We start from the raw sequence: 144,179 nt of genomic DNA, 5'->3' as shown, positions 1-144,179 counted from the left end.
CTCCTCTTCCTAAAGACTACCCTTCAACATTTCATTGTAATACTGGCTTGGTGGTGACAAACTCCTTTAGCTTTTCTTGTCTGGGGAGCTCTTTATTTGACCTTCAATTCTAAACGATAGCTTTTCTGGGTAGAGTAATCTTGGTTGTATGTCCTTGCTATTCATCACCTTGAATATATCTTGCCACTCACTTCTGACCTGCAAAGTTTCTATTGATAAATCAGCTCACAGTTATATGGGTGCCCCCTTTTAGGTACGTAACTGTTTTTTCTCTTGCTGCTTTTAAGATTCTTTGTCTTTAATCCCTTAGCATTTTAATTATGATATGTGTTGGTGTGGGCCTCTTTGGGTTCCTCTTGCTTGGGACTCTCTGAGCTTCCTGGACTTGTAAGTCTATTTCTTTCACTAGGTAGGGAAAGTTTTCTGTCATTATTTCTTCAACTAAGTTTTCAATATTCTGCTCTCTCCTCATTCTGGCACCCCCATAATGCAAATGTTGGTACACTGGAAGTTGTTCCAGAGGCTCCTTACACTATCTTCATATTTTGGATTCTTTGTTCTTTTTGCTGTTCTGTTTAGGTGTATTGCTTGATTGATTGGGTGATATTATGCTTCCTTATATTCCAAATCATTGATTTGGTTCTTGGAATCCAAGAACCAAATCAATGATTTGGAATATCTATATACTGTTGATTCTCTGTAAATTATTCTTTATTTCAGTTAGTGTATGCTTAATTTATGACTGGTTCTTTTTCATGTGTTTTAAATTCTTGCTAAGATCCTGGAAATTCTCACTAAATCTCTTGAAACTCTCATTAAGGTCCTTGAAAATAATTCATAACCATTATTTTGAACTCTGTATCTAGTGGTTGATTTCCTTCCATTTCATTTAGTTCTATTTCTGGAGATTTCTTCAGTTCTTTCATTTGTAACTTGTTTCTTTCTGCATTTTGGCTGCTTCCAGGTGTTTGTTTCTAAATTAGGTAGAGCTGCTAAGTCTCCTGGAATTGGTAGAATGGCCTTGTGTAGTAGGTGTTCTGTAGGAACCAGTGGTTCAGCCTCCCAAGTCACCTTAGCTGGGCACTCTAGATGTGACCCTGTGTAGGATGTGTGTACTATTTTGTTGTAGTTAAGCCTTGATTGCAGTTGGCATCACTGGAAGGGATTTATTTATTTATTTATTTATTTATTTATTTATTTATTTATTTATAAACAAGTCTTTATTGTACATATTATTACAATTGTTTCTCCTCCCCCCAATACCTCCCCTCCACCTGGTTCCCACTCCACCCTCTGCCCTTACCTCCCCCCCACACCCCGCTGTCCTTATCCATAGGTATATGATTTTTGTTCAGTCTCTTCCCATACCCCACACACAAACACCCCTTTCCCCCTGAGAATTATCAATCCCCTCCCATTCTATGCTCCTGAATATATTATATTCACCAGTTTATTCTGTTCCTCAGATTTTTAAATCTATCAGCAAGTTGACCTTTATATTCACTTGTTGATAGATATGTATTTGTTGTTCATAATTTTTATATTTACTTTTTTCTTCTTCCTCCTCCTCTTAAAGAATACCTTTCAGCATTTCATATAATACTGGTTTGGTGGTGATGAACTCCTTTAGCTTTTTCTTATCTGTGAAGCTCTTCATCTGACCTTCAATTCTGAATGATAGCTTTGCTAGGTAGAGTAATCTTGGTTGTAGGTTCTTGCTATTCATCACTTTGAATATTTCTTGCCACTCCCTTCTAGCCTGCATAGTTTCTGTTGAGAAATCAGCTGACAATTGTATGGGTGCTCCCTTTTAGGTAATTAACCGTTTTCCTCTTGCTGCTTTTAATATTCTCTGTCTTTTGCCATTGGCATTTTAATTATGATGTGTCTTGGTTTGGTCCTTTTTGTATTCCTTTTGTATGGGGTTCTGTGCACTTCCTGGACTTGCAAGTCTATTTCTTTCACCAAGTGGGAGAAGTTTTCTGTCATTATTTCTTCAAATAGGTTTTCAATATTTTGCTCTCTCTTTTCTTCTGGTACCCCAATAATTCTGATGTTGGTACGCTTGAAGTTGTCCCAGAGGATTCTTACACTATCTTAAAATTTTTGGATTCTTTTTTTTTTTTTGCTTTCCCGGTTGAGTGTTTTTTGTTTCTTTGTATTTCAAATCTTTGACTTGATTCTTGCATTCCTCTAGTCTGTTGTTGGGTCTCTGTTTAATATTTTTTATTTCAGTCAGTGTATGTTTAATTTCTAGTTTGTCCTTTTTAATATCCTCAAGGGTCTCGCTAAATTTATCAGCCTTTTCTAGGAAATTCTTGAAAAACTTTATAACCATGGTTTTGAACCCTATATCCAGTAATTTGCTTTCCTCCATTTCTTTCGTTTGTGATCTGTTTCTTTATCTCCACATTTTTCCTGTTTCCTTGAGTTGGTGGAGTAGCTTTGTGTGGTAAATGTCCTATAGGGCATAGTGGCTCAGCCTACCCAGTTACGTGAGGTGGACACCCTTGGTGCACCCCTTTGGGACTGTGTGCTCAGTGTTGTTGTAGTTAAGTCTTGATTGTTGTTGGTATCACTGGGAGGAATTGATCTCCAGGCCAATTGGCTGTGAGGGTCAGCTGTTTCTACATTGGGAGAACTGTGCTGTAGATACCCTATGGGACAAGACTTGCAAAATTGCAAAAGCCTCTGTGCTCAGCTTGGATGACATGTAGTTTCAAGGTGGAGCTGACAGCCTTGGCTTCCCATCAGCCTTGCCCTATGAGTAAGGTGACCAGACATCCCACTTTTGGCGGGACAGTCCCAATTTTGAACAATTTGTCCTTTATCCTGCAGTGTTTTAAAAAGAATCTTTCCAAAAATAGGGACTTTTTAAAACGCCGCGGGACGTGGGACAAATTGTTAAAAATTGGGACAGTCCCGCCAAAAGCAGAACGTCTGGTCACCTTACCTATGAGGCCCCTAGGTCTCAAAATCCCTCGGTAATAGTTGAGAGCACCTCTGAGAGAAAGCTGCCCTGGAGTTGCACCCACTGCCAGGCAGTCCAGTTTCTTTCCAAATAGGTCTGGGTTTACAGAAAGTCACCCGGAACTGGAGTTCGGTGCAGTTGGGAGCAATTGTCTCCCTCCCACTTTAGAAAGCCAGCTGTACACTCAGCCTCCTGTGCATTCAGCAGTCAGTCCTCTCTGCATCACGCGCCTCTGGTCCTCTGCCTTCTGCAGCTCTGGAGTCTCAGTGTGCTTTCTCTTTCCTTGACAGTCCAGATTCCTCCTTAATGAATGTGGTTTCCCAGAGTCTCGCCCAGGACTAGAGTTCAGCACAGTCGGGAGCTTCTTTCTCCATCCAGTTTTAGAAAGCCAACTGCGCACTCAGCCGCCCATGCATTCAGCTGCCCGTCCTCTCCTCATGAGCGTCTCTGTAACTCAGCCTTTTCCGGCACCTCTGAGTCTCAATGTGCTTTCCTCTTTCCTTCTAGGTGTAGTATTTCCACTCAGCCAGCTTTCCTATGGTTCTGGATGGTGTCAGTTTTATCTTTTAGTTATAGTTTTGAAATTGTTGCATGAAGCAGCAGTTTAGGTGTTTACTTATGCCGCCATATTGGTTTCTCTCAGGAATTGACTTTTAAGCCAATCGGCTAAGGACCAATTGCAACTAGAGTGGGAGAGCTGCTATGCAACAGATATCCCTATGGAGCAGAACTGGCTTCAGTGGAGTATGGTGCTCACTGATTATGCCCCTTGAATGTGTCCCTCATGGATGTGTAGAGTTGTAACCTGGTATGGTCTGAAGCTGTCACTCATTGCACTGGCTTTAGGACCTCCCAGGAGGTACAATATTATCCACTGCCTGGGGCCACCCAGCAGGAACTATAGAACCATTTTCAGATGGCTGCTGCTTGTGTTGGGCTTGGAAGTGCCCAGGCAAGGTCAAACTGTGAAGCAAGGCAGGCTGCTGTTTGTGCTGGGTCTTGAGCCTCTTATTGAAAGGCATGGAGAATGCTGATTCCAGTTAATGCTGTTGCTTTTTTGAGATGTTTTAGGAAAGTCTTAAGCCTGAGCCAGGATAGAAAAGCCACTGGAAACAGCTTAGGTAACCTGCAGATTGGATGGGGTGGGATCTCAAGGAATCACCAAGGCAGAACGAACAGTATGATCAGGGTAATGGAAACTCAGATATGGCTGCCAGTCAGCTATGCAATGGGGAAGGACTTAGCACAGGAATGATTCCTACGAGCACCCCTGTCTTGGAGAAAGCTGCCCTTAAGTTTTTGCTCTTATGCTAGACAATCCAGTTCCTCCTTTTAAGTCCCTGTATCTTCCCAAGCCACTTCCCCAGCACTAGAGTTCAGAGAGAGCAAGTCCATGTAAGTTCCTGCACCAGCCCTTTAAAGGGAACTGCCTGGGTCTACAGCAAACTCTGTGTCACTCAGACACAATACCTTCTGGTTTTTACAGCCCAAATTTATGGGGACTTCTCTCACCAGCACTAGAACCCTGGGCTGGGGGTCTATTGTGAAGCTGGGATCCCTTGCTCCTCACAGGAGGCCTCTGCAACTGAGATATCCCTCCTGATTTAAAAAACAACAGCAACACAAGGCCATATGTAGGTATCAGGCTAGCCTATTCTGCACCTCCAACCCTTCTACCAGTTTGCATATGCTTTCTTCTTTGCTTCTCTAGTTGTAGGATTTCTTTTAAAAAAATATATATTTTATTGATTTTTTTACACAGAGGGAGAGAGAGAAATATTAATCAGCTGCCTCCTGCACACCCCCCACTGGGGACATGCCCACAACCAAGGCACATGCCCCCGGCCGGAATGGAACCTGGGACCCTTGAATCTGCAGGCTGACTCTCTATCCACTGAGCCAAACCGGTTAGGACTCTAGTTGTAGGATTCCATTCAGCCATATTTCAGACAGTTGTGAACAATGGCTGTTCTGTATTTTAGTTGTAATTTTGATGTGGTGGCGGAAGGCAGTTAGTACCAGCATTTATCTATGCTACCATCTTGGTTCCCCACAAGGCTAGTGTTTAAAATTGAAAGAGCAATAAAAAGCTGCCCAGACAATAAAAAGCTAAAAGGGAGCTGGAACCAGTTTGGCTCAGTGGATAGAGCATCAGCCTACGGACTGAAGGGTCCCGGGTTTGATTCCAGTCAAGGGCATGTACCTTGGTTGCAGGCACATTCCCAGTGGGTGGTGTGCAGGAGGCAGATGATCAATGTTTCTCTCTCATTGATGTTTCTGACTCTCTGTCCCTTTCTCTTCCTCTCTGTGAAATATCAATAAAATATATATTTTTAAAAAGCTAAAAGGGATTATTACCACAAAACCAGAATTGTAAGAAATGATTAAGGACTTGCAGGAAGTAAGGGAGAAGGGAAAAGGAGGCAGAGGAAAAGAAGAGGAGGAGGAGGAGGAAGAAGACACAGAGAGGGACATAGTTAAAAGAGTAAAATGGAAATAAATATGTACCTATCAATAATCATTTTAAATGTAAATGGTATAAATGGTCCAATCAAAATACATATGGTAGCTGAATGGATAAGAAAACAAAATCTAGCTGAAACCGGTTTGGCTCAGTGGTACAGCATCGGTCTGCGGACTGAAAGGTCCCGGGTTCGATTCCGGTCAAGGGCATGTACCTTGGTTGCGGGCACATCCCCGATAGGAGGTGTGCAAGAGGCAGCTGGTCGATGTTACTCTCTCATCGACGTTTCTAGCTCTCTATCTCTCTCCCTTCCTGTCTGTAAAAAAATCAATAAAATATATATTTTTTTAAAAAGAAAACAAGATCTATATATGCTGCCTACAAGGGACCCACCTCAGAACAAAAGATATACACAGACTAAACGTAAAGGGATGAAAAACAACATTTCTTGCAAATAGAAATGAAAAGAACGTGGAATAGCAATACTAATGTCTAACAAAATGGACTTTAAAAGAAAGGTTATGTAGTAACAGACAAAGAGGACAATACATAATGATAAAGGGAGCAATACAACAAGAGATAAATATGGCCCTTGTAAACATTTATGCATCCAACATAGGAGCATCTAAATATATAAAGTAAATCTTGATATATTTAAAAGAAGAGGTTGACAATGAAAGAGTCATAGTAAGGGTTATCCACACCCCATTGATATCAATGGACAGACCTTGCAGACATAAAATCAACAAGGAAACAGTGGCCTTAAATGACACAGTAGATCATATGAATCTAATAGATATCTTCAGAGCATTTTACCCAAAATCAGCAAAATATACATTCTTTAAAAGTGCACATGGAACCAGGGGCCACCTGCAAACACACAAACATTGGGTCTCAAGCAACATGAATATGTGGACGTGGATGAGCCCTGCACCTTATCATGGAAAGGTCCAACATCGCCTAGAGAAAGGTGAGGTCTGCGATCCAGGCTGAAGGGAGAAACATGCACAGCAGGATCTAGAGGTTCAAAGGAAGTCTGTGCCCAACAAAATCTGCGGCCATTCGGGTCAGTGTAGCTTGTGAATGTGGAAGAGAGTCCACAGGGCTGCTGGCAGAAGGGAACTTCAGAAATCAACCCATAGCTGGGCTGGGCACAGAAAAGCAGCCTGAAGTTCTATCAGTGAACTGGCTACGCAGTGCCAAGGGAAAAAGACACATGCAGAGATGAGCGCAGTACTGGGGTGGGGAAAGTAGCCAGTCCTTGGGCTTACTCTGACTTTTTTTCCTCTCTCTCTCTTTAGATCCTTGCGTTTGATTACTAAGCTCAGTACATAGGATCTCCCAATTAAAAACACTCTCAGAGACTAAAGGGGAAAGATGTTTATGTGGAACCTAGGGATCAGAGCAGCAAGAAACTATCAGAAAACCATTTCCCCAACCCAGTACTAAGTGGGGCAAGGAAAACAAAAATTTTGTTTTGTAGAGAGGACTTATAGCCCTGGATGTTAATACAGAAACACTGCCACACAGGGGGTGAATCACAAATTGACTCTTGTGTAAATACAACTAAAGGCAGGCTGAGAAACAAAGAAATACTGTATTCTTGAAAATAAGATTGTGGCTTAAGACAGAGGAGCAGTGCAATGCAGGGAACCTCAATACAGGAAACAGGCATGCCTAACAGAACAGTGGAGGAAGTGAATGACCTTCACTGCTAGACATTTTTTATTTTTTATCTTTTATCTTTTACTTAAGAAACTAAATTTTTTCTCATTTGATTTTAATTTTTTAATTATTATATTTTTATTTTTAATTACTATTCTTACTACTATTACTTATCATTTCTTGTTCTATATTTTATGTTCTATATTTTTGTTCTATATTTTATTTTGGGATTAGTGTCCTACATTTTATTTTCATTTATCCTTTAGCATCATTTAACTCTATCTCAACTTTATCTTTATGCCAACATTCTCTTCCTCACTTTTCTCATTTTGTTGTCCTGTTTCTCTTATCCTATTCCTGCTATAGATTTTTCCTATTCTTTCTTTTTACCCCCTTAAAAATTCATCCTACTTACCGTGTTTCCCCGAAAATAAAACATCCTCCGAAAATAAGACCTACTTACAGGCTTCCTTCTGAGTGAAATATAAGGCATCCCCCGAAAATAAGCCCCTCCCTAGGCTCTGTCTCAGAATGAAAATTAATTTACCGAAAACTGGTCGCTAGGGCCGCCCAGACTGGCGTCTAGCAACCAGTGATGTTACGCGGAGTCCTGACGATACTGCTGTGTGGAGGCGGAGCAGAGGTCAGAGTGAGCAGTGAGTGCAGGGCGAGAGAGAGGAGGAGACTTTTGCAGATGCGTGTAGAAGAACAGGAGAATTAGAGCTGACAGGACGCGGCAGAGGTGGTCTGTCTCTGGTGACACTACCTGATGCTCGAGGCCGCCCTCATGATGACTGAAGGTTCTCAGTCAGTGGCAGACCCTGCTCCAGCCCAGATCCAGGCCCCAGCAAGCCCAGTGACAGTCCCCAGGCAGGCCCCAGGGGGTAAATGTCTGATAAAGGGGTAGGAGGGATGTCTGGTGAAGGTGTTCAGTGGCACAAGGGTGGGGAGAGGGGGATCACTTAAAATGACACAGGAGGATCAGAGTGGGGAATCAAAATGACACAGGAGGATCAAAAGGGGTTACTAAAATGGTAATCCCCCCTCTGATTCTCCTGTGCCATTTTGATTCCCCCCTCTAATCCCCGTTATTTTAAGTGACCCCCTCCCCCCACCTTGATACCCTAATTCCTTTTTTTTATCCCTAGAAATGAGCACAAAAAGAAAAAGCTACTCCATGGAGTACAAGAAAGGAATCGAGGAAGACTCTCGGGGCCAAAATCATACTGCTTTCTGCAAAGAGAAGATGTTGAGTATCTGATTGGTCCGAAAATGGCGAGCAGAGTATGGTAACCTCATTGAACAAGTGGACAAGGGAAATGCTAAAAAGCGCAAGTGTGGATCAGGTCGGCAACCATTATTTTCTGAGCTGGAAGACCTGATCTGTGAATGGGTTGTTGACAGGAGAGCACAGGCTTTGGATGTGAATAGGGCTCAGATTCAAGAATTTGCCCTTGCAATGGCACCACAGTTTGACATAGCCCCCGAAGACTTCAAAGCATCATAACACTGGCTGGATAATTTCCTTCAGCGAAGTGAACTGTCTTTAAGAAGATCTATTATACAACATTGTTTAGGTTGGAAGATACTCAAGTTATTAAGCGAGCACTTGCATTCAAGTCCTTTATTGATGATGCTGACTTCTCTAAATACAATCTTTCCAACATGATTGCTATGGATGAAACTGCAGTGTTTATGGGCCAATCATCTCAAACAACAATTGAACAGCGGGGTGCCTCCTTAGTGTACATTCCCTCCACTGCTTACGAAAGTGCACGTGTTTCCTGTATTTTGGCAATTCATCTGAATGGCACTAAAATCCCACCTTTAATCATTTCTAAGGGCAAGAAGGAAAAGATTGAACGTGTTTTGGGCATTTTTATTCTTGAAACTGAAAAAGCATGGGCCACACAAGCAGTTATAAGGAAGTGGGTCGATTTAATGCTGCCGCTTGTTATGCGAGGGAGCCAAAGAGGTCTGCTAGTCTGGGATGCAGCCAAAACTCACCGCGCTAAAGACATGAAGACATTTCTTCAGGAAAGAAAACTAGATCAGATAATGATTCCTGCAGGAATGACAGCCCATCTCCACACTCTTGATATTGCAATAAACAAGCCATTCAAAGACAATTTGCGCATGGAAATTAACGACTACATTGAAAATAGAATGGAGAGAAATTAGCGTGGAAAGTTTGTGAAACCTAAACTGCAAGAAGTTGTGACTTGGGTGAAGAATTCATGCGAGAAAATCACTGACAGTTGCATTGCGAATGCACTGGGAGCAGGCTACCTTGACTAGAAGTACTCATTTAAAGACAGTGCTATTGCTAAACATGAGAGATTTGGTCCACTGATTCTGAAAGAAATGGAGTCACAAGAAATTCACCAGGAAATTCAGGAATTGGATTGTTATGATGATGTTCCTGAAGATGATGACATGATTGTCATTGAATAAATGAGTAAATTCTTGATACTGTAGGATTCACAGTTGGTCTGGTTTGTGTTGACAACTACCATACTACTGTACTGTATACAGGTAATAAATTTCCTTTATTTTTATTTAACAATAAATGTGTACCGTATCCTTCTTCATGGAAAAATAAGACATTCCCTGAAAATAAGACTTAGCACATCTTTGGAAGCAAAAATTAATATAAGTCACTGTCTTATTTTCAGGGAAACAGCGTATATATCTAATTTCCGCTCCCCTCCTCCGCTCCCCTCCTCATACACACTTCTCTCTTCTCTTTCTTCAATATCCAATTTATTTCTCTTCTCTTTTTTCTTTTTATTTTATGTTGTTTTGTTTTGCCCTTCTTTCTCTGTCCTATTGTTGTTGATTGTTAGTTTGTTTTTGTTTGTTTGATTGTTTCTTTTTTCTTTTGTTTGTTCTTCCTTACTTGTTATTATTGTTTGTAGTTTGCATTCATCTCTGGGTTTTTGTTGTTTGCAATTTTTGGGATTAGTTGTTCTATTGGACTTTTCTATCCATATAAATAGTTTTTTCCCTTCTCTATTTATTATCTTTCTTCTCTCTCTCTCTCTCTCTCTCTCTCTCTCTCTCTCAGTCACTCTTTTTGCACTGTCATTTTTGCACACCTTTTTTTTTTTAATCCCTTAATTCTCTTTTCTCTGGTGATCACCTTTATTTGGAGTTACTAGTATTGTGAATACATTTGTGTCCAGAACTTTGTGCCTTGTTGTTTTGCATTTTGTGCCTTTAAGTCAACACAGAAGATAGAGCTAAGTAACCAGATATCCAATTTGCCAGATATAAGTATTGCTACTCTAGATTTTTTAGAGGATTTGCCCCATGGTATTAGTGGGGTATGAATGATCATAGGGAGTCAAAGGAACAGCCCGCATACAAATGAAAAGAAGGCATCACTAGAAAAGGAAGTAAATTAAATTGAGGCAAGCAATATGTCAGAGAAAGAATTCAGAGTAATGGTTATAAGGCCGCTGAAAAGGATGGAAGACAAATTCAACAATATGTGTATGCACCAAGAGGAGATGAAGAACCAAGAAGAAATGAAAAATGACATTGCTGCAAAAAAGAACTAAATAGTAAGCATACACAGTAAACTAGAAGAAGCAGACCACATCAGTGGACTAGAAGACAAGATAGGAAAAAATACCCAAGCAGAGAAGCATCTAGAAAAAAAAAAAAACTTAAAAAAAAAAAAAAAAAAAAAAAAAGGAGGCCAGCCTGAGAACTTTGGGACAACATGAAATGAAAGAACATCCACATAATAGAAGTACCAGAAGAAGAGGAAACTGAGCAAGAAATAGAACACCTGTTTGAAGAAATAATGACAGAAAACTTCCCTGATATCAGAAGAAAAAACTCACACAAGTCCAAGAAGCTCAGAGTCACAAACAAAATGAACCCCAAAAGGTTGAAACCAAGACACATTATAATTAAATTGGAAAGTACCAATGGCAAACTAAGAATCTTAAAGGTTGCCAGAGAAAGAGACAGAAAGTTACTGTCTCCCCCCATCAGATTACTGACTGATTTCTCATCAGAAACACATCAAGCCAGAAGGGAATGGAATGGAATGAAATATACAAAGTCATGGAAAGTAAGGGTCTGAATCCAAGAATACTGTACTCAGCAAGACTATCAATCAAAATTGAGGGTGATATCAGGAGCTTCACAGACAAAAAAAGTACTCAAGGGTCCAAGGTTTGATTCCACTAAAGGGCATGTACTTTGGTTGCAGACACCTACCCAGAAGGGAGTGTGCAGGAGGCAGCTTATTGATGTTTATCTCTCTCATTGATATTTCTAACTCTCTTTCCCTCTCCCTTTCTCTCTGTAAAAAATCAATAAAATATATATATATTTTTTTAAATAAATCTTTATTGTTCAGATTATTACAAATGTGATCCTCTTCCCCCCCTCAATTGCTCCCCTCCACCAGGTTCACACCCCACCCTCTGTCCTTTCCCCATCCCCCATTGTCCTCATCCATAGGTGCACAGTTTTTGTTCAGTCTCTTCCCGCACCCCCCACTCCCCTTTTCCCTGAGAATCGTCAGACCACTCCCCTTTCATACCTATGATTCTATTATATTCACCAGTTAATACTGTTCATCAGATTTTTTTTTAATTCCCTTGGTTTTTAGATTCACTTGTTGATAGTTACATATTTGTTGTTCATAATTTTTATCTTTATCTTCTTCTTCTTCCTAAATAACCCCCTTCAGCAACTCATATAATTCTGGTTTGGCGGTGATGAACTCTTTTAGCTTTTTTTTATTAGTGAAGCTCTTTATCTGGTCTTCAATTCTGAGTGTTAGCTTTGCTGGGTAGAGTATTTTTGGCTGTAGGTTCTTGCCATTCATCACCTTGAATATTTCTTGCCATTCCCGTCTGGCCTGCATGGTTTCTGTTGAGAAATCAGTTGACAATCGTATGGGTGCTCCTTTATAGGTAACTACCTGCTTTGCTCTTGCTGCTTTTAATATTCTCTCTTTGTCTTTTGCCCTTGGAATTTTAATTATGATGTGTCTTGTTGTGGTCCTCCTTGGATTCCTTTTGTTTGGGGTTCTGCGGGCTTCCTGGACTTGTAAGTCTATTTCTTTCCCCAGGTGGGGGAAGTTTTCTGTCACTATTTCTTCCAGTATTTTTTCGGTATCTTGCTCTCTCTCTTCTTCTGGAATCCCCATAATTCTGATGTTGGTTTGCTTGAAATTGTCCCAGAGGTTGCTTACACTATCTTCAACTTTCTGGATTCTCTTATCTTCTCGCTTCTGCAGAGGAGTGTCCTCTGGCTCTTTGTGTTCTAAATCTTTGTCTTGATTCTTGCGATCTTCCATTCTGTTTTTAGGACTCTGTGTAATATTTTTTATTTCAGACAATGTTTTCTTTATTTCTAGTTGATCCCTTTTCATATCCTCATAGGTCTCGTTTATTTCATCGGCCTTTTTTAGGATATTGTTGAATAACCTTATAACTGTAGTTTTTAACTCAATGTCCAATCTTTTCTTTTCCTCCATCTCCTTCCTTTGTGTCCTTCCTCTTGTCTGCATTTTAGTTGTTTTTCCCTGATTTGATGGAATAGCTTTGTGTGCTAGGTGTTCTGGTAGAGCCCAGTAGCACAGCCTTCCCAGTTACCTGCGGTGGACAGTCTTGGTGTAGCCCTGTGGGCTGTGTGTGCAGTCTTGTTGTTAAACCTTGCTTATTGTTCGTATCACTGGGATGCGTTGATCTCCAAGCCAATTGGCTGTGAGGATCAGCAGTGTCTCAGCTAGGAGGGCTTCTGTACTCCGCTTGGATGGGGCGGGGTCTCGGGGTGACGCAGACAATCTTTGGTTCCCTGACAGTCTAGCCTTAGAAAAGTCCTGTTCGCAGAGAGTTTTGGAAGATTGGTTGCAGGCGCGCGCACCTCTTTAGTAAAGGTGCAGACAAGCTTTGGATTCTGGCCAGTCCCTCCTTAGAGAAAGCCAGCCTCTGAGAGAGAGCTCAGCCACAGATGGGGCGGAGTCTCGGGTTGGTGCAGACAAACTTTGTTTTCCCTTTGGCTCCTTCCCAAGTCCCGCAGTAATGGCCTCTGGCTTCACACACCTCTGATTAACCAAAAGATAGATATAGAGACAGTAAAGCAAAAAGCAGATTGTCAAATTACAGCGGGGAGGGGAGGAGGATCTGGGGGAGATAATAGATCAACTGAAGGACTTGTATACATGCATATAAGTACAACCAATGGACATAAAACTATGGGGAGGGAGGGGATTTGTGGGAGGGAGGGAGGGGGGCAAAAAAAATCAATAAAATATGTAAAAAATAAATAAATAAATAAATAAATAAAATAAAAGAAGCAGAGAACTGATTTAGTGAGTTAGAAGATAAAGTACAGAAACAAACCCAACAATCCAAAACGTATGAAGATACCTACTTTAATTACTTAAATAAATTAGATTATTAAATTATAATCAAGGTTTTCAGCTAAATGAAAAGCCAATAATTTCATAAATATTATAATTCTAATAAAGACCAGAAACAGTGATTGCTTTATCAAATAAAAATTAATATATGCTACTTATATACATATATTTTAAATTTAATGAAGGTTTTGGCCTCTTTAGAAGGGCAAAACAAAGTAACTAATATTTCTTCCAGTTTGAAATTGAATTATCATGGATTAAAGCAAAGAATATCCTTACATGATATTATTCTACAATGTCATTATAATTTTTGATATTTTATAACAGCATATTGTACATTTATCCCAAACAAACTTATAAACTAATTCTTCAAATGTTTGGCAGCAATTTTAACATATGAAAGGATTTAATCCCTTCCACTGTGTGGAAGGCCCCTTGAGAAGGCACTTGGGCATTCCATATTGGCCCTTCTTGCTCTTTTTGCCAAAGAGGGAACAACTTCTCACAATCTGATTACTCACAGCTGTTGCCTAAGTTTTCAAATTATGCTGAGGTTGAAGCCTTGTGGTGGCTGGTACCATGTATCTGTCTCTTGCCCAATGGAATAAGCTGGTGATAGTCAGAATAGAGAGACAGAAGATGTCTTTTTGTTGTTCATAATTTTTATCTTTACCTTTTTCTTTTTCTTTCTCTTCTTAAAGAATACCCTTCAGCATTTCATGTAATCCTGGTTTGGTGGTGACGAACTCCTTGAGCTTTTCTAGTCTGTGAAGCTCTTTATCTGACTTTCAATTCTGAATGATAGCTTTGCTGGGTAATCTTGGTTGTGGGTTCTCGTTCATCAGTTTGAAGATTTCTTACCACTCCCTTCTGGCCTGCATAGTTTCTGTTGAGAAATCAGCTGACAGTCGTATGGGTACTCCCTTGTAGGTAACTGACTGTTTCTCTCTTGCTGCTTTCAAGATTCTCTCTTTGTCTTTTGCCCTTGGCATTTTAATTATGACGTGTCTTGGTGTGGTCCTCTTTGGATTCCTCTTGTTTGGGGTTCTGTGTGCTTCCTGAACTTGTAAGTCTATGTCTTTCACCAGGTGGGGAAAGTTTTCTGTCATTATTTCTTCTAATAGGTTTTCAATATTTTGTTATCTCTTTTCTTCTGGCACTCCAAAAATTCAGATGTTGGTACACTTAAAGTTGTCCCAGAGGCTCCTTACATTATCTTCATATTTATGGGTCCTGTTTTCTTATTATTTTTCTGGTTGGGTGTTTTTTGTTTCCTCATATTTCAGATCTTTGTTTTGATTCTTGAGGTATGTTGATTTACAGTTTAGTTTCTGTACATTCTTTATTTCAGACAGTGTATGCTTAATTTCTGACTGGTACTATTCCCCTTTTTTTTTTTTTTTTTTTTTTTTTTGCATTCTCATTAAGATCCTTGAAGGTCTCAACAAGTTTCTCAGTGGTTTATAGAAGATTCTTGAATAACCTTATAAATGTGATTTTCAAATCTATGTCATCCCTTAGTTTGCTTTCCTCCATTTCTTTCACTCGTGACATGTTTCAGTGTCTCTGCATTTTGGCTGCTTCCCTGTGTTGATGGAGCAACTTTTTGTGGTATGTGACCTATAGGGGCAGTAGCTCAGCCTCCCCAATCACCTTAGGTGAACAGTCTTGGAACACCCCTTTTTGGGCTGAGTACAAAGTCTTGGTGTAATTAAGCCTTGATTGCTGTTGGTACACTGAGAGGAATTGTCCTCCTGGCCAATTGGCTGTGGGGATCTGCTGTGTCTATAATGGAAGAACTGCTGCGCTGAAGACATGCTTATGGTGTAGGCCTTATTTTAGTGGGGCTTTGGTGCTCACTGAGTCTGCCTCTTGATGAGTCACTTATGGATGTGAGGAGTTGAAATCTGTGTCTCACACTGACCACTGGGTACACTGGCTTCTGGATCTCCAATAGGGTGCAGGTCAGATACTGTCTCAGGCTACCCTGAAGGAGCTACAGTGAAAACCAAAGTCCTCTCCTCCCTGCTTGGGATTTATAGATAATGGAGCTCTCTAAACCAGTTTGCAAGTTTGCTAGGTTAAGTGGCGATAGTGAAGGCCATTCATATGCAAAAGCCAGTGCTTGGAGCTTGGGTGAGTTTGTAGGTTGTGGGGGGCAGGGTTTTAGGACGTCACTAGGCTAGGGCATGGCAAACGGCAATGGCTGGCAACCAGCTGTCCTGCGCCTCTATCCATGCGTCCTCACGTCTTGCACCCCAGCATAGCAAACAATTATTCCTCTGTGAAGCTCTGCAAGCAAGCTACCCTCACTTTCCAGCCCTATGGCAGACAGTCCAGCTTCTCCCCATAGGAGTTTGGGTCCCACGATATCCCCTTCAGATTGAAGAAAGCAATGCCCGCTGCCAGCCGGGATCCGCCGCCAGATGTTATTGCACGCACATGTGCCCCCTTACCTCACCTTTTCAGCATTTGTGCACTGAATGCTCTTTTATCTTTGCGTCTAGTTGTAGAACTTCCACTCAGCCAGCCCTCCTGTGGCTCTGGGTGATAGATGTTTTGTCTTTTAGTTGTAGTTTTGAAATTGTTGTGCACAGCAGCAATTTAAGTGTTTACCTACACCACCATCTTGGGTGCCCCCTCCATAGTAGGGGACTTTAATACAACACTGACTTCACTGGATAAATCCTCTTGACAAAAAATCAGCAAAGACACAGCAAACATAAAAGACTCACTAGATCAGATGGACTTAACTGACATCTTCAGAACATTTCACCTAAAAGCCACAGAATATATGTTCTTCTCAAGTGCACATGGAACATTTTCAAAAATAGACCACATATTAAGCAACAAGCAAACTCTTGCCAAATTCAAGAAGATTGAAATACCAAGCATCTTCTCAGACCACAATGCCATAAAATTAGAAATAAACTACAATAAAAAAATCAAACACCTGAAGGCCAAATATCATGTTATGAAACAATGATTGGGCTACCAGAGAGATCAAAGAATAAACAAAAAGCACCCTGGAAACAGATGTTTATGTTCTCATAAAAAAAAAAAAAGAGAGAGAGAACAAAAACACAAAAATCCAAAATCTATGGGACATAATGAAAGCAGTCCTGAGAAGGAAATTTATAGCTCTACAAGCCTACCTGGAAAAAAAAAAAGTAGTAAATCATATAAATCTATAACTCAAACAATTAGAAAGAGAGCCACAAGAAAAGCCCAGAATGAGCAGAAGGAAGGAGATAGTAGATGAGAGCAGAAATAAATTACATAGAGACCAAACAAACAAACAAACAACAACAAAAAATACCAAAAAATCAATGAAACCAAGAGCTGGTTCTTTGAAAGATAAACAAGATTGAGGAACCTCTAGCCAGGCTCACCAAGAAGCAAAAAGAGAGGATTCAAATGAACAAAATCAGATATGAGAGGGGCAAAATAACAACAGACCCCACAGAAATACAAAGGATGGTTAAAAAATACTATGAACAACTCTACTCCAACAAACTAGACAACCTGGAGGAAATGGGCATATTTCTAGAAAAATACAACCTCCCAAAACTCAATCGGGAAGATTCTAAAGATTTCAATAGGCCAATAACTATGGAAGAAATTGAAGCAGTCAACAAAAAGCTCCCAGCAAACAAAAGTCCAGGGCAGACGGCTTCACAGGAGAGTTTTACCAAACATTCAAGGAAGAACTAAAACCTATCCTCCTCAGACTATTCTAAATAATTTAAGAAGGAACACTTCCAAGTTCATTTTATGAAGACAGCATCACTCTAATACCAAAATAAATTATAGGCCAATATCCCTCATGAACATAGATGCCAAATTCCTCAACAAAATTCTAGCAAATTGGATCCAGCAGTACATCAGAAAGATCAAGTAAGGATTTATCCCGAGGATGCAAAGATGGAAGGATGGTACAATACCCACAAATCAATAAATGTGATACATCACTTAAAAAAAATGAAAGATAGCCGGGACCGGTTTGGCTCAATGGATAGAGCGTTGGCTTGGGGACTGAAGGGTCCCGGGTTCGATTCCGGTCAAGGGCATGTACCTTGGTTGCGGGCACATCCCCAGTAGGGGGTGTGCAAGAGGCAGCTGATCGATGACTCTCTCTCATCGATGTTTCTAACTCTCTATCTCTCTCCCTTCCTCTCTGTACAAAATCAATAAAATATATTTTTTTAAAAATGAAAGATAAAAATCATATAATGTTATCAATTGACGCAGAAAATTTTTTTTTGACAAAATCTAACACCCCTTCTTCATCAAAACATTCAGCAAGGTGGGAATAGAAGGATCATACCTCAACATAATAAAAGCCATATATGACAAACCCACAGCCAACATCATACTCAATGGACAAAAACAAAAACCATTTCCCTTAAGAGGAACACAACAGGGATGCCCATTCTCACCTCTCCTGTTCAACATAGTACTGGAAGTATTAGCCATTTTGATAACACAAGAAGAAGAAATAAAAGGCATTCAAATTGGAAAAGAAGAAGTAATACTGTCCGTGTTTGCAGATGACATGATATAGTACATAGAAAACCGTAAAGAATCCATCAAAAAATTATTAGACTTAATAAATAAATTTGGCGCCGAAACCGGTTTGGCTCAGTGGATAGAGCGTCGGCCTGCGGCCTGAGGGGTCCCTGGTTCGATTCCGGCCGGGGGCATGTACATTGGTTGCGGGCACATCCCCGGTGGGGAATGTGCAGGAGGCAGCTGGTTGATGTCTCTCTCTCATCGATGTTTCTAGCTTTCTATCACTCTCCCTTCCTCTCTATAAGAAATCAATATAATATATTTTAAAAATAAATAAATAAATTTGGCAATGTAGCAGGATACAAAATTAATGCCAAGAAATCTATCGCATTTCTTTTTTTTTCTTTTTTTCTTTTTATTTAAATCAATCTTTATTGTTCATATTATTACAAAGGTTCCTCATTTCTTCCCCCCTCCACCAGGTTCCCACCCCACCCTCCGCCTCCTCCCCACCCCCCATTGTCCTCATCCATAGGTGCACAGTTTATGTTCAGTCTCTTCCCGCATCCACCAACCCCCCTTTCCCAGATAACTGTCAGTCCACTCCCCTCCCGTATCTCTGAATCTACTACAATCAACAGCTAATATTGTTCATCAGGTTTTTCAATCTCTTTTTGCTGTTGTTGTTTTTTAATTAATAAATTTTTACAATTCTAAGAATAAATTTTAAAATCTAATAATTTTAAACCTTGTTTTTTCTGCCCTGGGAATTGAGAAGCAAACTTGTTTACATGTAAACTTGCCCTTAGGCTATCAAAAGGTGTAGCCATTCAAATGTAAATGAACACATGGTTTAAAAATAGCTGCTGGTTGGAATTGGATTACCTGTTCTGGGTGGGAAGGGCTTGTCCTTCCCTTTCTCCATTAAAATTAAGGTGTTAGCTTTAAAACCTCTTTTTGGCAAGAGACCTTAAACTTTCAGAACTTTAAATTTTTCAGATAGCAAATCAGTTACTTAGCATTTTCTCAAATCAATAATACCTCCACATGCCCAAGGATACACTTCACACAAAAGACATTTCCAAATAGATCAACCAACCTCATCCAGACCCCACACAAGGCACTTACAGATCAACACCCCAGAGCTATACTAACTCAACACATCCAGATCTAAGCCTTTATCACTTGATTCAGCAGACCCTCAAGTTCCCCAAAAAGTTTCCAGCCATGTCTGAGAGGCAGCCCTGGGGCGTGGGCAGGCGAGGAGTGAGCTGTTCTGGGCCTGGCTGCTCCGGATCTGGCCACTGCCACTCCTGGCCTGGCTGCTGCTGCTCCGGGCCTGGCTGCTCCTGACCCGGCTGCTCTGGGCCCTGATGCTCCGGGCTATGGCATTTCTTTACACCAATAAAGAATTTACAGGAAGGACCCAAGATGGCTGCACAGGTAAACACCTAACCGCAGCCGCACACAACAATTTCAATAAAATACAACTAAAATATAAGATGGACATTACCCAGAACTACCGGAAAGTCGACTGACTGGAAATTCTACAATGAGAAGCAAGGAGAAAACCAGAAGGAAGAGCGGAGGAGCTGTAAAAGCCTAAGGTACTGAGACACGTGGTGTGCACGGAGAGGACAGAGCTGGAGAGGAGGGAGGCTGAGTGCCTGGCTGGCGTTCCCTAGCGGGAAGGAGATAAAAGCTCCGGACTGTGCTGAACCCCAGTTCCGACTGCTCTGAACCCCAGTTCTAGGCCAGACCCTGGGGACCTAGGCACAAACAGAGGGAGCTGGGCTATAAGGCGGAACCCCGGGGGAGCAGCGAAAGGAGGTCCCGGAGGCTCGCACATTGCGCGCAGAGAAGGGACGGTTGGCTGTGCCGCAGGATTGCCCTGGCAGGAAGGAGACAGGGGCTCCAGACTGCTCTGAACGCCACCTCCAACTCCACTTCCAACTGAACTGAACCCAAGTTCCAGGCCCATTGGGTGAGAGACTAGACTATTTGGTAGCAGGCGAAACTCGAGGGCACTTCTCTCTCAGAGGTGCTTGCAGCGTACTGAAGGACCCTGAGGAATACTGACACTCAGGAGCCGTATAGGGCGTGGCTGAAGGAAGCCAAGGCTGTAGGCTCCACCCTGAAACTCCGCCCCATCAGGGAAGCTGCAAAAATGCCGAGACAATGAAATAGATCACAAACGAAAGAAATGAAGGACAAAAAGCGACTGGATATAGAGTTCAAAACCACACTTATAAGGTTGTTCAAGAATCTCCTAGAAAAGGCCAATAAAATAAATGAGACCTATGGGATATGAAAAGAGATCAACTAGAAATAATAAGGGATCAACAAGAAATAAAGAATACATTGTCTGAAATAAAAAATATCATACAGAGACCTAAAAACAATGGAAGATCGCAAGAATCAAGTCAAAGATTTGGAACAGAAAGAGCCAAAAGACACCCCTCCGCAGAAGCAAGAAGGCAAGGGAATCCAGAAAATTGAAGATAATGTAAGAAACCTCTGGGACAACTTCAAGCAAACCAACATCAGAATTATGGGGGTCCCAGAAGATGAGAGAGAGCAAGATATCAAAAACATACTGAAAGAAATAGTGACAGAAAACTTCCCCCACCTGGTGAAAGAATTAGACTTACAAGTCCAGGAAGCACACAGAACTCCAAACAAAAGGAATCCAAAGAAGACCACACCAAGACAAATCATAATTAAAATTCCAAGAGCAAAAGACAAAGAGAGAATATTAAAAGCAACAAGAGCAAAGCAGGTAGTTACCTATAAAGGAGCACCTATACGATTGTCAGCTGATTTCTCAACAGAAACCATGCAGGCCAGGCGGGAATGGCAAGAAATATTCAAGGTGATGAATAGTAAGAACCTACAGCCAAAAATAATCTACCCAGCAAAGCTATCACTCAGAATGGAAGGCCAGATAAAGAGCTTCACCAATTAAAAAAAGCTAAAGGAGTTCATCACCACCAAACCAGAATTATATGAATTGCTGAAGGGGGTTCTTTCAGAAGAGAAAGTAAACAAAGATAAAAATTATGAACAACAAATACGTAACTATCAACAAGTGAATCTAAAAACCAAGGAAATTAAAAAAAAAAATCTGATGAACAGTATTAACTGGTGAATATAATAGAATCAGAGGTATGGAAGGGGAGTGAACTGACGATTCTTGGGGAAAAGGGGAGAGGGGGTGTGGGAAGAGACTGAACATGAACTGTGTACCTATGGATGAGGACAATGGGGTTGGGGAAAGGGCAGAGGGTGGGGTGGGAACCTGGTGGAGGGGAGCAATGGTGGGGGGGGGGGAAAGAGGAACATTTTTAATAATATGAACCATAAAGATTTATTTAAAAAAAGAACTTACAGAAAGAGAGACTAAAAAAGAAATCCCATTTACCATCGCACCAAAAAAATTAAGATACCTAGGAATAAACTTAACTAAGGAGGTAAAAGAACTATATGTAAAAAACTACAGGACACTGAAAAAAGAGATAGAGGAAGACGTAAACAGATGGAAGAACATACCTTGTTGGTAGAATCAACATCATCAAAACAGATGGAAGAACATACCTTGTTGGTAGAATCAACATCATCAAAATGTCTATACTACACAAAGCAATCTAAAGATTCAATACACACCCCAACAGCATATTAAAATACCAACAGCATCTTTCAAAGTCTTAGTAAGAACTCTCCAAAAATTTATCTGGAATAAAAAAAAAGACCCTGAATAGCTACAGTAATCCTTAGAAAGAAGAACAAAGTAGGTGGGATCTCAATACCAGATTTCAAGCTGTATTACAAAGCCACTGTTCTCAAAACAGCCTGGTACTGGCATAAGAACAGACATATAGATCAATGGAATAGAATAGAGAACCCAGATATTGACTCAAACCACTATGCGTAATTAATATTTGACAAAGGAGGCATGAACATACAATGGAATCAAGACTGTCTCTTCAATAAATGGCATTGGAAAATTGGACAGATACATGCAAAAAAAAAAAAATGAAGCTACACCACCAACTTACACCATACACAAAAATAAACTCAAAATGGATAAAGGACTTAAACATAAGACGGGAAACCATAAAAATACTAGAGGCATCCACAGGCAGCAAAATCTCGGACATTTGCAGAAAGAACTTCTTCACTAATACTTCTCCTAGGGAAATACAAAATAAAGAAAAAATAAACAAATTGGACTACATCAAAATAAAAAGCTTTTGCACAGGAAAAGAAACCATCAAGAAAACAACAAGAAATTCCACTACATGGAAGAACATATTTGCCAATGACATCACTGATAAGGGTTTAATCTCTACAGGGAACTCATACAATTTAACAAAAAGAAGATAAACAATCCAATAAAAAATGGGCAATGGACCTAAATAGAAATTTCTTGAAAGAAGACAGAAGGCCAAGAAACATATGAAAACATTAGAGGCCTGGTGAACGAAATTCATGCACAGAGGGTGGGGTGGTCCATCAGCCCAGCCTGCACTCTCTCCAATCTGGGATTCCTCTCACAATCCAGGACTGCTGGCTCCCAACTGTTCGCCTGCCTGCCTTCCTGATTGCCCCTAACCACTTCTGCCTGCCAGCCTGATCACCCCCTAACCACTCCCATGCCAACCTGATTGATGTCTAACTGCTCCCCAGCCAGCCTGTTTGCCCCCAACTTCCCTCCTCTGCTGGCCTGGTCACCCCTAACTGCCCACCCCTGCAGGGTTTATTGCCCCAAACTGTCCTCCCTTACAGGCCTGGTTCCTCTCAACTGTCCTACCCTGCAGGCCTGGTGTCTCCCAACTGCTTTCCCTGCTTGCCTGATTGCCCATAACTGCCCTCCCTTGCAGGTCTGGTCCCTCCCAACTGCCCTCCCCTGCTGGCAATCTTGTGGTGGCCATCTTGAGTCCACATTGGGGCAGGATCTTTAACCACATGGGGCAGCCATCCTGTGTGTTGCAGTGATGGTCAATCTGCATATTACTCTTTTATTAGATAGGATAGAGGCCTGGTTTATAGGTGGGGGCTAGCTGGTTTGCCCTGAAGGGTGTCCCAGATCAGGGTGGGGGTTCCCTTGGGACGTGAGGTGGCCTGGGCAAGGGGCCTGTGGTGGTTTGCAGGCCAGCCATGCCCCCTGGCGACCCAAGTGGAGGCCCTGGTATCTGGAATTTATTTATCTTCTAAAATTGAAACTTTGTACCCTGGAATGAAGGCCTGAGGTAGCCAAGGTAGAAAAAGCTTGACTTCCTTCATTACCCGGGGAAACCCTAGCCTCCTGCTCTTCCAGCTCTGGGGCTGCCTCCATTTCTGTTGGAATTTATTTACCTTCTATAATTGAAACTTTGTACCCTTAAGTGGGGGCCTGGGCCCACCAGGGTGTGTGGAAAGCTTGGATTCTTCCATTGCCAGGAAAACTCAAGCCTCCCTCTTGCTTTGTGGCCGCAGTCATCTTGGTTGGGGTTGGTTGGGGTTAATTTGCATACTCGCTCTGACTGGCTGGTGGGTGTAGCTTATGGGTGTAGTGGAGTGCTGGTTAATTTGCATATTACTCTTTTATTAGATAGGATGCTCAAATTCACTAATTATCAGAGAGATGCAAATCAAAATGATAATGTGGTACCATCTCACCTGTCAGAATGGCTGTCATCAACAAATCAATAAATGACAAGTGTTGGCAAGAATGGAGAGAAAAAAAGAATCCTCGTACACTCTTGGTGGGAATGCACATTGGTTCAGCCACTGTGGAGAACAGTATGAGTTTCCCAAAAAAACTAAAAATGGAACTACTATTTGACCCAGTGATCCCACCTGTAGGAATATATCCCAAGAATCTAGAAACACCAATGAGAAATAATATATGCACCCCTATGTTCATACCAGCACAATTTACCATAGCTAAGATTTGGAACAGCCTAATGCCCATCAGCAGATGAGTGGATTAAAAAACTATGGTGCATCTACAAAATGGAATACTATGCTGTGATTAAAAAAAAAAAAAGAAGGAATTCCTACCATTTGCAACAACATGGGTAGAACTGGAGAGTATTATGCTAAGTGAAATAACTAAATCAGAGAAAGATAAATATAACATGATCTCACTCATCTATGGGAAATAATGAACAACATCAATTGTTGAACAAAAACAGACCCAGAGACAGGGAAGTATCGATTAGACTGTCAAATCTCAGAGGGACGGTTGAGGAGGGTGGGGGGAAGGGAGAGAGATCAACCAAAAATCTTTTATGCATGCTTATAAACCTAACCAGTGGACACAGACAAGAGGGGTGCGAGGGCATGAGTGGGGTGAGGGTTGGGAAGGTAATGGAGGGATGAGGACAAATATGTAATACCTTAATCAATAAAGAAATTTAAAAAAATTATTCCAGCAAACAAAAGCCCTGGTCTGGACCCCTTTACAGGGGAGTTCTACCAAGCATTCAAAGAAGAACTAAAACCTATCCTCCTCAATCTATTCCCAAAAATTCAAGAGGAGGGCACACTTCCAAGCTCTTTACCCTAATTCCAAAACCAGATAAAGTCACCACAAAAAAAAAGAGAACTACAGGCTAATATCCTTGATGAACAAAGATGCTAAATTCGTCAACAAAATTCTAGAAAATTGGATTTAGCATTACATTAGAAAGATCAAACACTATGACCAAGTGGGATTTATTCCGGATACAAGGATGGTACAATATTTGCTAATCAATAAATGTGATACATCACATAAACAATCTGAGAGACAAAAATCATATAATCATATCAATCGATGCTGAAAAAGCATTTGACAAAATATAACACCCTTTCTTGATAAAAACTCTCAGCAAAGTGGTAATAGAGGGATCATACCACAATATAAACTAAACTCATTTCCCCTAAGAACAGGAACAAGACAGGGATGTCCTTTTTCACCACTCCTGTTCTATTGTATATAGTACTGGAAGTGCTAGCCATAGCGATCAGACACAATGAATAAAAGGCATCCAAATTCGAAAAGAATAAATAAAACTGTCCTTATTTGCAGATGACATGATAGTATACATAGAAAACCCCAAAGACTCCATAAAAAAAAAAAGACCTAATAAATACATTTGGCAATGTCGCAGGATACAAAATTAACACTGGAAATCTATGGCCTTCTTATACACTAACTAGAGCCCAGTGCACAAAATTCGTGCACGGGGGGGGGGGGGGGGTAAGGGGTTGTCCCTCAGCCCATCCTGCACCCTCTCCAATCTGGGACCCCTCGAGGGATGTCCGACTGCCCATTTAGGCTCGATCCCACCGTTTAGGGATCACGCCTAAACGGGTAGTCGGCCATCCCTCTCACAACCCAGGACTGCTGGCTCCCAACTGCTCCCCTGACTGCCTTCCTGATTGCCCCTAACTGCTTCTGCTTGCCAACCTGATCACCCCCTAACCACTCCCATGCCAGCCTGATTGATGTCTAACTGCTCCCCTTCCAGCCTGTTTGTCCCCAACTTCCCTCCTCTGCCGGCCTGGTCTCCCCTAACTGCCCTCCCCTGCAGGGGTGATCACCTTCAACTGCCCTTCCTTGCAGGCCTGGTCCCTCAACTGCCCTCCCTTGCAGGCTTGGTGCCTTACAACTGCCCTCCCCTACTTGCCTGATCACCCACAACTGCCCTCCCTTGTAGGCCGTGGTGGCCATCTTATGTCTACATTGGGGCAGGATCTTTGACCACATGGGGGCAGCTATTGTGTGTTGGAGTGATGGTCAATCTGCATATTACTATTTTATTAGATAGGATAGAGGCCTGGTGCACAGTGGGGGCTAGCTGGTTTGCCCTGAAGGGTGTCCCAGATCAGGGTGGGGCAGCCTGAGTGAGGGGCCTGTGGTGGTTTGCAAGCTGGCCACGCCCCCCCAGCGACCCAAGCGGGAGGCCCTGGTATCGGGGATATATATACTTTCTACAATTGAAACTTTGTAGTCTGAAGTGAAGCCAAGCCTCCTGCTCGCTCTGTGGGGGCAGCCATTTCTGGTTGGATTTGTTTACCTTCTATAATTGAAACTTTGTGGCCTTGAGAGGAGGCTTAGGCCGGCAAGGGCAGGCAGAAAGCTTGGCTTCCTCTGTTGCCGGGGAATCGCCTCCCTCCTGCTCTCTGTGGCTGCAGCAATCTTGGTTGGGTTTATTTGCATACTCACTGTGATGGCTTGTGGGCATGGCTTGTAGGCATGGCCTGTGGAGCAGAGTGATGGTTAATTTGCATATTACTCTTTTATTAGGTAGGATAATGAACTCACAGAAAGAGAAGAGAAAAAAAAAAAATCCTATTTACCATTGCACCAAAAAAGTTAAGGTACCTAGCAATAAATTTAACTAAGGATGTAAAAGACGTGTACTTGGAAAACCACAGGACATAGAAAATAGAGATAGAGGAAGACATAAACAAATGGAAGAGCATACCATGTTCATGGACTGGCAGAATCAACATAATTAAAATGTCCATACTACTCAAAGCAATCTACATATTCAATGCAATACCCATTAAAATACCAATGGCATATTTCAAAGATTTAGTACAAACTCTCCAAAAATTCATCTGGAATAAAAAAAAAGTCCCCAAATAGACACAACAATCATAAGAAAGAAGGACAAAGTTGGAGGGATTACAATACCAGATATCAAGCTATATTACAAAGCCACGGTTCTCAAAACTGCATGGTACTGGCAGAAGAACAGACATATAGACCAATGGAATAGAACAGAGACCCAAGCCATTATGCTCAATTAATATCTGACAAGGAGGCAAGAGCATATAATAGAATTAAGACAGTCTCTTCAATAAATGGTGCTGGGATATTTGGTCAGATACATGCAAAAAAAATGAAACTTAATTACCACCTTATATCATACACAAAAACAAACTCAAAATGGCTAAAGGACTTAAATGTAAGATGGAAAACCATAAAAATCCCACAACAATCCATAGATAACAAAATAGCAGACATATGTCATAGTAGTATCTTTAGAGACACAACTTCTAGGGCAATAGAGACTAAGGAGAAAAATAAATGGGACTACATCAAAATAAAAAGCTTCTGCACAACAAAAGAAACCATCAACAAAAGCTTCCACACAACAAAACCACCATCAAAAAATAAGAAAGCCCACTGTATGAGAGAACATATTTGCCAATGATAATTTCTTTTTTTTAAATATATTTTATTGATTTTGTACAGAGAGGAAGGGAGAGAGTTAGAAACATTGATGAGAGAGAGTCATCGATCAGCTGCCTCTTGCACACCCCCCACTGGGGATATGCCCGCAATCAAGGTACATGCCCTTGACCAGAATCGAACCTGGGACCCTTCAGTCCCCAAGCCGACGCTCTATCCATTGAGCCAAACCGGTTTCGGCTGCCAATGATAATTTCTGATAAGGGTTTAATTTCCAAAATTTATAGAGAACTCAAACAACTTAACAAAAGGAAGAAAAATGATCCAATTAAAAAATGGGCAAAGGATCTAAATAGACATTTTTCAAAAGAGGACATAAAGAAAGCCCAGAGACATACGAAAACCGCTCAAAGTCACTAATCATCCAAGAGATGCAAATCAAAACAACGAGATATTATCTCACACCTGCCAGAATGGCTCTTATCAACAAATCAACAAACAACAAGTGCTGTCAAGGATGCAGAGAAAAAGGAACCCTCGTGCACTCTGGTAGCAATGCAGACTGGTACATCCACTGTGGAGAACAGTGTGGAGTTTCCTCAAAAAGTTAAAAATGGAACTTCCATTTGACCCAGTAATCCCACTCCTAGGAATATATCCTAAGAAACTAGAAACACCAATCAGAAAGGATATATGCACCCCTATGTTCATAGCAGCACAATTTACCATAGCTAAGATTTGGAAACAGCCTAAGTGCCCAACAGCAGATGAATGGATTGAAAAAACTGTGGTACATCTATACAATCGAATACTTTGCCACTATAAAAAAGAAGGAATTTTTGCCGAAATCGGTTTGGGTTAGTGGCTAAAGCATCAGCCTGCGGACTGAAGGGTCCCAGGTTCAATTCCGGTCAAGGGCATGTACCTTGATTGCGGGCACATCCCCAGTGGGGGGTGTGCAAGAGGCAGCTGACTGATGATTCTCTCTCATCGATGTTTCTGACTCTATCTCTCTCCCTTCCTCTCTGTAAAAAATCAATAATATATATTTAAAAAGTAACTATCATTTGCAATAGCATGGATGGAACTGGAGAGCATTATCCTAAGTAAAATATCAGTCAGAGAAAGATAAAGATCACATGATCTCACTCATATGTGGGATATAATTATCAACATAATTTGATAAACAAGAATAGATCCAGAGACAAATGGCAGGGGAGGTTGTGGGAGGGCGGTTAGAGAGTAACCAAGGGATTTTTATGCATGCATATTAACATATCCAGTGGACACAGGCACTGAGGTGGTTGGGTTTACCTGGGGCGGGAATGGCTGAGGGGGTCACTTGGGGAAAAAGATATATGTAAAACTTTAGCCCTAATGTGTTTGGCTCAGTGTATAGAGCATTGGCCTATGGACTGAAGGGTCCCAGGTTCGATTCCAGTCAAGGGCATGTACCTTGGTTGTAGGCACATCTCCAGTAGGGGTGTGAAGGAAGCAGCTGATAGATGTTTCTCTCTCATTTGATGGTTCTAACTCTCTATCCCTCTACCTTCCTCTCTGTAAAAAAAAGAAATCAATAAAAATATATTTTAAAAAAACTTTAGACAATTAAAAAGAAAAATAAATCCTATCTAATAAAGAGGGAATATGCTAATTGACCTTCACGCCGTTGCAAAGATGGTGGTACCCACAGTCAATAAGGAGGGAATATGCTAATTGATGCCCCGCCCTCAAAGATGGTGGCACCCACATCCAATAAAAAGGGAATATGCTAATTGACTGTCACGCTCTGAAAGATGGTGGCACCCATAGCCACAAGATGGTGGTGCCCAGTCCCCTTAATCCCGCTGGGGCAGAAGGCACGTGGCAAGGCCAGGTCCACCCCCAGGCAGGCGCAGTCGCTCTGTGCGCCTGCCTCCAGAGTCCTCTCAGCTCCCCAGCCACCCAGGGCCAGCCCAAGTTGCAAGCAATCCTCGGTTGGTTGCTTCCCACCTGCCCAGGGCCGGCCTGAAGTGCAGGCATGCCTCAGATGGCTGCTCAGCCGCTCAGGGCTGCCTGAGACTCAGGTAATCAGCGCTGCCGAGGCTTGTGCTGCTGGCAGTGGCAACAGCAGAGGTGTGATGGGGTGCTGCCTTCCCTTAATTTCCCGGTTGCCTCCCGCCCCTGAGGGCTTCCGGACTGTGAGAGCGGGCAGGCCAGACTGAGGGATACCCTCTCCATTGCATGAATTTTCATGCACTGGGCCTTTAGTAAATAAATAAAATACCTAGGAATAAATTTAACAAAGAATGTAAAAGACCTGTATTCGAAAATTGTAAGACACTGAAGAAAGATATTGAAGAAGATAAAAAAAAGCATATATTGTGTTCATGAACAGGAAGAATTAATATATTTAAAATGTCTATATTTAACACAATTCCTATCAAGGTACCAGTAGCATATTCACAGAACAGGAACAAATATTCCAAAAATCTATATGGAACCACAAAAGACCCTGTAGAGCCATAGTAATCTTAAAAAAGAAGAACAAAATTGGAGGAATCACACTACCTGATATCAAAGTATACTACAAGGCCACAGTAATCAAAACAGTATTGTACTGGCAATAAAAAATAGACATATAGACTAATGGAACAGAAGAGAAAGCCCAGAAATAAGCTCAAACCTTTACGGTCAATAATTATTTGATGAAGGAGGCAAGAACATACAATGGGCTAAAGATTGTTTATTCAATAAATGATGTTGGGAAAATTGGACAGACACTTGCACATATATGAAACTAGACCACCTGCTTACACCATACACAACTCAAATTGAATTAAAGACTTAAATGTTAAACTTGGAAGAAAAGAAGCAGTAAAATCTCCGAAATTTCTTGTAGCAATATTTTTTCTAATATATCTCCTTGGGTAAGAGAAACAAAGAAAAAATAAACAAATGGGATTACATCAAACTAAAAAGTTTTTGCACAGCAAAGAAAACCATTAACAAATGAAAAGACAACCCACTGAATGGGAGAGCATATTCACCAATGATACATCAGATAAGGGGTAATATCCACAATTCATAAAGAAATTATAAAATTCAACACCAAAAATCAAACAATCCAATTAAAAATGGGCAAGGATCCTGAATAGATACTTCTTCAAAGAGGAAATACAGATGGCCAAAAAACATGTGAAAAGATGTTCAATGTCAGTAATCAGCAGAAAAATGCAAATTAAAACCACAATGAGGTATCACCCCCACACCTGTCAGAATGGCTATCATTAATTAATCAGCAAAAAAGTTTTGGTGAGGATGTGGAAAAAAAGGAACCCATTGTGCACTGTTGGTGAAAATGCAGATTGGTGTAGCCACTGTGGAAAGCAATATGGAGTTTCTAGAAAAATTTAAAAGTTGAACTGCCTTGTGAAAATATACGAAGAAACTGAAACACCAATTCAAAGGAATATAAGAACCCCTATGTTCACTGCAGCATTATTTACAATAGCCAAGATTAAGAGACAGCCCAAATGTCCATCAGTAGATGAGTGGATAAAAAAGCTGTGGTACAACCCTGGCTAGGTAGTTAGTTAGAGGATTATCCCAATGTGCTAAGGTTGTGGGTTTGATCACCAGTCAGGGCACATACAAAAATTAACTAATGAATGCATAAATGAGTGGAACCACAAATTGATGTTTCTCTCTCTGGCTCAATTGGTTGGAGTATCATCCTATACACCGAAAAGGTTACCAGCTTGATTCCCAGTCGGCATATACCTAGGTTCTCGATTGGGGCAAATATTCCAAAAATCTATTTGGAACCACAAAAGACCTCAAAGAGCCATAGCAATCTTGGGGCATGTCTGAGAGCCAACCAATCAATGTTTCTCTCTCTCTCTACCTATCAAATCAATAAACATATCTATCTTTGGGTAAGGATTGAAAAAAAATAAGGAAATCCTATCCTTTGCAACAGTATAGATGGACCTGTAGAGTATTATGCTAAGTGAAATAAGCCAGTCAAAGAAGGACAAGTACTAAATGTTTTTACTTATATGTGGAATTTAATGAACAAAATAAACCAGCAAACAAAATGGAGATAAACTCATGGATACAGAGAACAGACTGGCAGCTGTCGGGGTTGGGGTGGGAGAGTGGCACTGGATGAAAAAGATGAAGTGATTAAGCAAAAAAAAAAAAAAAAAAAAAAAAAAAAAACCTCAAAAAACAAACAAAACAAAAAAAACAGCTCATAGCCCCGGTCAGTTAGTTGGAGTACCATCCTGTGCATGGAAGGGTTGTAGGTTCGGTTTTCAGTCAGGGCCCATACCCAGGTTGTGGGTTCAATCCCTGTTGGGGTACATACAGGAGGCAACCAATTAATATTTCTCAAATCAGTGTTTCTCTCTCGTCTCCCTTCCTCTCTATCTAAAATAAATAAAAAACATACCCTTGGGTGAGGATTAAAAATCAACAACTCATAAACAGAGGGGGATGGGAAAGGTAGGAGAGGGTAAAAGTGGGATAAATGGTGAGGGAGGGAGACTTGACTTGGGTGGTGAAACACAATACAATATACAGATGATGTGTTATAGAACTGTACACCTGAAACCTATGTAATTTTATTAACCCTTGTCATCCCAATAAATTCAATTCTAAAAAAGAGATTTCACCTCACACCTGTCAGAATGGCTATCATCAATAAATCCACAGACAATAAGTGTTGGTTAGGATGTGGAGAACAGGGAACCCTTGTGCACTGTTGGTGGGAATACACACTAGTGCAGCCACTGTGGAACACAGTATGGAGGGTCCTTAAAAAATTAAGCACGGAACTGTCTTATACTCCAATGATGTTCCACGTCTGGGCATGTATCCAAAGAAACCTGAAATACTAATTTGAAAGAATAGATATACCCCTATGTTCATTACACCATTATTTACAATATACAAGATATGGAAGCAGCCCAGGTGTTCATCAATAGGTGAGTGCATAAAAATGTGGTAATACATACATATAATGGAATATTATGCAGCCATAACACAAATGAAATCTTACCAATAGCACTGATGAATTTAGAGGGTGTTAATTAGGCTAAATGAAATCTAAAAGATGAAAATAACAAACAAAATTGAAACAGACTCATAGACAAAAAACAGATTGATGGTTGCTCCAGGGGAGATGGTTGGGAGACTAGGTGAAAAAAGTGAAAGGATTAAGAAGTATAAACTGCCAAAACCGGTTTGGCTTAGTGGATAGAGCGTCAGTCTGTGGATTAAAAGGTCCCAGGTTCAATTCAGGTCAAGGGCATGTACATTGGTTATGGGCACATCCCCGGTAATGGGTGTGCAGGAGGCAGCTGGTCGATGTTTTCTCTCTCATCAACGTTTCTGGCTCTCTATTCCTCTCCCTTCCTCTCTGTGGAAAATCAATAAAATATATTAGAAAAAAAATAAGTATAAACTGGTAGTTACAAAATAGTTATGGGGATCTAAAGTAAAGCATAGGGTAGAGAGTCAATAATATTGCAATAACTATGTATGGTGCCAAGTGGGTACTAGAAATATGGGGGGGGTGACACTTTGTAAAGTATGATTGTCTAACCTGAAACTAATACAAAATAATAATGAATGTAAACTGTAATTGAAAAATAAAGTTCTTTTAGAAAAAGAGATTTTATTGTAAGAAATAGGCTTACATAGTTGTGGGGACTGGCTAACCAAGTCCAAAATTCATAGCACAGTCTCTCAAAAAGGACAGGCCGGAACTCTTACAAGATACAGACCAAAGCTACTTACGGTTCACAGCAGGAATTTCTTCTTCATCAGGGAAGCCTCAGCTCTGCTCTTAAGGTCTTTCAATTGATTGGATCAGGCCCACCCAGATTACCTAGAATCATTTCCCTTACTTAAAGTCAACTGGTTATGGACTTTAATCACATCGACAAAATGCCTACCTGCACATGAAAATTAGTTTGATTCAATAACTGAGGACTGAGTAAAGTTTCAAAAGAGTTTTATTGTAAATAAATATCTAACAATAAAAAAATAACTATATCTTAACCAAACTGACATATCAAAATAACATTACAAAGTAGTAGGAGGAAGAGGGGATAGGAAAAGAAAAAAAGAGAAGGGAAAGGAAAATAAGAAGGAAGAGGGGGAGAAAGAGGTGTAGTAAAAAGGGGTTTAGGAAAAAGGAGAGGGAAGATTCTAGAAAGTTAGCAGAGGGTTTCCATAACCAAGGTTATGATGATAAGTAGAAGAAGGTGAAAAGAATAACAAGTTGAACCAGAAACATTACAACACAGATATGAAGCATAAGCATTCTCCATGAAGGTATTACACAGAACCACTAGACAAAATGTCTTATCACATACTCCGCAGAAGAGGAAGGATTCTGTAAGTAAAACAAAAAGAAGTGGAAACAGCTGCCCTTGGCAGCAGTAGCAGAAATGGATGTGGAAGTGGATGACTTGCTGCCACGGTGTTCAATAATCACTGGATAGAGCCTCCTCATGGCCAATCAAAAGTCATAGTGCCACTATGCTGCACACCTGAAACTAATACAAAATAATATTGAATGTAAACTGTAATTGAATTTTTTTTTAATTTAAAAAAAATCATCGTGCTATAGTCTTTGATCTAGAATTCCACTTCAAGGGATGTATTCTATATTTAATTTCTTTATAATCTATATATTACTCTATATATAGCCTGTAAATACATGTTTGAAATGACACATGTACAAAAAGTATTCACTAAAAACAACTGTTTGCAAGAGCTAAAAGTTGGAGGTAATCTAAAAGTCTACCAGTAGGAAATTGATTAAATAAACCATGGTACAGCTAGCAGTGAAATACTATGCAATCACAAAAATGATGAGCAACTCTATAGGGACTTACTTGGGAAGAGTTCCAGCACATGCTGTTAAGTAAAAGAAGCAAGGTGCTGCCCTGGCCAGTGTGGCTCAGTTGGTTGAGTGTCAACCCATGCACCAAAAGGTCACTGGTTCAATTCCATGTCCAGGTTGATACCTGGTGGGGGGCATGTGGGAAGCAACCGATAGATGTTTCTCTCTCTTGCTCCATCTCCCTTCCTCTCCAAAAATCAGTGAAGAAAAAAAAAAAGCAAGGTGCAAAACAGTGGGCATATAATGCTACAATTTGTGGGTTGTTTTTTTTTTCAAGGAATATATAAATATATGTTGATAAATGAATTGAATATTTTTGGAAAAATATTACAAACTGATAACTGCCTACAGGGAAAAAAAAAGTAAATTGAGGAATAGAAAGGGGAGGAAAACTTACTCTTTACCACATACCTTTCTGTACATTTTATTTTTTGTACTATACATTATGTATACAAAAATTAAATACTCTATGTAATGTTATACGGGGATGAGGTTGTTGTAAATACTGTGAATCTGCAGGATGTTATAGAATCAACCAAACTTTCTGACCTCTATCTGCTCTCCAAGCGCCTCATACATGATTGAATGGCACTTCTACAAATAAGTTGCAAAGCACTTCTATGGAATGATGCCTGGATAAAAATCTGAAAACTAAGGAGCATAAGAGGGCATTTCCATTTTCTACTCCTACTGAAAGCAGGAGTTCTGGGAGAACAGGGAGGATATGATCAGTAGTGAATACAGAGCTATTTGATAGTGTCAGAGAAAACAATTTAGCCTCCTAAGATATTAGAATGAGAGGGTTTTTCTGCTACAGAGAGAGCACAATGCATAAGGGCTAGAGATATTATTTACTTAGAGACATCCTAATCTGATTATATGGATTTTAGACAGAAAACAAAGTAAGAGTTAGAAATATGTTCAAGTGAAACTAAAATTGATTGTAATAGAGCACATTAAAAATGGCATTAAACCCCTAGCTGGTTTGGCTCAATGTATAGAGCGTCGGTCTGTGGACTGAAAGGTCCCAGGTTCAATTCCAGCCAAGGGCACATGCCTGGGTTGCGGGCTTGATCCCCAGTTTTTGGGTTTTTTTGGGGGGGGTGCAAAAGGCAGGCGATCAGTGATTCTCTCTCATCGTTGATGTTTCTATCTCTCTCTCCCTCTCCCTTCCTCTCTAAAATCAATAAAAATATATATAAAAAAGAAAACGTCACTATAGTAAAACATCATTAAAAAAACAAACAAAAAAACCCCCACAAGAATGACATTAAAGCCCTGGCCAGTAGCTCACTTGATTAGAGCATTATCCTGGTACGCCATGGTTGTGGGTTTGGGTCAAGGTACATACAAGAAGCAATCAATAAAATGCATAAATAAGTGGAACAACAAATTGATGTTTCTCTCTCTTTCAAAAAAAAAATCAATTAAGCCCCAGCCTGTGTGGCTCAGTAGTTGGAGTGTTGGCCAGCACACTAGTCAAGACCATGTACCTGGGTTGTGGGTTTGATTCCCGGCCCTTGGGTAGAGCGCATGCGGGAGGCAATCAATCCATGTGTCTCTTTCACATCAACGTCTCTTCCCTCCCTCTCTCTGCCTCTCTTACACCCTTCTACTTTAAAAAAACCAATGGGGAAAATATCCTCAGGTGAGGATTAACAAAAAAAAAAAATTTAGTCAATTAAAATTTAATAAATAAATAAATAAATAGAATGGCATTAAAGAAAGAGTGACAATACAGTAGTACCCCATTATCTCAGGGGGTAGGTTCCAAAACCCGCAGAGGATGCCTGAAACCACAGGTAGTACTGAACTCTATATACAGGGTGAGGCAAAAGTAGGTTGATAGTTGTGAATAAAACACAATTTGTTCTTGTATTATTATTTATTAATTATTGTATTATTTTCCATACAAACAACTGTAAACCTACTTTTGCCCCAACCTGTACACTACGTTTTTTTCCTATACATAGTGCCTATGATAAAGTTAAATTTATAAATAAGGCACAGCAAGAGATTAACAATAATAAGAAAATAAAACAGTTATAACAATATACTGTAATAAAAGTTATGTAAATGTGGCCTTTCTCTCCCTTTGATCATCAATCTTATAATGGAGAGGGCTACTACATGTTAATAGGCTGAGAGCATATAGCGTATTTATGCTGGACAAAGGGATAATTCATGTCCTGGGTAGGACAGAGTGAGATGGCTTGAGATTTCATCACCCTACTCAGAACAACGCACAATTTAAAAATTATGAATTGCTTATTTCTGGAATTTTCCATTTAATATTTTCAAACCATGGTTGATTGGAGGTAACTGAAACCACAAAAAGTGAAGCTATGGATAAGAGAAGACCACTATAGAGAACAGAAGGTGTTGCCACCTTCACAAGATTGGAAAAGAAGTGAAAACTAATATTAGAGTCCAAGATGCTTTTTTTCCTCCACAAACACCCTCGACTTGTTTTTCTCACTGTTTGCTTTTCTCAGAGCCCTTTCCACTGCACTCTCTGGGGCTCCTGTTCCACAGAAAACAAACTACTACACCCTGGTTTTCTCCACTGAACAGTACCTTCCATCCCTTGCCTTTACTGAACTGCGGTTCTCTCCTGAAGCTCCTGTTTTCCTGCGTCTCCTCCCAAAGGAGACTGCCTCCTCTCACACTCACTCCCACAAAGACGGCAGTGGACAGATGAGGAAAGCTTCCTCCTTGTTGCCAAGTCCATCACTCATGGGGAATAATTTTTGTTCCTTTGAGGCTCATAGTACCTGGCTTCATAACTGCTTACACAACTCTAAAACTATCATCCCAACCTCCTTATTCAGGAAGAATTCTTTAATCTAGCTTTCAGTTTTCCTTTCTGCCCTGTGTCTTGTCATTAGCTAAGACTCCAGAATTAATCTAGGTAACCATCTGACTCCTGGCTTCCCAATTTCTTAACTTTTTCAATTGCCAACAAGAAAATACCCAAATTCCTTAGTATGACAGACAGCATCCTTCTAGTCACCAGTCTACTTTATTTCCTGACATGGCTTCTTAGGTACTGTATATTCCAGCTACAGAAAATACTTCACAGTTCTCCAAAACCACTGTTAATTTATTCCTTTTATCATTCTCATGCCCCTGTAATGACAGTTTCCACCCCCACTTAATTTGTGTGTTGAGCAGAAATATGAATGATGCATTTATCAATCCAGCTTTCCATTTCCTACTCTGCCTTTACTCCAGGAACTTTGTTTTCCATTCCATTTCAGCCTCCACTCTCGGAGCCACATCCTAGACTTCTTCGCTGCCCAGAAAAATATGACAGCTAAAATGTTAAACCCCCATATCACAAAAAGCCAGAAAAGACTTTCAATTCTGGCCAAGATTGACTAATTTATCCTCCTCCCTGATATAACAACAATGGGCAAAGTATATGACACAACACTTTTCAGACATGCCACATCAGGCAGCACATAATAATGGTCACAGAAAGAGGAGAAACAAATCAGATGAGTCGTATGATTGTCCTAGCATACTATCTGGAGATAGATTCTAAGCCACAGGACAGATAAGTGAAACCCAAACGGAGCCCAGCAGTCTCTCTGAGTTGAGAAGACATAGTTGGGAGTCCAGGGAGGACAAGGAAGCTTAAGTTCACAGGACACTACAGGAGAGCAGAGAGATGTACAAAGAGAAAGCTCTGGAGATTTGCAGAGGATGCCCCTTGAGTATTGAGTAGCGAATGAAAGTAAAGAAACTACCTAAAGTTGGAGAAAGAACCACCTGAAAGTATTAGAGTGGAAAATACTCAAAGCTCACACAGGGACTAGATGGCTTTGTGTTCCCACCAGTCCAAGTGAGAAAACTTACATAACTCACAAGACACTAGGTGGGCCGAAACCGGTTTGGCTCAGTGGTAGAGCGTCGGTCTGCGGACTGAAAGGTCCCGGGTTCGATTCCGGTCAAAGGCATGTACGTTGGTTGCGGGCACATCCCCGGTAGGGGGTGTAGAGGAAGTGGCTGGTCGATGTTTCTCTCTCATCGACGTTTCTGGCTCTCTATCTCTCTCCCTTCCTCTCTGTAAAAAATCAATAAAATATATTAAAAAAAAAAAAAAACAAACAAAAAAAAACAAGACACTAGGTGGAATACTGAGAAGGGCTTTGCCTAAGTAGTGGAGCAAAGTTAGCCTGAGATTAAAAGGCTGCTTTGATTCTGGCTCTTTAAAAAAGCTTAAAAGCTAGTCTCAAAAAGATAAAATTGGCCTGACTGGCAGGAGGTCATGGTTCAATTCCTGGTCAGGGCATATGCCCAGGTTGTAGGCTCGATCTCCAGTGTAGGCAATGCAGGAGGTAGCCGATCAATGATTCTCTCTCATCATTGATGTTTCTATCTTTTTATCCCTCTCCCTTCCTCTCTAAAATTAATAAAAATATATTTCAAACAAACAAAAACTAGATATGCCTATAACCATGTTCAGACTTACTACATGAAAAAATGTATCCAAAGTGATGTTACACTTCTGTAGCAAGATTTCTATTGCACAACCTCCTCAACAACACCGGTGTTACCAGACTTTGTAATATTTGTCAGTCTGATAAGTATAAGTGATCTCATTGTGGTTGGACTTTGCATTTCCCTGATCACGGAGGAGATCAGTCATTTTTTCATTATTCATTGGTCTTTCCTGTGTCCTCTTCTGTGAAATGCCTATATATGTCTTTTGGTCAACTTTCTATTGGGTGGCTTGTCTTTTTCTTATTAATGTACAATAGTTTATATATATCCTGAATATATATATATATATATATATATATATATATATATATACACACACACACACACACACACACACACACACACACACATACATACACACACACACACACACACACACACACACACACAGGAAAGTTATTCTCTACCAGTTATATGAATTGCAAATATCTTTTGCCAGACCATGCAGCCTGTTTGTCTTTTTTTAAATATATTTTTTATTGATTTTTACAGAGAGGAAGAGAAAAGGACAGAGAGTTAGAAACATCGATCAGCTGCCTCCTGCATACCCTCACTGGGGATGTGCCTGCAACCAAGGTACATGCCCTTGACCAGAATCGAACCTGGGACCTTTCAGTCTGCAGGCCAACTGAGCCAAACCGGTTTCAGCCATTTATGTCTTTCTTAAAAAATATATATTTGCCGGCACCGGTTTGGCTCAGTGGATAGAGCGTCGGCCTGTGGACTGAAAGATCCCGGGTTCGATTCCGGTCAAGGGCATGTACCTTGGTTGCGGGCACAACCCCAGTGGGGGGTGTGCAAGAGGCAGCTGGTTGATAATTCTCTCTCATCGACGTTTCTAACTATCCCTCTCTCTTCCTCTCTGTGAAAAATCAATAAAATATATTTTATATATATATTTATTGATCAATGAAGTCTTTTAATAGAAGTTGGTATTTTAACACCCGTCAAATATATCAAACTTTCATTTATGGTTTGTGCTTTTAAGGTTTTGTCTAAGAAATCCTTCCCTAAACTGGAGTTACAGAAATATTCTCTCACATTTTTGTCTAAAAAGTAAAAAAATAAAAATAAAAATAAATTGCCTTAGCCGGTTTGGCTATGAATAGAGCATTGGGCTACAGACCAAAGGGTCCCCGGTTCCATTCTGGACAAGGGCACATACCTTGGTTGCAGGTTCTTCCCTGGACCAGGCCTGGTCAGGGTTTCGTGCAGGAGGCAACCAATTGATATGTGTTTCTCTCACATTGATGTTTCTCTCTGTCTTTCGCCCTCTCTTCCACTCTCCCTAAAAATCAATGGAAAAATATCCTCAGGTGAGAATTAACAAACAAATAAAAAAAGACAAAGTAAAAAATTTTTGCCTAGCACATCTAAGTCCTTAATCCATTCAGAATTAATCTATTTCCTATCCTACCACTCCACTGATCTCCCAATTGCCAAATTAAATGGATACTTTTCAGTTCTTACTTGACTTCTCTGTTGCATTTTAAATACTGATTATTCCTTCATTCCTCACATTCTCTTCCACCTTTGGCTTCTGGTCGGTACACTCTGAGTACTCTAGCTCCAGTTTCTCCAGCACATCAACCTCATTTCTGCCCCAGTCTTTGATTTTATTGTTTTTCTTTGCCTAGATCGACCTTCCTTTGGCTTGATAAAAGGCTGGATCTTTCTTATTTTCAAGCCTTAGCTAAGATGTTACCACCTCATTAGAGACTTTCCTGTCTATCCTATCTAAAACAGGACCATCCCCAAAACAACAATGTGGTACTATCTCACACCTGTCAGAATGGCTATCATCAACATATCAATAAATGACAAGTACTGGCAAGGATTCCGAAAAAAAAGAACCCTCATGCACTGCTGTTGGGAATGCAGGCGGGTGCAGCCACTGTGGACAACAGTATGGAGTTTCCTCAAAAAATTAAAAATGGAACTCCCATTTGACCCAGTGATCCCACTTCTAGGAATATATCCGAGGAAACTAGAAACCCCAATCAGAAAGGATATATGCACCCCTATGTTCATAGCAGCACAATTTGCCATAGCTAAGATTTGGAAACAGCCTAAGTGCCCAATCAGTAGATGAGTGGATTAAAAAACTGTGGTAATGGTAAATACTACGCTGCGGTAAAAAAAGGAGTTCTTACCATTTGCAACAACATGGATGGAGCTGGAGAGCACTATGCTAAATGAAATAAGCCAGTCAGAGAAAGATAAATAGCACATGATCTCACTCATTTATGGAATATAATGAACAACATAAACTGATGAACAAAAACAGATCTAGAGACAAAGAAACATCGATCAGAACTTCAAACCTAAGGGAAGGTAGGGGAGGGTGGGGTAAGGGAGAGAGATTAACCAAAGGACTTGTACGCATCCATATAAGTCTAACCAATGGACACAGACAACAAAAGGGTAAGGGCATGAATGAGGGGGATGAGGGGGTAAAGGGAGAATAAGGACACATGTAATACCTTAATAAATTAAAAATAAATAAATAAAACAGGACCATCCCCACCCCAAACCAGTCACAACTACTAATATATCACCTTCTTTTATTTTTATATATATATTTTTTATTTCAGAGAGGGCGAGGGAGAGAGAAACATCAATCTTGAGGGAGAATCATTGATTGGCTATATCCTGCACACCTCCTACTGGGGATCAAGCCTGAAATCCGGACATGTGCCCTAGACCAGAATGAAACCTGGGACCCTTCATTCCGCAGTCCGACACTCTATCCACTGAGCAAAACCGGCTAGGGTTTACCTTCTTTTATTTCTAATATAGTTTGTTTTGTTTGTTGTGTGTTTTCATAAAACGTATTTTTATTGATTTCAGATAGAAAGGGAGAGGGAGAGAGAGAAACATCAATGATTAGAGAGAATCATTGATTGGTTGCCTCCTGTACTCCCTTCACACTGGGGATGGAGCCCACAACCCAGGAATGTGCCCTGACCAGGAATCAAACCATGACCTCCTGGTTCAAAGGTCAATGCTCAACCATTGAGCCACACCAGTGGGGCAGTTTTTTTTAATCCTCACTGGAGGATATGTCTTATTGTTTTAGAGAGAGGAAGGGGCGGGGGGAGAAACATTAATGTAAGGAACTTCAAACGGTTGCCTCACATATACTCCCTGACGGGGAATCAACCTAGGTATGTGCCCTAACCAGAAATCAAACCCACAACCTTGTGATGCACAGTACAATGCTCTGACCAATTGAGCCACCCAGCCAGGGCTATGTTTATTTGTTTACTGTATGTCTCTTTTCCACTAGGGTAGAAACTCCATGAGAAGAAAAATTTTTACCCGTTTGTCACTGCTATGTCCCAGTGCCTGGCACTTGGTAGGCACACTATAAATATTTATTGACTGCATGACTGAATCCTATATGCCTCCTTATTTCTTGCCTCCCATAACAATTAAGTCACCAAGCACGGTTGAGTGTACTTCCTACATATCTCCCAAATATATCCCATCTTCTTCAACCCAAGTAGCATTGCTTTACTTAAAGTCCTCATCACTTCTCACCTGAGCTAGTGCCATAGCCTTGTAACAATCAACAATGATTTTCTCTGGTGGTGGGATTACAAGTTTATACCACCTTTTTACTTATCTATTGTATAATTTTCTACAATGAGCAGTAACACTTGAACAATACTAATTTTTAAATTTTAAAAAAAACCATATACTTTGTACAACATGAATACTATCAGGTAAAATTATGCAATTGTGAGAGAGAAAAAGACTTGGAGGTAATATGAAAAAATAAAAACGGTTGTTGTGAGGGGAGGTGGTGGGAAGCCAGTGCCGCTGCAGTGCAGAGACCCACTTGCCCTCCCCGCATTCTCTAGTCCCTGCTCCATCCCTCCAGCACCATCTATCCAGGATGCAGGATGTGAGCACCATGGCCTCACCACTGACCCTCCCACTGGAGGAGAATGAGTCTGAAGGGGTGTGAGCTGTACGTCCAGAAGCACGGTGTTCAGCAGATACTCAAGAACTGCATCGTGCATCTCCAAGCCTGAGAACCCCATGAAGTTTCTCTGCAAGCACTTCTTCTTTTTTTTAAAATATATTTTATTGATTTTGTACAGAGAGGAAGGGAGGGAGGTAGAGAGTTAGAAACATCGATGAGAGAGTCATCGATCAGCTGCCTCTTGCACCCCCCCTACTGGGGATATGCCCGCAACCAAGGTACATGCCCTTGATCGGAATCCAACCGGGGACCCTTCAGTCCCCAAGCCGACGCTCTATCGGTTGAGCAAAACCAGTCTCGGCATCTGCGAGCACTTCTAAAGGCTGGAGAAGGGGCCTCCTGTGGACACAGAACCTTGACCCATAGGAATGAGTTTATTTCTTCCCTTTAAAGCACATGTGTCAAACACAAGGCCCGCGGGCCAAATCCAGCCCGCCAGGCCTTGCAATGTGGCCCGCACCGCGCTGTCATCACTGCACTCCGCTGTCAGTTTATGACATTGTGAGTTTATGACTGTTCAGTAAACCATTCGGCCCGCGATTTAGGCTGGATTTTAGATTTTGGCCCCTTCTCTGATTGAGTTCGACACCCCTACTTTAAAGGAAGTTCTCAAAAAACATTTTTGAGCAATGCATACCTTTTAAAGAAAAAAGTTTCAGAAGTAGAAAGGAGAAATAAAATTAATTTGACACCCTCTTAAAAGACAGTTATTGTGTTCGAGTAGTGGGATTATAACTGAATTTTTCTTCTACCAAAATTTATTTTCAGTATTTTTTAGGATAAAAGTATGTTTTTTTATAGAAAATTCTCTACATAAAAATTTTAAAAATAAAATGAAAACCACCTTCATCCCATTGTGAAGATATAAATACTATTCTAAGTTTCCTGTATTTCCTCCTAGACTTTTTCTATATTTATTTGTTTAAATCCTCACTAGAGGATATATTTCCACTGATTTTTTTTTTGGGGGGGGGAGTGAGACAGAAATAGTGATGTGAGAGAGACAAATAAATTGGTTGCCTTCCATACACACCCTGACCAGGTTCCAGGGATTGACCTTGCAACCTAGGTACATGCCTTTGACTGGAATCGAACCAGGGACCCTTCAGTCCACAGGCCAATGCTTCAACCACTGAACAAAACCAGCTAGGGCTATATTTTTTAAAACAAAAAATGTGGTCATCCTTAATTCTGTATACTGCTTATCTCACTTGACATTGCATCATTTGAGCATTTTTCCATGTCCATCTTGTGGCTGTACCATAATTCTTTATTGTAATTTAATCCTTTATTGTTGAAGACTCATTGTTTCCAATTTTTAATACTAAAAATAAGAGTACTTTGATGAGCATATATTATTTCCTTGGAATGATTTTATAGAAATCAAGTTACTTAAGATGAAAATTTCTTTAAAAAAATATATTTTATCGATTCTTTACTGAGAGGAAGGGAGAGGGATAGAGTTAGAAACATCAATCAGCTGCCTCCTACACCCCGCCCCCCACTAGGTATGTGCCCACCACCAAGGTACATGCCCTTGACCGGAATCAAACCTGGGACCCTTGAGTCTACAGGCCGATGCTCTATCCACTGAGCCAAACCAGTTAGAGCAAGATGAAAATTCTTAATGCTCTTGATGCACAGGGTCAAATACCTTTCATCAAAGTAATACTAACTTACACTCCCACACACAGTGTGTCAGTCAGTGCCTGCTTTATCACATCCTCACCACGACATTTTTAAAAAATCAGTATTGTGTTGGAGACTTCCATTCAAGATGGTGGCATAGGTAAATACAATACTCACCTCTTCCCATAACCACATCAAAACCATACTATAGAATAATCATCATTCAGAACCACCTGAAATCTAGATGAATGAAAGTCCTACAACTAGGGAATTAAAGAAAAAGCCAGTCCTAGCCGGTCTGGCTCACTGGATAGAGCATAGGTCTGTGGACTGAAGGGTCCCAGGTTCAATTCCTAGTCAAGGGCACATGCCAGGGTTTCGGGCTTGATTCCCAGTGGGGGGCATGCAGAAGGCAGCCGATCAATGATTCTCTTTCATCACTGATGTTTCTCTCTCTTTCTCCCCCTTCCTCCCTCTCTGAAATCAATAAAATATATTTAAAGAAAAAAAAAAGTCATATGCAGACTGGTAGGAGGGGCAGACACACAGTAGGCTGGTCTACCCCACACACACATGTGGCAGATAAAAATCAGATGGACATCTCAGCTACAGAGTTCTCCCCTGAGGAATGAGGAGTCCCAGCACCACACCACGCTGTCCAGCACAGGATTCTAATGCCAGGAAGAAAATTCCCCATAGCTTCTGGCTGTATTGAAGCTGAGGGAGATGGAGGGCTTCTGGAGTCCCAGGCAGTTTCTCTTACATGGCCCATGCACAGGACATACTTGGGACTTACTCAGACTCACTCTCTCTGAATTCCAGTGATGGGGCAGCAGCCTCAAGGGCACCAGAGACATACAGGGAGGAACTGGATTGTTTGGGAGCAGGGCGAGAGCTGGAGGGGCAGCTTCCTCTTAGACCCATGGTCGGCAAACTGTGGCTCGCGAGCCACATGCAGCTCTTTGGCCCCTTGAGTGTGACTCTTCCACAAAATACCACAGCCTGGGCGAGTCTATTTTGAAGAAGTGGCGTTAGAAGAAGTTTAAGTTTAAAAAATTGGCTCTCAAAAGAAATTTCAATCATTGTACTGTTGATATTTGGCTCTGTTGACTAATGAGTTTGCCAACCACTGTCCTAGACAGAAGTGCTGGCAGAGGCCATTATTCCTTTGATGAGACTCCCCCCAACAGAACCAGCAGGTGGGTGCCATATATGACATTCCATCAACCTGGTTCACACTGTTTGCCCCACCCTAGTGATCCCTGAGGCCCAGCCCCACCCAAATTTTGGGCCAACCCAAAATTCCAGTGGCTTTCCAATACAAATGGCCTGTCTTGGCTCAGGCTTCAACTTTTCCTAAAATCTCTCAAACAAGCAGCATCTGGCTCAGCATGCCTCACACCTCTCGCTAAATTGTCCCAGGCCTAGCTGGCACCAGTTTGGCTCAGTGGATAGAGCGTTGGCCTGCGGACTGAAAGGTCCCGGGTTCGATTCCGGTCAAGGGCATGTACCTTGGTTGTGGGCACATCCCCAGTAGGGGGTGTGCAAGAGGCAGCTGGTAGATGACTCTCTCTCATTGATGTTTCTAAGTCTGATCCCTCTCTCTTCCTCTCTGTGAAAAATCAATAAAATATATTTAAAAAAATAAAAATAAAAAATAAATTGTCCCAGGCCCAGCACTTGCAGCAGCCAGCCAGCCTTGGTTCCAAGCTTGGCCTCACCTAGGCACCTCCAAGTCTAGTACAAGTAGCAGCCATCTGCAGATCGCTTTGTAGCATATGCTGGGTGGCTCTGGACAGAACGCAGGTGGTAGTTGACCTTGGCCTGCATCTCCCAGGAAGCCCAGAGCCAGCATACTCAGTGGACAGTTTAAGACCATGTCAAAGCATTACCACCTAACTACCTCCACAAGCAACATGCTCAAGGGGAAGACTCAGTGGGCATCAGAACTCTACTGAAGTAAGTCCTGTTCTATGGGGTGGGTCCTTCACAGCTGATCCTCCACAGTGGTCAGAGGTTGGTGGTCCTTGCAGCTGATTGGCCTGGGGGTAAAGCCCTCCCATTGACTTGCCAACAGTAATCAAAGCTCAACTACAAGAGGAAGGGGTACTCAGCCCACACAAGAGGTTCAGAGGGCACAGGTGCACTTCAAGTGCCCAGCTTAGGAGATTGGGGAGAATGTGCCACTGAACCCTTACAGAACATCTACTACATTAGGCCACCCTATATCAAGGCTGGAAGATGGAGCAGCTGTACCTAACATATAGAAAAAAATACAGAGAGGCTGAAAAATGTGGAGACAAAGAAATATGTTCCAAATGAAAGAGAAGAAAGCACCAGAAAAAAATTACAAAATGGAGACAAGCAATCTACTAGATACAGAGTTCTAAAGAATGATTATAAGGATGCTCAATGAACTTGGTAAGAACCTCAAGAGCATAAAAAAGGACCAATCAGAAATGAAGGCTACACTAACTAAAATGAAGAATAATTAACAAGGAATCAACAGAGTAGATGAAGCCAAGAATCAAATCAGTGATTTGGAATATAAGGCAGCAAAAAGGACCCAATCAGAGCAACAAAAAGAATCCAAAATGTGAGGGTAATATAAGGAGCCTCTGAGGGTCCCAGAAGAAGAAAGAGAATAGTAAATTGAAAGTCTATTTGAAACAAGCGACAGAAAACTTCCCTAATTTGGTAAAGGAAATAGACATAAAAGTCCAAGAAGCGCAGAGTCCCAAACAAGATGAACTCAAGAGGGCCACACCAAGACAAATCATAATTATAATGCAAAAGTTTAAAGACAGAATCTTAAAAGCAGCAAAAGGCAAGCAGTTAGTTACCTAAAAAGGAGCACCCTCACAACTGTCAGCTGATTTTTCAACAGTAACTTTGCAGGCCAGAAGGGAGTGGCAAGAAATATTCAAAGTGATGAAAAGCAAGGACAGCTTAAGATCATGTCTAAGCACCACCACCTAACTACTTCCACAGGCAACACGCTCAAGGGGCAGACTCAGTGGGCACCAGAGCCCTACTGAAGTAAGTCCTGTTCTGTGGGGACCAGAAGGAGAAGAGAACAATAAATTTCACTTCTTGGACTTTTATGTCTATTTTCTCTACCAAATTAGGGAAGTTTTCTGTCATTTTTTTCAAATAGATTTTCAATTTATTATTCTCTTTCTTCTCCTTCTGGCACCCTTAGAGGCACCTTACACTACACTCATATTTTGGATTCTATTTGTTGTTCTGATTGGGTCCTTTTTGTTGCCTTATATACAACCAAAATTACTTAATCCAGCAAAGCTATCATTTAGAATCTAAAGACTATATATAGTTTCCCAGACAAAAAAAAAAAAGGATAAAAGAGTTCATCACTACCAAACCACTATTACAAGAAATTTTAACCCTTTGTACGCTATAAGCGTCTATAGACACAAGCAGCAGACCTTACCCACATACACTTCTCGGAGGAGGATCCAAGATGGCTGCACAGGTAAACACCTAACCGCAGCCACACACAACAATTTCAATAAATACAACTAAAATATAAAATGGACTTTACCCAGAACTACAGGAAAGTTGACTGACTGGAAATTCTACAACGAGAAGGAAAGAGAAAACCAGAAGGAAAATCAGAGGAGCTGTAAAAGCCTAAGGTACGGAGACTCGCTGTGTGCTCGGAGAGGAGGGGGAGGCTGAGTGCCTGGATGGCATTCCCTAGCAGGAAGGAGATAAACCGGACTGTGCTGAACCCCAGTTCCGACAGCACTGAACCCCAGTTCTGGACCAGAGCCTGGGTGGTGAGGTGGAATCCCAGGGGAGCAGCGAAAGGCAGAGCCCCCGGAGTCGCGCACATTGCGCGCAGAGGACGGACTGTTGACTCTGCTGCCAGATTGCCCTAGCGGGAAGGAGACAAAAGCTCCGGACTGTGCTGAGCTGACTGCCCTGGGATTCAGTTCCGACTGCCCTGAATCCCAGTTCTAGGCCAGACCCTGGGGAACCCAGGCTCATCCAGAGGGAGCTTGGGCTGTAAGGCGAAACCCTGCGGGAGCGGTGAAAGGCAGAGCCCCTGGAAGCGCACACATTGCGCGCAGAGAAGGGACAGTTGGCTGTGCCGCGGGATTGCCCTGGCGGGAAGGAAATAGGGGCTCCAGACTGCTCTGAACGCCACCTCCAATCCCACTTCCAACTGAACTGAACCCCAGTTCCGGGCTCATTGGGGGAGAGCCTAGACTGTTTGGTAGCAGGCAAAACTTGAGGGCACCTCACTCTCAGAGGTGCTTGCAGAGAGTACTGAAGGACCCTGAGGAATACTAAGACTCAGGAGCCGCATAGGGCGGGGCTGATGGAAGCCAAGGCTGTAGGCTCCACCCTGAAACTCCGCCCCATCAGGGAAGCTGCAAAAATGCCGAGACAATGAAATAGATCACAAACGAAAGAAATGGAGGACAAAAAGCGACTTGATATAGAGTTCAAAACCACACTTATAAGGTTGTTCAAGAATCTCCTAGAAAAGGCCAATAAAATTAACGAGACCTATGAGGATATGAAAAGAGATCAACTAGAATTAATAAGGGATCAACAAGAAATAAAGAATACATTGTCTGAAATAAAAAATATTATACAGAGACCTAAAAATAGAATGGAAGATCGCAAGAATCAAGTCAAAGATTTGGAACAAAAAGAGCCAGAAGACACTCCTCTGCAGAAGCTAGAAGGCAAGAGAATCCAGAAAATTGAAGATAATGTAAGAAACCTCTGGGACAACTTCAAGTGAACCAACATCAGAATTATGGGGGTCCCAGAAGATGAGAGAGAGCAAGATATCAAAAACATACTGAAAGAAATAGTGACAGAAAACTTCCCCCACCTGGGGAAAGAAATAGACTTACAAGTCCAAGAAGCGCACAGAACTCCAAACAAAAGGAATCCAAAGAAGACCACACCAAGACAAATCATAATTAAAATTTCAAGAGCAAAAGACAAAGAGAGAATATTAAAAGCAGCAAGAGAAAAGCAGGTAGTTACCTATAAAGGAGTACCTATACGATTGTTAGCCTATTTCTCAACAGAAACCATGCAGGCCAGACGGGAATGGCAAGAAATATTCAAGGTGATGAATAGCAAGAACCTACAGCCAAAAATAACCTACCCAGCAAAGCTATAACTCAGAATCGAAGGCCAGATACCGAGCTTCACCAATAAAAAAAAGTTAAAGGAGTTCATTACCACCAAACCAGAATTATATGAATTGCTGAAGGGGGTTCTTTTGGAAGAGAAAGTAAATAAAGATAAAAACTATAAACAACAAATACGTAACTATCAACAAATGAATCTAAAAACCAAGGAAATTAAAAAAAAATCTGATGAACAATATTAACTGTTGAATATAATAGAATCAGAGGTATGGAAGGGGAATGAACTGACGATTCTCGGGGAAAAGGAGAGATGGGGATGTGGGAAGAGACTGAACATAAACTGTGTACCTATGGATGAGAACAATGATGGGTGGAGAAAGGGCAGAGGGTGGGGTGGGAACCTGGTGGAGGGGAGCAACGGAGGGGGGGACAAAAAAGAGGAACATCTGTAATAATATGAATAAAGATTTTTTTTAAAAAATCAATAAAAACATAATGGAAAAAAAAAAAGATACACTTCTCATTCCCCCTACTGCCAATGCCTCAGCCAGTTTAAGTTTCTATTATCTCTCCTCCAGCATCACTCCTCCCTAGTCCACCCACTCTCACACTGCTGCCAAAGTAATCTAAAATGATTTGATCCTGAGCCTTGTAATAACCATGCTACATATGTTCTCTATATTACACATCCAAAACTACGTCCCATGAACAGACCATGTAGTTTCTTGCCCCTAAGCACTGTTCCCTCTGCCTAGAATGCCCTTTTCCCTTCCCTCCTTCCTATTCTTCATAATCCATCACAAAGGTCTCCTTTGGAAGACTTCCCATTCTTACTCCATAAGTAGTTGGTAATTACTTCCTCTCACCACAGAACCTTGTAAATATGTATTGCAATGATCACTTTTTATTACTTATTTACATATATACCTCTTATTCTAGACCTAAGTTCTCTGCAATTAGAAACTATATTTTGCTTCTGTATCAACATCTAGCAGATTGCTTGATAAAAAATGGGTGGGTTGATAAATGTTGAATTTATGAATACCCTGAACCTACTCAGTCTCCCAAACCAAAATTCTAAAAGCCACCGTACATTCCTTATCTTCTTCCACCCCCAAATGCTAATTGGTCATCAAGTTCTACTGATTCTACCCCCTAAAGATCCCTCGAATTCATCCTGATCCTCCCATCTTAATGCCAAAGCCTTAGTTTGGCCCCATTACTTATTACTTGAACTAGATTTGCTCCCCTCCAAACCACTCTCCACACTACTGCTTCATTTTTTTAAAAAAAGTTTTTATTACAAAAATAATACATACTTGTAAAAAATCCAAACAATACAGAAATAAAAGCACAGTACCCCACCCAGCATACATACAACCATATATACCCCCTCACCTCCAATCTCATTCCCCAGGTTATCACTGTGAATAGTTTTAGCAAATATCCTTTTAGACCCTTTCCTTTGCACACACAAATATATATAAACACATATAAATATACACACATGATTTTGTATTTTACAAAAATGGGATCACACTTATTACATGATTCTTCAATTTCTTCATTCAATATACAGAAAATTTCTAAAACACAAACCTGATTATATTATTCCACTAGAGTTCCTCGTTTCCTATAAAATTCATATTTATTAGCATCAAAATCAAAGTTCTCAATATGCTTACTGCCCATCTTTCAGTCTCCTCTCTAGCCAATCCAGCATTAAAGGAATGGAATTAAACCACCTTAAATCCTTTCTGGAACAAGGCAGGTACAAACAAACAAACAAACAAACAAACTAGGAACACACTCTGCATTTCTAGACTTCAGCCTTTTCACTTCATGTTACATTCTGCCTGGACTTTCCCATCTGGCAAGCTCCTACTAATTCTTCAACAATCAGCTTATAAATTCCCTCAAGGAAGACTTCCCTGACTTTTTCAGATATGATCACTCCTCTATTTTCTCCTATACTTTATATCTAGCTCTTGCACTTCTCTCGCAGAACTGTAATGCTTTATTAATATGTTTTGAATTTCACTCCCCTTACCCCAACTTGATGGTGAGCTCTTTGGGTAAAAGGAATGTGTCTTATTTAGCTTTGCATCCCAAGGATCTGATAGAGTGCTTATAATGAAGCAGATGTTTTATAGCAAATCTGTGGAGAATTTTATGATTTTAGGAACATTTACTGAGTACCTACTATGCACAGAACCATATCCTAAGCATGAAAAGAAACAGAAGACACAGTCTTTGCCCCAAAGAACTTACCATTTTCCTATCATTTCATGTGGGGTTGGGGGACAGAACACATTTACATGGCAACATATCACTTTTGACATACAGGCTGTTTCAAAGATTTATAATCATTTGCCTCATAACCCACTTAGGAATAAGGCATTGCATAATCAAATAAATAATAAAATGGGCAGTTTTTTCAATAGGTTTATGTTTTCAGCGTGGCATAGAGACCACCAGAAAGAACCCAATTCCCTGTCCCAGCAGGGGGGCTGTCACCTGTTCCAGCCTGCTAGAAAACTGAAATGATACCATGCTTGGAAAATTTCTAATATACCAAGGGGACATAAACCTATTAGTCCTTTTATAATTTCTCCTCCTTCCACAGAGAAAAATAATACAAAGAAAAATAAATGAAGTTAAAGGCAGGCACTGAAGGAGGAGGAGATTTATCTATTTTTATCAGTGGAAGGGGGAAGGGAGTTGCTTGATTTTAATTCAAAGGGTGACATTGCCCCAGGAAGATCAGAAGAGGCGATTAGTTCATTATTATTTACTTACTATTTTTTAAAGGCTAAGGTGTTAATCTGGTGATTTCAGGATCAGACACTGTACAAATATAAACAAATTGAATCACCTAGGCTGGAGAACAGGGAAGGCTGACCAAAGAGGCCCAAAGGAAGCCTCATTCATCAGAGTCCAAGTCACTGTCCCCAGCAATGGAGTGGAAATCCTCACTGTCCTCCTCGTCCTCTGACAGTTGGACCTGGCTTAGCACGCTCGGCCCAGAGCGCTGCTCTTCCTCCTCATCTTCTTCCTCCTCTGATACCTCATACCCACCGATGCTGCTGAAGCTTGTGTCTTGGGTGTTCGACTTGGGATCAGGCTCCTCATAGCTCCCATAACTGAGAAGAGAAACATGTCATCTCTCAAGCTCGGGCATCACCCTCTAGCTGACCAGTCCCGTTCTTGGTGCTACCAGGGGATCAGCCCATCTCACCTCCCATGGACACTAACATGACTAGTTCTGGACTGTTTTACAGGTCCCTAAGAGAAAAGTGATCCTGTTCAAAAACGTCAACTTGCCAACTGCATATCCACAAGAACCTGAATGAAACTCCCCTATGCCTGAACAACACACTGCCAGCTTATGTAACCATAATGCTCTGATAGCCTCATAGTTTCATCTACCACTCACTGCTTCACTCATATACATTTCCAATTAATCAATAGTTCTAAAGATTCTATTTCTTCAATATATCTTGTCTTTATCCCATTCTTCCCATCCCTACTCTGCATGCCTTGCCTTAATCCTTTGTTATCTCTGGCCATCACCACTGAAATCAGTCTTTATGCTTCTAGTCTTATTCTCCTTCATTTAATCACACTTCTGCCAGAGTGTGCTTTATTTTTTGTTTGTTTGTTTATTCTTAATTTTACTTTTTAAAAAGATCACATAAATAATGCACATTCACTGGTTTAAAAAAAAATTAGAATACACAACCAGAAAAAAAGAAGAAAAAAAATCACCAATAACTCCATTACCCAGGGGTAATCTTTTGATACATGATCTTCCGATTTTTCTTTCTATGCACTTCACTTAAATGTTTAAACATTTTTTTATTTACAAAGTTAAAATACTCTATATATTCTTTAGGAATCTGTTGTTTTCCCCCCCACTAATGATTATAATGAACATCTTTATAAACATACATCTACAGAATCATTTTTATAGATGCAAGGTATTCCACTGTATGGCCGTGACATGATTTATTTAACAGTTTCTCACTAAAACATTTAAGCTGTCTCTAGTTTTCCCACTATTAGAAACAATGCTGTGATAAACATCCTTGTACAAACATCCTTATGGTGTTTTATTATTCCCATAGCATTTCCTAGACATTAAATTTTGGGGCCAAAATGGATGCATAACTTTCAAAATTTTTTATTTCTGATTCAGCTCAGTTTCCTTCTCTAACCAGCTTCCCTATCCCACTTCTCCCAAGTCCCAGAAAAATCCTGTGGTTGCCTATCACAGCACTTTTCATGTCAGTCATCTGTTGACCTGTTTTAGGTTCCCCATGAACTCCACAGAGAAGGGATCACATCATAGTGACTTTTGTACTTGTGATATTTGCTAAACTAATAAATTAAGACTACCTGGCTACCTCTGGCTAGATGTAGAATATGTATGTATTTTAAATCCAACATGTCCAAACACAAATTAATTTTTTCCTCCTTTCCCACCCCACCTTATGACTGTTCTTCCTCTTTTCCATCTCAGTGACATACCCATTCATTATATGCCTGATGTCCTGAATCCAGTCCATCTACCCACTAAATAGCTCTTGAATATGTCCCTTCCTCCCCCATCTCTAACAGATCCCAGTTGAGATCCTTATCATTGTCATAGAGTTATTTAATACATAAAGTTGATATTACTTCCTTTTCTATAAATGATTCCCATTATACCAAATCCAAATGTTTTAGCAAGCCATTGAAGGTCTCCTGCAATATAAAATGTTGCTACCGTGTTTCCCCGAAAATAAGACATCCTCCGAAAATAAGACCTAGCGCATGGAAAGATAAAACATCCCCGAAAATAAGACCTAGCGCAACTTTGGGAGAAAAAAATAATATAAGACAGTCTTATTTTCGGGAAAACAGGGTACTTTTAGAGCCACATCTCCCAACAACCTCCCTTCACTCTGGAACATATTGTACTTTGTTACATTTCTGTGCCTTTGAACATATTACATCACTAAGGATCTCCTTATTTGCTGCAATTTATCTACTTAGTAGACTACTATTCATCTTGTAAGGCCCAGTTCAAATGTTACCTGTCTGTGAAACTTTCCCTGATTACTCCCAAGCAGTTGAGACACCTCCTCCTCACTGGTGACTTGACACTTTGTACTTAAATTTTGTTATAGCACTTATCACATTGTATTTGTGATGATTTTGTTTGTATCAGTCTTTTCCACTAGACTGTGAGCTCCTCAAGGGCAGGATAAATCTTGCTCCTCTGTGTATTCCCAAGGACCTACCACAGTGCCTGGCCCTTGTAGGCGCTCAGGAAATATTTGATGGATGAAAGTAATCTGACGCTGGGCCCTCTGACATCATAGCTGGGCACTGATGCCACAGCCCTGTAGCATGTTGCTGTCGATTACCTGATGTTGCTATCCTCCAAACCATGAGAAGCCTCCCCACCGTCTCCCTCATAGGACATCATGCTTTCTTCATTTTCCATGCCCATCCTTGTGTTCTCCTGAAGCATGCGGGGCTGTTTGGGTATTATCCCACCAGATCCCACATCAGAGTCACTTCCACTTTCACTCAGTTGGATAGCTGTGAAAAGAGATTCTGAGATAAGCTTGACAGAATTAACATCTTTGGCTTGTTCTTCCAAAACTAGTTACCCCACACATGTATATAGGCATCTTGCCTGGACTTCTCACCTCACCTAATGTCAATAATGGCAAAATCTGTAGTTTAGAAACTGAATCCAAATAACCTTTTCTCTTTTCCATCTCAGTCCAATCTATCTGTTTTACTCCTGTCTTGTTCTCCTATACTTTTCTCTTGCCATTGCCACTGACCCACAAAACATCTAAAAAAAAAAAAAAAAAAAAAAGGATATTTTTTTCTTAATTTTCCTTCCCTATTGCTATAATATAACACTTAGGCACTGTCATCTTTTTTATCTCCTGTGTTTTATTTCTTCACTTCCTGTAAGGCTAATGAGTTTGATCAGCCTACAACTGAGTCTTCTGTACTCTGAGGTTTATTAGAACTTCATTAAAAGAGCATATGTGGCCAAGAGCTTCCTATCCAGTCCTGAGGATGCTATGGTGAGCTACCCAGTTACAGAAGCAAAGGAGCAAGACTTACCAGAGAAAGGATTATCTCCTTCTTCATCACTCCCAGCATCTTCCTCATCATCTTCTCCTTCAGACATAAGCAAATCCTCATACAGGACACTGGCTTGAGGCTGTTGCACGGTTCCTTCCTCTTCATCTGCAAGATCACCATCTGCATCTTCACCTTCCTGAATAGGACCAGTTGGGGGAGTTAAAATCCAATTAATCACCTAAGTAAGAGACCAGACACCATCAGCCCCCCTAGCTGCCTCACAAGAAACCAAGTAATTTTAGTAGCTAGACTTGTTTAACTGGTTCCAAGGATTAAAGTCAGACTGAGACTCACTATGGAGACTCTCTGATATTGCCTTGGGATTTGGCCTGCCCTCTACTGGTTGGGCTCCTAACATATAAAGGTATAATATAACCATAAGCTTTCTGTAAGCATACTCACTGGGGCTGGAGTCTTAGGTTTCCCATCCTCCTCCTCATCATCATTATACCCTTCAATATCTACACCTGAGTCTTCCTCGCCCAGCCTACCTCGGCCCTGGCAATCCGAGTAAGGAACACAAATAGCTCATCATTGAGGGAAGTGCCTGGAGGAGGAGTTAATGAGGCCTCTCACGATGGATGGATGCTCCTCCCTGATATCCTAGCCAACCCCACAGTTAGTGGGGGCTGCATTTCCCCCCATTCATTCTTTGGAAATCACAGGGTAAAAAAAAACAATGAACAGGAAGGTCCTTGGTCTACTCTTACTATATCATCAAAAGGAGACTCTTCCATTCTAATCCAAACTTTCCTTAGCTTGAGTTGAACTCGTTGAGATAGAAAAAAATCCTTTTGGGTTTTGCACTCTTCAGTAGAACCCTGTCTGAGATCAGCTGATAGGATTTCTGGCTTCAGAAGTATCTTCTGCCCTGGCAAATTTGCTCAGTAGTTAGTGTCGGCCCATGGACCGAAGGGTCTCTGGTTTAATTCCTGGTCAAGGGCACGTACCTTAGTTGCAGGTTCTATGCCCGACCTCAGTCAAGTGGGAGGCAACCAATTAATGTGTCTCTCACGATTTTTTTCTCTCTCACCCTCCTCCCTCCCTTCTACTCTCTCTCTAAAACTCAATGAAAATAAATATCCTCAGGTTAAGTTTTTAAAAATTAATAAAAATAAAGAATTATCTTCTGATACCACTAAAAACGGCCAATTAAAAAAAATAATTTAATTTCATAAATAATTTTAATTTAGATTATAGCATATATACAGTAGAGTAGCAGAGCAATTATTTTGAACTTTGTCTCTGAATACAGCTGCTCTTTTTAGTTACCTGTCAGGTTACTCTGATGTATCATATACTTTTGACACTTGTGCCTTCCCTGAAGTTCTGCTGTTTCTGACTCTGCCCATGGGGACAGACAGTAGAGTAATTTTGGTAGATAGACTTATTTATCTAGTTTGAAAGATTAAAGTCAGACTGGGACTCACTATGCAGACTGATATTGCCTTGGGATTTGGCCTGCCCTCTACTGGTGGGGCTCCTATATCATATAAAGGTATAATGTAACCATAGCTTTCCATAAGCATACTCACTGGGGCTGGAGTCTTAGGTTTCCCATCCTCCTCCTCCTCATCAACATTATATCCTTCAATATCTACATCAGAGTCTTCCTCACCCAGCTTACCCCAGCCTTGGAACATCATGCGACCTACCACCTTCCCACCATGAAATCAAGCACATTCTTAACCTGCATTCCCAGGACCAAGGAGCTCAATTATCCTTGACACATGTCATATATCACCACTACCACTCACACTGAACTATACTACAAATTTCACAAAGAGAAAAATAATATCCTACCTGTATTACCAGCTTTTCTGGAGTGGTAGTGGGAATATCCAGGACAGACATACTGCTCTCATCTTGAAATACAGAGGCATCTCGAGACATACTGAGAGATGTGTTGGTATCATACAAATCAGGTGGCTGTGGCACAAATCATATAACTTAGCTTCTATTTAGGAAAGGGAGTAAGAACTACAGAGAATTGCCCTTTAGAGCACTCACTGAAAAAAAAGGTCATGCAGACCAATCCAATTATTGAGAAAGCTTGAAACAACTTTATCAACAGGTTTTGGGGAATCTTACAAATGTTACTCTTTCTAATAAAGAGTTATCTAATGTATATGCTCATTAGATGCCTGAAGCAAAAGTATCAAAGTTATGGGACAATTCTATGTTCTCACAGTCTTTCTGATCAACAACCTAATTTCTTCTAAGCCTTGCCTTATTGTTTTTAGGCCCAGGGCTTCATACCAGTGCTACTTTGATTAGTTTAGAGATATCTAATAGGAAATGGGATTAAGAAATTTCAATACCAATAAGAGCTCATCAGAGGATGCTATGAGGCAAAATGGTGTGAAAACTCATGAACTTTGAAGTAAACTGCCTTGGGTTTGAGTCCTGGCTCCATCACTTGCTGAGTAACTTTAACAAATTACTCAATCTCTCTAAACCTTGGTTTCCTCAACTGTTTTCCTCCCAATGGTTGTTGGGAGATTTAAGAGATATGTATAAGCTCCTGGGATTCAATAAATTATAGATACCTTCTTCCCTTTCATGAAGAGAAGAAGGATTTAGCAAATAGACTTATTCAGTGACGGTAGGGCAGGAAGGACGACCAATAAAGTACAGGCTGAAGAAATAGGAAAATGTTCTCTGAGGTTAAAAATATTATGCTATTAAAAAAACCATGTTTTCGCCGAAACCGGTTTGGCTCAGTGGTAGAGTCGGTCTGTGGACTGAAGGGTCCGGGGTCCGATTCCGGTCAAGGGTATGTACGTTGGTTGCGGGCGCATCCCCGGTGGGGAGTGTGCAAGAGGCAGCTGGTCGATGTTTCTCTCTCATCGACGTTTCTAGCTCTCTATCTCTCTCCCTTCCTCTCTGTAAAAAATCAATAAAATATATTAAAAACAAAACAAAAACACCATGTTTTCAAAGACTAGTTAATAAAATAAAGTACTGCCGAAACCGGTTTGGCTCAGTGGATAGAGTGTCAGCCTGCGGACTGAAAAGATCCCAGGTTCGATTCCGGTCAGGGCATATACATTGGTTGCGGGCACATCCCCAGTAGGGGGTGTGCAGGAGGCAGCTGATTCATGTTTCTCTCTCATCCATGTTTCTAACTCTCTATCCCTCTCCCTTCCTCTCTGTAAAAAAAATCAATAAAATATATTTAAAACATAAAATAAAATAAAGTACTTATAATGTGAAGTGAAAACAACAAAAGCCAAAACCTTCGTGCCCAATTTCATTTTAAAAAGTTTGTCTATAGGCCTGGTTGGTGTGCTCAGTGGTTGAGTGTCATCCATGAACCAAGAGGTCACCAGTTCAATTCATGGTCAGGGCACATGCCCAGCTTATGGGCTGGATCCCCAAATAGGGGGTGTGCAGGAGGCAGCTGATTGATGTTTCTCTCTCAACAATGTTTCTATCTCTCTATCCCTCTCCCTTCCTCTCTAAAATCAATAAAAACATTTTTTTAAAGTTGTCTATGGCCCTAGCCAGTTTTACTCAATGGATAGTGTGTCAGCCTGCAAACCGAAAGGTCCCAGGTTCCAGTCCAGTCAAGGGCACGAACCTCGGTTGCGGGTTCCTTAGAGGCCTGGGCCCTAGTCAGGGAACATGCAAGGAGGCAACCAATCAATGTGTTTCTCTCGCATCAATGTTCTCTCTGCCTTTCCATCTCTTCCACTCTCCCTAAAAATCAGTGGAAAAATGTCCTCAGGTGAGGGTTTAAAAAAAAATGTCTGTCTATAAACACACACAAGTGTATGTACACACATATATCACAGATTTGAAAGAAACACACCAAATGTAAACAGTGGTTAGCTCTGAGTAGTTAATTTTATTTTAGGGAACTTATTTTTTATATTTTCTAATTTTTTTCTCAATGAACATGTTAATTTTATTAAAAAAAACCAACATGTTACTTTGTGATTGCTGTGTTTTGTTTTGTTTTTTTTAACAAGCAAGGCTGACTGAAAAGAGGGTTTTGGAGAAAAATAGGCCAAACAGAATTTAAAGGATTATAGAGCAAATAAACTAATTATGGAACAGAAGAGAAAATCAAGAAATGAAAGGCTCTGTGGGAAATTGCAAAGTTAGCAGTTTTAAATAAAGCATTAAGCTGAATGTATGATGCAATGCAAGCTAGGCAGAAATGGCTGAGTGAAAATAAATTGACTATTATCATTTAGAGCTGGAAGTAAAGTATAATTACTACAGCCATAATTGTATTATGACAGATTAAACTTATGCAACATTCTAATAACACTTGGGTTTGAGAGTAGTAATGAGTAAGGACAATCACTCATGTGCATCTTTCCTCGGGTTAAGAGGTAATGAACTGGGCTTATTATTTTAAAATGTGTATGTATGAGTAAAGGCAATGATGAGAGGGTGAACTGGAATAATGAAGAGGAACTATCTATACCCTATTCTTCATAGAAGACCCTCTAATTGCACCAAACTACAGCTACTGCTCAGGAGGGAGAATAGTTGCCAGGTTTTCTTTAGCCTTTTGAGATAGCGTGGGAAAGGTAGAGAAGAAAGGAAGACTTTCAGGTTTAAGGCTCTGACTTACCAAAGAACTAGGCCATGCTGTCATACACTAGGCAAACCATGTGCCACTTTGTGGCTAAAATGTCCTGGGGAAGAAAGGCTAAAACCCAGGCTTTAACTTACCAGAAAGCACCTGTGGAAGCTGTAGGCCTATTATTAGCAAATAAGGCCTTCCTGGGCAACATCACTCACCCAAACCCCCTTAACCCAACCTGCCCAACACACTTCAAAAGCCTTTTCTTGTTCTGGGCCTGGAAGAAGTATTTTAGGAGTCTTTATACATGGCCCCTCAGTAACCTATGTTTTGGAATGAAAGAGAGAGTAAAAGATAGATAGGACAAGTGCATGAATGATATAGACAGCAACAATCCAAGTGAAATCATTTAGGTTGCATTAACAGTAATTAGCAAAACCTGAGTAGAATGAACAAAGTTTTTCAATGGGAATTGAGAAAATTTTGCATTAAAATATTTGGTTAGGCCAGCTAGCGTGGCTCTGTGGTTGAACTTCGACCTATTAACCAGGAGGTCAACAGTTCGATTCCTGGTCAGGGCACATGCCTGAGTTACAGGCTTGGTCCCCGGGGTGGGGGGGAGGGGGCGTGCAGGAGGTAGCCAATCAATGATTTTCTGTCATAATTGATGTTTCTATCTTTCCCTTTCCCTTCCTCTCTGAAATCAATAAAAATTATTTTAAAAATAAATTTGGTTAAATTTGAAAGGGCCTTTGAAAACTTTGTAGACAACTTTTGTAAAGAAAATAAACATTTACTGAATGTTTACTTAATGTGCCAGGCTAAAATTAATTCATTTCATATTTATAATAATCTGGAAAAGTACATTATAGAGAAAAGGAAACTGAGTTAGGAGATTAAGTTAACTTCCCAAGTTCACAAAGCTAAAAAGTAGCAGAGCTAAGATTCAAACCCAGGCCTACTTTATGTGAAACTGCATGTACTTTCCACTTTACCTTAGTGCATCCAATATAGTAAGCAAGCTATATTCTGGGAAAGTTCTATTCTTCAAATATGCCATCTTTCTAAAAGTATAGTATTAATGAAATATACTCATTATATTCAAGGGTAAGAACACAATCACTAAAATTTCTTATTAATCCTATTCTCTAGTCTTTGGGCATATAAATTTAAGATGATATTACCTGTCTCATTTACGAAGAGTAAATGGGTGACATCTGAGCTACACTAAGATACTTTTGAAGGTATGAGTAACCAGGCATATATAAGGCATAGGAACAATGTGGCCCACATTTATAATCGAGAAGTCTATACTCTAGGGACGTACCAGAGCCCCAATTCATAGGTAAGGGAGCTCCAGAGACTCAAGAGGAAGGCCTCTGGCCACAGTAGTCAGGAATCTGGTATTCCTTAATACTGCTTAAACAACTAAGACCCACCCCCTCATTCATCTGATACCTGCCTCTTCTGAATTTAATAAGGCCACCAAGACCCATGGCCCTCACTCACCTTAGCCTTTGAGAAGACAATAAAGCACACGAAAGGCATATGAGGAGGAAGGACAGAGAAGAAGGGTATCTCAGTAAATACAGCTGTTAACATGATCCCAATTTCCCAAACCAATAGAACTATAAGAGGAGGTTCCTACAAGTATCACATGATCTCACTTATATGTAGAATCTAATTAACAAAATAAACTGATAAACAAAACAGAACCAGAGACATTGAAGCATGCAATAGACTGACATATTTCAGAGGGAAGGAGGTGCCAGATGGAAGAGATTAAACAAAAAAATTTATAAGCCTATATGCATAACCCATGGTTACAGACAATAGTGCAGTGAAGGCCTGGGGAGGGGATAGGAACAGGGTGGAGGGGGCCAAAGGGAGGGAAAAAGGGGAATCTGTAATATTTTCAACAATAAAGATAAATTAAAAATTAAAAAATAATGAGGTTCTTAGTCCTCAGACTCACCTGAGGTGTATAAGGCCCTGGGGTCATTGGGTCCAAACTGTCTAGTTCTGCTTCTTCCAAAGCTGCTTCTTTAGCTGTACAAATATCCTTCTCAAGTTGAGTCAAATGCTCATCATACTGAGAAATAAAAATCAATGAACTAATTAAAAATGTTTTAGGCACTAGGGATACAAAAGTAAACAAAGCAGACAAAAATTTGTCTTCATGGAGCTTCTATTCTAGAGGCAGGACACATGACAATTAAATAGTTATAGGGTGTCCCAAAAAATGTATACACACTTTAATAGCTGATAGCTCAATTTTTAAAATGAAATGTATTTTAATAAACACTGCCTTTATAATTATTTCAAGTGTGTGTACACATTTTTTTGGGACACCCTATATAGTTTGTTAAAAAAAAAATTTAGTCTTAGGTGAGAAAATAAAGCAGGGAAGGAAATAAGGGCTATGGAGTGAGGGTGGGGTGAGCATGATGTTACATTTTAAAATAGGATAGGCAGAGAAAGCCTGCTCACTCAAGGGAACAGTGGGATTCCATAAAGCTAAATCCCAAGGGGACCTCCTCTTTACCACCTACCTCAGTCAATGTCTGGTAACAGACATTCACAATCTCCTGAGCAGTCTTAGTATACTGACTTTCAGGCCCTGTAAATGAAAAATGAAAATGCCATTACCTTTATAGACTTCAGTTCCAGAAATTTACATTCTTTCACCAACATTGGTATTCCATTATTATCTTAGACCAGTGCTAGGCAAACTGAGGCTCGTGAGCCACATGAGGCTCTTTGGCCCCTTGAGTGTGGCTCTTCCATAAAATACCACATACCCTAATTAAGTTAATAATAATGTACCTACCTATATAGTTTAAGTTTAAAAAATTTGGCTCTCAAAAGAAATTTCAATTGTTTTATTGTTGATATTTGGCTCTGTTGACTAATGAGTTTGCCGACCACTGTCTTAGACCCCAAATATCATGCTTCAGCCTTAACTTGGACTCTTGCTTTATTTTGGAGGTAGAAATTTTCAAACATGTTAGAAAACAAAGATTCTGCTTGCCAGCATGGCTCAATAGTTGTATCAACCTATGAGTCAGGAGGTCACTGTTTGATTCCTAGTCAGGGCACATACCCTGGTTACAGGCTTGAGCCCCAATGTGGGGAGTACAGGAGGCAGCCAATCAATGATTCTCTCTCATCACTGATGTTTCTCTCTCTCTCTCTCTCCACCCCCTTCTACTCTGAAATCAATAAAAATATACATATACTTTTAAAAAAGATTCTAATAAACTACCATGTACCCATTTTTCAGCTTCAATGACTATCAACACATGGTCAATCTTGTTTCATTTAAACCTGAACTTTCACACTCCTCCCAAATTATTTTAAAACAATTTCCAATATCATTTCATCACATCCATAAACAAGTATGCATCTTTAAGAACTCTTTTTAAAAATAGGTATGTATAGCTCCAGCTGGTGTTTCACAGTGGTTAGAGCATAGATTCCTGGTCCCAGTTGGGGCACTGGTGGGAGGCACCCAATCGATGTGTCTCTCTCACATCAATGTATGTCACTTTCTCTCCCACTCTCTCTCTTCTTTCACTCTCTCTAAAATTAATGGAAAAATATCCTTGGGTGACAATTAACAACGAAGAAAGTACGTATGACACTATAATGCTGTCAAAACCCATAGAATGTACACCACCAAAGTGTAAACTATGGGCTTTGGATGGTAATGATGTGTTAATATAGGTTCATCGATCATAACAAATGTAACACTCTAATGCAGGATATTAATTGGGAAAGCTGTGCATGTGTTGGGGCATATGGTATATAGGAAGTGGCACAGAGGAACTCCCTATACCTTTAGCTCAAATAAAATAAAGTCAATTAAAAAATCCAACTATAGTTGATAAGGGGGAGAGATCAACCAAAGGACTTGTGTGCATGCATATGAGCCTAACCAGTGGTCACAGACAACAGGGGAGTGGGAGCATGCGTGGGGAGGGGTTTGGGATGGGAATAGGGAGGATGGGGACAAATATGTGATACCTTAATCAATAATGAAATTTTAAAAAATAATAAAAATTTAAAAATCCAACTATATTACATCTAAAATAATGAACAATTATTCAACTTTTTAAAAGTCAATCAATATTCAAATTTCCCATAATTTAATAAATTTCACTTACATTTGATTTCTTTGAATCGTAATCCAAATAAGGCCCACACATTGCATTTAGTTTGATGTGTCTCTTTAAGACACTTAATTAGGGGATTTAAAAAAAAATCTTTATTGTTGAAAGTATTACATATGTCCCTTTTTCCTCCCATTAACCTCCCAGAATGCTCCTGCCCTTATAAGGTGATTCTTTTTTTTTTTTTAATATTTTTTAATTGATTTTTACAAAGAGGAAGGGAGAAGGATAGAAAGTTAGAAACATCGATGGGAGAGAAGCATCAATTAACTGCCTCCTGCACGATCCCCACTGAGGATCCAGCCCACAACCAAGGTATATGACCTTAGCTAGAATCGAACCCGGGACCCTTCGGTCTGCAGGCCAATGCTCTACCACTGAGCCAAACCAGTTAGGGCTATAAGGTGATTCTAAACTGAACTACAGTTTTCTATATAGCCTTTGTCATAAGTTGCAAACTGGTGGCTTACAGGTCAATCCAGCTTTGTTTAGCCCATTAAAAAACTGTCCAGTTTGTGAAAATGGGTTGAGCTATACACCCATTATATACACTTTTTGTATGTAAATTATACCTCTATAAAAGTTTATCAACAATAAAAAATTATTTAAAAAAAATTTTAATGTGAATTTGCAACATTTAACAATAGAAAGATTTCAAATAAAAACACAAATATCTAATTCCTCTTAAAAACTGAAAAGATCTGGCAACACAGGGTCAGCATGCCCACAAGGCACCAATTGGCTGGAACTGAGCAACAGTTGCCCTACCAAGTCTGCCTAACTCATTTATATCTAGATCCTGAAGGCATCTGAGATTTTAATCCCTGCCTTGAGCGCTTTATAATATTCTTTAATAAACTGTTTATTTACCCATTCGTAAAACATTCTGAGTATCTTCTATGTGCCAGGCATTATACACAAAAATGAGTGAGATATAGACCATATCCCCAAGAAGCTAATAGTCTAGCACAGTGAAATAGACTATAAACAAATATGGAATGCGATTTGTGAAAAAAATACATACAGGGTTCAGTAGAGACACAGAGGAGGAAGTGATCGATTCTGGGAGGTAAGAGGGAAAGATGAATTAGGAAAGGCTTCACAGAGGATGTGAAACCTGAGTTATACCTACTGTTTATCAAGAGGTAAAGGATAAAATATATAGCACATTTGCATGTAAAGCTTTCATGCCATACCCACGCTAACCATTACAAACTATTATATGAACAAAGAAGTCTCTTTCAAGTAAAAACTCTCACAAATATATGCCATCTATTCTTTAAAAGATGTAAAATAAAGCTGTGTCCTCACACACTTTGTGCCAAATAAAAATAAATCAGAAAGAAAACTAAGTCAACTATCAGGATATTTAGGGCACATAAATACAGCCAGAGCTGGCTCACAATCAAGAATAGTCTGAGTGCCCAAGGTGGGTGTGGCTCAACTGGTTGTCGTCCCATGCACCAAAAGGTTGCTGGTACAATTCCCAGTCAGGACACACCTGGGTTTCAGGAGGCAGTCAACTAATGTTTCTCTGTCGTCAGTCTCTCTCTCTCTCTCTTCCCCTCCCTCCTTCCCTCTCTCTAAAATCAATAAAAATATGTATTTTTAAAAAAGAATAGTTTGAGTAATAAAAGATTGCAGCTCAAATTTCAAGTTCTAATCTCCTAGGGTCACAATAGGTTGGTCTTCAAAATACCTACTCAAAATACTGACAAGAGCCGAAGCCGGTTTGGCTCAGTGGTAGAGCGTCGGTCTGCGGACTGAAAGGTCCCAGGTTCGATTCCGGTCAAGGGCATGTACATTGGTTGCAGGCACATCCCCGGTAGGGGGTGTGCAAGAGGCAGCTGGTCGATGTTTCTCTCTCATCAACGTTTCTAGCTCTCTATCTCTTTCCCTTCCTCCTCTCTGTAAAATATCAATAAAATATATTTAAAAAAAATACTGACAGAGACAGATTACAAAAGTTATCAGACAAGTTTTCATGTTGATAGTAATGCATGATGCTAGAGAAAAAGACTGTATACAGGTTACAAGCCTGCTTTGCTAAACAAGCCTTTTACAGTACAGTGGCTCTCCTTTTTACAAGGACCTGCCTCACGGCAAGATCCCAGACTACAGATTAAGATTCAGCCCTTACTCTATCTCAGTTTTGAAGCCTAAACAAACTAATGCTTCAACACTGCAATGCTCTCATTTACAACAAAGGGAAATTTAGTTTTATACAACTGCAAAGTTTTCTCTTTTATTTTTTTGAGGATGGGACTTCTTATTTCCACATTTTCTTTGCAACACACAACTCTAAAGAAATACCCACTAATATCCCCAAAATGCACTTTACTATAAGCAAAGTAGCATTGAAGTATTTTTGGTGAAAGATGGTGGTGGAGTTGGCAAACCACTCTTAACACTATTTAAAAAAGGAAAAAATAATTAGATGTTTACTTAGCTCTAGCTATACCAAAAAATTTTTAATAGGATGGTAATGAGAAATTCATCAACCTCCTGAAACTGTAAACAAAATTTTGAATGTTATATAAATTTTTCTGGGTACAAAATCTGTTTCTTCTTCAAACTCTCAAAAGGGTCCATAACTACATCCAGAAAGCTAAAAATCTTGCTTTATATTCTAAAGCAAACAGGAGCTTAAAAGTAAGATAATCAGCCGAAACCGGTTTGGCTCAGTGGATAGAGCCTGTCTGCGGACTAAAAGGTCCCGGGTTCAATTTCGGTCAAGGGCATGTAACTTGGTTGCGGGCACATCCCCAGTAGGGGGTGTGCAAGAGGCAGCTGATCGATGATTCTCTCTCATTGATGTTTCTAACTCTCTATTCCTCTCTCTTCCTCTCTGTAAAAAATCAATAATATATATATATATATATATATATATATATATATATATATATATATATATATTTTTTTTTTTTTTTAAAGTAAGATAATCAGCTTTAGGTTTTACAGCTTAGGAAGAAGAGAATCCCAGTGAAGAGACATACAAAGATTACAGGGCTGCCCAACCACTGTGGCTCAGTGGTTGAGCATCAACCCATGTACCAAGAGGTCGCTGTCTTGATTCCAGGTCAGGGCACTTGCCCAGGTTGTGGACTCAATCCTCAGTAGATGGTGTACAGGAGGCAGCAATCTATTTTTCTTTCTCATTGATGTATCTATCTCTCTCTCCCTTCTTCCTCTCTCTAAAAAAATCAGTAAAAACATATTTCACAGACCTAAAAAACTCTCCAAAATACATATGAAATTAAAAAAAGACCCCAAATAGCCACAGCAATCCTGAGAACGAAGAACAAAGTGGGAAGGATCTCAGATTTCAAGCTGTATTACAAAGCCACTGTTCTCAAAACAGCCAGGTACTGGCACAAGAAAAGGCATATAGACCATTGGAATAGAGAACCCAGACATCAACCCAAACCACTATGCTCAATTAATATTTGACAAAGGCAGCATGAACATACAATGGAATCAACACAGTCTCTTCAACAAACAGTGTTGGGAAAATTGGACAGATGCATGCAAAAAAAAAAAAAGAAAGAAAAAAGAAAGAAAGAAAGAAAGAAAGAAAGAAAGAAAGAAAGAAAGAGAGAAACTAGACCACCAACTTACACCATACATGAAAATAAATTCAAAATGGATAAAGGACTTAAACATAAGATGGAAAACAATAAAAATACTAGAAGAATTCACAGGCAGCTAAATCTCAGACATATGCAGAAACAATTTCTTCACTGATACCACTCGTAGGGCAATGGAAATTTAAAAAAAATAAAAATAAACAAATGGGACTACATCAAAATAAAAAGCTTTTTCACAGCAAAATAAACCATCAACAAAACAACAAGAAAGCCCACTATAGGGGAGAGCATATTTGCAAATGTTATCACTGATGAAGGTTTAATCTCCAACATCTACAGGGAACTTATACAACTTAATAAAAGAAAAATAAATGATCCAATAAAAAAATGGGCAACAGACCTAAATTGAATATTTTCAAAAGAAGACAGAAGGAAGGCCAAAAGGCACATGAAAACATGCTCTAAGTCACTAATTATCTGAGAGATGCAAATCAAAACGACAATGCAGTACCATCTCACACCTGTCAGACTGGTTATCATCAACAAATCAACAAATGACAAGTGCTGGCAAGGATGCAGAGAAAAAGGAACCCTTGTGCACTGCTGATAGGAGTGCAGACTGGTGCAGCCACTGTGGAAAACAGTATGGAGTTTCCTCAAAAATTTAAAAATGGAATTCCCATTTGACCCAGTAATTCCACACCTAGGAATATATCCTAAGAAACTAGAAACACCAATCAGAAAGGATATATGAACCCCTATGTTCATTGAAGCACAATTTACAATAGCTAAGATTTGGAAAACAGCCTAGGTGCCTGTCAGCTGATGACTGGATCAGAAAACAATGGCACAACTACACAATGGAATACTATGCTGCCATAAAAAAGGAATTCTTACCATTTGCAGCAACCTAGATGGAAATGGAGAGCAGTATGCTAAGTGAAATAAGCCAGTTAATGAAAGAAAAATACCACATGATCTCACTCATTTGTGGATATCAAAGAACATTATAAATTAATAAACAAAAAGATACAGAGGCAGTAAAGCATCAAACAGACTGTCAAATTACAGTGGGAAGGTTAGGGAGAGATAGGGGAGAGAAGAGATCAACCAAAGGACTTGTAAGCATGCATATAAGCATAAGCAATGAACGTAAGACACTGAGGGGTGAGGGCATGTATAGGAGTGGGGTGGGGCAATGGGAAGATATGTACACATGTAATATCTTAATAAAAAATGGGGGGAAAAGATAACAGGGCCACTATCCTATATACCGTGTTTCCCCGAAAATAAGACATCCTCCGAAAATAAGACCTACTTACAGGTTTCCTTCTGAGTGAAATATAAGGCATCCCCCCAAAAATAAGGCCCCCCTCCCCAGGCTCTGTCTCAGAATGCTATTGCTAAACATGAGAGACTTGGTCCACTGATTCTGAAAGAAATGGAGTCACAAGAAATTCACCAGGAAATTCAGGAATTGGATTGTTATGATGATGTTCCCGAAGATGATGACATGATTGTCATTGAATAAATGAGTAAATTCTTGATACTGTAGGATTCACAGTTTGTCTGGTTTGTGTTGACAACTATCGCACTGCCGTACCGTATACAGGTAATAAATTTCCTTTACCATATTTTCATTTAACAATAAACGTGTACCGTATTCTTCTTCATGGAAAAATAAGACATCCCCTGAAAATAAGACCTAACGCATCTTTGGGAGCAAAAATTAATATAGACACTGTGTTATTTTCGGGGAAACAGGGTAATAAAAGACAAATATGCAAATCAACCAAACTGTGGAACAACTGGTCATTATGACATGCACTGAACACCAGGGGGCAGACGCTCAATGCAGGAACTGCCCCCTGGTGGTCAGTGCGCTCACATAGGGAGCGCCACTCAGGCAGAAGCTGGGCTGAAGGCTGTTGAGCGCAGTGGTGTGATGGGAGCCTCTCTCGCCTCTGGATCCCAAGGGCCGCTGGACTGAGAGAGAGCACAGGCCAGACTGAGGTACCGTGTGCCCCCTCCGCCCCCCGCATGAATTTCATGTACCGGGCCTCTAGTAGGAATAATAAAGTACTGAGGCTACTGAGGGGGGAGGGGGTGAAAGAGTAGAAATTGAATTCCAATTTCCCAGTCCATAACTGGTTATTATACAGGAAATCATAATTACTATATAGAAAATAATTTTCAGAATGACTTGAAAATGAGTATGAAAGATATGGCTATGAATGACCACTGTGCCCTATAGGAGAATAAAGTACCCATTTACAAAAAGAAATGCTTTTCTGAATATATCTTGATGTCTCTATTAAATAATGGCTAAGCAACCATAAATGTCTTATCAAAAATATTTATTTAGCCCTAGCTGGTTTAGCTCAATGGATAGAGCGTAAGCCTGCATACTGAATGGCCCCAGGTTCAATTCCGGTCAAGAGGATACACACAGGTTGCAGGTTCAATCCCCAGTAGGGGGGCATGCAGGAGGTGGCCAATCAATGACTCTCTCATCATTGATATTTCTTTCTCTCCCCCTCTCCCTTCCTCTTTGAAATCAATAAAAATATATTTTAAACGATTTTTAAAATATATATTTACTTTAAAAAAGAGAAAGAAGTCATGGATATGAACAACAGTGAGATGACTGTGTGTGGGGGGAGCATGGAGGAGGGCATCGAGGGGATAAATGGTGATGGAAAAAACAAAAATGTCAAGTATTTATATTTTGCCTCATTCCAAATAAGAATTGGCAGTATCACATATAATTCAAACCCAAATGTCCTTAAATAGTGGTAATTCCAATGATAGCTGTTGAAAGTTGATATTCCACTAAAATCAAGAAAATTCCTTATGTTTCGAGTTAATTCACCTCTTTAGTGATGCAAGAAGAAAGAAGTTACCAGTGTCATGTTTCTAGTTAGAGAGGGAAAACAAGTATCATTGCTATCTGAAAGGTTTCAGAGAAAAACAGCTGTCAAGATAGTAAGAGGCCTTGCACGATTAAGGAGAAGAGGTTTGTGATCACTTGTAAGCTCACATTTCCTTTGAGAACCTTTCCACGAATACTAAAAATAACCTTCCTACTGAGAAACAGTATTGTGCCAAAACAAGCACAGATTATTATCTTGACAGTGAACAAATGGTGTGGGTAATATACATGTATTCCAATATGAATCATCAAAATTAAAAAACAACACAATAAAATAAAATCTCAATAGCAATAGCCATCCCAGCCGGCATGGCTCCGTGGTTGAGTGCTGACCTATGAACCAGGTCTCAGTTTGATTATCAGTCAGAACACATGCCTCAGTTTCAGGCTTGATCCCAAGTGGGGGTCATGCAGGAGGCAGCCAACCAATGATTCTCTCTCACCATTGATGTTTCTATCTCTCTGCCCTTCTCCCGTCCTCTGAAATCAATAAAACAATTTTTTTAAAAAAGCAATACACAGCTTTAATAAATACCAGATTTAAAAAATATATTTTTATTGATTTTAGAAAGGGAGAGGGAGAGATAGAAACATCAATGATGAGAATCATTGATCAGCTGCATCCTGCATGCCCCCTACTGAGGATCGAGCCCCCAATCTGGGCATGTGCCCTTGATGGAAATCAAACCTGGGATCCTTTAGTCCACAGACTAAAGCTGTATCCTCTGAGCCAAACCAGCTAGGGCAAAAATACCATATTTTAAAAGAAAAAAACACATCTGCACAGCTAATTATTAAAGAAACAAGAATTACTAAATTCAAATATACATAGTCCAAAGATCTCAAAGAGATAAGATTGGGCTCTCCCAATCCTTATATATTTATCTCAAACTAGGTCCAGAAAAGGTGAAAAGGGAAGTAAATATAATCTTTCAGACTTTAGCTAGGGTCTTCCCATTACAATGAATACTAGAGACCTGGGGGTCCCTCTGACTGGCTTGTGGGGATCGGGCTGAAACCAGCTCTCCGGCATCCCCCAAGGGGTCCTGGATTGTAAGAGGGCAGTTCTCGGGTGAAGCACCCCAGAATTAGGGTCCCTCCTCTCTAGTTCTGGATGTGTCACCCCAACAGCAGCTGCCAGGTCACTGCAGATCAGCAGCTCATGTGTTGAGTGTCTGTCCCCTGGTGAACAATGCACTTCATAGCTACCAGTCAGAGCATCTGCCCCCTGGTGGTCATTGCACATCATAGCTACCGGTCGGACGGTCAAATGGTTGGATGGTTGCTTAGACTTTTATATATATATATAGTTGGACCCAATGCAAATTAAGATTTTTAGTTTCCAAGATAAGAGGTTTGATCTCTCAAATCAGAATAACAGAATCTAGACTACCAATATAAGAAGCTATAAACAAGCGGTCACCAACAGGTGGTCTGTGGACCACTGGTGGTCCATTCCGAAAGATTGGCAACCGCTGCAATAAACTATCCATAGGGGAACTGGGGTAAATAAATCTCACTGGGCAAGTGTAAGATTTATATTCAGGATCTGATAAAACTCCCCCCCAAAATCTAAAATTGTTTCTTTATTTCCAAATGAACCACCATTCCATGTATATATCTATATCCTTGGCTAAACACACTAATCACATATCTCTACAATTAGAAAAGTTACAATATAGACACTTCAAAACACCTTTTTCTGTAGAGTAAAATTTGTAATAGGGCTTGACTCTTCATATGTAACCACATTGCTATTTGCTCCACCCTGAGATCCTGCACCATGAAGCCACTGCTGTTTGCTCCACCCTCAGACTCAGCCCCATCCAAGCTGAGTGCAGAGGCTTTTGCATATAAATGGGCTGGTCCTTTGAAATTTAAACATACCTAACAAACTGCAGATGAGTCAGTGAGACCCAGAACATCCAAAAGAAGGCCCAAGGCTCTGGAATAGCTTGCCTTGCTTCACAGCTGGGCCTCATCTGGGCACTTCCAAAACCCAACCAAAGAACAGAAATCTGCAGATCTCCCCATAGCTCCTGCTGGGTGGCCTCAGGGAGAGCCTAAATTAGCACCTCCTTAAAGATCTAAGAGCCAGTGTGCCCAGGGGTCAGAGTGGGACCATCCAGATTACAACTCCTCAGATCCATAAAGGACACACTCAGGGGGCAGACTCATTGAGCACCAAAGCCCCACTGAATCAAGTCTTGCCCCATAAGGTGTCTCCACCACATAAGTTCTACCATCACAGACACAGCCGATCCTCACAGCCAATTGGCCTGGAGGTCAATTCCCATCAATGATATCAACAACAATCAAGGCTTAACTACAACAAGACTGTGCACACAGCCCACAAAGGGGTGCACCAAAAGTGTCCACCTCAGTTAACTGGAGAGGCTGAGCCATTGGGCCCTATAGGACACCTAGCACACAAAGCCACTCTATCAACTCAGGGAAGCAGCCAAAATGCAGAGACAAAGAAACAGGTCAAAAATGAAAGAAATGGAGGAAAGCAAACTACTGGATATAGAGTACAAAACCATGGGTATAAGGTTTTTCAAGAATTTTCTAGAAAAGGCCGATAAATTTAGTGAGACCCTCGAGGAAATGAAAAAGGACCAACTAGAAATTAAGCATACACCAACTGAAATAAAAAATAATATACAGAAATCCAACAGCAGACTAGAGGATCACAAGAATCAAGTCAAAGTTTTGAAATACAAAGAAGCAAAAAAACACCCAACTGGAAAAGCAAAAAGAATCCAAAATTATATCCTCTGGGACAACTATAAGTGTACCAACATCCGAATTATGGGAATGCCAAAAGAAGAGAGCAAGCAAGATACTGAAAACCTATTTGAAGAAATAATGACTGGAAACTTCCCCCACCTGGTGAAAGAAACAGACTTATAAGTCCAGGAAGCGCACAGAACCTCCCAAAAAAGGAATCCAAAGAGGACCACACTAAGACACATCATAATTAAAATTTCAGGAGCAAAAGACAAAGAGAGAATATTAAAGCAGCAAGAGAAAAAGTTAATTACCTACAAGGGAGTACCCATGATTGTCAGCTTATTTCTCAACAGAAACTATGCAGGCCAGAAGGGAGTGGCAAGAAATATACAAAGTGATGAATAGCAAAAACCTACAACCAAGATTACTCTACCCAGCAAAGCTATCATTCAGAATTAAAGGTCAGATAAAGAGCTTCACAGATAAGAAAAAGCTAAAGGAATTCAACACCAAACCAGTGTTATATGAAATGCTGAAAGGTATTCTTTAAAAAGAGAAAGAAGAAAAAGGTAAAGATATAAATTATGAACAACAAATACATATCTACCGTGTTTCCCCGAAAATAAAACATACTCCGAAAATAAGACCTACTTACAGGTTTCCTTCTGAGTGAAATATAAGGTATCCCCCCGAAAATAAGGCCCCCTAGACTGTCTCAGAATGAAAATTAATTTACCGTAAACTGATCGCTAGACCGCCCTGACTGGCGTCTAGCAACCAGTGACGTTACGCAGAGTCCTGACATCACTGCTGTGTGGAGGCAGAGCAGAGGTCAGAGTGAGCAATGAGTGTGGGGCGGGAGAGAGAAGGAAACTTTCACAGATGCGTGTAGAAGAACAGGAGGATTAGAGCAGACAGGACGCAGCAAAGGTGGTGAGTGCTGGTCAGTCTGTGGTGACACTACCTGATGCTCGAGGCCGCCCTCATGATGACTGAAGGTTCTCAGTCAGTGGCAGACCCTGCTCCAGCCCAGATCCAGGCCCCAGCAAGCCCAGTGACAGTCCCCAGGCAGGGCCTGGGGGTAAATGTCTGATAAAGAGGCAGGGGGGATGTCTGGTGAAGGTGTTCAGTGGCACAGGGGTGAGGGGAGGGCGATCACTTAAAATGACACAGGAGGATCAGAGAGGGCAATAAAAATGACACAGGAGGGTCAAAAGGAGTTACTAAAATGGTAATCCCCCCTCTGATTCTCCTGTGCCATTTTGATTCCCCCCTCTGATCTCCCATGTCATTTTAAGTGATCCCCCTTCCCCCACCTTGATACCCCAGTTCCTTTTTTTTACCCCTAGAAATGAGCACAAAAAGAAAAAGCTACTCTGTGGAGTACAAGAAAGGAATAGTGGAAGACTCTTGGGGCCAAAATCTTACTGCTTTCTGCAAAGAGAAGATGTTGAGTATCCGATTGGTCCGAAAATGGCGAGCAGAGTATGGTAACCTCATTGAACAAGTGGACAAGGGAAATGCTAAAAAGTGCAAGTGTGGATCAGGTTGGCAACCATTATTTTCCGAGCTGGAAGACCTGATCTGTGAATGGGTTGTTGACAGGAGAGCAAAGGCTTTGGTTGTAAATAGGGCTCAGATTCAAGAATTTGCCCTTGCAATGGCACCACAGTTTGACATAGCCCCCGAAGGCTTCAAAGCATCACAACATGGGCTGGATAATTTCCTTCAGCTAAATGAACTGTCTTTAAGATCTACAACATTGTTTAGGTTGGAAAATACTCAAATTATTAAGCAAGCACTTGCATCCAACTCCTTTATTGATGATGCTGACTTCTCTAAATACAATCTTTCCAACATGATTGCTATGGATGAAACTGCAGTGTTTATGGGCCAATCATCTCAAACAACAATTGAACAGCGGGGTGCCTCCTTAGTGTACATTCCCTCCACTTCTTACAAATGTGCACGTGTTTCCTGTATTTTGGCAATTTGTCTGGATGGCACTAAAATCCCACCTTTAATCATTTCTAAGGGTAAGAAGGAAAAGATTGAACGTGTTTTGGGCATTTTTATTCTTGAAACTGAAAAAGCATGGGCCACACAAGCAGTTATAAGGAAGTGGATCGATTTAATGCTGCCGCTTGTTATGCGAGGGAGCCAAAGAGGTCTGTGCTAAAGATATGAAGACATTTCTTCACGAATGAAAAATAGATCAGATGATTCCCGCAGGAATGACGGCCTATCTCCACACTCTTGATATTGCAATAAACAAGCCATCAAAGACAATTTGCGCATGGAAATTAATGACTACATTGAAAATAAAATGGAGAGATATCAGCGTGGAAACTTTGTGAAACCTAAACTGCAAGAAGTTGTGACTTGGGTGAAGAATTCATGGGAGAAAATCACTGACAGTTGCATTGCAAATGTACTGCAAGCAGGCTACCTTGACAAGAAGTACTCATTTAAAGACAGTGCTATTGCTAAACATGAGAGATTTGGTCCACTGATTCTGAAAGAAATGGAGTCACAAGAAATTCACCAGGAAATTCAGGAATTGGATTGTTATGATGATGTTCCTGAAGATGATGACATGATTGTCATTGAATAAATGAGTAAATTCTTGATACTGTAGGATTCACAGTTTGTCTGGTTTGTGTTGACAACTATCGTACTACCGTACCGTATACAGGTAATAAATTTCCTTTACCATATTTTCATTTAACAATAAACGTGTACCGTATTCTTCTTCATGGAAAAATAAGACATCCCCTGAAAATAAGGCCTAACGCATCTTTGGGAGCAAAAATTAATATAAGACACTGTTTTATTTTCGGGGAAATGATATCAACAAGTGAAATCTAAAAATCAAGTGAATAAAAAATCTGATGAACAAAATAAACTGGTGAATATACCAGAATCAGGAGCATAGAAAGGGAGAGGACTGACAATCCTGGGGGGAAAGAGGTATTGGAGGTGCGGAAGAGATTGGACAAAAATCATATACCTATGGATGAGGACAGTGGGGGGAGGGTAAGGGTATGGGGTGGAATGGGAACTGGGTGGAGGGGAGCTATGTGGGGGGGAAAAGAGGGGCAATTGTAATAATCTGAACAATAAAGATTTATTCTTAAAAAGAAAAAAAGCCTAAGTGACCATTCGACCAGTAGCTATGATGCGCAATGACCACTAGGAGGCAGATGCTCAATGCACAGGCATGGAAACACAGAACTGATGAATCTCAGAGGCAAGGGAGGAAGGTGGGAAGAGATTAACCAAAGATCTTACATACATATTAGAGGATAATGCATGAATCTGTGGGGTCCATCGGCCTGGTCTGTGGAGATTGGGCCAAGTCCATGCACTGGGCCTCCAACATCACCCAAGGGGTCCCGGATTCCAAGAGTGCACAGGCCAGGCCAAGGGACACAACCAGTACATGGCTTCTCATAAAGAACATAATAGAAGAGGGCTAATCAAGTTATACACATCAGATGTCTATTACCAAAAAAACAAACAAACAAACAAAAAAAAACCTTAAGCAGAAACTGAATTCTTTAGCAACAAAGCAATATTCTCAAGAAATGTTAAATGACAATAACCACCAGATAATATACCTCTATTTCAGCCACAGTATTTTTTAAAAACAAAGTGGAAATCCAATTTACCTAGTAGACATTTTTTCAGAAACATTTATTTAACTCCCTTGCCTTTTTAAGTCACATTTGAACAGATTTTACTTAAATGAGATCACACACTTACATGAAAGAAAACTTGTCCATAACATATTGTCAAGTAAAAAATGAAAATTGTAGAATAGAACATAAATATGATTTCTTCTGTCAAAAAAAGTATACAGTATGTATAGAAAAAGGTGCAGAGGGCTTCATACCAAACCTGACACTGGCTATTTTGGAGAATGGGATAGAAGAAGGAAAAGAACATAGATTTTTCTTTTTCACTTTATACAATTCAATAAATTTGATGGTTTAAAATGAGCATGTAATTTTTTATGATGAAAAATGTTGGTTTAAGTTATAGTCTTAAGTTTTACAGAAAAATATTCAATTAGCAATGATTTTAAAATATTGATAATTTCCAATGTTTGGAGAGGTTTTGGATAAAAAGCCTTCTACGCCGGAACTGGTTTGGCTCAGTGGATAGAGCGTCAGCCTGCGAACTGAAAGGTCCCGGGTTCGATTCAGGGCAAGGGCATGTACCTTGGTTGCGGGCACATCCCCAGTAGGGGGTGTGCAAGAGGCAGCTGATCGATGATTCTCTCTCATCGATGTTTCTAACTCTCTATCCCTCTCTCTTCCTGTGAAAAATCAATAAAATATAATATAAAAAAAAGCCTTCTACATCACTATTATTTTTACTATAAACAGGTATAATGTTTTTTGAACACTTACCAAAATTTGCTACAAAAATGTTACTACAATGCGTAATGACATCAATAAAATATAAAACTAGTAAAAAGCTGCTTGCAAACCAGCAATATAAATGCTCAACAAAAGAATGATTATATAAATTTATGATACATATAACTATACTATGGAATACATTAAACAGTGATAGATATCTATCTGTACTAACTTAAGACAGGATCAGTAAAGTTGTCAATTCCCCCCAAATTGATCACCAGGCTTAACTCAATTCCTATCAAAAACTTTTTTATAGATATAGATATTTTTCTAAAATTTATGTGAATTTTAATAAGAAAATAAATTAGAAAAAGAATAAAGTATGTCAACTGTAAATGAAAGAATTTAAAAAATGATTTACAGCCCAAACCGGTTTGGCTCAGTGGATAGAGTGTCAGCCTATGGACTGATAGGTTCCAGGTTTGATTCTGGGCAAGGACCTTGGTTGCGGGCACATCCCCAGTAAGGGGTGTGCAGAAGGCAGCTTGTCAATGTTTCTAGCTCTCTATCCCTCCCCCTTCCTCTCTATAAAAAAATCAGTAAAACATATCTTACCTAATAATAGACAAACATGTAAATTGGCTGTACCTCCGCTATGCCCACAACCAATCAGGAGTATGCAAATTAGCCCAACAAAGATGGCAGGTTAATTTGCATATGCAGGCACAGAGTGATAGGCCTGGGCAGGATGCCTGCTATGAGGGGGAGAGAAGAGAGCAGAGGGAGCTTCAGGAGCGGTGCTCTGGCTGGGAGTGAGGACTTGGTGGCTCCAAGGCAGCTGGGAAAAAAGCCAGGGTAAGGAAGGCCTATTCTTGCATGAATATCGTGCGACAAGTCTCTAGTTTAAAAATAAATAAATAAAATGATTTATAAAAGAATAAAGTGAGGGGTAAGTTACTCTACCTCAAGCATGTCAAACTCATGGTCTGCATGCAGCCCACAACGAATACTTTTGCAGTCCAGCCAATGTAACGGTATGTAAAAAGTTTTAATAAAAATTTCGTAACTTAATTTTTACAATATCCTGTTATACATAACTATTAATAACCAACTAAAACATTCGCTGATGACTAATTACTATAATCCTGTTGCATTCATTCCCCATATGCACCATACGCACAGGCGCACTATTTCTCTCCACTAATACTAGCAGCAAATATTTTAGCAGCCAATTGCCATGTTATTAGTCTTACACTGACTTGTTTCATGTGCGTAACAGGAAATAGTTCTCTTTCAGAGAACAAGAAAAAAAGTTGTGTTACACTTATTAATTTGTGCAGTTAATTCAGTGTCTGCTAAGTTAATGTTCAAGAAAAAGTATTTATTAAAATGTTCTATTATTTTATGTTAACGATTACTCATTTATTTCAGCCCTTTGTATTGAGCATGTCTCTATCGAAATAAACCTACGTTTCCATGAAAATTGAAGTTTTTTTTTTTGTGGCCCACATAAACTTAAACCTTATTTGGCCTGTGTTAGCCTTTGAGTTTGACATGCTTGCTCTACCTGATGAGACATACTATACAGCTCCAGTTATCATGCGATAATCCAGGGAGCACGCACGGAATATGGCGGGCATGGAACATGGTGGGCATCTGCTGCAGCAGACTGTGGAGCAGGTAAGTAGACCAAGGTGAGGCACTGGTCGCTGTCATCAGGGTAAGCCTCTGGTGGTTACTGAAAATTCTTTGTTCCTGCATGCTGCAGTCCCATTGCTGGTGCCGGCCATAATAGTTTAGTAGGTGTAAGCAGCGGCTGCCAGCCCCGATCACCCATGAAGGCTTCTCCATCTCTCCCTGCTCCTGAGGGGCAATTGGGGCAGCAGCCGCCACTTGCACCCAAAGACAGTGCTGGCCTTGCTCACCCCCGCGGCAGGAGGGCCAGGTGGAGGCAAGGAGGATGGGCCAAGACCCACACCTGTGCCCACTGCAGCCTCATGGCCCAAAGTTCCTTGCAAGGTGCACAAATTCACGCACTGGGCCCCTAGTAGATATATAAGATCAATGGAACAAAATAAACCCAGAAATAGATCCACACACTCAACTGATTTTTTTTTTTACACAAAGGTGCTCAAAGCAATTCAATGTAGTAAGGATAGTCTTCTCAACAAATAACAGAACTAGACATCTATAGGCAAAAAAAAAAAAAAAAAAAAAAAAGAACCTCAACCTAAACCTCATACTGTATACAAAAATGATTTCAAAATGGATCATGAATTTAAATGTAAAACTATGATCTTTTTTTTTTTTAAGTATGAGAGAATCTCTGTGACTGGGTTAAACAAAGAATTCTTAGACATATACCAGAAGCACAATCTATATATATATAAAAAGGCTAACATAATATGCAAAGTGCCCCCTTAGAAGTTCGACCAGGAATTTGATCGTTAGCTATGATATGTACTGACCACCAGGGGGCAGCACGGAACAAAGGCAGACCCTGGTTGCAGTTGGAAGACCCCGAGTGGCCCTGATCACCAGCCAGGCCTAGAGACCCTACCTGTGCACGAATTTCGTGCACGGGTCTCTAGTACATAAAAGAAAAAATTGACCAACTGTACATCATCAAAGTTAAACATTTCTGCTCTTCCAAAAACATTGTCAAGAGATGAAAAGACAAGTCACAGACTGGGAAAAAAATCTCTGAAAAAGGCCATGTACATAAAATATAATAAAGAACTCCCAAAACTCATTATTAATAAGAAAGCAATGCAGTTCAAACTTGGGCCAAGAAGTGAACAGACATTTTACCAAAGAAAACACACAGATGGCAAATAAACTCATGAAAAAAATGTTGAACATAATAACCATTTAAGAAATGTAAAGTAAAAACCATAGAGATACTAGTAGACCACCAAGTAAATTTTTAAAAATAGCAGTAATACTTAATACTGTAGATAAATTGAATCTTTCCTACATTGCTGATGGGAATGTAAACGGTACAGGCACTCTAATAGTATGGCAATTTCTTATAAAATTAAACATGTTTATCATCACACTCTTAGGCATTTATCCCATAGAAATGAACATTTATATTCACACAAAACCCTGTATATGAATGCTTACAGCAGCTTTATTCATAATCAAAAAATACTAGAAATCTGAATGTGCTTCAGTAAATTGAACAAACTCTGGTACAATGAAACACTAACTCAACAATCTTTAAAAAATGAACTGATACATACAACAATTTGGGTGGATTTTAAGAGATGCATAGTGGGAAAAATCAATCTCAAATATGTAGTATTATTCTTTATCTCACATGCTCAAAAGTCAAAACTATAGGGAGGATCACATAAATGGTTGCCAGGGAAGAAAGACATTAGTGGGTGGATGTGGAGAATTGCAGATACAAAGAGGTAACATCAGAGAGTTCTTGTGTGATGACAGAACAGTTCTACTAGTACATCTTGACTACGGTAGTGGTTACATGCTGGCATAAAACTGCATATAACTATACACACATGCGCACAAATGAATATAGATTTTTTTAAAGGTACAAAGTGCATAAGGCCCATAATCTTATTAATAGTAATGGACCAATATCAATTTCCTGGTTTTGATTTTGAACTACAGCCATGTAAGATGTCACCATTGGAGGAAGCTACATAAGACTTAGTATTATTTGTACAATTTCTTGAGTTTATTTTAAAATAGAAGTTTAAAAAAGAGGATCAGGATATATTCATGAGCAAATAGCAAATTATAGAATAATTATGAAAATGACAATTTTTAAAAACACTACTTATGTTTGTTAAACATGTTTTATGTAAGTATAGAAGAATATGGAAAGATATACACTGTTACTTCTGAGGAATGAAACTATGGGAGATAAAAATGAAAGGGTAGGCAAAAGCTTTCATTTTCAATTTTATGTATTTTATTTTTCAACTTTCATTTTTAATTTTATATATTTCTTTATTGTGTAACTTTTTGTTTTTTAAATAAGTCTACCTTACCAGGAATATGATAGGTTAGAAAGAGGTTAAGTCTACAGGTGGAGACATACGCCAGTTGACTATTATAATAATCTAAGAGGGCTTCAGTGATATATTGGAAGTTGGGGGTTTATTCAAGGGAATAAATGAGGTTCCAGATGTAGCTACTGGGCGATGCTAGTGTCCCATTAAATGCAGATTGGAAATAATAAAGGACCAAATTGAATAAAGGACAGAGGGAGAAAGTTTAAATAAGAAAAGGATGTTTCGTTTGACGTATGTTTGAAGTTCCACTGGGACAGCCAAGAGGAAATGTTCAGCAGATGGTTGGAGATATTAGGTCTTTGCCCAGAACTGATGAGTCATCAGGAAAAATATGGTGGTTGAAGTTACAGAAATAGGCAGAATATCATTCAGCAAAGGATAGAGAGAATCAGATAAATGGTTGCCAGGGAAGAAAGACAGTAGTGGAGAAAATGGAAAAGTAATGGAATAAGAGGTAGGAGAAAAATAAGCTGAAAGTTATAAAGCCAATCATACTATAGTTTCAAGAATCGTCAATGATGTCAAATACTAGGGTGTAGTCAAGATAAGAACTTAAAAGCACCCACTAAACCTGGCAATTATGTGAACTTGTTCACTTAGTATGTTGGGCAGGTTAGGAGCCAAATTAAAGCTAAGTGAGGCAGGTTAAAGAATAGGAGAGATGTTATGTACTCATTAAAAAAAAATCCAATCTATGCTACAAAATTAAGTGAAATAAGCAAGACACAAAAGGACAAATATTCTATGTACTATATGCCTCCACTTATATGAGATACCCAGAAGAGAAAAACTCATGTACAAAAAGTAAAGTAGAGATTACCAAGGGCTGAGGGAATGAAAGAATGGGGTTATTCTTTAATGAGTACAGAGTTTCTGTTTGGAGTGAGGAAAAAGTTCTAGAAATGGATAGTGGTGATTGCACAACACTGTGAATATACTTAATGCCACTGAATTTGTTTTGTGTATGTTTTACCACAATAAAAACAAAAGTCTGGCTGTGAAGAGCAAGGATGACAGCAAGAGGCTGAAACAGGATTGAGGGGAATTTATTTCTTCAACGATATGAGACTTAACTTTCATATAAGAATATTTATGTCTTGGCCCCAATCTCAGAAGAGACATTGACAGAAAAAAAGAATCTTATTATTAATGGACAGAGAGTAGTTTCATAGGACAGACTTAGAATCTGATATAGTCATGTGCTACATAACATTTTGGTCAATGATGGAGTGAATATATGATGGTGGTCCCATAAAATTATGAAGGAAATGAAAATTCCTATCAACTAGTAACATAGCATGACGCATTATTCATGCATCATAAACAACTTGGCAACACTTATTGGTAGACTATGCAGTTCATTTAAAATCCAAACAAACACTTAATAAGTAGTAAGGTCTCTCTCTCTCTCTGCCTACTTAATCCTATGACTTTGTCAAAACTGGCAAAAAGTTTGGGTTGTGTTTTTCAGAACCAATTTATTTACCTATATGACTCTCCTTTCACCCACATGGAGTATTGTGTGCCTTTTGAAACTGTTACAAATAGCTTCAATCCCAAGTTTTGGGTTTCCCTGATTATTAATGTTCTTTTGAAATGTTATCCTATCTAATAAAGAGGGGATATGCAAATTGACCATCACAACATAACAAGATGGCTACGCCCACAGCAGAGGCAGTAATTTCATAATGTAAGATGGCTGTGCCCACAGCAGAGGCTGAGTTCCCTTAAAGAGCCTTAACAAACAATCAGCAGGGGCCTGAGGCTGCATGCACTCAGCTGGGGCAGGGACACCCCCCCTCCGCACCCCTCCCCCCCGGGCTCCCCCCTCTCCCCCCACCTAGTGGAACTTGACAGGAGACCTGAGGCCATGCTCCCCACCCCAGCACTGGGCCAGAGGAGTCCACGCACCCCACCCATGGGGCTTGACAGGGAACCTCAAGGCACGCCCCCCAACTCAGACCATGCTGGAGGACCTTATGCCATGCTCCCTGCCCCAGAACTGGGACAGGGGACCTAAGGCTGCACCCCCAAACCTGGTGGGGCTTGATGGGGGACCTTGGGCCACACCCCCCCCCAACCCAGCGCCAGGCCAGGCAACCTGAGGCTGCACCCACCACCCATCAGGGCTTGATGGGGGTGGGGCTGGACAGGTCTGGGTCTCGCATGATATCAAGGTGCACATGGGTGGGCGGGGACTTGACTCTGGTTCCTGTGGCATGTCCCAGACTCTGAAAGATTTTCATATACATTTTATTAATTTTCCTTCATCTGTGGCACTTCTATTAATTCCCTTTTTAAAAAAATATATTTTATTGATTTTTTTAGAGAGAGAGAGAGAGGGACAGAGTTAGAAACATCAATGAGAGAGAATCATCGATCAGCTGCCTCTTGCACACCCCCTACTGGTGATGTGCCCGCAACAAAGGTACATGCCCTTGACCGGAATCGAACCTAGGACCCTCCAGTCCATAGGCTGACGCTCTATCCATTGAGCCAAACCGGTTTTGGCTAATTCCCTTTTAATGTGCAAAAATTTCAAGCACCCAGGTCGCTAGTTTGAACATAAACAGAGGCTCTGAGATTGATTCAGTACTTATGTGGTAGCTGGAAAGCATAAGGACTTTAACTCTTATACTGTGCAGTCCCACCACTACCAGTTAAGTACAAGACTGAGTCCTCTAATAAGTACTGCATATTTCTAGGAGCTGTTTTATATTCAGTGTTCCTTATCTTCCACTTTTTGTCAGATGTCCCTAATCTTACTGCTAGAAATCTTAGCTATCCTATATAATAAAGAGGTAATATGCAAATTAACCCTCATGCCATCACAAGATGGCTGTGCTCACAGTGAAGGTGGTGTGCCTGTAACACCAGATGGCTGTGCCCACAGCAGAGGTGGGGTTCCTGTAACAAGCAATCAGCAGGGACCTGAGGCTGCATGGCAACTGGCCTGGGGACCGGAGGCTGTGACCCCACCTGGGCCTGGGCCAGGAGACCTCAGGCTGCACCCCAGGCCCTGGCGCCAAGAGGCATGAACTAGGAGGACCTCAGGCTGTGCCCCCCTGCCGCTCAGGGCTTGACTGGGGTGGAGCTGGCCAGGTCTGGATTTTGCCCAATGGGGGTGGGGCAGCCAGTTCTGGGTCTCACACAATTTTGAAGTGCACACGGGTAGGCGGAGACTTGACTCTGGGTCCCATGGCGCATCCCAGACTCTGACAGGAATAAGGTTTTCATATACATTTTACTAATTTTCTCTCATATCTGACATTTCTATTATAAAGGGCAAATAGCAATATTAAAATATTTCCTCTAATTTCCTTTTAATGTGAATGAATTTCGTGTTCCGGGCCATTAGTATATAATATACTTCATGGGCTATCTATGTGATAATATAGGGTAAGTCAATGAAGGTATGCTATGGAAATACTGTAATATTATACGTGAAGTATCTGAGTCAAAATAATGTTAACTAGAGATATGATTCTACTAATTTTGGTCAGTAAAATATTTTAATGAAAAATTTAAAGTGGGAATAAATGCTACATGGGGTTTGTTACTATTAATTAAAAACAGAGATAGGCTCATATCTGGCCAAATCAATAGTTTGAAGCAAAAGTATTATTTTGTGGCGCAGCCAGTGTAGCTCATTGGTTGACTGTCGATTCGTGAACCAAGAGGTTATAGTTTCCATTCTGGTCAGGGCACATGCCCGGGTTGTGGCTCAATCCCCAGTAGGAGGCATGCAGTAGATGCTTCTCTCTCACCATTGTTGTTTCTATCTCCCAGTCCCTCTCCCTTCTCTCTGAAGTCAATTTTTCAAAAGCTTATAAAAAATATATTTAAAAAATACTTTTATGTATTATTTTGTATATAATACCTAATATTAGGAAACATCTTACATGCACATTCAATTCCACAATTCAGTACAAAAGATGTCACATTTCATATCATATGACACCACTAATACAGCCCTATTCAGTCAGAAATTTCTTATACCCCTAATTCACTGGTGAAGGAAGGGCGATTTCAGCCTTATAGGCTCTCCACTGCAGCAACCAAATCATTATTTACTTTCCCTTGGAGAAAAAGAATATCTCTACACTGAGGATCGTTTTCTACTATGCTAGAGGTTGAAAACCAGCTTCCTTGGAGCCAGATTTGGCCTCTAGATAGATGTTTTCATTTGGCTCACAGAGTTTGAAATTTTTAAAATGTTTTTATTGTTTTTAGAGAAAGAGGAAGGGAGGAGGATAGAGACATAGAAACATCATTGAGAGAGAAACATCAATAGGCTGCCTCCTGCATGCCCTTACTGGGGATCGAGCTAGCAACTCAGGTATGTGCCCTGACCAGGAATCAAACCAGTGACCTCTTAATTCATGAGTTAATAACCACTGAGACACAATGGCCTGGATAAAAACTTTTTAAAACTATTACAAATGTGTAAACATTGGAATGAAAAAATGTCACCAAGAATTCAGATTTCCAGCTTCACTTGAAAAATTAAGAGCTAGCAACACTGGATAGTCATTTCCTTAGGACAACAATCAGATTGAAGTACATGCCACTTTAAACGGAATATATACTGTTACAGGTTACACAATCTACACTTGGACCACTTCACTCATTTATATTACCTGCCTGGGCCCTCCCTAAAGATCACTTAAGTTGGAGATCTTGCTCTTCACCTTTACTCACCACCAATCCACTCACATTCACCAAGGACTCTCATACCTAGTATAATTTTCCCTTTGGCTCCAAATCCCTCCAGTCATGGTGGGTTACTCTAATGTTCATATGTACTACCTCACCAAAATCCTTACAAATCTTCACCTTTTACTCCCAGGAAAAAATACCCCTGGCTATATCCAGAATGTTCTTTACTGTAAACTGCTTTGCCTCTGATGTTTCAATTCAGATATCCTTCTTTCTCATCACAGTCTTGTATCTGTCCACCCTTTTTGCTCTCTCTCTGACCTCAAGGACACTTACAGGCCCATTAATTTGGGTTTCCCAGTCTACCAAGCCTCTCCTGGTTTTAGTTTCTTCCCTAATTAACCCCTATGCTTTGAAAAGTAAGGTAATGTTCAGTAGTATGCCAGAGTTAAGATATAAGATCATTGTAATATATTTTCCTTCATCAGCAATTTTACTTGAAGATGGAAGTTGGGTGGGATATAAAATAAGAAATTTGAAACAGGACAAAATATAAACAGAGAAGCCTAATACTAATTTGCAAGATAAAACATGAGTTACCAAAAAAATTACAAGTTTTTATAGAGCTGCTTTGGATACTCTTCCATAGAGACTATGCAAGTGGCAATCTTCTGCTACAAAGAGTTCTTAGGTGACAAAGTTTGAGAAGCTCAAACTTTTCCTTCTTGTTAACACCTTCAATTCTCGATCTTTCTCACATCCAGAAAGCAAAATCCCAATCCTGAAACAATGATGTCATCTGCTTTCTCAGTTCCCTAACTTGGTTTGATGAATACTGACAAAGAAAATTACACAATTGTGCCAACTGATGTTCCTATAAAAATTAAGTCTCCAATTTCAGCTGGACCCTCAAAGGTTGCTCAACATTTCTAAAATGTCCATAAGTCAGCTCCATTTCAAATTCCCTACAACAGATAATTTAACCACTAACCTACATTTCTCTTCAAATTCTCTCTCTCACCATCTCACCCACTTAGCGTAAGACCCTGTTTGCTACTCTAGAAAGAGAAGCATAAACTTTTCTTTGTCTATCTTGCCACTTCTACAGGAACATTATTTCATATCCTCATTTTTCCTTCTCTTTCACCTACACAAAGTTCCACTCTGTCCAACATATTGATTACAGTCTTCCTCCTTCCTGTCACAGGCAAATTTCAGTTTCCACTTTCTTACTTCCTAGTGATTCATATCCAAGTCTGGCTTCTGATTTCACCAGTTCACTGAAATAGTTCTTTCAATGACCATTCTGTTTGGTCTCCTCTATAGCACTTGACCTCTTCTTATAGCCATTTCCTCTTCTGTTTGTTTCCAGGACATTGCTCTCTTCTGTTTCCCTTCTTTCATTCTGGCCACTCCTCAGTAGTCTCCACCTGACCCCTTAGATGTTCGAATTTGTTATTCTATTCTCATCCTACATTCTATCTTAACTAAACAGTGGCTCTTAAATTTTTTGGGTCACACACAGCTTTGATAATCTGATAACGCTTTGGTCTTTCTATCCAGAAAAACATACAGCCATATTTTATTAAAGCATCAGGGGGTTCAAGAAATACACCCTATTCCCTATTTGAGCTCATCTACTTATATTTTCATATGGTGATAATTTGAAAAAATACCCTATTTACAGTACAAACTTCTCTTTTGAGCTTTAAACCTGTTATATAGCTAGCTATCTCCTAAAAATATTCACTCAGATATCCTACCTCAATACAAAACAATTCTTCTCCAAAACCACTTCTCCTATACTTTCTATAATTAGTCTATGGCACCACCAGTTGCCCAGATCAGAATTCTGGATGTCATATGATTTATTCATCCATCCAAAAGTGGAAATTTGTTTTTTCATTACAAAAGTATTGTGTGCTCAATTTGAATAATTCAAAAACCTATATACAAAAAAAAGTATAAAAAAAAAACTATACTCATCTCTCCTTTTAGTAATCCTACTCTACAGCAACAATTGAGCTAAACAGTGACTGATCCCTTTAGGTGGGGTATGTGCTCTCCAAGTTCATCAGTCTCTATATTGAGCCCATTTCACTCATTTATGTCTGGCCTCTATAGTATCTGAACTTACAACCCCTTCTGTATATACTGTTGAGTAATCTAGTTTCCAATAATACATATACTATATCTATATAAAATTTCTATATAAAATATAAAGTAACTTTGATATTTTTATTCTCACCTAAGGATATGTTTATTGATTTGAGAGGGAGAGAAAAAAACATGTGAGAAACATCAATAAGTTGCCTCCTATTCACACCCCAACCAGGGATTGAACCCACAACCTAGTTATGTGCCCTGACCAGGAATCAAACCCACAACCTTTTGGTGTAGGGGACGATACTCCAACCGAGCAACCCAGCCAGGACTACACAGAATATATTTTTATATCAGCATATACAAATACACCTTACTTATTAATCTACCATTTTGATAGCTAACCTGTATTCCATTATATAGATGCACCATAATTTATTCAACCAATTTCCTATTGTTGGATATTCAGAATGCTCCCATGTTTTTGCAATTATGAACAATGTTGGATTTATACACACACACACACACACACACACACACACACACACACGTACCTTTGAAAACTTGTGTGGAGTATTCCCTGGAGGAAAAATTGCTTAGATAAAGGAATGAACACTTATACTCCTCTAAAAAGTTAGTACCAATTTATGTTTTCACCATCAGCATTTGAGTACTTGGGATCATCTTGAATTTTCTGTCTTTTATCCATACCCCCAACTTTCAACCATTTAGGAAGATACCAATTCTACTTCCTCAGAACCTTTTTTTTCCCCAATTGAACTGAGAGAGGAAGGGAAGGCGGAAGGGGAGGGGGAGGGAGAGGGAGAGGGAGAAGGGGAGGAGGAGGGGAAGAAAGAGGAAGAGGGAGAGGGAGAGGGAGAGGGAGAGGGAGAGGGAGAGGGAGAGGGAGAGGGACAAATAGACGATTGGTTGCCTCCCACAAACACCCAACCAGGGATTGAACCACTAACCTAGATTATGTGTCTTGAATGGAAATCACACCCACCACCTTTAAGTGTATGTGACGATGCTCCAAACAACTGAACCACACTGACCAAGGCCTTCCTTACTATCTCTAAAATATGTCACCATCTTTCCATTCTTAATGATACTTACCTTAGTTCAAGCCCTAAAGTGTTTTTAACCTGGATTGTTGGCAAAAGTTTCTTTGTTAGTCTCTAATCTCATTCCCCTTTAATCTTTTCTTCAAAGAGCTTCCAGTATGATCTTACTAAAATACCTTTTTCCTTTTACTTTTTAAATATGTATTTTTATTGATTTCAGAGAGGAAGGGAGAAGAGAGAGATAGAAGCATCAATGATGAGAATCACTCATCAGCTGCCTCCCACACACCCCACACTGGGAATGAGCCTGCAACCCAGGCACGTGCCCTGACCGAGAATCGAACCATTACCTCCTGGTTCATAGGTTGACACTCAACCAAAGCTACACTGCCAGGCCTTCTTTAACTTTTAAAGATTTAGTACGCATACTATCTATGCCTTTCATAATTTGCCCACATATCTTTAAAAACTCATTTCTTCCCACCAAAACTAGCTCCTACTCTGCAGCCTAGACAAACTCAACTACTTTTCACTTCCTTTTCCAAGGCATGCATCTACTTTTGCATTTGTTCTGCCTGTCTGGAAAGTCTTCCCTACTCTTCTCCACTTGATTATATGCTTAGGATAGTAGGTGATCAATAAAGATTACCTACTATAATCATCATTCTTTAAAAGTTAGCACAGAGGTCACCTCTTCTAGCCCAGCTGGGTGGCTCAGTTGGTGGGAGCATCATCCGTACACCAAAAAGGTTGTGGGTTCCATTTCCGGTCAGCACACATACCTAGGTTGAGGATTCCATCCCCAGTCAGGATGCATATAGGAGGCAACCGATTGATGTTGTTCTCGTTCTCTCTCTCTGTCTCTCAAATCAATGAACATATCCTCTGGTGAGGATTAGAAAAAAAGCCACCTCCTCTAGGAATAGTTTCCAGTTTTCCATACCAGTATAAAACTTGAAAAACATGCAAAAGATGAAAGTGAAGATTATCCCAACCTTTTATCTCAGAAATAACCACTATTATCATATTCATGTTTCCTTCCAAATTTTTATATATACATCTTTTTTAAAGCATAACTGAGATAAAATCAAGTTCTGTGTTCTACTTTTCTTACTCAATATTGTAAGCATTTTTGTCTTGTGTTTTTTATTTTATATTTTTATTTCAGAGAGAAAGGGGGAGAGAGAAACATCAATGATGAGAGAGAATCATTGATCAGCAGCCTCCTGCACGCCCCCCCAATGGGGATCAAGCCCACAACCTGGGTATGTGCCCTGACTAGGAAACGAACCATGACCTCCTGGTCCATAGGTTGATGCTCAACCACCAAGCCACAACAGCCAGGCCATTAGTTTATAGAGCTTTTAATCCTTATATAATAATCCATCACACAAATGGCACAATAACTAAACATTCCCTTTACATTAACCATTCAGGTTATTTCTCATTAATATAAATAACATTATCAGAAACATCATTGTCTTCATCTCTGACTAGGATAGATCATCATCCTATCACCATGTGCTAATAAGCACTCACATGCATCTTATTATTTAATGCTCAAAATAAGCCTCTCAGGAGGGCATTATTATTATTCCCATCATACATATGGGAAAGCAAAGGCTGAGTTACTTACCCTAAGACACAATGCTATAAAGCAGTGGGGCTAATATTCAAATTCAAGCCTACGGGACTATAACCATTTTTAAGTCTCTCAATGCTGCCAAAGAGCTTTCCAGAAATGTCTTACAATGTAATACTGCCAACAGCAATATGCAAGAACACCTGCCTCAGTAGCATTGAATATTCCATTTTCAAAAATTGAGCTCAGCCCGGATGGCATGGTTCATTAATTGAGTGTCAACCTATGAACCAGGAGGTCATAGTTTGATTTCTGGTCAGGGCATATGCCCAGGTTGAAGGCTTCATCTCCAGTGGAGGGCATGCAGAAAGTAGCCAATCAATGATTCTCTCTCATCATTGATATTTTTATTTCTCTCCCCTCTCCCTTCCTCTCTGAAATCCATTAAAATATTTTTTAAAAATTGAGCTCATCTAATAAGTGAAAAAAAGGTACCTCTGTTTCAATTAGCATCTTCTGGGTTTTTCTTACTGCCTAATATAAGCTCCTTATCTTAAGCCAGCTAGCCCCTGGCCAAGTAGCCTTTCTGAAGACTCCTGCTTACTTACATTTGTTATAATCATTATTGAACATCTTCGAGCCTACCAACACATCTATATTACCAGAATTATGGCTGATTAGGTTTAGGTGTTTTCAGGAGACAATAATGGATAACTGACATAAGGGCATTTCCTCTAATTTCCAAAGCAATAAGAAGATCTCAAGAGAGAAAGTACATTATTTTAACCCAACCAAGATGGAACAAAAATGGAAGATTCATCTTCTACCACTTCCCTTGAGGAAATATACAGGTAGTAGTTAAATACAGTTCACCAAACTTACCCTGTTCTTTCATTCCTCCATGATATTGAACATTCTGTTCTCTCTGCCTAGAATGCCCATTTTTTCATGTCTTTCTGGTTGTCCCTCCTTTCACCTACCCCTCCAACTCTCTGACCATTCAATCTGTCAAACTTACAGCCATACTACATGAGCTGCTAAATATTGCTACAGAAAAGCCCTACAATCATGTGGATTTTTAAAAAATATATATTTTATTGATTTTCCACAGAGAGGAAGGAAGAGGGATAGAGAGCTAGAAACGTCGATAAGAGAGAAACATCAACCAGCTGCCTCCTGCACACCCCCTGCAAGGGATGTGCCCACAACCAATGTACATGCCCTTGACCGGAATCGAACCTGGGACCTTTCAGTCCGCAGGCCGATGCTCTATCCACTGAGCCAAACCAGTTTTGGCAATAATGTGGATTTTTTTTAAAAATATATTTTACAGAGAGGAGGAGAGAGCAATAGAGAGCTAGAAACGTCGATGAGAGAGAAACATCGACCAGCTGCCTCTTGCACACCCCCTACCGGGGATGTGCCCGAAACCAACGTAAATGCCCTTGACCGGAATTGAACCTGGGACACTTCAGTCTGCAGACCGACACTCTACCACTGAGCCAAACCGGTTTCGGCAATCATGTGGATTTTTAATTGAGATCTCAGTATGCTAGTCAATTCTCTCAAATGCTCCCAGGTCCCTCTTCTATTTTGCTTAATGAGTTATATGGGATCATCATTTTGCTACTTAATTCCTACAATGTCCTCTCATTTAGGATAAAGTAAAAACTCTTTGTTAAGTGTGGAATATGACACACAGACCCTCTATGATTTAACTCCTATGTACCTCTCTACATCTAACCAGTCATTTACCAACATGCACACTTAAAACACCCCAATTGTTTTATAAACTTACAATGTAATTTCAAGCCTCTGTGCCTTGACAAATTACATTTCTCTCTAATTCCACTGATCCTTTAGAATTCAGCTTAAGAAAACTTCCAAAAAGATTCTTCTAATCTTACTCTGATTTAGATACCGTTTTTCTTTTTCTTTGGCACACTGAATGCATCTAGCATATTTAACCTGCTAACCGAGCGGGACCTATAAATACGTCAAGCATAAACACTATCGGGAACGGGTAGGACATATGAATACGTCCTTGAAATATATGTTGCGCCCTGAGAGGGACGGTATATATTTTTTGTATTCTTTTTTTTTTTAATATATTTTATTGATTTTCTTATAGAGAGGAAGGGAGAGAGATAGGGAGCTAGAAACATCGATGAGAGAGAAACATCGACCAGCTGCCTCCTGCACACCCCCCACCAGGGATGTGCCCGCAACCAATGTACATGCCCTTGGCCAGAATCGAACCTGGGACCTTTCAGTCCGCAGACCGACGCTCTACCGCTGAGCCAAACTGGCTTCGGCTGTAATCTTTATAATTGTTTGTAAAATTTATAATTTTTTAATTCGATGTTTCCATTTTTTTGTTGGTCTTTTCTATTTGTTTGTAATTTTGTATTTTACTTTGTGCTTTATATATAAACGAAAAAATATATATTTCATTTATTTTAATTAAGTATAAATTAAAAAAATAATATAAAATTATGTCCGCTGGGTGTGACGTACTTACACGTCCTAGTGAAAGAGTATGCTCCCGTTGTATGTTGCGTAATTAAAAAGGGAACTCCCCGGTTAACAGGTTAAGTTCCATAATTTTTCTTTTGTTTTGCCAACTAAACTATAACCAAATTGGGGGCAGGGACCATATCTAATGTGATTTTGTATTTGCAGCATCTACCAGTGCCAACACACATTAGATGCTCACTCAATATTTTCTTAACAAGTGAGTCATTGAAAACAGAAATTTATTGCCCAGCCGGAATGGCTGTGTCAACCTATGAACCAGAAGGTCACGAGTCAATTCCTGGTCAGGGCACATGCTCAAGTTTTGGGCTCAATCCCCAGTAGGAGGCATGGAGGAGGCACCAAATCGATTCTCTCTCATCATTGATGTTTCTATCTCTCTCCCTCTCCCTTCGTCTGTGAAATTAAAAAAAAAAAAAAGCCTGCCTTAACACTTAGGTGAAGGTACTGCTTCCTCTCCTCTAGTGCACTTGCTGCATTTTAATGCCTTTCCCTTCAATTGGATTGTGAATTACATGAGGACAGTGACTATCAATAGATTAAGTAGCAGCATAGAACCTGGTATATATTATTCAATCAGTTCATATACTGAGCTCACCATGATCTATGAGTCACACATTTCCCTAAGCTCCATCTAAGGGCCTGGGGCATAGGTGAGTTTTCACATCTCATGAAAAGCAGTGATGACTCAAAGTCCAAAGTAATATCCACTTGATTTTTATTCTCATCTCATTTTTCTGTACTTTGCAAAGTTTAAAAAAATAAATGTGCATTGCTTTTCCATCATTAAAAGTTATTAACAAACTTTACAGAACACATACACTAAAATATAAAAAAAACACATTATTTTAAAATAAATAAAAATGTGTGCCTGCTTAAAAAAAAAAAAAAGCAAAGTAAGCCTTGGCAGGTTTCTCAGTGGTTAGAGCATTGCCCGTGGACCAAAGAGTCTCGGGTTGGATTCCTGGTCAAGGGCACGTATCTCAGGTGTAGGTTTGATCCCCAGCCTAGGTCAGAGCCCAATGCAGGAAGCAACCAATCGATGTTTCTCTCTCTTTCATTCCCTCCCCTCCTCATCCCCTTCCACTCTCTCTAAAAATCAATGGAAAAAATATCCTCAAAGTGAGGATTAACAAAAAAATAAAAAATAAAATATAATAAGATACCTGACTGATTTTGCTATCACTGCTCAAGACTTCTTCATGCACTTAAATTTTAATAATGCTAACTAATTAATGTTAGATGGGACAAACTGATGGAGAGAGAAAAGCAAGGAGACATACCCACCATTGTACTTAACACTGTTAGCAAGGATAAGGTTGACATCATCTAGAAAGCTCTCTCGACTCTGATACTTGTGCTTGGAGATATTCTGTGATTAAAAGAATCAGGCACTTAGATATATATACAAAGTTATATGATTCCAAAAATACATATTAGAACAAATCACTCACCTTACGTATAGTCTCTAAATCCATTGGACTGACAATCACTTTATAATAATCTGGAACAAACTTCTTATTAACTGGGTGATGAAATGGCCAAGACTAGCAAAAAGAAAGCATGAGAAATTAAATAAAAACCATTCTTTATACTAGAGATTCTCAACCTTCATTGGGACACAGATATTCCTAAAACTGACCAAAACTAATGACCCTTTTCCCAGAAAAACACATAACCACACGAAATTCTGTATGTAATTTAAAGTGTTCATGTATTCCTTTAAGGGTTCCTATACTCTGAAAGAGTAAGAACCCCTGCTCCATACTCAAAATTCCTTATTCCTTAGAGTCATGGTAGGCAAACTGCAGCTCGCGAGCCACATGAGGCTCTTTGGCCCCTTCAGTGTGGCTCTCCCACAAAATACCATGGCCTGGGCGAGACTATTTTGAAGAAGCGGCGTTAGAAGAAGTTTAAGTTTAAAAAATTTGGCTCTCTTGCCGAAACCGGTTTGGCTCAGTGGATAGAGCGTCGGCCTGCGGACCGAAAGGTCCCGGGTTCGATTCCGGTCAAGGGCATGTACCTTGGTTGCGGGCACATCCCCAGTAGGGGGTGTGCAAGAGGCAGCTGATCGATGATTCTCTCTCATCAATGTTTCAAACTCTCTATCCCTCTCAATTCCTCTCTGTAAAAATTCAATAAAATATATTTAAAAAATAATAATAATAAAAAAAATTAAAAATTTGGCTCTCAAAGGAAATTTCAATCGTTGTACTGTCGATATTTGGCTCTGTTGACTAATGAGTTTGCCTACCACTGCCCTAGACACATCCAGAAGTATTATTGCATTACACATATACAACACAAAAGGAAACTTAGATCAGAATTCCTAGGCAGGATCCTTATAACAAAATGGTGCATTGAATTAACATAGTAGCTTTGTCATAAAGTTGCAAAAGACAAGAAATGAAACAAAAGACAACAAATACTGGATAATTAGCAATCTGTCATTTTTCAAGAAGCAACTATATTTTCAAAGCTTCTGTTGGCTGGCATATTAATTTCTATCCAGGGCTATTTGGGAACATTCAAGTACTGAATGTAAACAATAGAAAGAAACAACCTCATGTCCACAGATTCCTGGCCTCTTTGATTTCAAAGATAATGCACATATAGAGCAAAAAAGTCAGTTTTGATATTTATATACCAGTTTGAATGAACAAACACCACCCTCCACCAAACTCCCCAATATACATACACATATATACCCTATTATCCTTTCCTTTCCCCTATACTATCTTCACAATATTTAGCATTGAGACCACTTACATCAGGAACTGCCATCATTTTCTGGGTGACAATATTATCCAGAATAAAAGAAAATGCCACTTGGTCATCATCATCCAACAAGGGATTGATAGCTTTCTCTAAACGAGCCAATTTGTCTTCTTTCTGATATGAAACAAAGCAAAGGTTTCCGTGAGGTATGATCACCACAGAAAATTAAGGATAATTTAAAGTTCAGTTTTCCATTGCCGTTGTCACAAAAAGTCTAATTGTCGATTATTCAGTTTCAGGCAAAAAGTCAAGATAAATGACATTCCAGTAAAAGGATCAAACAGGATGTACCAACCACTCCTTTATGTATTTTGTATTCTACTCTATATTCACCAAAAATATACATCCCTGGGCATCAATACCTTAGCTTCCATAATAGAAACACCTTTATTAAGTTAGATTTTACCATCACACTGTTTTTGCTGTAAAGTTATTGTTGAAAACACTGAACATATTACTGTTGATTAATGACTTCTGTGTAAGGAAACCTAAATCAAATTCATTTCATACTTTACGGGGAAAAAGTTTATGTACCAATTGTTCCACATCCTTACCAACCCTTAGTATTATCGATCTTTTTTTAAAGTCTTTTAAAAATTTTAGCCTTTCTAATGGGTATGTAGTGGTATCTAACCATGGTTTAAATTTGCACTTCCCCAATAATCAATCAAGTTCAGAATCTTTTCAAGTTCACTGGCCATTTGATTATCCTTTTATGAAATATCTACTTCAGTATTATCATTATCATTATATCATCAATGTGTTTTTGTAAACGTAAGGTGCCATATTCTTTTTAGGTAAGAAGATGGAATATAGATAGATTACCTTTTAAAAATTAAAATTCCTCCCTGCCAAAACACAGCCTCTTAACTCCAGATGACTTCCTAGAAAATCACTTTCCTTGGCCTTTTCCAAAGAGACATGTGGGTTATAGATTTTAATCCTAGCTCTACTATTTAAAAGTCATGATGCCCAGGACAAGTCATTTTCTTCAATGGACCTCCGTTTTTCCATCTACAAAAGGAATTGGATTATAATTTCTAAGGTCCCTTCCAGACTCTAACATATTAAAGGTCTGCTACTCCTACATTTCTTTACTTTCTTCCATTGCATTCCCTAATTCCTCAACCCTGCTACCCACCACCTTCTAATTCCATTACTTTCTCTCATTTTACATGTCTTACCTCTTTGAGTTTTTCATCACAGAGATCCAGCATGGATTGAGAGATCTGGGTCAATGAGTGCTTTGGCCCTAAAATATAGAGCAAGAAGAAATGGAACTGTTAAAAAAGGGAGGCAAGCCCAGCCAGTGTACCTCAGTGGTTGAGCCTCAACCTATGAACCAGAAAACCAGAAGGTCAAGGTTGGATTTCCGGGCAGGACATGTGCCCAGGGTTGCAGGCTCGACTCCCAGTAGGGGTCATGCAGCAGACAGCCGATCAATGATTCTCTCTTCACTGATGTTTCTATCTCTCTCTACCTATCCCTTCTCTGAAATAAATAAAAATATATTCTTTTAAACGGGAGGCAAGAGCTGCCAACACTTTTCCACATTTACTTGAGCACCAAATATGTGCCAGGCATCAGACTAGCTGCTGGGTTACACACATAAACCAGTCTTACCTTCATTTTTAGTGCCTAAAAAATAGTAAATACACAACAAATGAACAAACTTAATTTTAACTCTCTTCCTTATTTGTGTATATCCACACATAGTAGTACAACTGTTGATACTGCTGTCTTTAATACCTTGAAAATGATACCATGGATGGAGAACAACAATTATGTTTAAGGGTGGCTGAGGAGATCAATTAAGGATTTAAAATCTTTCCATACTTAGCATATAGAATTTGCCTCTTAATTTTTATTTGCAGAACTCAGTTTGTGATGTCCTCCCAACATATGGCTAATCCAAAGCCTTTCTCATAAAAGAATATCTCACCTCAGAATATTACTTTAGTTTCCCTGATATCTGTAACAAGAGCTTCAGAAACCATATCCTACTCTCCCTGTTTATGGCTACCCTAATTTAAGCTCACCAGGATAGTTAAAATATTTTCATCTAGATTAATAATTTTGACTACTTCCTTTCCGTACTTCTTATCTTTCCCTGTCTATTCTTTCGTGTAAGTACCCCCAAAGCCTAAAAAACTTCAGCTCTTTTCTCAACCACTAATTCATTTAGCATTCATTCATTTATTCATCAACAAATGTTTAATGACATGTTCAGTAAGAATGGGAAAATAAGACACCATTGCCCCATGTTCACAAATGAGAAAACTGAGTATGAGCAGTTAAAATGATTTATCTAAGGTGACTCAATTTGTAGGATTCAGAGCCATGACTCATATGCTACCTGTACTCTTTTTTCATTTCTTTAGCTTCCATTGCCCTAGGAGCAGTATCAGTGAAGAAACTGCTTTGGCATATGTCTGAGATTTTGCTGCCTGTGGATTCCTCTATTATTTTTATGGTTTCCCATCTTAATGTTTTAAGTCCTTTATCCATTTGGAGTTTATTTTTGTGTATGGTATAAATTGGTGGTCTAATTTCATTTTTTTGCATGTATCTGTCCAATTTTCCAAACTCCATTTATTGAAGAGATTGTTTTGACTCCATTTTATATTCATGCCTCCTTTGTCGAATATTAATTGAGTATAGTGGCTTGGGTCAATTTCTGGGTTCTCTGTTCTGTTCCATTGGTCTATATGTCTGTTTTTGTGCCAGTACCAGGTTGTTTTCAGAACAGTAGCTTTGTAATACAGCTTGATATCTGGTATTTAAACCCCACCTACTTTGCTCCTTTCTCAGGATTGCTGTGGCTATTTGGGGTCTTTTTTTATTCCAGATGAATTTTTGGAGAGTTCGTTCTAGGCCTGCGAAATATGCCATTGGTATTTTAATGGGGAGAGCACTTAATCTATAGACATTTAATGATGCTGATTCTACCAATCCATGAACACGGTATGTTCTTCCATCTGTTTATGTCTCCTCTCTTTTTACAGTGTTCTGTAGTTTTCCACACATAGATCTTTTACCTCGTTAAATTTATTCCTAGGTATCTTAATTTTTTTGGTGCGATGGTAAATGGGATTGCTTTTTTAGTCTCTCTTTCTGTAAGTTCATTATTGGTGTATAGAAATGCCATAGATTTATAGGCGTTAATTTTGTATCCTGCTACATTGCCGATTTCATTCATTAAGTCTAGTAATGTTTTTTTAATATATATTTTTTAAATATATTTTTATTGATTTTTTTACAGAGAGGAAGGGAGAGAGATAGAGAGCTAGAAACGTCGATGAGAGAGAAACATCGACCAGCTGCCTCTTGCACACCCCCTACCGGGGATGTGCCCGCAACCAACGTACATGCCCTTGACCGGAATCGAACCTGGGACCCCTCAGTCCGCAGACCGACGCTCTACCACTGAGCCAAACCGGCTTCGGCCAAGTCTAGTAATTTTTTGATGGAGTAAATTTTTAGGGTTTTCTATGTATAGTATCATGTCATCTGCTAATAAGGACATTTTTACTTCTTTTCCAATTTGGATACCTTTTATTTTTTCTTGTCTGATTGCAATGGCTAATACTTCCCGTACTATGTTGAACAGGAGTGGTGAGAGTGGGCATCCCTGTCTTGTTACTATTCTTAGGGGAAATGGTTTTAGTTTTTGCCCACTGAGTATGATGTTGGCTGTGGGTTTGTCATATATGGTTTTTATTATGTTGAGGTATGATCCTTCTATTCCCACCTTGCTGAGAGTTTTTATCAAGAAAGGCCAAATGCTTTATCAAGATTTTATCAAATGCTTTTTCTGCATCAATTGATATGACTATGTGATTTTTATCTCTCAATTTGTTTATGTGATGCATCACGTTTATTAATTTGCAGATATTGTACCATCCTTGCATCCCTGGGATAAACCCTACTTGGTCATGGTGTATGATCTTTCTGATGTGCTGCTGGAGCCGATTTGCTAGAATTTTTTTGAGGATTTTGGCATCTATGTTCATGAGGAATATTGGCCTGTAGTTCTCTTTCATTGTGTTTTTTTTTTTTATCTGGTTTGGATATTAGGGTAATGCTGGCTTCATAGAATGAGGCTGGAAGTGTTCCTTCCTATTGAATTTTTTGGACTAGTATGAGGAGCATAAATTTTAGTGCTACCTTTACTCTAAACCCTTATACTAATCTGTGCTCAAGGACACAATGGTAACTAAAAAAGTTTATTGTTTACATGCACAAGCTGTATTGTTTCCCCCCCTTTAAAGACTCAGAAAGATTTCTTCCTCCTTGCCTTTCCAGCTTTTAAGCAAAGTGGATATATAACATCTCCGGTAATAGATTTGTAGACCAAATCAAAGGTTCACACAGAGCAAATATGTCAACACGCACATACTCTGCACAGGTTTCATCCACATTGAATGCTTCTCCCTTCTTTTTACCTAGGCCCACTTCTTAAACTCCTAGTACTCCCCGTGTAATAGTTTCATTTCAACAGATACAGACTCCAAATTCCCCAGAGGATACATTAAAAGTGGTAATAAAAAGAAGCAATATAAAGTTGATCCTTGAACAATGCAGAGGTTAAGGGCACTGACTACTCACACAATAGGAAATCCATTTATAATTTAAGTTGTTTCTCTGTATATTCAGAATTCCACTACCAGTTGACCATTGAACAATGTGGGTTTGAACTGTCAAGGCCAATTTAAAAATCAGATATAACCCTGGCTGGTTTGACTCAGTGGATAGAGTGTTGGCCTGTGGACTGAAGGGTCCCAGGTTAAATTCTGGTCCGGGGCACATGCCTGGTTTTCGGGCTCGGTACAATGTGCAGTAGGCAGCCAATCAATGATTCCCTCTCTTCATTGATGTTTGTATCTTTCTCTCCCTCTCCCTTCCTCACTGAAATCAATAAAAAATATATTTTTTAAAATCATATATAAATGAACCCACACAATTGAAACCCAGATTATTCAAGGGTGAACTATATATTAAATGACTAAAATGTGTACCATTGGATTTTCAAAATTACAAAATGCACTAATACAATTTAGTCCTATACTGTCTGAACTTATGAGGATCTGAAAGGTGACTTCTTCAATCAAAGAATAGATGGTTCTTACCATTGTAGGTTGCACTATTTTTCACAATGAGTTCCAAATGCTCTCTGAACTCTTCCCGAGATGGGTAGAGGCGTTTACGCACATTTTCACGGAGTGTCTGTAAGTCCATTGGTCGAGTAATAATTTTGTAGTAGTCCTTTACAACCTTTCCATTGACTGGAGTGTGGAAAGGGTATGTCTGTGCAAACAAGAGCCAGCACCATCCATAAGCAAAGAACACTTGTCAAAGCCAATTCATGAAGATTCTTTCACCTTACCTCTCTACCTGTTCATCAACTCTCAAAGTATGTTTTCTAAATGGAACAGGTCTAACTGTTTCTTTTACTCAACTGTTTTATAATAAAACAATAGAAGCAAAAAACTATAACCTAGCCCTGGCCAGTGTGGCTCAATTGGTTGGGCGTCATCCTATGCACTAAGAGCTTGCCAATTTGATTCCTGGTCAGGGCATATACCTAGGTTACAGGCTCCATCCCTGGTACAGGGTGTTTAGGAGGCAGCTAATTAATGTTTCTCTCTCTCTCTCTCTTTCTCTCTCTCTTCCCCCCCAAACATCAATAAAAATATTTTTTGCCCTGGCCAAGCATTGTCCCGTACACCAAAAAGGTTGAGGGTTCGATTCCTGATCAAGAGTTCAGGTTCAGCCAATGCCGGTTTGGCTCAGTGGTAGAGCATCAGTCTGCGGACTGAAAGGTCCCAGGTTCGATTCCAGTCGGGGGCATGTACATTGGTTGCGGGCACATCCCCGGTAGGGGGTGTGCAAGAGGCAGCTGGTCGATGTTTCTCTCTCATCGACGTTTCTAGCTCTCTATCCTTCCTCTCTGTAAAAACTCAATAAAATATATTTTAAAAAAAAAAGTTCAGGTTCAATTCCTGGCCCCAGTTGGCAGCATGTGCAGGAGACAACCAATGTGCCTCTCTCACACTGATGTCTCTCTTCCCCCCTCCCCCCTGTCAAAGAAAAAAAAAAAAGGAAAAACATCTTCGGGTGAGGATTAACAACAAAAAGAAAAAATAATTTAAAAAATAACACTATATCCCAAAAAATTAGGAGTTCCACATACCTAGGACTGTACTGTCCTCTATCTGAAATCACAGACAGAACAAAAAGGTTTTTTATCTCTACTGTAGATATGAATGCAATCAACTCACATTTGGAAGATCTCTCATGTCATTGATGATAGATTCCAAGATGGATGACAGAGTCACCATGGGGTCTGTCCGGCGCCGGTGGATGGACTTATGAGGTCTCTAAGAAAAAACAAGGAATCAGAATGCTTCTATAGATTAAAAAACAATACTTTCTAGCTAGACAAATACGTTTTGGAAGTTTACAATGAACAATACACATAATTTTCAAGGAAAGGACAAAGGTATTCAGAATCTATATCAGGACCATGGCTTAGAGGGCTAGGGGAATTAATGAGAAGCTCATCTAATCAGAAAGAAGCAATGCAAATACTCACATTCAAATAGTCACAGTGAACAGTGGTTCCAACTCGCCGTTTCTTCTTAGGAGGGAGTTGCTGTTTAGGGAACTTGAGAACCAGAGATTTTCTTCGAACCTCATCTGCACTGCAATCAATAACACTTTCATAGCATGCAGTCCCTATTTCTAGTCCCCAGGGATAAAAGCAACTATAGTGAAAAAGTCCAAAGTTCCTGATAATAAGCCTGGGGAGGAAAATGCCAAACTAAAGGCCCTTCATCCACATTCTAAGGCTCAAATCAGGCAAGACCTCATAGGATCTCCAAGCTAATAAAGAACTAGTCAAGCCACAATTTCACCTCAGTTTCCTATTTAGAAAATAAGGGAACTAGCCCTAGCCAGTTTGCTTAGTGGATAGGGATAGAGCGTCAGCCTGTGGATCAAAGGACCCCGAGTTCAATTCCGGTCAAGGGCATGTACCTCATTTGCAGGCTCAATCCAGGACCTGTCGGGGTCCATGCAGGAGGCAACCAATCAGTGTCTCTCTCACATTGATGTTTCTCTCTGTCTCACCCTGTCCTTTCCACTCTCTCTAAAAATCAATAGAAAAAATATCCTTGGGTGAGGATCAACAAAAAATAAAAAAAGTAAACAAAAAAGAATTCAAATATATTTTTAATATAATACCCTGACTGTACAACTTCAGTGGCAGGACAACTACAAAAAAACACCTGACTCTATAGGTTTGTTGTTGGTAGTAATATTGGTATTGTAAGTCTCAAAACTATTTTGTATTTATCTTAGGATAAAGCAAATGAATCAATATATTGATGTTGGAAATCAGAGAAAAGATACAAATATGAAATGTAGGAAGATATGAGGAAGAAACTATAGATACAATTTGAATCTCTATGAATTGTGCTTTACAATACATGTATACTTCTTAGTTCTGTCCACTAAGAGCCTAGTAGCAATGGCATCTAGATGGATCCTGGTTTCTAAACAGCATTCCCCAATAAATGGAACCAGGGCTCCTTTAGAGAAATGGCTGATTCTAGGTCTGGGACAGGGAAATTTCAAGGACATCCTAAAACATCGTGTGTCAGAAAGCAAAGAAGTTATCAAATATTTATAGTCATTTAAAAAAGACACAGGATCTGGTATGAAGGGGTAAAATTTGGGACAATAATGGAAATCAAAATTAATAATGAGGTAAAGTTTACAAAAGAAAGAAACTTCAGAATCTGTAATGGTACTCAGAAAAGGAGGGGAACCTTTTCTTTATAGAATACCATTTAATGTAAAAAGAATGTTAGAATTAGAAGAAAAAAAAACATTGTTTTGCGACCCCAATGTAATAATGGATCATCAATGGATACGAAAACCATTGAGAGAATAACTGTTACGGATCAAGATATTCACCGACATATTCATTACAAAGAGAATAGCATAGCTTTATCACAGAGAACAAAATGATTAAAATAGTATGGAAACCTGACAATATGAGCTTCCTGATGTGGTGTATTAAGTACATAATACCACCTATGTAGTAACCTTGCCAAAGACATTTAATCTGAATATAATCAAAGAGAAAACAACCAGACAAATCCAGATTGTGGGATATTTTGAGACAATTGGCCTGGATTCTTTAAAAAAAAAAGTCAATGTCATAAGAACCAAAAAGGATGGGGAAGGCAATTCTAACCCTTTGCACTCCGAACCATTCTGGACATTGGCTACCAGCTACTCGACTTTGCGATGGAGTGCGTTGAAATAACTCAATTCCCCGTAATCACTAATAAACTGCAATGTCCCCTGAGAGGGGACATCTGAGTGATATGCTAGAATTCCGATGTCCCCTGAGAGGGGACAGCGGAGTGCAAAGGGCTAAATTAGGAAAAACTCAAAATACTTAAATGTTTGAACTAGAACTGGATCCTGAATTTGGGGATAGGCAATAAAGTACTTTGAGACAACTAAGGACATTTGAATAAGAACTGGATGCAAGATACTACTGAATTAATGGTAATTATGTTCTATGTTGTAATGTATCATGTTGTTATGTCCAATGCTAAAGAATTTATAAGTGAAATATGATGCCTGCAAGTTATTTCTAAACAGTTCAGCAAAAGTTTAAATATATCAAGATGAAACAAATAGGACAAATGCTTACAGCTGGTAAATTTAGAGGAACAGCATGCTGTAATAATCTTTAAATTTTTCATAGGTTTGAAATTTTTAAAACTAAAAAAGGGGAAATTTTTAATTTAAATTTTTAATTTAAAAACTTTTCCACTTCTCCTGAGGGCATGAGACAGGTATGTATAAGCATCATTTGTCTCCTTAAACTTTTTGGATGGTCCATAATTAGAACATTCTGAGATTAGGGACCTTACAAATAATGAGTACCTGGAAAGTAAAATATGAAGAGCATCTGCTAAATGCCAGGCACTATGCTTTATATAGTCTCTCTCATTTTTATCTCATAACTACCCTAGAAAGGGTGGTTTTATTTTGTAAATAAGAAAACTGAGACTCAGAAAAGTAGGTACATGCCCAAGAACAAGCGGTGGAACTTCGTGCTTTGCAACAAAAGATTGTAATTTTCATACTGGAACAATTACAGAGGAAAATCCATCCAAGTTCCTATGCCCTTGGCACATCCACCTGCTGCCCATCAGTATCACCAACCTCCAATAGATCTCTTCTGTGGTACTTCCTATTCCTTACCTCTCAATTAGCTGTTTCCCCAAGACAATCTTGGTCCCTTCAACCTTGATAAGTTCTTCATTATCATTATGAATGACTGTCTTTTCCAACTCCTCTTCCTGTTCCTCTGTCATGGCAACAGGATTGGAAGGTGGAGCATTTGTTTGATAATAGAGGGGGCAGAATTTGTTTGTCCTCATGTGCCCAATGGCTCCACAAGCCCCACATTTCAGCTGCAGGAGGAAAAGTACCAATATCAGAGGTAAGCAGGCTGCATGATATCAGCTTTAAGAAATATATACAATTTGAGTAGTTCAGCCTATGATCTTTCTGGAATAAAATTAACTTAATTTCTATGAAAATTATTTTGCATAGAAAAATAAAGTTCAACAAAAATCTGCTAAAAAATACAAGGCAAGGGAGAAACAAAGGCAAGATCAGAACTTTGGTTTGAAAAGAACTGTTAAAACACCTTCAAACAGAGGCATTGGACAGAAGTGCATATGTATGGAAAAGGCACATTAAAAAAATAGAGAAAGAAAATTTCTATAAAACTCAAAGAAAGAAAACAGAGAGGATTTCCACTCCCAATTTAAGTTGCAAACTATGAAAACAGTAAATGTATAGAAGAAAGGCTGCTGGAAGCCCAAGGCTGCACTTGGCAACACAGGCAGTCAGCATGGGCCTATTCCCATCTGTTTTGCAATTGACCACATGTTCATCTGTGAAATGGGTTCAATGTTGTATCATCCTATCTAATAAAAGAGTAATATGCAAATTAACATCACTCTGCTACACCAACTGTCCATGCCCACTAGCCAATCAGGAGCAAATATGCAAATAAAACCAACCAAGATGGCTACAGCCACAGACAGCAGGAAGGAGGCTTGGGTTTCCCTGGCAATGGAGGAAGCCAAGCTTTCTGCCTCCCCTTGCTGGCCCAGGCCTCCACTAAAGGCTACAAAGTTTCAATTATAGAAGACACATAAATCCCAACAGAAATGGCTGCTACCACAGAGCAAGCAGAAGGCTTGGCTCCACTCCAGGCTACAAAGTTTCAATTGTAGAAGATAAATAAACCCCAGATACCAGGGCCTTTGCTTGGGTCGCTGGGAGGTGTAGCTGGCCTTAAAACCACAGGCCCCTTGCCCAGGCCACCCTACACCCCAAGGAAACCCCCACCCTGATCTGGGACACCCTTCAGGGCAAATCAGCTGGCACCAACCCATGTACCAGGCCTCTATCCTATCTAGTAAAAGAGTAATATGCAAATTGATTATAACTCCAACACACAAGATGGCTGCCGTCATGTGGTCAAAGATCCTGACCCCATGTGGAGATAAGATGGCCACTACAAGATGGCCAGCAGGGGAGTGCAGTTGGGAGGGATCAGGCCTACAAGGGAGGGCAGTTGGAGGTGATCAAGCCTGCAGGAAAGGGCAGTTAGGGGTGACCAAGCCGGCAGAGGAGGGAAGTTGAGGGCGACCAGGCCTGCAGGGAAGGGAAGTTGGGAGGGACCTAGAACTGCCAGGGAGAGCAGTTGGGGGCAACCAGGCCTGCAGAGGAGGGCAGCTAGGGGCAAAAAAACTGTCAGGGGAGCAGTTAGGCACCAATCAGGCTGGCAGGCAGAAGTGGTTAGGGGCAATCAGGAAGGAAGGCAGGCGAGCAGTTGGGAGCCAACAGTTCTGAATTGTGAGAGGGATGTCCGACTTCCCGTTTAGGCCCAATCCCACCCGGCCTAAATAGGCAGACCGACATTCCTGGAGGGGTCCCAGATTGGAGAGGGTGCAGGTTGGGCTGGGGGACACCCCCTCTCCCGTGCATGAATTTCGTGCTTAGGGCCTCTAGTATTCACATAAGATCACATACGTTAAAATACTTTTAATGACCTCATGTAAACAGTAGTTTTAATTTATAGAAAATTTCATAGTTTATAAAGTGCTTCCCATGTATTATATCACTTACTACAACAATACTGTGAGATAGGTATTTTATAGAAGAGAAAACAGGTTTGAAAAGGTTAAGATCACAGAGCTATTTGATGGCAACCAGACTTGAATCTAGATCTTCTGTTTGCAAGTCCATGGCTCTTTCCACTGTACCACAGTTGCCTCATTTTATGGTAAATATTACAATTAAACTGCATAGAAATATATGGAATCCTACCTAAGTTATGTAAAGCAACATATGTATTTTATGTTTATTTCTGTTGCTTCTTTTAATATATACAATTTAAAAACGGGATGTGTGTATGTAAATGCTCATATGTACATAAATATACATGTTAAAAAATCTTGCCCTAGCCAGTTTGGCTAAGTGGATAGAGCGTTGGCCTGTGGACTGAAGAGTTCCCAGTTCATTTCCCAATCAAGGGCACATGCCCAGGTTGCAGGCTCGATCCCTGGTAGGGCCAGGTAGGAGGCAGCCAATTGATGGTTCTCTCTCATCATTGATGTTTCTCTCTCTCTCTTTTTCTGAAATAAATAAAAAAATATTTTTAAGGCATCCACCAAACCTATTTCAACTCCTAGAAAAATATTTCCAATGGATGAGGTATGAAATGATACCCAATGGTACTAGATTAGGTCTGGTGGTATTCGTACCAGTCATACTAGTACTGAAAACACCCAAGTAGCTATGTCGATTCAGACTAGCTTTTGACAATTCTGCCCTCATCCCCTATAAGGGAGGATCCAAAATCTAGGGGAAAAAGTATGCTTTCTTTCCTTGCTTTGTTAAATATGAATATACCACATTATACTTACTTTTAGGTCAGGACGTTCCTTCAATTTTTTTGGCTTTTTCTCAGGAGGACCCTTAAGCTTCTCCTTCTCCTGGTTCCGCTTAAGCCGCCTCAGCTGCTCTTGAATCCTCCGCCGTTCTTTTCGCATCTCTTCTCGATGCTGTTCATCAAAAAGGGCAAATTTTCGACTAAATAACAGGGAGAGGGAAGGTGTAAAAAAAAAATCACAGGATCATAAGGAAACCTAAACCAAGAAGACTGTCTAATAGCTAAACATGTCCAAACTAAAGTAATCCATCCATCCTATATAATAAAAGGCTAATATACAAATAGACCAAACAATGGAACTAAACAACCGGTCACTATGATGTGCACTGATCACCATGAGGTGTGTGCAGAACAATGGTGGGCGTTGGCCATAGCAGGATGGTAGAGCAGATGAGTGGGGATGCCAGACCAAGGTGGGGCATTGGTCACTGTCATCGGGGCAAGCCTCTGTGGTTACTGAAAATTTATTGCTCCCACACACCATGATCCTGCCCGGTGTTCACACCTGCTGCTGGCACCAGCCCCACTCACACCCACTGCCAGTGCCAGAGCCGCCACTCACACCTGTTGCTGGTGCCTGACACTGGTCCTGATCACTCAGCACCATCAGTGGGTGCGAGCACCAGTTGCAGGCCCTGATGGCTCCTGTGGGCTTCACCACCCCTGCGAGGCAACTGGGGGAGCAGCCACTGCTGCTTACACCTGCTGCTGGCGTCAGCCCCAATTGCTCCATTCCATCAACAGGTGTGAGTAGGGCCAGCACCGTTAGCACCAATGGCAGAAGTGGCACTGCCCGCAGGTAGGAATGGCACTTTCTGCAGGCAGGGGACCAACGGCTGCAGTGGGAGGGGCTGAATAGGGGCACAAGGGATGGGCCAAGACCTGATCCCTACTGCAGCCTCTTGGACCACAGTTCCTTTTATGGTGCATGAATTCGTGCTCTGGGCCCCTTGTACTAAAATAAAAGAGGTCATCTGGCATTCCCATCTCCCCCACTCATCAGCCTTTTAGTTGTAGAGTGGCACTTCTCTCAGAATGAGAGTAATCCCTAAGATTTCTGCCAGCCAACCAACTAACCAAAATGCAAAGAACTCAGGTAGAACTGAAAATATCTTTGTTTTGTGGCAAATTTGGAATTCTCCGTGATTTGGCACTACTTGAACCCAAAAATCTAAAAGGCAAGATGGTTCCCTATTAGTGGACTTCCAGTAGACAAAAGTACTCACTCACCCTCACTCCCATTTCCCACCATTTATCATTCTTAATCACAGTGGAAAGTGGTGAGATACACTCACATGAACTCCTCATCTTTTGTTGTCCGTATGCGCACATAGGCATCTATGACAGCTGGCTTTCGAACTGTCTCACAGCGAACATATTCTTTCCCCTCTTCATCTCGAAATGTGCGATAAATCTTGAGACAACGGCCAGTGGCAGAGGAGTTAAGGCTAGTCACAGAGGCTGTATCATCATCTCTGTGATTGTTTCCTGCTGCTGCCGAACCTGCTGCTGCAAGGCAGAAAAAGATTTCCACACATTCCCTCTGCCACTCAATGTCCCTTTTCTTGGGGTTCAGAGAAAACCTCAAAGCTCAACATGCCACAAAACCATGGTTCTACAGAAAGTATAAAACTTCCCACCAGCCCCCAAATTGTCCTTTCCTGGCTTCATTTTACCACTGCCAATGTTCCCTTTTTTTTTTTTTTAGTACAAAGTTTTTAAAGGATTTCAATGAACTACATCTTCAGCCTTTATCATCTCTCAGTATCTACATCCAAGTTTTCAACTGACTACTTGAAATCCATACTGGGAAGTGTCATGGGTGTTGGAGAATGGGAATTTTTGAGCATGTTTCCAGAGAGGCCATGGACTATGCCCCAGATAGAGTTGTCAGTGCTAACACCAGGCCAGGCCTTGAGATAGGGTCTCATGGCCCCTTCCCAGCACGTAGGCCTTCTTTCATAGAACACTGTCAGCTTTCTGAAAAACAGGATGACCCTGTGAATAATATGTTCATCAATGGCATAATCCTGACGTAGCTTAGGAAAAACTTTTTGTCTTGGGTTACTTGTTCTGCAAAAACAGGATGTGGTAAATGGGCTTAAAAGCAGTCCTACACAAAGGGTCGCTGATGCTCTCTGGACCCCCTGCTTGGAGAAAGGCAGAGGAGTAGCCGGTTGGCTAATAAAGGCTCCCTAAATTTTAATTTGGTCTGGGCTCCAGGGGTTGTTCACTCATGTTCACTTCACAATGGGGATATCTAATTCCACACATTACACCTTCCCTTCTTAATACTACTTCTTTAATATTTACTACTTTAATCAATGGCACCACCATCTTTCTACCAACACTAGAGTGAAATTTTAAGGTCACCTTGGTTTTTCTTCTTTTCATTCTAGTATCCATATCACAAACCAGTTCAGGCCTTTATATCATCCCCACCCTCAATTTCTGCAATATTTGGTTCGTTATTTTAAACCCCTTTTTAGGATCTAAAACTCCTTTGAGAATCTTATGAAATTCATGGATCCTCTCCTCAGAAAAGGCACACTTGCACATATTTTACATGTAACTTCTGAGGGTTCAAGAACCACCACCCAAATTCATCCATGGTCTCTGTATTAAAAACTCTTACCCTCTAGGTGCCCAGAAAGCTCACTTGATGGACATAGCCCTGGCTTGACCAGGCCTGGCACAGACAGAAGCAGTTAATAGATTGGCAGCATCTCTTCAATTTGTGGCCTATAGAAAAACCTAAAGACCAATTTTCAGTGCTATCTACCTCATCTACAGAGTTTTCTACACTCATCCCCTGCTACTTCTGCCTCTGGTTTTGCCTCAATTATTAGTCTAAAGTTATTTAGACTTTTTCAATCCTCTTTTTTGTCTGTAAGGCCACTACCCTCACCCAGTAACATCCTCTGTAGTTCCTTCCGCTCCTGCTCCTCCCGTTCACGTGACAGCTGAGAGCTGGTTTTCTTATTCTGCAACATGTTCTCAATATTCTTTCCCATTTCTTCAAAGTCGCTATCTTCAGCTGAGCTGCTATCTGTATCAGTTGATAATATTTCAGTTGATGACAAAACCCTAAAAAGAAAAAAAAAAGTTAAAGACAAGGGAAAATATGAAAGTGTAAAAGAGCTAAACATATACGATTTAGGCAAGAGTAGGAAATTAGAAAATCAACTTTAAAAAGGAATACTTAGCCAAAACCGGTCTGACTCAGCAGATAGAGCGTCGGCCTGTGGACTCAAGGGTCCCGGGTTCAATTCCGGTCAAGGGCATGTACCTTGGTTGCGGGCACATCCCCAATAGGGGGTGTACAAGAGGCAGCTGATCGATGATTCTCTCTCATTGATGTTTCTAACTTTCTATCCCTCTCTCTTCCTCTCTGTAAAAAATCAATAAAATATATATTAAAATAAAAAAGAAAAAAGAAAAAAAAGAAAAAGGAATACTCAATGTCCACTAATTCATAGGACCCTACCAAAAAAGCTTTACAAATTTTTCCTAGCCTGGCTAGTGTGGTTCAGTGGTTGAGCACTGACCCATGAATCAAGAGATTGTTGGTTCAATTTCCTGTCAAGGCACATTTCTCAGGTTAAGAGCTCAATCTCCAGTAGGAGGTGTGCAGGAGGCAGTCAATCAATGATGTTTCTCTCTCATTGATATTGTTTCTCTCTATCCTTCTCCCTTCCTCTCTCTCTAAAAATCAATAAAGACATTTTAAAAAATTTTTCCTAGACATTTAGTCAATAAGGCAAGTTTGAAATATGAAGTAGTACAGCATTTCATATTCAGAATCCCTGGAGAAAGCCTGAGAAACAAATTAGCACATTGCCCATTTTTAAAAAATATATTTTATTGATTTTTTTTTTTACGGAGAGGAAGGGAGAGGGATAGAGAGTTAGAAACATCAGTGAGAGAAACTAACACCGAGCAGCTGCCTCCTGCACACCTCCTACTAGGGATGTGCCTGCAACCAAGGTACATGCCTTTGACTGGAATCTAACCTTGGACCTTTCAGTCCACAGGCCGATGGTCTATCCACTGAGCCAAACCGGTTAGGGCACATTGGCCATTTTTAATAGGGCATTACCATCCTCTCACCAGTAAGCCTTCAGAAAGAAACACACCTGTCCCCTATTTCCATTGTGGTGCCTGCCAGGTCCAAGTAGACCACAAAAGTTGCTATGGAACCAAAGCTCAAATCTAGCATGTCTTGCTATTCAAAATCTTTGCCAAGTTGTTTTGAAGGAAGTATTCTAGCAGTATTATGAACAGATACCATATTGAAATCTCAGACACCTGACTACCTAAGTCACATTATTAGGTGACCTCCTATTCATTATAAAATAGTGTCTAGGACCTCACCCCCCTCTCCCAGCTTGGATTTTCTGCAGCTGAAATAACATTGTTCAGTAAAATAACATACTTGTTCTGTAGGTCAAAGATGCGTTGACATTCCTCTTTGTAACGTTCTTGATGCTCAGCCACAGAAAACCTTGATCCACGGGCAAATTTACTCATTGGCCCTTCCCCAGAGCGGGCCTGTTCTGTTGACATTGTGCGTACCACATCAATCACTTCCCAGCGGGACAACTTTTTAATCTACAGGAGATACACACACATACACATGCAAATCATTTGGAGAACTGGTAGAATAAATCAAGGCACAGTGAGAGACATAGATAAAAAAAAATTTACCCAAAGTAGGTAAAACAGAAAGCTCTGGGAAAGTTAACTCCTAAAAAAAGTATCGAAGATCCAGTCAGCTATAAGCTACCCCACAAAATTCTTCAGATTGTTCCTTACATCTGCCTCCTAGCTTCTCCCTCTTTATACAAAGCCCCTAAGAGCATTTAAGTTTCCTCTTCCATACCCACCTCTTCCTCAGGCACGCCAAATTTACGTAGAAGTTGCTTGGCATTTTTCAAAGAGAGGCGACGGAGGTCTGCATCTGTTCCTGTCACCGTTTTCTTCACTGGCTGAGGCTCTTTATCATCCTACCTCAAAAACAAAACAAAACAGGTAAGAATCCCAGTAAGTTTAACAACTTAAATTAGGATCCAAGGTCATCCTTGTCAACATAATTGCTTTCCAGATCCTCCATACCATTCATCTCCAATATTTAACCTCCATTTCGTTCTCTCTTAATTTTTGCCTTCTAGAAATCCAAGTCTCACCTTCTGTTGTGTTGGTTTGTTTGGAATCTTCACATAGGAAAATCCTTCACCACACCCTGTGGGATCTGCCACACCAGTAACCTCCAAGAGACACTTGCCCTTCATGGCTGCAATGAAGGCCCTTGTGGTGTTCCAAGGAGCAGTGCGAACCTGAAGTATAGAAAAAGATCCTAAAGGCTACAGGAACTTCTGTTCTATGCCTAACCATACTTAGATGGTTGGAATGATTGCAATAATGTAAATTTGATGCTTTCTTAAACTGTCAACAAAGTACAATAGTTACATAAAGCTAACCAGTACTCAGCTTTTTCTTCTTTCCTATGGTACTTAAATTGTGTTTAAATAGGGGTCAAGATCTCAAAAAGTCTGAGGAGGAATATGTGGAACAGTGATACCCTTTAGCACCATATGTCTTGGGCTTAACTGGGTTTTCAGACACTGTTGTCCACACCCCTTTGTGATGTACAAAGAAGTTAGATTAGTGATTTTGATTGTCCAATGGCTCAAATGGCCTCATAATCAAATGATAAGCATGCTTTACAAAGCACCAGTCCTAACCCCAGCAGCACTAAACCAAAGTCCATCCCACCTCTGCTAGTTTTGGTCAAAAAGGCCTGTCCTGCCGGGACCAGTTTGGCTCAGTGGATAGAGCGTCGGCCTGCGGACTGAAAGGTCCTGGGTTCGATTCCGGGCAAGGGCATGTACCTTGGTTGCGGGCACTCCCCGGTGGGGGGTGTGCAAGAGGCAGCTGATCGATGATTCTCTCTCATCAATGTTTCTAACTCTCTCTCTCTCTCTTCCTCTCTGGGAAAAATCAATAAAATATATTTTTTTTAAAAAAAAGGGCCTGTCCTTGCCCTAGACGGTTTGGCTCAGCAAATAATGTCAGACTACAGATTGAAGGGTCCTGGGTTCAATTCTGGTCAAGGGCACATGCCATGGTTGTGGGCTCATTGCCTAGTAGGGAAGATGGAGGAGGCAGATAATCAATGATTCTATCATCATTGATGTTTCTCTCTCTCTCTCTCTCCATTCCTCTCTGAAATAAAAATATATTTTAAAAAAGGAAGCCTGTCCTCTCCTGGGACTCTAAATATTGTTTACCAACTCACCAAAATAATTGAAGAATTAAGACAAATGAAATGTGCTTATCTACAGAGGTCAGTCAGAGTACATGATTAGCTGGAAAATGACCGATTCTCTATTTAAGACCCAATCTTGCCGAAACCAGTTTGGCTCAGAGGATAGAGTGTCGGCCTGCGGACTGAAAGGTCCCAGGTTCGATTCCAGTCAAGGGCATGTACCTTGGTTGCAGGCATATACATCCCCAGTAGGGGCTGTGTAAGAGGCAGCTGATCGATGTTTCTAACTCTCTATCCCTCTCCCTTCCTCTCCATAAAAAAAAATCAATAAAATATACATTTAAAAAAAAGACTCAATCTTGAAGGCCATGCAATAGAATCCTTAATTTCTGAAATTCTTAGACATCTAGTCATTTTTCACTCCAACCTCAAAGGAATAGTACATCAATACTTCTTTATTCATCGAATCACCTCATTTACAATCGTTCCCTCAGTTACTGATTGAATATCTACCATATGCCAGCAGTATTTTTTCACGGACCTATTAGTGAGGAAGAGACAGTCAACCAACCAAATTCAACATTGCACCATCAGAGCTATAATAGGAAAGAAAAGTATTATCCTACAAAATAAAAGCCTAATATGCTAAGAGTTCATTTGACCCGTTGGTCATTCAACCAATCAAAGTGCAATATGCTAATGAATATGCTAAGGTCACTCAACTGCTTGCTATGATGTTCACTGACCAGCAGGGGGCAGATGCTCCAACTGGTAGGTTAGCTCGCTGCTGGGGTCCGGCAAATCCGGACTGAGTGAGACTGGCTGGACACTCCCATGGTCCCTCCCTGGCCCCGATTGTGCACCTGTGGGGTCCCTTGGCCTAGTTTGCACCCTCTGACATTCCGAAACCCCTCGGGGGATGTCATAGAGCTGGTTTCAGCCTAATCCTACAGGCCAAGCCAAGGGACCCCACTGGTGCATGAACTCATGTACAGGGCCTCTAGAATGTGCATAAAGAAGGGAAGGTTAATGATCTAATCTGAATGAAGGGTGAGAATCAGGGCAAGAGTTAGGCAAAGCTTCCAAGAGAATGTAACTTGTATATGAAGCTCAAATGGTAGGAGAGTGAAGAGAAAAATATTCTAAGCAGAGGCAGAAGCAGTTACAAAAACCTGGAAGCCAACAAAAGAAATTTAGGGAAGTGATTGAGTTTTAGTATGTTTGCAGCTTAGGGTACACAATGGATAATTACTGGCGATGAGAGGAAATTAGAGTTATGTACACAGCACAAGTCATATAGATCTTTGTAAATTATGTTAAGGACTTCTTCCTGAAAGAAAAAAGGCCCCAAAAGATGTCTTTGGGCAAGAAAGCAATATGATGAATTTTTTGTTTTAAAAGATTATTCAACTTTTTAACAAATGTGCTAGATTTATTGGACATGCATTTACATGCAAAGAAGAACCTTAATCTATCCCATGTACGCTGCCTAAACAAAAATTAATTCAAACATTAAGATATAAAACTTTTATAAGAAAATCTATATGATCTTTCTCAGATATAACATCAAACCTATGAGAAACAGAGGAAAAGACAGACAAATTAGTATGCTACTCTTCATAAGACACTGTTAAGACAATTAAAAGAGCTTTCCAGGTAGATCAGTTGGTTACAGCATTGTCCCAATACACAAAGGTTGTGGGTTCGATCTCCAGTCAGGACATATACAAGAATCAACCAATGAATACATAAATAAGTAGATAAATAAATCCATGTTTCTCTCTCTCGCTCTCAAATCAATAATTTTTCTTTTTAATTTAAAGAAAGAAGAACCGCCGAAACCGGTCTGGCTCAATGGATAGAGCGTTGTTGGCCTGCAGACTGAAAGGTCCCGGGTTCAATTCTGGTCAAGGACATGTGCCTTGGTTGCGGGTACATCCCCAGTAGGGGGTGTGCAAGAGGCAGCTGATTGATGATTCTCTCTCATAGATGTTTCTAACTCTCTATCCCTCTCTCTTCCTCTCTGTAAAAAATCAATAAAATATATTTTTTTTAAAAAAAAAAAAGAGAGAGAAAAAGAAAGAACCAAAATCAGGAGAAAATCTTTGTAATTCACATACCCGATAAAGGACTCAGAGCTCGAATACATAAAGAAATTTCAAAACTCAATAATAATAAAACAAGCAACTAATTAAAAATAAAAATGGGCCCTAGCCGTTTTGGCTCAGTGGATAGAGCATCAACCTGTGGGACAGTGTCCTGGGTTCAATTCCAGTCAAGGGCATATACCTTGGTTGCAGGCTCCTCCCCAGCCCAGGCCCTGGTCAGGGAGTGTGCAGGAGGCAACCAATAGATGTATCTCTCTCACATCCATGTTTCTCTGTCTCACCCCCTTCCATTCTCTCTAAAAATCAATGGAAAAGATATCCTTAGGCGAGGATTAAAAAATAAAAGATTAAAAAAATGGGCTAAAAAGATGAAAAAACATTTGACCAAAGAAGACATCTGGATGATAAATAAGCACATGAAAAGAATCTCAACATCCATCCTTTGCCATTAGAGAAATGTAAATTAAAAACACAATGAGAGACCATTTTACAATTTCTAAGAGGGACATAAAAAACACACAGAAAAGAATAAGTGTTGACAAAGATGTAAAGAAATTGCAACTGTCAAACAGAGGTGGCAGGAATGAAAAATGGTGCAGCCACTTTGGAAAATAGTTTGGCAGTTCTTCCAAGAGTTAAACATAGAATTACCATGATACCGAAATTCCACAGACAAAAAGGAAACATGTCCACACAAAGATTTAGACATGAATATCAAAGCAGCTTTATTCATAATAGTCAAAAACTGGGAACAACCAAAATGTCCTTCTATGGTTTATTAAAGTATGGTACATTCACCCAGCCAGAGTGGCTCAGTGGTTGAACAGCAACCTATTAACTAGGAGGTCATAATTCGATTCCCACTCGGGGCACATGTCTGGGTTCCAGGCTCGATCCGCAGTGTGGGGAGAGCATGCAGGAGGCATCCAATCAATGATTCTCTCTCATAATTGACGTTTCCAGTTCGCGCTCGCTCTCTCTCCCTCTGTCCCTTCCTCTATGAAATCAATAAAAACATTTTTTTAAAATGAACCAGCCCTAGCCAGTTTAGCTCCATGGCTTGTGAGCTGAAGGGTCCCGGGTACAATTCTGGTCAAGGGCACGTGCAGGAGGCAACCAATTGATGTGTTTCTCTCACATCAATATTTCTGTTTTTCCCTCTTTCTTTCACTCTCTAAAAATCAGTGAAAAAATATCCTTGGGTGAGTATTAAAAACAAAAGGATTCAAAGACCTAAATATAAGAACTAAATGCATAAAACTCTTAAAAAAGAAAACAGAGAAAATGTTTCATGACACTGGATTTGGCATGATTTCTTGGATGTTGAATAAATATAAAATTATATAAATTTGACCATCAAAATTAAAAACATCTCTGCATCAAAGGACACAACAGAGTGAAAAGGCAACCTACAGAATGAAAGAAATTATTTGCGTGACACATCTAATGCAAGGTTAATATCCAGGAACATATAAAGAACTCCTAGTCCTGGCTGGTGTGGCTTAGTTTAGTGGGAGCATTATCCCATACACCAAAAGGTCACGGTTCAATTACTGATCAGGGCACATACCCAGGTTGTGAGTTTGACTCCCAGTGTAGACGGTATGGGAGACGACCAATCAATGTTTCTTTCTTTCTTTCTCTCTCTCTCTCTCTCTCTCTCTCTCTCTCTCTCTCTCTCACTCTCTCTCTCTCTCCCCCCCCCCCAAACCTGGCACTCTCTCTAAAGATCAATTAAAAAAAACTACAATGAACAAAAAAACAAACAACCCAATTAAAAAATGGGCAAAGGATGTGAATAAACACTTCTCGAAAGACATACAAAGGCCAGCAAGCACACCGAAACCAATTTGGCTCAGTGGATAGAGCCTGTGGACTGAAGGGTCCTGGGTTCGATTCCGGTCAAGGGCATGTACCTTGGTTGTGGGCACATCCCCAGTGGGGGGTGTGCAGGAGGCAGCTGATGGATGTTTCTCTCTCTCATCGATGTTTCTGTCTCTCTCCCTCTCTGTAAAAAAAATCAATAAAATATATATTAAAAAAAAAAAAAAAAAGGCCAGCAAGCACATGAAAAGATGCTCAACATCACTATTTATTATAAAAATGTAAATCAAAACCCCAATGAGGCAGCTAGCAGGGGTCAGTGGTTCAGCATCGACCTATGTACCAGGAAATCTAGGTTTGATCCCCAATCAGGGCATATGCCCGGGTTGTGTCCTCGATTCCCAATGTGGGGCGTACAGGAAGCAGCGATCAATAATTCTCTCTCATCATTGATGTTTCTCTCTCTCCCTCTCCCTTTCACACCCATTAGGATGGCAATTATTAAAAAAAACAAACAAAAAAAAAACAATAACAAGTGCTGGCAAAAATGTGAAATAACTAAAAGTCCTACATATCATTGATAGGAATGTAAAATGGTACAGCTGCTTTGAAAAACAGTATGGATGTACATAAAAAAACTAAAAATAGTACCATATGATTCAATAATACCACTTCTGGGTATATATGCAAAAGAATTGAAAGCAGTTTTTGAACAGATATTTGGACGCCCATGTTCATAGCAGAACTATTCACAATAACCATCAGATGTCCATCAATAGATGAATAAAGAAACAAAATGTAGCATGTATGTCAATATATACAATGAAATATTTAGCCTTAAAAAGAAAATTCTGATACAAACAAATCTTGAGGATATTATGCTACAGGAAATACACAGTCATATAAAAACCAAAACTGTATGATTCCACTTAGGTGAAGTACCTAAAGTAGTAACATTCATAGAGACAGAAAGTACAGTGGTGGTTGCCAGGGGCTAGAGAAGGAAGGACTGGGAAGTTCTTGCTTAATGAAGACTAGATTTTCAGTTTTACAAGATGAAGAGTTCACTCTGGCCAGTTTGGCTGTTAGTTGGGCATCATCCCATGTACCAAGAGGTTGCCGGTTTCATTCCAGGACAAGGGCACATGCCCTGGTTGTGGCCTGGATCCCCGGTAGGAAGTATACAGGAGGCAGCTGATAGATGTGCTCTCACATCAATGTTTCTCTCCCCCTTCCTCTCCCTCTCAAAATCTAAATTATTCTTTTAAAAAAATGAAAAGTTCTGGAGATTGGTTCTACAACAATGTAAATGTACTGACACTACTGAACTGTATATACTTAGATTAAGATCGTAAATTTTGTATAACGTATATTTTAACACAATTTAAAAAAGATAGGATGTATACTATATTATTTCATTTATCTAAAATTCTAGAAAATTAAAACTAATCTATAGTGACAGAAAGCAGATTAATAGTTGTCAGGGTATAAGGTGGAGAAAAGAGAGAAAAGGATTTCAAAGGGGCACTAAGATGAGAATTTCATAGGTATAAACATTAAAACACACCAAATAATATATTTTAAATATGTGCTCTTTAGTCAATGTGAATCATATCACAATAAAGCTGCTTTTTAAAAAGATAAATGGGCATCCTAGATGGTTTTGCTAAGTGGCTAGAGTGTCGGCCTGCAGACTGAAGAGTCCTGGGTTCAATTCCAGTCAATGCCACATGCCTAGGTTGTGGGCTTGATCCCCAGTAGGGGGCGTGCAAGAGCCAGCTGATCAATGATTCCCTCTCATCACTAATGTTTCTCTCTCCCTCTCCCTTCCTCTCTAAGATCAATAAAAATATATTTTTTAAAAAGGATAAATTGGGTGTACTAATAAAAATTAGTGTAAAGCCATACCTCATCATCAATCTTCATCTGGAAATCTTCCTCATTTTCTTCTTCTGGAGCAAAAAAGGACTTCTCACCATAGCCAGCATCCTGGAAGAGAGGACAAGTCCACCCATAAATCAATTAATAAGTTAAAAAACACAAGTTTCACTGAATACCAAGTACAGAATATCAAAGTCCAGTTTGCATACAGAATAGATTTTGCATAGTTTTTGCTGAATCTACCACCATTCTACATTCTTAGGCTATCAGAACATAAAGGAAGCTAAATAGAAATGCTCATTAACTCAGGGAAACTGAGTTTTACTATCCCACCTTAGCTAGATCTTGCCTATTTTGGCCTGGTAAGAATACTGTGCTTCCTCCCCCTCTCCCCATTTTATTCATTTATTTCTATTTCAATACTGTGCTTATATAAAACATGCGTAGCACTTGGAAGCTGTGGAAAACAACTGAGAAGTACTTTCCCTGCTTACATACCTGTCTTGTAAAGAATAAAGTTTAAAGTTACCACCCAATGGACGAGTAACCACTTTCAAGGCAAAACAATCTGCCCTAAATCCCTCAGTAAGCCATCCCACCAATATTAGCTACACTATAGTTTTCTCCAGAACTGATACACCTCATACAGCTAGAATTTTGAAATAACTGGTAATAATCTAGTAACCATCATTTCTAAACCAGTGAAAATAGTCTTCATCATCGTCTCTCTGAAAAAACACCCACAAGCATAGGCAGTGCCCAAAAGGAAGATGTTCACCTTCAGTCGCTGCTCTGCAGCTATCATACTGTAATAAGCACAGCACTGTTCTGGAGACACCATAGCTCTGATCTCCTCTTCAGTTGGTAAACGAAAATCAGACTTCAGCACCCACCAATTTGAGTCCATCCCTAGAAAAGATAGAGAATAAGACTGTTCTGACTTCCAAAGACCCTTTTATTGACAGCAAACCAAGACTGAACCATGAATCAGGCAATATCCTAGGAGGTACCAAGCCTAGCCACAGTTAGCCTGGCTAGTTAACAAAATCCCTCCTGCTGATTTTCCTACATCTCATGTACGACATCCACCACCCTAGCTGGTTTGGCTCAGTGTTTGGAGCGTCGGCCCAAAGACTGAAGGTTCCCGGGTTCAATTCTGGTCAAAGACACAATTATACAAAATTTACGATCTTAATCTAAGTATATACAGTTCAGTAGTGTCAGTACATTTACATTGTTGCCAAGTCGATCCCTGGCCCTGGTTGGGGCTCGTGCAGGAGGCAACCAATTGATGTGTTTCTTTCACTTCAATGTTTCTGTCTCTCCCCCTCCCTTCTACTCTCTCTAAAAATCAATGGAGAAAACATCCTCGGATGAGGATTAAAAAAAAAAAAAAAAGATATACACCGCCGGGACAGGTTTGGCTCAGTGGATAGAGCGTTGGACTGCGGACTGAAAGGTCCCAGGTTCGATTCCGGTCAAGGGCATGTACCTTGGTTGCAGGCACATCCCCAGTAGGGGGTGTGCAAGAGGCAGCTGATCGATGATTCTCTCTCATTGATGTTTCTAACTCTCTATCCCTCTCTCTTCCTGTGAAAAATCAAAAATATATATTAAAAAAAAAAGATATACACCAATCACTTTGAATTTCCTAATAGGAAAAATCAAAATGCAATCCCAGTTTCCATAAGTAAAAGATATGCTATTTCCTCCTTTTGATGACTATCAATTTCTATCGATTTTATTAGCCGTATGGTTATCCTTTAACTGAAAGCCCTAATTCTTTTTTTGGAAAGAAGCAGAGAGGACAAATAATCACAACTGATGACCTGTGCGTTTGAAGTCAGCACAAAGCTTTAGCCTCTTCCGTATACTGCTTTCTGAATGAGAGGGAAAGGCTTTTTTTATATCTTCCATTCGGATTCGCCGTGGCCGATCTGCACTCTTCCAGAAGAGGCGGTAAATAAAAACCTGCCCAACAAACCAAATATATTTTATGTGGCAAAATAAAGAATAAAAGTTACCAGGGACCCTCCCTCTACACCCCTGTGTTTTGACTTTTACCGATGTGCCCCCAATACACATACTCTTTTATGTGTATCCTGATCCCCTCCTTATTCTATCCTTCTTACCTGGAGAAAATCTCGAATATGTGTATTGGCCCTTTTGGAGTTGGGCCCAGGAACTTCAAACAAGGGGCACTGCTGGCCAACCACAAAGATATCCACTAATTCCCGAATGTAGTAACCTTGCCTTGTCCGAATGATAAGGAAATCAGTTTCTGGCATCTTATGAAGATAAATTGGGGCACGAAAAAGATTGTTCTCAAATGCCTAACAAAAGTAAAAATACAAAAGTTATATATATTTGTGTGTATGTGTATGTATATGAATATACGTAGTGGCCAGATTATTATAATCTCTGAATGCATAATAATCTGGCCACTCAGTGTACTTATATATATAAGGGAAAGCTTGCAAATCTTGATATGCCAAGGGACCAGGAGATAGTGAACCCCAGCCTCTGGCTAGTAAGTCCTCTGCTTCTTTTTAACTACCCACAATGCAGTTGTTACACATAGAAAACCTTATTTTAAAATCCCAACTATGTGGTCAGTCTACACTGAGTGGCCAGATTATTATGTGTTCAGAGATCATAATAATCTGGCCACTCATTGTACACATACACACACACACACCCTAGGAAATTTAGTCAACTAATGATAAAGGAAAACCACAGTAATTTGCTCTCATCCCCATTATGCCATCCACCCAGCAATATAAACAAATTATAATAAGGAACATCGAATTGAATTAAATAATTTCCTCCCACTGATTATTTTTAAGAATCAAGAATGGGGAAACTAAAGGATTTAGATTCAAATGACATTGACTGCTCTGCTACTATTCACTGTAGGATGTCAGATTAAATTAGTATCTCTGAGCTTAATTTTCCTCATATACAAAACTGAGATATTGAAAAAGCCTAATGCCTCACAGGATTGCTATGAAGATTACATATGAAAATCACTTTAAAAACTAACAAGTACTATGCCAGCTACCCTAGACCCCGGCATAGACCCTGACATAATATAGGTGAGATTAAAACATTTATTAAATAAACTAGAGGCCTGTTGCACAATATTCGTGTAAGAATAGGCCTTCCTTCCCCTGGCTTCACCCCCAGCCGCCCAGGAGCTGGCACGTCCCCGCTCCTGGGCTGCCCAGAGCCAGCAAGTCCTGACTTCTGTCTGGAGCACTACTCCAGTAGCTCCCTCCACCAACCCCTTCCCCTCATAGCAGGCTTTACAACGCTCTGTGCGTGCATATGCAAATTAGCCTCCACTTTGTTGGGTTAATTTGTATACACACTCTGATTAGCTGTGGGCATAATGGAGTGATGGTTAATTTGCATGTTTCTCTTTTATTAGGTAAGATTTTAAAAAAAACAAAAAACAACAAAAACAACTAATGAAGTAGAAAGTGTGCTAGAAAAGACATTAAACATAAAAGACAAAAACATCTGACCTTAAAGTAGCAGCCAAATGGGAATCACCCGTTACAAAAAGCCTGTGATTCTAAGGAAAGACTTCTCAGAAAAACCAGAAAAATGATCAGAAAAATCTTCAATAGATGGATGTGATAAGAAAATTCTCAATGTGAAATGTAGAGGAAAAAAACTATAGAAGATAAAGTATCTTTAAAAAACTACAAAAGCCACAAATGAAGGGAATGGATTGATTGAAAAATCTCAAAAGGAAATTACAAGGCTAGAATGCCAGGAACAACATAAAAATGACTAGAGACTCGGTGCACGAAAATTCCCAGGGGATCAGGCCTAACCTGGCAGTCAGACATCCCTCTGGCAGCCTCGAAGCCATTAGTCAGACATCCTTAGTGCTACCGTGGAGATGGGAATGGCTCACACCACAACCACTGCGCTGGCCAGCCATGAGCTGGCTTCTGGCAAAGCGGTGCTCCCGCTGTGGAAGTGCACTGACCACCAGGGGGCAGCTCCTGAATTGAACGTCTGTCCCCTGGTGGTCAGTGCATGTCATAGCAACTGGTAATTTGCCTTTAGAGTCAATTTGCATATTAGCCTTTTATTATATAGGATACTCAAAATATGGTGGGAAATGGACTATAGATGTAAAAAAAAAAAAAAAAAGGATTTGGCCGAAACCGGTTTGGCTCAGTGGTAGAGCGTCGGTCTGCGGACTGAAAGGTCCCAGGTTCGATTCCAGTCAAGGGCATGTACCTTGGTTGCGGGCATATCTGTAGTAGGGGGTGTGCAAGAGGCAGCTGATCGAAGACACTCTCTCACCGATGTTTCTAACTCTCTCTATCCCTCTCTCTTCCTCTCTGTAAAAAATCAATAAAATATATATATATATTTTTAAAGGATTTGGAGAGGCTTTAGAAAAATAAGCAATAATAATGAACTCAGTACAAGAGTAGGGCAAGTGTTAAGATTGTTAAGAAAAATGGAGTGGAGAAAAAAAGAAAAGTGCTGGAGGTTTCCTCACATGACACTTCCCCTTAATAAAATATGTAAAAGCTAGGTTACCAGGGAGATTCCAAGGTGGCAGCATAGGTAAACACCTAAACTGCTGCCTCGCACAACAATTTCAAAACTACAACTAAAAGATAAAACATCTATCACCCAAAACCATGGGAAAGCTGGCTGAGTGGAAGTTCTACAACTAGAAGGAAAGACAAAAGGGCGTTAAAGTGTGCACAAGTGCTGAAAAGCTGAGGTACGTAGGCACGCGAATCGGGCTGGCAGCGGGTGTCTGGGTGCGCTGCTTCTTTCAACCCAAAGGGAGACAAGCTCCTAATTACTCTGAACTCGTTTCTGGGGAAACACTGGGGACCCAAACTCCTACGGGGAGAAGCTGGACAGTCTGCCATCAGGTTGGAAAGTGAGGGTGACTTTCTTACAGTGGTGCACCCAGTAATCATTATTTACTGCGCTGGGGTTCAGGGACTTGGAAATGCAGAAACAGACTGCTGACTGGCAGCCATCGCTGTTGGCCATGCCCTAACCTAGTGAGTCCCTGAAACCCTGCCCCCCACAAAATACAAACCCACCTAAGTTCCACACAGTGGCTTTTAAATATAAATGGCCTGCCCTATCGCAACTTAACCTAACCAACTGTAGCTCTAGTCAGACAGCTCCAAAACCTCCAAACCCCAAGCAAAGAGGAGAAAACTAGTTCTTGCTATAGCTCCTGCTGGGAAGCCTCAAGACAAAAGCTGACCTACACCCCATTGGAGATCCAGAAGCTAGTGTATCTAGTGGTCAGTGTGAGACAACACCAGATTTAAATACTCACATCCAAGTGACACATTCAAGAGGCAGACTCAGTGAGCACCAAAGCACCACTGAAACAAGTCTTGCCCCATAAGCATGTCTCCAGCACAGCAGTTATTCCATTATAGACACAGCGGGTCCTCACAACCAATTGGCCTGAAGGTCAATACCTCCCAGTGATACCAACAATCAAGAATTAACTACAACAAGGCTGTACACACATCCACAAAGGGGTGCACCAAGAGTGTCCACCTCAGGTAACTAGGAGGCCTACCCACTGGCCCATATAGGACACCTAGCACACAAAGCCACCCTACCAACTCAGGAAAGCAGCGAAAATTCAGAGACAAAGAAAAAGATCACAAACAAAAAAATTGAGGAAAACAAACAACTGGATATAGAGTTCAAAACCACGGTTATAAGGTTTTTCAAGAATTTCCTAGAAAAAGGCCGATAAATTTAACAGCTTTTAAATATAAATGGCCTGCCCTATCATAACTTAACCAACTGCAGCTCTGGTCAGACAGCTCCAAAACCTGCAGATCTTTTCCAGGTTTCATATCCTCAAGGATATGAAAAAGGACCAACTAGAAATTAAACATACACAGACTAAAATAAAAAATATTACACAGAGACCCAATAGCAGACTAGAGGAACACAAGAATCAAGTCAAAGATTTGAAATACAAAGAGGAAAAAACATTCAACCGGAAAAGAAAATGAAAAAAGAATCCAAAAAGTTGAAAATAGTGGAAGAAGCCTCTGGGACAACTATAAACGTACCAACATCTGAATTATGGGGGTGCCAGAAGAAGAAAGAGAGCAAGATACTGAAACCTATTTGAAGAAACGACGACTGAAAACTTTTCCCACCTGGTGAAAGAAATAAACTTACAAGTCCAGGAAGTGCACAGAACCCCAAACAAAAGGAATCCAAAGAGGGCCACACCAAGACACATCATAATTAAAATGCCAAGGGCAAAAGACAAAGAGAGAATATTTAAAGTAGCAAGAAAAAAACAGTTACCTACAAGTGAGTACCCATCTGATTGTCAGCTGATTTCTCAACAGAAACTATGCAGGCCAGACAGGAATGGCAAGAAATATCCAAAGTGATGAGTAGCAAGAACCTACAACCAAGATTACTCTACCCAGCAAACTTATCACTCAGAATTGAAGGCCAGATAAAGAGCTTCACAGATAAGAAAAAGCTAAAGGAGTTCATCACCACCAAACCAGTATTATATGAAATGCTGTAAGGCATTCTTTAAGAAAAGGAAGAAATAAGGTAAAAATTATGAACAACAAATACATATCTATCAACAAGTGAATCTAAAAATCAAGTGAATTAAAAATCTTGAGGAACAGAATAAACTGGTGAATATAATAGAATCAGGGGCATAGAATGGGAGTGGATTGATAATTCTCAGGGGGGAAGAGGTGTGGAGGGTACAGGAAGTTACTGGAGAAAAATCGTACACCTATGGATGAGGACAGTGGTGGGGAGGTAAGGGCGGAGGGTGAGGTGGCAACCAGGTGGAGGGGAGCTATGGGGGGGGGTGGCAAGAAACAATTAAAATCTGAACAATAAAAGACTTATTAAATTAAAAAGCTAGGTTACCAGAGGGCCTCTCTACATCTATCAGGACAAAGAGGGGATTAAAAAAAACAAACAACAAAAAAAAACGATTCACTATGTGGCTGAGGATTATAAGGTTCTGGTGTGGTTACAACTAACACAACTAAAACATACCAATTTGACACAAAATTAACCACAGTAAATTATCAGTCCAAGGTAGATTTCCCTATACCACCCAGATGCTTCTGGACTTCTTATCCAGTGGGTCTTTACAAAAAACTATTTTTTTTCAAAAAACTATTCGAAATTTACCTTATGAATAGCATAATTAGAAGCCAGTTTTAATAAAAGATCAAAACACTATTTGGATTATAATGATCTTCCCCATATTTGGTGTGAAAGTAGTTATCTGAGCTTACTAGTTACTCATTTTGTCAATTTCCTTAGGTAAGAATTATAACAGGAAAAAATTTCTCACCTGCAGCAACTGGCCAGGATGGAGAGAGCCCAGGAAAGGAGAGGTATGACAGTAAACAGTTTCTCCATATTTACAATCTGGAGCCCCAGGATCTTTTCCAGGTTTCTATAAGGAACACAATAGACCCAGTCACTACCAAAGAATATAATCAATAAACCTGCAAAAATAATTCATGAACTTCAAAAGATACCATTTTTTGTTCTCAAGAAATTTATAGTATAAAAAATGCAAAATATATGTTCACAGATTATAACTAGATATTGAACTATAGTTGTATTAATAAAGATTTTCTGAGCAGAGACTCACCCGCTTATAATAGTTTTTTATCTTGGTTGCCATGCCAACCTGCATCATTAACGGTCCATTTTCCTCACTGTACTCTGCTAGAATAAGATCTCCATCTTTGCCTGTGAGGTCCTGAGGGGTGCGCATAAAAAACATCTCTCCGCCACCTGAAGCTTGCCTCTCTTGTTCTCTCATCTGCCCAGAACAAAGAGATACAGTCCAGCTCTTCATAAAATAGACATTGACATAGTTCATTTCAAGACAATTAACACCAAGAACAATTTACCTTGCCTTTTCAATTTCACTGAAAAGAAATTTCAAACGCATGAACATTTATTATCCCACATCCTAGATACAAATGTTTATATTTTGCTATGTTTTACCTATAACGATCTCTCTACAGATTTTGCTGAACCATTTTTGAAAGTTGCAGTCATCATGACACTTCACGCTTAAGTATTTTCACATGCATCTCCTAAGAATAAGGATATTCTCCTAAATACCGACAGCATTCTATCACATTTGAAAAAATAAACAATAATTCCCTAATATCATCTAATAGCCAGTCCATTTCCCCAATTAATACTTTAATGTTAACTTTTATAACTTTTTTTCTAACTAGGATTCAATCATACCTTAGCCTTCTTTTTTATGTGCTTTAGCAAGGGTTGGACTGAGTGAGGACCTGGCTGAGACAGTGCCCCAAAGGAGTACTTCTTCAGAGCTGGGCGATGGAATTGTCGGAGTTTGATGGGCCCCATATGGGTGGGAAAGAAGGGCTGCCGTAATTCCACAGCAGGAATTGAGTGCTAAGACAGAAAATACAAGGATTCAGATTAAAAACAACTCCAGCCCAGGCAAGATTGACTCATATGCCCCAATAAAACAAAGCAGTGGTTCCCATCATCCACAGAAAAAATACTTTTACCTGAATAATATTTCCTCCAAAAGTGCCTCGAAGACCCTGTTGCTTGGGGTAGTAATATTCATCATTGGAGAGATTCCATGGATCTTTCACTTCTGGCTGAGACATGTTCTAATGACAGGACATCAAATAAACCTTAGTCAGACTTCCCTTCTCGGTTACTTTTCTTTGTTCTTCTAAATACTTACACCCTTTTCCCTTCACAGACCTGCTGTGGTTCCTCCTTGATGACTCCTGTTTTCCCTAAGAGAATTCGACTCTTCTTCAGAGATGATTCCTTTTTACTCTCCTTGGAGGGGGAGTTAGGCGTGGCTTCTTCCTTCTCATCAGGAATTTCTGAGGATGAAACAAAATCACTCTGGAGTTGCTCTCTCTGAAGATTCACCTTTCTACTGATGCCCTTGCAGTTCTGAACCAGATCTCTTACCCCACCCCAAACCATTTCTACTCCATGATTCACTCTAACCAAACTATACCCCATGACATATGAAAAGTACTACTTTCCAACATTTCTACCTTGTGTCTTCCCTAAACAATACATAAATATCAGAAACTGGCCACAACTTTGATCTCTCAAACTGCTACATAGAAGCTTCTAGATTTGACCTTCCCAAAACTTTTTATTCCTGCTCCTTGACATTAGCTGCAAGCTGTCAATTATGAAAGAGAAATATTGGTCCCTGCCAGTATCATACCCAAAATGAGATTCTCATCATTGGGATCAAGTGTTAAAACAGGAGGCTCCAACAGCCGGGGCATGGCCTGAGCATCCCAAATGATGTTGTCCTCCCAACGTCCATATACCAGCTCCTCATTGTCAATGGGAAAGATGGAGTACCAAGGCTTATCATCATCCAGAGTGGCTGTAAAACCTAGTCAAAACAGAACACTCAATAGCAGACAAAACATTTATGTTCCTTTCAATCATGATTCTAGCAAAGGGAAAAAGAGCAAATGTTAGTAAATCATGTGACTGAAAAGTTACTTGTGGTACTGAACAGAAACAGTAGAGTATATTTCTCATTTTAATAAAATATTGCAGACAAAAAGTGTTCACTGCAGTATTTTTGTATTAGTCAAAACATTAATGACCAAATAAGGGACTGGTTAAATTATGGTAATAAATAATATGGTAAAATATGCTAATAATAATAGTAAATAAATTAGAAATATAATCATTTTTGGTAAATTATTAAAACATCCATATAAGAATACTATACAACCAATAAAGCATTTATATAGAATGGAAAGAAGGAAAAAATTTTTCTTAGACTTAAAAATAAAAGACATTTTCCTCCAAATTATAAAAGTAATCCAGGTTAGTTAAGAAAAATTTAGAAACTAGAGAAAGGTATAAAAAAGAAAACTGAAGTTTGTGATATTACAAACCAGAAATAACCACTATGTACCCCATAGTATATATTCTTTTAGTCAGCTTCCCACATTTATATAGGTGTTTTTTTTTCATTTACACAAACAGGATATTCAATATATTACTTCAAATTGTTTCCATTTAAAATGAGCTTCCCATGTCATTAAACATTTTTGTGAAGAACTTTGAATGACAAAGAATATTTATGTTAAGAGAAAAGCACAGCATACAAAACTATACCTACAGAGATAAGTTTACCTACATAAACAAACAGAAAACAGAAAATCGAAAACAAAATACACCAAAAAGTTAAAAGGTAATCATCTCTGGATAGGATTACCAGTGATTTTTGATACTGTATTACATTTTCAAAGTTTTCTACATAGCATACGATTTTTGTGCATATTTAAGGAGAGAAAAAGCAAACTCTAGAATGGTAAAGACAAAGAGGCTTTGGAAACAAAAATAAACTATAAAGATAAAGAATTATTAAAGTTCAGAAAGATCTTTAACTTCCAAGTGTTTTTCACATTTTTCTAATGGTGATTCCCATCCTAGCTCATTAGTATAAAAAAACTATTACAGACCAGAATCAGAGTTCAGATCCAAAACATTTCACTATACCTCAGCAGCAGCAAAGCTCACAGCTAAGCCCACTTAGGATTATTGAGATGCAGGGCAGTGTGCTGGACACAGCTGGCAAGGAAGCATACCTTGCTGAACATTGTAAGCCATGGCATTTCTAGTCATGCTGGAAGGAAGCCAGCCTGCCAGGCTTGCACGCTGAGGTTTTGTCCCTTTGTGTTTGACATCCTCCCCATCCCAGATGATATCATCCTCCCAATGCAGTTGTGTCACCATCAGGAAGTTTTCATCAGCCAGAAGATCAGTGCCACTGCTTTCCTCAAATTTCCTAAAGTCCTGTAGAAGCAGGAAAGGAACAACAAATTCCTGAATGGTCATGGGTCAAAGTTCCCACTCCAAATCCCACATCAGATACATCAAATATGGACCTTGACTTGAAAGAAAAACCTGATAATGAAGGGGTATCTGCCTCTTCATACTCCTAGTCTAATATACCACTCATTTCACAAACAGAATTCTTACAATGGGGCCTATTTGCCAGGGTTATATACCATACCAAGCAAAAGGCTAAGACACATAAATTTCCCACCAAAGAAACCCTACCCAGTATCTTCCCAATTGAAAAGTAAAGTAAAACTGATAGGACCTTCGTTACCCTGATTCTTTTATTACACACACTAGTGTTGCTTACCTCTATCATTCTACCTTTTATCACAGGTTCGTGTTCCATCTTTCTCAGTTTGAAGCCATAATCAAACCCACTGCCATCTTCAGGGACACCCAGCATATCATACCACAGTCGGGCAGGCCCATAACGCCACTCAGCTACTCTTGGTTTGGTATCTGTCACTTTATCTATATCTCCAGTAGACTGGGAAAACTTAGACTCCACAGGAGCCATCATTGTGATCTGCAACAGAAGAAGTAGAAGGGGAAGAGGCTTTCCTAACCACAGGTGTCCTAAGAGGAGTCATAAGGATACTTCTTGAACGGAACTGGAGTTAGAATACAAACAATGAAGGTTTATCATGGCACACTGCCTATCATCTAAACTTTCTTATTCACCAATGTGTATATTACCATTTGCCTCCCCCCAATATTTTTCTATTACAATAGAGAAGGGACAGCCATGGGATTGAACCCATCATTACTCATTGATAATCAGCACAGCACTCAGCCTGCTAAGATGTTATATCCAATTTAGACATGAACTAGGGAAAACTTTTTTGTCCCCTCATAAATCTTAATCCCAGGTCTATTTTGCCTACTTCATCATCAGAGAGACACTGCTCTGGAGGTGGTGGTGGTGCATAGTCGTAGATCCATAAAGACTTCTGGTTGACTTCTGATTCTACTGAGCACTCCACCTCCTGAATCTGTTCTTCCTGTATCAGCTCACGGTGCTTCTTTTTCCTCTTTCTCCGAGCACTCCGCCAAACAGATGGGACATTCTTTCCTGGTCCAAAAAGACGTAAGAAGCGTAACACCTAAAACACAGAACATTTTACTGTATCAGAGATTCATGGAAATTCCCTTGAGGGGTCTATTCAACTGTCAGAGAGGGATTAAAGAGTGCTGAATTCAGATTTAAAACATCTATCCAAAAAGTAAAGAAGTGTCCCTTAATAATTTGGACTAGTTCTTTTAAGACAAAAAGACAATTTATAGTGAGAACTATATAAATCACATGCAACTTTTTAAAAAGACCTGATACAATGTCATTGAATAGGGAAACCTTTAAATGTTATCCATTCTATATTCAGCATTTTAACAACAGAATTCAGTATTTAGAAGAGGTCAGTGATTTTCAATATAGATATTCTCCATAGAAAGTACCTTGCCAGGCCGAAATTCTGGGAAAAGTTCTGTGACACTCGGCAACAGCTTGGTGGCATCATGCTGCATAATCCCAGCCAGTGGTAGGGTCAGCTTTCCATCCTCAGATTCTGCCTGTGTTGCTTCATGAGGTCCCATCTCAGATTCTGAGTCAGAGGAACTACTGAAGTCCACTTTCTCTGAGGCCAAAGAGGAAGGGGCAATGATGGAGGGCAAGATGATGCCTTCTCCATCTTCAGACACTGCAACAAGGAAGAAAAACCCCCTTGGCATGTAACTGTGAGCTTATTTCCTCAAATTCAGCCAACACTGACTCCAGGTACTGTGCAAGGCTCAGTGGCAGGGGATATAGTTCCAAGCACCCAAATTACTAGTAGTATGCAACCCAGAAAATTCATTCCAACTCAGCATCACCCACCATCCCCAACTCACCTTGTACCTGGTACCCTAGGGTTGTGATGAGAGAAAACAAACACTATTACTACATTTACTACTTTCTGTAAATATGTCAGGCTCAAGTATTATGACCAATAGGAAATTAATAGAACACTTTTATACCAGACAAACCTTACCATGTCTAGTTCAGGGACCCATAGCTGGAAAAAACTTTAAGTCCACAAGATAATGAAATTATTTAGCATAAAATAAGAACTATGACATAAAGTTAACCAATGCTATTTAGCCTGCAGACTAAAAAGAAATGACTTAAAGCTCTAATAGAAATTTAGGTTAACATAAACCTCAAAATATAGGAAGATCAAACACACTGCTCTTCCCAATCTACTGTTGCAGATACAGAAATAGGTGAGAGGATCCCTGAAGATCCTGCCTTTGAAACCTCTGAACCTGATAGCTAGCTCTATATGATCCATACACATTATTGGGTGCCTTCCCTATTTAACTATTTATTTTCAAGAGACTCATCTAAACAAGTAGTTCCCAAGTACCATTATGCAGATCAGTTGCTTCAGAAATTACTCTGGAAATGCCTTGAAATTCCTGGGGTCTACCCCAGATCTTCTAAATCACACTTTCCAGGGGACAATCAGAAATCTGCATTTTTAAAAAGACCCGCGGTAATTCTGACAGGCAGGCAGATTTGAGAACCACCGACCCAAACATTTTCTTGAATGCATGCTAAAATACTGCTGTCAAACGTTCTAAAAAGTAAAACTTCCCTTTAATATGGAAATTTAAAAATTGTATGAATCACTTCTGGAAGTTATAGCCTTTACCAGCAGCTTAATTTTAACAGCCCCCCTATGTGTGTCAAAGCCTAGATTTAGGAATGGAACTTGTTACCTAGACAAAAGTAGACTGTCTCTGCTTACCACCAGTAATAGCATCCTGGTCCTTATCCTTCTTTAATGGTCCTGAAGGTGGAGGTGGAGGAGGCATCAACTTGTAATCCATGTCTTCACAATCAGCATCATAATCATCATCATCACATTCTACCAAAAACAAGGTGATCTCAATATCCAGAATGTCAGAAAATAACCCTGAACTCCCTTGTCACTCAAGATTTTAAAGTATCACATGAAGCACTATACAAATTCCTTAAAAACACACAGAAGATGCAGCTTCTGCCTTTAGAAAGAGATGATGTGATATCACCAAATGCTGTAACACTATATACAATTCATATTGGTGAAGGAGCTCACAAGAATTGCTTGAAACCTTTGCTCCTGCTCCTGATCAAATCCTATGTTATTTTTTATTTTCACCCTGATCAATCTCATAATTGAATTTAACATTCTCTGTTGGTTTCCTTAAAGACAGGACTTTCTTCTCACCTCCCAAATCTTTGACACATTTTTTTCTGTCTACCTTCTACAGTTTATTATTCTCTTCAAGGGCATCTCAACACTTGATCCTGAACACTCTACTTTTATTCCTCTACATACTTCTCCATTCCCTTTTCTCAATAATCACCTTTTCCAGATTTAACCCAAATCTATGTCTTGCCCTGACATACCCCTTGCACAATTGCAACACATGTTCTGCTGCCTAAAGAACCTTCTCACTCAGATATTCAAACTGCATCTCATATCACACTAAAATATTCTTCACCTCTTTTAAAATCCTTTTGGTCATTATATACCACCTCCATTCTCATTTCCTGAGCTTATAATTTTAGTCTTCTTCACCAATCTCTTACCAACACACCTTTTCTAATCAATCATTAATAGTCATTATAGCAGTGTCCATTTATTGAGCTCCCATAATGTGCTAGGTATTTGTAGCCATTTTATCTATAATCCTCCCAATGCAACAATGTAGAATTATTCTGAGATACAGAAGTTAAGCAACTTAGGATCATATGGTCTTAAGTGACAAAGTCAGAATTCAAGTCTGGTCTAATAACAGAGCCTATACTCTTTCAAACACATTTCCTCACTCACCAAGCCCACTGATCCTTTATCAGCAACTCTCAAGCTTGAGCCTGCCTATCATTTTCCCATACTGTCACTCTACTCTAGTCCTTGATACATCCAGCCTGCAAGAACAATCTCCAAGTAACTCTGCCCCTTTAGCCTTTTTCTAACCAAATCCCCAAAGTATCAACTATCACTTTTCATTTTCACTTAGGAAGGCGACTAACATTAACAGAGATCTATCATGACACTGTATTATGAAGGTGACTTCACACCACTGATAACGATCTTAAATCTCCCCACCAAAAGCCCTATTATTAATGAGGTAGGTATTATCACCTTTATCGCAGACAGAAAAACTGAGGGATTATTACAAATGAGAAGTCCAAATCTCAGAGAATAAGCAACTTTCCCAGGGGCAAATTAAATATGGAGTTGGGATTTGAACCTACGATATGCTGACTCCAAAGTCCATTTTCTTTTCATTATACCACACTACCTCTTACCTAACAATCTATGTTGGTTCACAATCCTTTAGGGCCGTGGTCGGCAAACCGCGGCTCGAGAGCCACACGCAGCTCTTTGGCCTCTTGAGTGTGGCTCTTCCACAAAATACCACGGCCTGGGCGAGTCTATTTTGAAGAAGTGGCGTTAGAAGTTTAAAAAATTGGTTCTCAAAAGAAATTTCAATCATTGTACTGTTGATACTTGGCTCTGCTGACTTAATGAGTTTGCCGACCACTGCTTTAGGGCATCAATTCCCAAGTAATACATACAAAAAGGTGCCATCAAATTGTTCTATCCTTGGTTCTTGCAGTGTTTTCCATCCCTTTCAAGAAAATCTGCTGGTCAAATTTCCATACACACGATTTCTATTTTCAAACCTTTAGACAAGCCATGTTTCCAAGCCAATATGCCCTGCTGCTTCCTCTCCATCAGACCTTGTCTTTCAAAATTTTACTTAAAATTCACCTTAGTGAGGCCTTTTCTAATGACCTCCACCCACTTCCAATTATTCCAAAGAAACACCCTTGGAAATCAAGCAGTGTGAAGAGGCCAATGCCAGGGAAGGAGGAAGCTAAGAGCATAAAGGCATCCTCAGAGGACAAAGCAACTTAGAAAAGAACATGTCAGCATCATCTTTCCCAGGTCAGCTCATAAAATCCAACTAGGAAACCCCCACCTACCCTCTTCCTACCATCCCTAGCCAAGACAATAAATCCACCTGAAAAGTACATCATCCTCTAAAAGTCAAGCTGCTACCACCTTTCCCTTAACCTAAGTCAGGATGCTCAAAAATAATAGTTACAGCCTAGCCAGTGTGGCTGTGGCTGAGCATCAACCTATGAACCAGGAGGTCACGGGTTCAATTTCCAATCAGGGGGTATGTCTGGCTTGTGGGCTGGGTCCCCTGTGTGGGGCATACAGGAGGCAGCCAATCAATGATTCCCTCTCATCACTGATGTTTCTATCTCTCTCTCTCTCTCCCTTCCTCTCTAAAATCAATAAAAAATACGTATTTTTAAAATAACAATTATGCTATTTGACTAAGCTATTTTGGCAGCTCCTCAAAACTAAATATAACACTCTATACAGAAACATGAGTTTGTAGCTGATTTGTCTTATGATGAATAACTTTGCTTTGCACTCATTTATCCCACCTTCCCGAAATGATAACAATATCCCTGAAGGTAAGTCTGTAGTTTCTATTTTTCTGGGTTACTCCTTCTATCTGTGGTGCAGTTAATTCTCTTTATACAAGCAGCATTCAAATCCATTAACTGGCCCTGAAGAAACTAAATTCAAATACTTACTAAGGTTTTATCTACCTTTCTCAGCAGCCTGAAATCTAATTCAAAGAAGTGGACAATGAGCAACTTCATATAAAATTTTCAAGGAGGAAGAGGTAGTGTGGGGCTGACCTAGGTTCTAGACCACAGAACTGAGCTTAAGGTCAGAATATGGATCTTATTATCTTTGTACCACGCTGTCCATCACAGTTTATAGCACATGACAGCTGTTCAATCAAAGTTTAATAAATTGAGTTGCTGAATTACTCCAGGTCTGCCACTAGCTAACTGTATAACTTTTGATAAAGTTCCACATTTTATTAAAGTTCTCTAATATTCAAGTTTTGCTAATCTATGATGAGGTTAAGAATAAGTAATCACTAAGACCCCTTCCAACTCTGACATGATTCTATAATGCAGCATGTTACATATGTGGTAAGCATTAAGTGCTTTGTGGAAGCATACAGGTAGTAAGTGACTAACAGAAGTTGAGTCAGCAAATACATGCGCTCATTTATATGACACTGTAGCCTTAATCCTTCCTTAAGGACAAAGACTGAGTTTAAATAGGATCTAAAACAGTGCCGTGAACGCTTTAGTGACTAAAATACCAGATGATAAAAAGCAAAGTATTATCATCCTTACTTGGCATTCCTCAAGAATTTGGGATTAATCAGTATGAGAAATGAAAGCCTGACTATGGTGACATACTGTGCCCCAGAACTGAGCTCAAAAAGGGAGAGAAGCAGAACAAAAGCACAGAGGGCGAGAACAATGACAGAAACCGTGTAGAGACACAAAGTGGACCCAACATCAAGAAAATGCCCTGGGATGCTCCGATGAGGACACCAAAGAATCACCTGCTTGGCAAAGGAGCTGCAAGCTCCCCATTGTCTGGTGGTATCTTCGACTTTCGTCCTCGGCTACCTCGCTGATGTCTGAATAGTCCACAGCATCTTCCGTGCTCCTGATCCATCCTATAAATGATAGCGGGAGGGCAGAGCTCAACCCAGAGCAAGTGACTCTCCGCCCCTTAGGTGATTCCCAAGGAAAAGCACATGGACGGGAAGTGGCCGGCCTCCTCCCCCGCCTTGCTCCCCATGACCCACTTCACCTTCATCATTTACCAGAGCACCGTCATTCCCAGTCAATTCTTCATTGGCCGTGAGTTCAGTGATCAGGCTGCCCAGCCCCAAAGCCCCCAAGCCTGCCAAGTGCTTCTTACACTCCTGAAAAAGGACAGCACCAGAGTGGAGGACAACAGCTCAACGCAAGCTTCCCACACCCCGAGGCTGATCTCCCCGCTCTGCGTAACTATAGACACACAAGAAACAGGGCTCTGCTGCATCCATCACATTCAAGTCTGGAAGGGAAATCTTCCTTCCACTACGCTCCACGCCGATCAGACCTTTATGAACATCCGCCCGGTTTCACCACCACGTTTTATAGTAACATAAGAAAAAAGAACGTAAAAGAACCGCCGCCAAAACGAAATGAATGGAACAGTAGTCCCATGCATAAACACGAAGGCAAGCGAGGTCATGTGGGATCACAGAAAACGAGGCGGGAACTTTTTCTTGCTAACGTGTGTGTGTGGGGGGGGGGGGGGGTTTTGCAGGGGAGGAGGAATATCAGTCTATATTTCCTCCGAGATAAAATGAACCAAAACAAGTAACTGAGTTTCCGTTGGGCACGGGAAACAATTCCATGGATGTCAGGGGAAACCGGGAAAACTTCCCAGCGGGCGCACTGGGGCCACAAAAGGGCCGCCCCGGAGAGTGTGAGCATTCACCGTCCTCAGAACCGGGGCCTGAACCACGCGATCTGTTGCGGGTTCTGTCCGGTCCTCCAGCTCAGAGCCACGGTAGTGCAGCCATGTCAGAAAGCAGGCGATTTCAAGAATCCCCAGGTTCTCATAGCAACGGTTTGAAAACAACTTCCCTAGAAACTGAGCTATTTTTCCTCCTGCCTGGGCAGGAAAGTTGTTTCCAAAGCCACCCACATCAGCACCCCCGCACTTACAGGGGCTCACCTGCCATTCTCTCTGCTCCCCACCCTCGCCCGAAACGGAGCCCTGCACTGTTACTGCACGCTCCGCCAGGCTGGCATCTGCTTGGCGATCCCGCTCCTCTCACGCCCCATCGCCCTCTGTTCTCGGGCCCTGAGCACCCTCTGCTCTTCTCCACTTCCTCTCCTTAGTCGCACCACTCCCAGACCTAAGCCCACGCCAATCCCCTCACATCGTCCAAGACGCTTTCCCCCTCCAGCTGCCCGGCTCCATTGATGTTGCCGAAAAGGAATCCAGTTAAAGAAAATGGGCCGCCCCCAGAAGAATCTTCGTCGCTGTCCGTGTCTGACATGATGGCGGCCGTGGTACCCGCAGAGGCTGCGGGAACCAGCAAACCCCTGTTTGGACCCATGTACCGGATATACGAACATTAGTCGCACAGAAGTGACTCAAGGTGCTCCCTGACCTTACCCGCCCCTACCGGAAACGGAATAAGGGGGGAGGGGAAAAACCCGGAAAGACCGGTTTTCCTACAAGAAAGTAGAATTGGTGTTACTACTTTACTAACGGCTTTTGATTCGACCGCACACGATCAGGAGGCTGGGTATGTAGAAAGCGATTGGCCAAGGAAAATGTTTGGTCCTGCCCCTTATGTTTACCTGCGCAGGAGCGTTCTCATTGCTGCAGATCTTTCACCAATCGGGAGGAGCGGCCTGGGTCACGTGGCTACGTCAGGTCAGTACCCGGAAGTAAGGCTGAGAACCGGCGACGTTCTATCTGCTGTAAGTGGCACTGTGCCGGAGGTGCCTTTGTAAGTTGGTTTTTGCCATTTCCCCACACAAATGGATTTTTCTCTCCGTTTTATTTAGGGGAATGTGAAAGTAAAGCATGAGTAAAGTGAGCAGCCGACCCTTTACCTAGCTAGATTCACAATTGTTAATATTTTGCCGGGGTTTTTTCTGAACCATTTGAAAATGGGCTACAGATATCGTGATTCTTCACGCCTAAAAATAAGACATTTTCTTACATAGCCACATAAGCACTATCACATTTTAAAAAATTACCATTGCCCTAGTTCCGTGGTCAGCAAACTGCGGCTTATGAGCCACATGAGGTTCTTTGGCTCCTTGAGTGTGGCTCTTCCACAAAATACCACGGCCTGGGCTAGTCTATTTTGAAGAAGTGGCGTTAGAAGAAGTTTAAGGTGTTTTTCTTAAAAAATGGCTCTCAAAAGAAATTTCAATTGTACTGTTGATATTTGGCTCTGTTGAATAATGACTTTGCCAACCACTGCCCTAGCTGGTTTGGCTCCGTGGATAGAGCACGGGCCGCAGACCAAAGGGTCGGAGGTTCGATTCTGGTCAGGGGCAGGTACCTCGATTGCAGGTGTACACACACACACACACACACACACACACACACCCAGTTGCCGGAGGGAGGCAACCAACACATAGATGTTTATGTCTCTTCCCTGCCCACTCTCTAAAAATCAATGAAAAGATGTCCTCGGGTGAGGATTAATGAAACAAAAATTTCACCATTAATTCAATGTAATTTAACATCCGGTCCATATTTAAATTTCCCCAATTGCCCTCTAATTGGAACATTTTACATTTCAATCCACTCAATCAAGGTTTCTGCATTGCACTTGGTTATCTTCTTTTAGTCTTAATCCAGCCGTTTTGTGTTGCATGACATTACTTTTTTTTAAAAAATCAAGGCAAGTTGTCTTGAGAATATTCCATATTCTGAATTCCTCTGATTGTTTCTTCAAATTGATTCAGGTTAAATATTTTACCAGTTGCCAAAACCGGTTTGGCTCAGTGGGTAGTGTCTGTCGGCCTGCGGACTGAAAGGTTCCAGGTTCAATTCTGGTCAAGGGCATGTGGTTGCAGACACATCCCCAGTAGGGGGTGTGCAAGAGGCAGCTGATTGATAATTCTCTCTCATCGATGTTTCTAACTCTCTATCCCTCTCTCTACCTCTCTGTAAAAAATCAATAAAATATATTTTTTTTAAATAAAAATATTTTACCAGCTACCTGAAAACACCAATATGGGTGATGCTAAATTTGATAGCATAAAAAAAATGGTTACCACCAAGGTCTTTCTACCGCAAAGGCACATTTGTTCTTTTGTAAGTAATCTATGGGATGATACTTTGAGGTTGTGTGAATATTGTTTCCCATAACCCTTGCACCCAGTTTTAGCATCTATTGATGATCTTTGCCTGAATCAATTATATTGGGAGAGTGCAAGAGGGTGATTTTCCTAATTCTTACATTTATTAACTGGACTTTATGAGTAAAGCACTAACACCTTTTATAACCCTTCTCACATCTTTAATGTGTTATAATCTAGCACTATCCTTTTTCTTTTTGATGCTCAAACTCCCCCAAATGTGTCCAATGGGAACCACTTCACTCTGGCTCCTATGCCCTTTCAACACAACCCACTAGTTTTTGAGCACTATATTTTTTGACACAAGATGTTCAAAGTTGACTGTGTACATTCTCTGCCCAGGACCTGAAATAAACTATTTCTCCAAGTGTTATATTGTAAATCAGAAGACGTCTTAATAAGTCAAATTAATTTGGAGTCTTTTAGTATTACACCAGCACTATCGGGCTCAGAGTATATTGTCTCTGTCAAATTCTGGGCCCCAACATGGTAGAAGTTTTCCCTGTTTATACTTTTTTCAGTTCTTTGTCTTCCAAATTTGGAACAAGACTTCCGGACCTTCTGAGAAAAAGTCCTGTGTGCTGGGTCAGGGCCCTGAGACCATGTCTCAAGGCCAGGCCTGGTGCCAGCACTGACAATTCTGACTGGGGCATAGTTTATGGCCTCTCTGGAATGGTAGTAGTCTTATTTTTCCCTTTTATTTAAGCAAGCAAACGTTTACAGAAGCTAGAATAGCAGGGTTAAAATTTCAAACAGCAGTTTTTACACAAGATGGAGGTTACTATGCTTCATTGAGCCCTGGTTCCTTTTAGTGGGAAATGGTGTTTAGAAACTGGGATATAATTATTTGTATGCCTTCTCTGGAGACAGAGCTAAAAAATGAGTTTATACTAATATCTCCAAATCTAATACCACAAGGTTCTCCTTCACTTTCCCTATTTCATATTCATATCTTTTCTTACAATGAAAATTCTGGTTCCCAACACCAATATATTTACTTATTTCAAAATTACAAGGCCCATACCACTCCAATAAACTTTAGTAGGTTCTTTTCTATTTTTCTATCCTTTAAATACATCCTGCTGAAAATATACTAAAAGTTACTTGAATCATTTTCCCCCCTGTGGAGTTGCCATTTGTATTCAACTTCAGGATATTTTTATTACCCTTTTTATATAATTTTGTTTTTAAAGTATGTAAACCTTTACATGGTTCAAAGTCAAAACTATATAAAAAGCTATTCCCAGAGAAGTTTTGCTCCCATGCCTATGCTCTGTAACACATTGCCACCCACTCCCTATAAGTAACCATATACATTGATTTCTGGTTTATCCTTCTTGTGTTTATTCTTTTCTATTGCAGTATAATTGACATAACATATTAGTTTCAGGTGTACAACATGTAGCCAAAAAGTAGAAACAATCCTATGTCCATCAACTATGAGTAGATAAAATAGGGAAATCATATAATGTAATATTATTCAGTAATAAAAGTAAATGAAGTATCCATCTATGCTACAAAATGGATGAACCTTGAAATCATTATGCCAACTGAAGGAAGCAAGTTCCAAATGACCACATATTGTTTGATTCCATTTATATGAAATCTTCAGAAAAGACAAAGTAGATAAATGGTTGCATAGGGCTGATGGGTAAGAACAGGGATTAACTGCATGAGGGATCTCTTTGGGGTGATTGAAATGTTCTAAAACTGTGCTTTAATGATAGTTGCAGGATTCAATAAATTTACTAAAAATCATTAAATTGTACTCTTGAAATGGGTAAATTTTATGATATATAAATTATCTCAATAAAGCTATTTCCAAAACAAAACAAGTTTTTACTCTTCCTTACTAGTGCATTTAATAGTGCACTAGCACTATGTACAATTACCAGCCAGGATTAGCTCATTTTTATAGTAAGCAGGAAGAATCTTTTCCTGAGATAACTGGGAGAGGCAAAGGACATTAAACAACATGTCTTATTTTTATGATCCCAGACCCTAGTACAGTACCTGTAATACAGTATGAGCTTGATAATTGTTTATTAAATATAGTGCAATGAGAAAAATCCCCTACAGTGAACTAACTGCTCCATCGTCAGTGAAAACCAGAAAATGAAGCTAAATCCTAGAGATGAGTAGGGTTGAGGGGCAGAAACTAGATAATCAATGTTAGCAGGGCAGCCAGTTCCATACAGTCTGATGTAGAAAAAGAAGTACAGTTACACACAGGTGCAGTGTTCAATACAGCAATTATAGTTATACTATCCTTTGCAAGTTGACAACCACTGCCTGGGGGTTGTCAGGTTACCCGGCAAAGCACTCCCCAAAACTCAAAATGGGCCAGTAGACCCAGTAAAGTCAGAAAAGTGTATTACCATCCATTATGAATAACTTGAAAGTGATACTAGCATGTTTAGTCTTCATACAAATTCCTTTTAAATATAAAAATCAAGATGTCAGTGTATGCTTAGGATCATCAAATCTCTATCAGTCTTGTGGCTCACACCTCCATTTACTAAAGGACACAAGTTTACCCAAACCAAACCTAGGCTTACATTTGCGAACTTGCCAGGCAAGAAGAGCAGGAGACACTATTAAATTAAAAGCTACTTAGCCAACTGGTGAGTATAACTCGGTGGTTGAGTGTCGACCTATGAACCAGGAGTTCATGGTTCAATTCCTGGTCAGGGCATATGCCTGCGCTGCAGGCTTGATCCCCAGTAGGGG

The 144,179-nt window shown here is 40.1% G+C and overlaps 1 protein-coding gene across 5 annotated transcripts; it reads right to left on the bottom strand.

The window, feature by feature from the left end:
• Window positions 1–33,158: 33,158 nt before the first annotated feature.
• Window positions 33,159–139,694, bottom strand: TAF1 (TATA-box binding protein associated factor 1). 5 transcript variants are annotated; one of them, XM_084869405.1, is made up of 38 exons: window positions 139,502–139,693; window positions 138,376–138,490; window positions 138,122–138,238; window positions 134,428–134,547; window positions 133,097–133,338; window positions 132,529–132,747; window positions 131,952–132,170; window positions 131,389–131,596; window positions 129,999–130,175; window positions 129,512–129,639; window positions 129,307–129,414; window positions 129,014–129,187; window positions 128,400–128,573; window positions 128,094–128,198; window positions 122,857–123,057; window positions 122,554–122,695; window positions 121,503–121,633; window positions 120,752–120,832; window positions 113,830–113,979; window positions 113,530–113,649; window positions 113,079–113,254; window positions 111,552–111,730; window positions 109,939–110,152; window positions 108,618–108,783; window positions 105,874–106,085; window positions 103,181–103,289; window positions 102,867–102,965; window positions 101,715–101,892; window positions 97,770–97,837; window positions 96,577–96,699; window positions 95,262–95,354; window positions 95,095–95,179; window positions 62,583–62,650; window positions 62,006–62,122; window positions 57,294–57,419; window positions 55,470–55,626; window positions 54,749–54,926; window positions 33,159–33,720 (listed from the first exon to the last, which is right to left on the bottom strand). In XM_084869405.1, the coding sequence occupies exons 1-38, from the start codon at window positions 139,679–139,681 to the stop codon at window positions 33,702–33,704; spliced, it is 5,478 nt and encodes a 1,825-aa protein (XP_084725531.1). In that variant the 5' UTR covers window positions 139,682–139,693; the 3' UTR covers window positions 33,159–33,701. The 5 variants fall into 5 exon arrangements, with proteins under 5 accessions (XP_084725531.1, XP_084725529.1, XP_084725530.1 ...); XM_084869403.1 differs by lacking the exon at window positions 33,159–33,720 and adding an exon at window positions 51,459–52,480; XM_084869404.1 differs by lacking the exon at window positions 33,159–33,720 and adding an exon at window positions 51,459–52,480 and having other exon boundaries at window positions 133,097–133,275.
• Between the last annotated feature and the right edge of the window lie 4,485 nt (window positions 139,695–144,179).

Source organism: Pipistrellus hanaki (genome assembly GCF_964339955.1).
Source record: "Pipistrellus hanaki genome assembly, chromosome: X".
Classification (NCBI taxonomy): Eukaryota; Metazoa; Chordata; class Mammalia; order Chiroptera; family Vespertilionidae; genus Pipistrellus; species Pipistrellus hanaki.
Note: the sequence above shows the minus strand (reverse complement) of the source record. Positions and strands in the feature narration are given on the sequence as shown.

What these genes read in the sequence shown, in the direction of transcription:
- TAF1 (XM_084869403.1), bottom strand. Translation starts at nt 139,681, where the DNA reads ATGGGTCCAAACAGGGGTTTGCTGGTTCCCGCAGCCTCTGCGGGTACC. An exon ending in AGGAACGTCCTGACCTAAAA is followed by an intron (nt 106,086 to 108,617) that starts GTAAGTATAATG and finishes TTCCTCCTGCAG; the next exon opens with CTGAAATGTGGGGCTTGTGG. An exon ending in GTGATGAAAAACTCAAAGAG is followed by an intron (nt 96,700 to 97,769) that starts GTAAGACATGTA and finishes GTTTCATATCAG; the next exon opens with AAAGAAGACAAATTGGCTCG.